This window comes from Brachypodium distachyon, chromosome 3, assembly GCF_000005505.3.
Source record: "Brachypodium distachyon strain Bd21 chromosome 3, Brachypodium_distachyon_v3.0, whole genome shotgun sequence".
Classification (NCBI taxonomy): domain Eukaryota; kingdom Viridiplantae; phylum Streptophyta; class Magnoliopsida; order Poales; family Poaceae; genus Brachypodium; species Brachypodium distachyon.
Window position 1 is genome coordinate 54,771,207 of NC_016133.3, and position 108,085 is coordinate 54,879,291.

At 43.8% G+C, this 108,085-nt stretch overlaps 13 protein-coding genes, 3 long non-coding RNA genes and 2 pseudogenes across 27 annotated transcripts; 10 read left to right on the forward strand and 8 right to left on the reverse strand.

Moving 5' to 3' along the window:
* Nucleotides 1-8,841: 8,841 nt before the first annotated feature.
* On the forward strand, nucleotides 8,842-11,586 carry LOC100832667. The gene is made up of 2 exons (XM_024461474.1): nucleotides 8,842-9,918; nucleotides 11,482-11,586. The coding sequence occupies exons 1-2, from the start codon at nucleotides 8,842-8,844 to the stop codon at nucleotides 11,584-11,586; spliced, it is 1,182 nt and encodes a 393-aa protein (XP_024317242.1).
* A 3,833-nt stretch (nucleotides 11,587-15,419) lies between these two features.
* LOC112271743 lies at nucleotides 15,420-17,926 on the forward strand. The gene is made up of 2 exons (XR_002965066.1): nucleotides 15,420-17,368; nucleotides 17,443-17,926. It is a non-coding gene; the product is annotated as an uncharacterized LOC112271743 (long non-coding RNA).
* Nucleotides 17,927-20,441: 2,515 nt separating this feature from the next.
* LOC104583837 lies at nucleotides 20,442-22,135 on the forward strand. 2 transcript variants are annotated; one of them, XR_002965065.1, is made up of 4 exons: nucleotides 20,442-20,511; nucleotides 20,604-20,796; nucleotides 21,482-21,592; nucleotides 22,117-22,135. It is a non-coding gene; the product is annotated as an uncharacterized LOC104583837 (long non-coding RNA). The 2 variants fall into 2 exon arrangements; XR_731887.3 differs by lacking the exon at nucleotides 22,117-22,135 and having other exon boundaries at nucleotides 21,482-21,636.
* Nucleotides 22,136-24,075: 1,940 nt separating this feature from the next.
* Nucleotides 24,076-24,901, reverse strand: LOC104583838. Of its 2 annotated transcripts, none has more exons than XR_001407311.2 (3): nucleotides 24,763-24,901; nucleotides 24,566-24,660; nucleotides 24,076-24,384 (listed from the first exon to the last, which is right to left on the reverse strand). It is a non-coding gene; the product is annotated as an uncharacterized LOC104583838 (long non-coding RNA). The 2 variants fall into 2 exon arrangements; XR_001407312.2 differs by having other exon boundaries at nucleotides 24,076-24,480.
* A 156-nt stretch (nucleotides 24,902-25,057) lies between these two features.
* On the forward strand, nucleotides 25,058-28,451 carry LOC100833290 (F-box/FBD/LRR-repeat protein At3g14710). 3 transcript variants are annotated; one of them, XM_024461696.1, is made up of 6 exons: nucleotides 25,058-25,200; nucleotides 25,315-25,444; nucleotides 26,066-26,447; nucleotides 26,534-27,379; nucleotides 27,462-27,605; nucleotides 27,874-28,451. In XM_024461696.1, the coding sequence occupies exons 3-6, from the start codon at nucleotides 26,073-26,075 to the stop codon at nucleotides 28,177-28,179; spliced, it is 1,671 nt and encodes a 556-aa protein (XP_024317464.1). In that variant the 5' UTR covers nucleotides 25,058-25,200; nucleotides 25,315-25,444; nucleotides 26,066-26,072; the 3' UTR covers nucleotides 28,180-28,451. The 3 variants fall into 3 exon arrangements, with proteins under 3 accessions (XP_024317464.1, XP_003572916.1, XP_024317463.1); XM_003572868.4 differs by lacking the exon at nucleotides 25,315-25,444 and having other exon boundaries at nucleotides 25,066-25,200; XM_024461695.1 differs by lacking the exons at nucleotides 25,058-25,200; nucleotides 25,315-25,444 and having other exon boundaries at nucleotides 25,638-26,447.
* A 1,113-nt stretch (nucleotides 28,452-29,564) lies between these two features.
* Nucleotides 29,565-39,054, reverse strand: LOC100833599 (AP-1 complex subunit gamma-2). 5 transcript variants are annotated; one of them, XM_024461723.1, is made up of 20 exons: nucleotides 38,786-39,054; nucleotides 38,385-38,687; nucleotides 38,141-38,282; nucleotides 37,533-37,706; nucleotides 37,033-37,212; nucleotides 36,401-36,555; nucleotides 36,013-36,103; nucleotides 35,202-35,365; nucleotides 35,075-35,129; nucleotides 33,726-33,848; nucleotides 33,524-33,619; nucleotides 33,025-33,152; nucleotides 32,379-32,483; nucleotides 31,990-32,279; nucleotides 31,375-31,479; nucleotides 31,196-31,294; nucleotides 31,028-31,102; nucleotides 30,774-30,949; nucleotides 30,427-30,531; nucleotides 29,565-29,975 (listed from the first exon to the last, which is right to left on the reverse strand). In XM_024461723.1, the coding sequence occupies exons 1-20, from the start codon at nucleotides 38,821-38,823 to the stop codon at nucleotides 29,880-29,882; spliced, it is 2,700 nt and encodes an 899-aa protein (XP_024317491.1). In that variant the 5' UTR covers nucleotides 38,824-39,054; the 3' UTR covers nucleotides 29,565-29,879. The 5 variants fall into 5 exon arrangements, with proteins under 5 accessions (XP_024317491.1, XP_024317490.1, XP_010235935.1 ...); XM_024461722.1 differs by having other exon boundaries at nucleotides 31,196-31,291; nucleotides 38,786-39,038; XM_010237633.3 differs by having other exon boundaries at nucleotides 30,774-30,946; nucleotides 38,786-39,038.
* A 5,865-nt stretch (nucleotides 39,055-44,919) lies between these two features.
* On the forward strand, nucleotides 44,920-45,918 carry LOC100833907 (auxin-responsive protein IAA9). Its single transcript, XM_014901392.2, has 2 exons — nucleotides 44,920-45,531; nucleotides 45,640-45,918. Exons 1-2 carry the CDS (start codon nucleotides 45,050-45,052, stop codon nucleotides 45,680-45,682), a joined length of 525 nt encoding a protein of 174 aa, XP_014756878.1. The 5' UTR covers nucleotides 44,920-45,049; the 3' UTR covers nucleotides 45,683-45,918.
* Nucleotides 45,919-46,288: 370 nt separating this feature from the next.
* LOC112271704 lies at nucleotides 46,289-48,616 on the reverse strand (annotated as a pseudogene).
* Nucleotides 48,617-52,568: 3,952 nt separating this feature from the next.
* Nucleotides 52,569-54,875, forward strand: LOC100843467 (proliferating cell nuclear antigen). The gene is made up of 4 exons (XM_003570300.4): nucleotides 52,569-53,014; nucleotides 53,134-53,286; nucleotides 53,364-53,461; nucleotides 54,250-54,875. Exons 1-4 carry the CDS (start codon nucleotides 52,696-52,698, stop codon nucleotides 54,469-54,471), a joined length of 792 nt encoding a protein of 263 aa, XP_003570348.1. The 5' UTR covers nucleotides 52,569-52,695; the 3' UTR covers nucleotides 54,472-54,875.
* Nucleotides 54,876-54,907: 32 nt separating this feature from the next.
* On the reverse strand, nucleotides 54,908-58,092 carry LOC100834520 (transcription factor SPATULA). Of its 3 annotated transcripts, none has more exons than XM_010237636.3 (8): nucleotides 57,633-58,087; nucleotides 57,453-57,551; nucleotides 57,279-57,344; nucleotides 57,101-57,166; nucleotides 56,276-56,596; nucleotides 56,090-56,159; nucleotides 55,821-55,962; nucleotides 54,908-55,227 (listed from the first exon to the last, which is right to left on the reverse strand). In XM_010237636.3, the coding sequence occupies exons 1-8, from the start codon at nucleotides 57,750-57,752 to the stop codon at nucleotides 55,179-55,181; spliced, it is 933 nt and encodes a 310-aa protein (XP_010235938.1). In that variant the 5' UTR covers nucleotides 57,753-58,087; the 3' UTR covers nucleotides 54,908-55,178. The 3 variants fall into 3 exon arrangements, with proteins under 3 accessions (XP_010235938.1, XP_024317269.1, XP_024317270.1); XM_024461501.1 differs by lacking the exon at nucleotides 54,908-55,227 and adding an exon at nucleotides 55,234-55,415 and having other exon boundaries at nucleotides 57,633-58,092; XM_024461502.1 differs by lacking the exon at nucleotides 54,908-55,227 and having other exon boundaries at nucleotides 55,586-55,962; nucleotides 57,633-58,090.
* Nucleotides 58,093-61,948: 3,856 nt separating this feature from the next.
* LOC100842860 lies at nucleotides 61,949-63,743 on the forward strand. The gene has a single exon (XM_003570298.3). The coding sequence runs from the start codon at nucleotides 62,381-62,383 to the stop codon at nucleotides 63,578-63,580; it is 1,200 nt and encodes a 399-aa protein (XP_003570346.1). The 5' UTR covers nucleotides 61,949-62,380; the 3' UTR covers nucleotides 63,581-63,743.
* A 177-nt stretch (nucleotides 63,744-63,920) lies between these two features.
* On the reverse strand, nucleotides 63,921-66,829 carry LOC100845394 (PAP-specific phosphatase HAL2-like). The gene is made up of 4 exons (XM_010237637.3): nucleotides 66,200-66,829; nucleotides 64,996-65,680; nucleotides 64,354-64,715; nucleotides 63,921-64,268 (listed from the first exon to the last, which is right to left on the reverse strand). Exons 1-3 carry the CDS (start codon nucleotides 66,597-66,599, stop codon nucleotides 64,412-64,414), a joined length of 1,389 nt encoding a protein of 462 aa, XP_010235939.1. The 5' UTR covers nucleotides 66,600-66,829; the 3' UTR covers nucleotides 63,921-64,268; nucleotides 64,354-64,411.
* Nucleotides 66,830-68,494: 1,665 nt separating this feature from the next.
* LOC100843165 (quinone oxidoreductase PIG3) lies at nucleotides 68,495-70,797 on the forward strand. Its single transcript, XM_003570299.4, has 6 exons — nucleotides 68,495-68,852; nucleotides 68,970-69,149; nucleotides 69,682-69,763; nucleotides 69,847-69,954; nucleotides 70,072-70,230; nucleotides 70,385-70,797. The coding sequence occupies exons 1-6, from the start codon at nucleotides 68,595-68,597 to the stop codon at nucleotides 70,579-70,581; spliced, it is 984 nt and encodes a 327-aa protein (XP_003570347.1). The 5' UTR covers nucleotides 68,495-68,594; the 3' UTR covers nucleotides 70,582-70,797.
* Nucleotides 70,798-72,900: 2,103 nt separating this feature from the next.
* Nucleotides 72,901-74,212, forward strand: LOC100834820 (annotated as a pseudogene).
* Nucleotides 74,213-74,842: 630 nt separating this feature from the next.
* Nucleotides 74,843-76,462, reverse strand: LOC100845696. Its single transcript, XM_003570308.4, has 4 exons — nucleotides 76,135-76,462; nucleotides 75,514-75,625; nucleotides 75,373-75,423; nucleotides 74,843-75,234 (listed from the first exon to the last, which is right to left on the reverse strand). Exons 1-4 carry the CDS (start codon nucleotides 76,452-76,454, stop codon nucleotides 75,151-75,153), a joined length of 567 nt encoding a protein of 188 aa, XP_003570356.2. The 5' UTR covers nucleotides 76,455-76,462; the 3' UTR covers nucleotides 74,843-75,150.
* Nucleotides 76,463-76,653: 191 nt separating this feature from the next.
* On the reverse strand, nucleotides 76,654-83,677 carry LOC100835126 (uncharacterized protein sll0005). The gene is made up of 17 exons (XM_010237638.2): nucleotides 83,183-83,677; nucleotides 82,866-83,099; nucleotides 82,588-82,754; nucleotides 82,314-82,491; nucleotides 82,171-82,223; nucleotides 81,914-82,057; nucleotides 81,695-81,799; nucleotides 81,170-81,295; nucleotides 80,880-81,077; nucleotides 80,267-80,373; nucleotides 79,922-80,084; nucleotides 79,304-79,369; nucleotides 79,116-79,209; nucleotides 78,863-78,975; nucleotides 78,186-78,256; nucleotides 77,356-77,548; nucleotides 76,654-77,261 (listed from the first exon to the last, which is right to left on the reverse strand). Exons 1-17 carry the CDS (start codon nucleotides 83,571-83,573, stop codon nucleotides 76,839-76,841), a joined length of 2,826 nt encoding a protein of 941 aa, XP_010235940.1. The 5' UTR covers nucleotides 83,574-83,677; the 3' UTR covers nucleotides 76,654-76,838.
* A 250-nt stretch (nucleotides 83,678-83,927) lies between these two features.
* LOC104583839 (mRNA-decapping enzyme subunit 2) lies at nucleotides 83,928-87,941 on the reverse strand. The gene is made up of 8 exons (XM_010237639.3): nucleotides 87,780-87,941; nucleotides 87,536-87,687; nucleotides 87,258-87,385; nucleotides 86,813-86,911; nucleotides 86,013-86,165; nucleotides 85,369-85,472; nucleotides 84,724-84,791; nucleotides 83,928-84,353 (listed from the first exon to the last, which is right to left on the reverse strand). Exons 1-8 carry the CDS (start codon nucleotides 87,863-87,865, stop codon nucleotides 84,172-84,174), a joined length of 972 nt encoding a protein of 323 aa, XP_010235941.1. The 5' UTR covers nucleotides 87,866-87,941; the 3' UTR covers nucleotides 83,928-84,171.
* Nucleotides 87,942-88,119: 178 nt separating this feature from the next.
* Nucleotides 88,120-92,891, forward strand: LOC100821929. Of its 2 annotated transcripts, none has more exons than XM_024461503.1 (3): nucleotides 88,120-88,355; nucleotides 89,033-89,429; nucleotides 89,942-91,835. In XM_024461503.1, exons 1-3 carry the CDS (start codon nucleotides 88,217-88,219, stop codon nucleotides 90,162-90,164), a joined length of 759 nt encoding a protein of 252 aa, XP_024317271.1. In that variant the 5' UTR covers nucleotides 88,120-88,216; the 3' UTR covers nucleotides 90,165-91,835. The 2 variants fall into 2 exon arrangements, with proteins under 2 accessions (XP_024317271.1, XP_010235942.1); XM_010237640.3 differs by lacking the exon at nucleotides 89,942-91,835 and adding an exon at nucleotides 92,406-92,891 and having other exon boundaries at nucleotides 88,126-88,355.
* Nucleotides 92,892-108,085: the final 15,194 nt, after the last annotated feature.

A 108,085-nucleotide genomic window follows, 5' to 3' on the forward strand; every position in this document is an offset into this window, starting at 1 on the left:
AGAAAATGAGCTCGTAGGTATCTCACAAGGCACTTTAACTATTAGTCAGTACTTTACAAAAGTGAAAAATATTTGTCGTGAGATATCCCAACTTGCCCCGGATGAGAAGGTGAGTGAGGCTCGGATGAGGAGAATCATCATCCATGGTCTTAGACCCAAATACAATGGGTTCATGGCTGCGGTGATGGGATGGCCTATTCAACCTTCAGTAGTGGAGCTGGAGAATTTATTGGCTAATCAAGAGGAGCTAGCCAAGTAGATGGGCAGTATCACCTTTAAAGAAAGAGATGAAGAGGATGCGCTCTTCACCTATAGGAAGAAGAGTCCACTAAGGAGCCGAGAAGCGATGAAGGAGAAGTGGACGAAAGATGAGAGGTGGTGCCCAAGGGAGAGCAGCTATTCAGGGGGAGCTCAAAGAAGAAGATCAGCGGGAGCTGATATATGAAAGGAGAAAGAAATGTGAGTGTTTTAACTGTGGCAAAAGTGGCCATCTTGCTAGGGATTGTTGGAGTCCAAAGAAGCACTCGGAGAAAGAAGTGGCGACTATGGCTGATGTGGTCTTAGAGGAGGAAGAGCGGGATGCTCAAGAAGGATTAAGCATGATGGAAGACGAAGTTTATTTTGTTGAAGACCTAACTGAACGTGAGCATCCATCAATCCAAGGTGTGGCTCTAGAGGAATCTAGAGAGGAAGAGAATGAGGATGAAGAGGAATGGGATGCTGAAGGTGGCTCCTTCATAGAGGATCTAGAAAAATCCGGAGAAGAAGAGGATGATAAAGAAGAAGAATGGAATGATGAAGGTGGCTTCTTCATGGAGGATCTAGAAGAATCCGGAGAAGAGGAGAATGATGAGGAAGAATGTGATATAGAAAATGGCTTCTCCACCGAGGTGAGAAATCTAGAACCCATGGATGAGCTTCCGGTGTATGGATATGACAGTGACGATGGAGACTTGGAGGGTCATGAGGATAAGCCAAAGGAACAAGGGCTTATATATTATGTGGATGAGAAGCCACATGAGAAATCTAAGTATAACGGAGATGGTGATGGAGCATTAGTCATGCAAGATGATCTATCAATGAAGGTAATGGAGAACAATTGTATGGATCAACATAGAGTCAAGGAACCCCAATGGAGTCAACAGGAGGTCAAGAAACATGAAGTATGGAGGGCAAAGCAACCAGATCCGAGGTATGTCCGTGGTTCCCTTTCTCAAGTATCTTCATACATGGAAATAACAAAAAGTCAAGTTTGGATAAGGACAAAGAAGAGAACTGAGCTGCAAAAATGCAATGAAGTTAAGAAGAACTCAATGCACTCGAAGAAAAGAAGAAAGTTCGCAATGGAAGAGCTCAGAAGATCCAAGGACATCATTGAAGAGATGATTGGGAGTCAAGTATGCATTGAGGGAGAGTGTTGAGAAATAGCAATGCATACTTGAGAATATTCTGGAACATTCTGGATAATTGGAGAGTATTGGGAATTAGTTATGCATATTTGAGAAGATGCTAGAATACCTTGGATTAGTGGAGGAGAAGATATTTACAAGGAGCTTTCCAGTGAATATGAGAAGATATGAATATTTTAGAAGCCTTGAGAGGTTACTTGAAGAGTGTTACAATTTATCATGGAAGGACATAATTAAGATAAGTTTCAATAATAAGTGAGAATTCTCTAGAACTAGGATACATGTAGAGTATTTTAGAGAATTGTAGTGGGATATACCACATGGTCTTGTACAAGTATAAATAGGGATGCCCCCACCTCATAGGTGTACCACAATCACCACAAGTAGTGTATCACCACACCAAGTAGAGAAGTGAGCTACCATGATAGGGTTGTGTATAGGATAGCCACTAAAGAGAGTGTTGTACCAACATTGAAATAGTGAATAAAGCGTTGAGTTCCCACAAGTTTGATATCCCAAGTAGTGTGGTGTGCAAAGATCCTCAAGAGTGGGTGTTAGGGTCGCCGCCCGTAAAATCTCTACAACTTATTAGGAACAAGCCGAGCAGCATAGCAAAAGCTAAACATGTCATTTGAAAGTAGAATAAATAAACAAGTGAGTAGCATTAAGCTACTGCACGTCACGCCCCGTTTCACAAAGTATACACAACAACACAAATAAACTTGTTATAAGTCGAGAAATTGCAGACAGTAGCTTCATGAAGTTAGTAGCCTTAGCCTAATAGAATGGTACAAATAAAACTTGAACGTTTATATCAAAACAGAACACCAATACACGTCAGTTCACATGCTAGTGCAAATATGTAAAAGATTTAATATCGTAGCAGCGGCATAAATATGAATGCTAGCTTTGATTGTAACCTTTTGTTCAATCTTCTTATCGCAGGATTTGAATTCAGTTTCTTTGAAATAACTTTTGAAATCTTTCATACGGACAAGCCTTTAAATCCGATCCAATTAGCTTAAGCTCGGGTGGAACATGCATTTGAATGGAGTACATCGCGGCTACAAATTCCGAAGAAATGATCAAATCTTTCTCTTCGTCCTCCAATGCTTTCATTTTTTTCTAGAAAATAAGAAACAATTGTTTTATAAGTAAATCAATATCTAATGTTCCAAATGTTCATGTAAAACAAGAGTTGAGGGGTGACTGATACTTACCTGCTTCCTTGCAGTATCCGAAAGATGAACACACAAATGCCGTATGCTCGAAAAGTAAGTCCTTCCGATGTACAACTCGAGCTTGAGATCGATGTTTTCAGCTGAAAGCACATCTAGATTCGGATCCTCAGGTTTAACTTGCAACTCATCAGCCTCGCGTTTTAAATAGTTCACCATCCCATCAGCACTTGCAACTGCGGCTGGTGGCAGAGAATAATATCGACAAGTATAAATCAGCCAATTATTCTTGAATTTTTCCAACCACTCTTGTATTCCATCCAATTTTTGTGTGATCTCAACTTGCACATCGGCATGAAGAAATTCTGTGAGCATGTATTGCATGTCAGTAATCACATGCACCCTCTCCAACGCAGTCATCCAACATATATTATTCTGAATCAGGTTGAAGTCACCAATAGGGTCTTTCTCTTTCCGTGACAAAAGTAGCAGTGCAGCCTTTACATCTTTAGGTACTTCTGTCATGCCCTCCCTCTCCAAACTCTCTTGGATGATACGATAAGTTGCAACACAATTGCTCAATGCTTGTTGCTCTGAAAAAGGCACTAGTTGCACACCTAATATGGCCATCTTCACTCCTTTAAGAAAAATATTTTCTGTGCTGAAATTATCACTTAAGCATGCAGGAATCTTGAAGATATCGCCAACCTTTTCAATGAGTGACCTACAATTTTTTTTCATTGAAACAGTAATGTTTTCATAATCAACTGATGTTGTTGCCAATGGAGTGGGATCAAATGTAATGTCCTCTACAGCCGATGTGGTTGTGACTGTTCTTTTCTTTTTCTTGGAGAGCGAAGGATTTAGAGGGCAAGGGTCAGGGCCGGCACCAAGCACATGTGTTTTCCTGAAAAGATGATATCGCTCAAAAAATTCTTTGCATGTTGTATTATACCCAAACCAATTAGCATTCTTCATCGGTGATGGCAGCATCACTGTATGCATATCAGGCATCTTCATCTTCATGACATGTGGAATCGATATTGTGCTTGAGTTAGCATACAATACAAGACATGACCCTAAACTCCAACAGCATTTTCTCTGCAAAATAAAAAGATTAACAGTCCTAAGATACCAGAATTTAATTATCTCCGCCCTACTAAATCGCAGGTAACATGAAAATTGGAAATTTGAAAATGCAGCAGCCACCCGTTTATTAGGAAAAGTGAGAAAAGAAAATGAATGTACATGGTCATACCTCAAACATTAATGAATCCTCGTCAAAGAAATGAAGGGTTTTTTTGTAACTAGATGAGCCATCCTCCATTTCATATAATCAATGCATCTCCAATGGTTTAAGAAGAAATGAAGGAGAAACCTCATCCAGCTTCAAATTTTCCATATTTGGGGTAAGTTGACTGAGGAGCTGCACGAAAATACTTAGTTTAGACACATGGTCCATAATAATAATAAAAAAACCCAAACGGCGAATCTATTATGTGCGTGGGCACTTTCTCGTCCTCCAGTGTGCGCACTCGTCTCGTCCGTTCGATCTCATCACACGGCCGTGTTACTTTTATCGACTAGCGCTGCTTCAGCCACCCGTCAAAATCGTGCGCAGCACAGCCACCCCCCCATTCCAAAATCCCCATTTGAGTCAAGCGGAATCGGCAGGGAGGTATCGTCCGAAGGTCACCCCCTCACCGCCGGTGCGAAATCAATGGGAGCCGCCGTCCGCCATCCATCCCCTTTCTCGTAGGTAGCTTCTCATTTGGATTTCGCCGTGTCTATCGACTCGTTGCCAGCGCTTTCTACTTAACAGATGAGTAGCTTCAGGGATCTCATGTTTTTTTTACTTTGCCGGGGCCAATGGTTCGAGCCGCTACTGAAGGGGCTAGTCTGCTCAAGGGGCCGGGCGTGGAGCAGCTAGATGCAACCTGTTGTACGTTGCCCGCCGTCACCATGTGCAATACTGGGTTGGGGATTTGACGGAGGCACGGAGCCAGTAAAGATGAGATATTTAATTTCTGAGCAGCGCGGCCGTTGAACTTTAGTAAGATCGTCCTCGTACATGCTTCTCTAGTTATGCTTCCCATCATCTGATCATGCTTAAAAAATTCTGACATAAACTACCTGAGCTCATTTTTATATAGCTGTTGTAAGGTATTTCAGTGCTGCAGAACTGTTAGTTATACCACAGTAGTGCTCAACAGCAGAGTAGCTCTCACTATCTTATTTATCCATGAGTTTTTATGTCTCAACTGCAGCCGATTGCAAGTTAACAGTAGATGCTCTGCACATGCTGAGAGAAACTGATTTGTAATTAGTGAGCAGCAACGTTTTTGAGTTTTGACAATCTATATGTTCTTACATTTTATACAGTTATGATTGGTAAAATTTGTTTGAGGTAACTGTCTATTGATATTGCTTTTGCACTTAAGTGGTAGTTATGTAACATAATTGATGCCATTAAATTGAACAAAGTTAGCAACTATAGAGATCTTGCATTGGAAACAGTAGGTTCCAAAAGGCCCCTTGAGTCGCTCATCTAAAAAGATGAGAAGCCATGAGCGTTGACCGTACTTGGGCCAGGGATGATCCCCTGTAAGTGCAGGTCGTCGAACCACATGATCTTCATTAGAACACCAGAGAAGGATTCCAAAGTCACAAAGATCAAACCAACAAAACCATCGTGACACACTAGTAAAAACTCATCAAATCCATGCGAACCGATTTGCAAGGACACGAACTCAAAATCCGCAAAATCGAATACATCCAATCTGCAGTGAGTAAAACTCTCTTGCCCCGTGGCACTGCCCGATAAGGCATCGCTGCAGCAGAGGAAGAACAAGATTACCTTTATTCTTGACGGCATCGCGTGTTGCCGACGAAGACCACAAGACTCATAATTCTAAAAACTGAGTACAACTAGAAGGAACCGAGGTTCCCCCACCTCGCAGCACAAAGATGGCGGCAGGAGATGAGGGAAACCGACGAATCCCCACGAAAACGATGCAGTTTAGATCAAGGACGGGACTAAGGCGAGACGCCGCGCGATAGCTTTAGGGCGCGACGGTCTGCATGCATGCGAGTAGGGGCAGCGGAGAAGCTTTGCGTGCGTGCGAGCAGCTGGAAGTCTGATGGTTGCATGCATGCGAGCAGCCAGAGGTTCCATGGCTGCATGCGACCACCAGGACGCGCATGCGAGCGACCAGCAGATGACTCCGTCACCATCATCTTGTGTCCTATTAGATTTGTTCTACGTGAGTCCAAGAATTCTTGCGGAATTTTTTTTTGCGTAATTCGCCAACCCTAATTCGGATGGACTAGAGCTCGACGGTCTTGTGCTATGGAGCTGGCGATGGCCTGCGCGGGTTGTGGTGGGGGTTGCGGCGACACGAGGCAGGGGCGGGACGCGCGACGGTCTTGCGCTAGGGAGATGCGACGGCGGACAGCGATAAAAGAGAATGGAAAAGCAAAATGATCTCAGACCAACTTAAACTTATTACATGTAAAACTAAAACATTTTGGCCAAAAACTATCACTGCGAATTGCAACCCAATATTGAATACAAATGCCACATCTAATGAACACAAAATAACCGTGTCAATTCATTTTCGGTCAAAATCTAGCACCTATCACTGCATCCCACATCTCAAAACTTCAAATCGAGATACTGTCTCTATTTAGAATGCCCCCCTTCACCTTATCTTCTTGTCGCCTCTAATAAACATAGTTGCTGCCACTAATGAACACAAATTGTCACCCCTACCCTCGCTTAATACAAATTGCCATACCTGAAAGGGCATTTCGATCCCTAAGTGTTTTGGTGTTAATGACAACATGACTCGTGGACTAACCGTGTGTTCGAGTGTTTCAGATTTGAGATCATATGGCACAAGACGGTTCGTTGCCCTCAAAAAGGAAAGAAGCATAGCGGTATTTAGTGGCTTTTTATTTATATTGAGTCGTAGGAACTCCGTACTATTAAGAGGGAGTCCACATGGAAAGGTAATGGGTGAATTAACTTCACGTACACAAACTACCATATTTGCACCCACATAAAGCCTACCCGTGCGAGAGAGAGCCACCCAAAGTCTAACTGTGTTGCCAGGTCTGTTCCAGGCCCGGAACTTCCGGCCTACCTCCGGTAGGGCAGAACTTCCACCCAACGTCCGGCCTACCTCCGTGATGCTACTGGAACTCATTTGTGTTTGGCGGAGGTTGGACCAGAACAAGGACGGAAGTTCCGGTAGGTGTACCGGAACTTCCGGGGTATGACCGGAATTTCCTCCCCTGGCAGACTTAGTGCATAACGGTTAGACTTCGGGACCCCCATAAATAGTCATCCCCTACCTCGGGATGAACTGATCCGAAGCCCAACTCTCTCCACACCATTTCTAAAGCTTCAAAGTGCTATATCTCCCTCCATAGAGCTCCCCCCCTTGTTGATTCTTTCAGGATTGGAGGAGGAGATCTAGATCTAGGGTTTCACCAAAGCAAAAAAGTTGATTCCCCTTGTTTCCTTTGTGGATTTTGTTACTCTTGGGATTTTGGGATCCCTAGCCGGAAGGTGTATCTTCAAGGCCTCCAATCGTCATGCCCTTCTCCTTGTTTGTAAGGGTTCGGCGTACGCCCTCAAGGAAGCCACTAGCGGAACTCACCTCACCTTTGTGGTGTTGTGAGAGCTCATCCCACCTTTGTGGTGTGGTGAGTTGGATAATAGAGTGAGCCTTTGTGGCGCCTCTACCTTTGTGGTAGAGCACTCCTCCAAACGAAGACGTACACCGACCTCAATAGGTGGAACTCCGGTGAAATCTTCATCTCCCCGTGTGGTATCATTCTTGCCCCTTTATTTACTCGCAAAGCTTAATTGTTTATCATGTGCTTCGGCTATCAAGCAAGTTTCAATTGATTATCTATTGCTTGTGCTTGTGCTCGTGCTTCGGCTATTGCATCATACTAGGGTTGTTCATCATTTAGACGTTTTAGTGAACCCATGTATTGATGCTTGTATTCCATAAAAGTGAAAAGAAAAAGTAAAACTTGTTAGTCACCTATTCACCCCCCCCTCTAGTCGACCATACCGATCTTTCAATACCTCTAATGAACACAAATCGCCACCCATAATTAAAACAAATTGCCACCCCTTTTTAAAAAAATTGCCACCCTTAATAAATACAAATTGCCACCATCGATTAAAAACAAATGGCAAAACAAATTGACGCACATAATGAATACAAATTGCCACTCGTAATGAATACAAATTACCACCTGTCATGAACACAACTGACCACCCCACCCCCATAGTGAATGCAAAATTCATTTTTATATTGCTACCGTAATGAATAAAAATAACCACGTACGTCCATTCCAGTAAAAGATCTAAAAATATACCGCATCTCGCATCTACTCTACTCCAGATTTGAACTATCACCACCACTAAAAACGACCTCACATATAGACCTAACCAAACACAAAATTGCGAACGCCTAGTGATCACAAATTGCCACCCCGAATGAACACAAATTACCATGTACATCCATTTCGGTGAAACTTTATCACCCACCACCGCATCCCGCATCTTCTCCATTCAAAACAACCAAAACAAATCATATTTTCATGCCGCTCATACTAAACACAAATTACCAACCATACTGAACACAAATTGCCATGTCATAACAAACAAAAATAACCATGTTCATCCATTTCCATTAAATTGCCACTCGTGATGAACAAAATTTTGACACCCACATTAAGGGCCGCCACCCCTGCGGACGACAAGCTATGCGCCATCTCAGCCACATCCTCCCCGGATAGCACCACCAAGCTGCCCCTGGCAGTGTGGCGGGGGCAGCGCGAGGCGGCCGAGGGAGTGGCAGGGACGGTCGCTGCGACAGCGGGCCGGGGGCAGCGTAATTTTCTCTGGAGCTCTCCTGGCGGCTAGGCTAGAAGCACCTAAAACACAATCAAACTGGGTCTTAACCTTCTCATGGATTACGACTACACGGCCCGTGGGCCGATAAAGGGAGCCCAACGTCGGACGGAACTACAACGCCCAACGCGCAATAGCTTTATTCTGGTTGTTGGTTGTTTTCGGCTCTCGATTAGGCCCAGTCCGGACTGGAAAGGGGAGACTAGGGCATCGATCAAACCGAAGAAGCGACGCCCCCACCCCAACTTCAGCCGCCGCCTCCTCTTTGGTGAGCGGAGACCGAGATGACCAAACCAAACCCTATCTTTCCCTTTCCTCGATGGCGCCCAAGCGAAAGAACAATTGCGACGACCTCGCAGATCCGGAGGACGACACGATGGGATCATCGACTGAGTTTGCTAAGCCGGTTTACCTTGTGGCGGAGCACGAGGACAAGCAATCGACCTACTCCGTTTTCAAGATCAACGCCGCCGCCGACCGCAACGAGCCTCCGCACGCCCGCTTCATCGTTGCTGGGCTGCCTGGCCCGGCGCATGGCATGTCCTTTGTAGCTGCGCATTCGAAGCACGGCTCCTGGATTGTCGGCGTTGGCGGCGGGCTCGAAGCAGGCACCATCATCCTCGACCCCAGCACACTGAAGACGTACAAGGGCCCGCGGTTCTTTCACCCCAAGCACTATCCCATCATCATCGCACACGACAGCGAGGTATACGCCAGCTCACGCCATCCCCATGTGGTGCCCGACTTGGACTTTCAGCCATGGTTCGAGTCCTTCAGCTTCAAGAGTGGTGTCCCCTCCTTCGATACCGGCGGGGTCGGGGGCTCCTGGAAACACCTACGGTCGCCACCCTTCTTCCCTCTGTACCTCAACCCCTATCAATTTCGCAATCCACCTAAAATTTCAGTCACATCCTATGCTGTCGTGGACTCCTACATCTTGATGTCCCCGCAACGAAAGCTAAAGGTGGGCACTTACACTTTTCATGTGGCGAACCAAACGTGGGAGAAGGTCCACAACAAGAACCTTCCTTTTGTTGGCCAAGCTGTGCCCCTTGGCGGCAACCTTTTTGCCGCATGTTCTGTATCCAGCAATGGCGTCCCTGCATCTCACTCTGCCTTGGTGTTCCACATGTCCATCAAGATCCCCTCGTCCACCTCCGTGGCAGCGGTGAGCACTCCCGCACTATCAATCCAAAAGTTCCTGGTGCCCGCATCAGAGGGCAAGGTACCCCGACCGATCTTATGCCCCCTGGGAAGAGGCAGTTTTTGTTCCATTAGGTTGGGGTCTTCTCGTCGAAGCAAAGCCAAGTTTACCTTGACTACCTTTCAGACCGAGAACATTGAGGCAATCTTGACTGCCTGTCAGTCCCAGGGCGCCGAGCTCAAGGATCTAAAAGTGAAGGAACAAACTCAAAATAACGATCAATGGGCCGATCTCATGTCCTGGAATCTGACATGCTTGTGGTTGCTGCCCTTTCCATGTAAGCATCTGAGGAGTATAGCTCTCTTTTACTTGTTTAGGCTATAGCTAGCTTTCATATTTATGCCACTGCTACGATATTAAATCTTTTACATATTTGCACTAGCATGTGAACTGACGTGTATTGGTGTTCTGTTTTGATATAAACATTCAAGTTTATTTGTACCATTCTGTTAGGCTAAGACTACTAACTTCACTTAATTTGCCCACAACTTCTGCATTTGTTTTTTTGGAACTGCCAACAGACTAGAATGCGGTAGCTAAATCAGGCAGATATGACATGCCATGCATAAACCATGCACTGGCAGCTTATGCACCTGCCGAAGACTAGTGGTCTACCAAAATGCCACCTAAAGATAGATATACATTATGCGTCAGTATTCAGAAGTAGGTATCTGTATTATGTTGCTTGATTTCCTTAGTTTTGGTATCCTTTTCTGTTGACTCATGCACTCAATATGTTGCATATCAGCTTTGGGGGTTGCTTCTTTTGTCTAGCATTCATAAGGATACATTTGAGTTGTCAACTTTAGAGAACACATTGAGATTACATCTAAGCACCGCATTGAATACATTTTCTCTAAGGAGCAGAAAATAGATACTTTTGTGTTGTTTGATTTGCAGGACATGGTACTAAAATCTTCACATATAGAAGTCGTATTATTCCACACTGTAGGGTTTGTGCAACAACTGGTAGTGCACCATAGTTGATAGTTTTGAGATAGAGCAGAGCAACCACTTTGTTCTGCACTTGTGACTGCCCAACTTTGCTTATTTGTCATGGGCGGGGGTGATTAGGTCACACAATACTTGCATTTAGCTACCATTTGGATACAGGAATCTGGAATTGTGGAATTTGTAATCCAAACTCATGGCCTATGGTTATTCGGATCCCTCCATCATTTCTATTTTTTGCTGAAATTGGCTGCCCTTCAATTTTGGCTACTGATCTCAACAATCATGCTCATCGGTGATGCCTTGTGAGTTTAGCCACCTTATCATCCTCAACCAGTCGACATTTCCTTATTTTTGATAGTTCTATTACCGCCAAAACATTAGAACGTTTTATGATATGTGGATTGAGGATAAATTTGATGGTGACATCATATATGAGCTTGAAAAAGATTTAGATGCTTTGCTTTGCTGTTAGCATTTTGTGGTTCACGGTTCATAGAATATCAAATAAGTGTTCTAACAAAATATATATCATGATGGATTTAACAAAACTAATTTAGAGTCGTAGATGTTGGTAATTTTTTCTAAACTTGATCAAAGTTTGCCAGAAAAACTAATGGCTTAGAATAGTACAGGGATATTGTGTCAGTGACCTTATATCAACCGCAGGTATACAGATTCGAGAACCATTCATATTTATTTATGTTGTGTTAACCTGGATGTCGTGACTCGTTAACAGTATGCATGAACTACTACTGAACCTGAAATTTTGCTCTCATATTTTTATGATTATGATGTCCCAAGGACACAGAAAACATGGAGGATGATGGAGAGACAGTCGAGACAAGAGGAAGCCAAGCAACTGATAGCTCTGTCTTCTACGCACCGGTATTTCGTTACCGCGCGTAAAGTGGTGTTGCACCGGAACCAGTCGAACTTTGGAAGTGTGACTTTTGTGCTAAGCAGTACGGTTTTTGTGCAAGACATCTTTATCCATCCCTCAAGATGATGACATACTTTGGGTCCTACCTGTGAATGTAGAGCTTATCGATATATGAATGTTACTATTGAGCATCATCGACCATGATGACTAGTAATATTGCTTAGTGCGACATTATCATTTTTGAACTGGACGTGGATAAGTTTTCCTTCCAGCTTCTATGAGCATTTTTGAACTCAGTTATTTTTCATCTTTGCAAAGCAAGCAGAGTTATCCTCAAATGCAGACTTAAGTGATTTATCCACGTTCGTGTGACCATGCCACTGAATTCAATGATATAGTTCGAACATGCCACTGGATTCAGTGATATAGTTGCTGGGCGCGCCACATGAGCCGGAATTTCGATCTAATTGAGACTTCGAAAGCCGAAGCAACTGTTGAGAATAGAGAGTAAACGAGATTGAGACTAAGCAAATGATTCAAGTGTGTGTTCTTTATTGATGATCATAGTATATAAAGAATTAGAAGAGATGCCACCAAAAGGTGTCTATTGGAAGAGATGCCACCAAAGGATGGCAATTACATATTTGAGAGAGAGGGAAGGGACGTGTCCCTTAAGCATGGATTTCTACATATTTAACATGTGCTAAATATAATTCTAACACTCCCCCTAATCTATGCTTGTCCTCGCGATCATCTTGATAAAGATTCTTCCAAAAACCCTGTGGGAAAAATATGAGGAGAATGGTGTATGATATGTTGCTAAAACTCCTTTAAAATCCAGTGGGAAAATAAGGAGAAAATGTTACAACATATAATGGTTATTGTCTCCATGATAACTCATATGAGAAAAACCTTAAATAAAAGAAAAAAAAACCATGAGTTTAGAGAACAATATTATGTCTTGTATATTTCCTTCAAAAACCCCGGTGGGGAAAATTAAGAAATATGACATCAGTATGCCTTGTATACTTTCTTTAAAAACCCCAATGGGGAAAATAGGATGTATGCTTGTGTTGATATTTCCTCATTAAAAACCTTGATGAGAACCGTAAAGTAAACTCATAAAGGGAAAAAGAGTGTAATATAATGTTTGAATAGGTTATAACTCTGGAAGATACTTCCCCTGAGGTTCGTGAGGATAAAACAATATGGGGGCAATATAAATAGTGATATTGCTCTTCATATAACCTGTTTGCATCCATGCAACACAAGCAGCATTGTCTTTGTAGATAATGGTTAGTGATTCAATGGAACCAATACCACATAATTTTGTATGTGGTTTATCATTCTGTGAAAACATGCACACATATGCGTGATGTCCGTGGTAATTCCAGAATGATTGGTGGATGTAGCCACTAGGGTGAAGTTTGGAGTGAAGTTTTGAAAACTTTCTTAGGATGGCTATCCCACCGTATAGGAACACGAAGCATATTTGATCTAACTTTGTGGGATCTAATAAGTAGTTAGAGTCAGTTTATCCGATGATATTGGATTTATGATATCTCTTGTCCATCTTCTCATGGTTTAAATGGATCTTTCTCTACGTCTAGAGATTGAACAACCATGAGAGATTCGATGGATAATATTTGTTTATGTTAAAAATTTCCAACACTTTCTGGATATAGGTAGCTCGGTGTACCTTAATACCTGAGATAAGGTGTTCGAGTTTTAAACCCAAGTAAATTTGGTTTTACCCGGATCCTTCATCTCAAATTCCGTCTTTAGGTGATTGTACGTTTCATCAAACTTCTTGATGTATACAGTTGGACAATCATCATTGTTTGAGTAGTCCTTCAGTGGAAGAAACTCATTAGTCGGTTGTACCAATTGTCCCGGCTATGTTAATAAGCCATGTACTGACTTATTAAGGTTTTACACTATACATGTTGCCCCTTTCATGTGTATTCGGAAATTGGGATTCCTTGAGGAACCTGTATGTCCAAATTAAGTGACTCATAAAGACATTTTTGTCACGACGTCTATCAGTTGCATAAACAGATGATTTAGAATTGCAATTGAAATATGTTATCGGAAAATGATTCCACACATATATGGAGAATTGGTTTCAAGTATCTGCGTGAACCCTTGTGCTACAAGCTTCGCTTTTGAGTCTCACCACCTCGTTATTTTCATTCCGGTTTCGGAAGAAATTGGTGTAGGTATTACTTTCGCTGATACTTTCCTTTTATTGAGCGAAGCAGATTCTGCTTGCATTGCATCCTTCGATTGAATCCAGTCCGAATGTTTACACACTATGCCATGGCCATGGTCTTTGGACCAGGATCATTTGGGAGGTTGTTTGCAATTATAGCACAGAAATGTATGTCGACAATTTTGTAGTTTTTCGATAATTCTCCAAAATCTAGATACTTGTGCATGGTTTAGTGTGTAGATCAGACACACGTGATATCATCTTATAGATGATTATGTACCCAGGATGACTATTCGCAGTTTCCCAATGCGGTCAAGTCTAGATATTCCGATGTCCCAGTCGTTGTGTGCACTATTGAGCTGGATTTGTGGAGGTTTGCCTTCCACTGGGCGTATACTACCCATTTGGTATCTATCAACGTGAAGTTGAATTGCATTTACTATTTTTTTAGAGTATACTCAGAACTTTCCTTTGTTGCTTGCGAGAAGCTAAATCATGTACTGTGGCCGTACTTCTCCCCCTCATGATGGAGAGTTGAGTGGTTTTTTAATTGGTACATCCACTCTTTCAGGCACATTAGTGGCATGATTAGAGAATTTAATGATACCTTTGTAGTCAGTAAATGAGTATGGCAGATTATTTGCAATGTGTTGCAAATGAATGATTTTCTAAACTTGAGGTTCAGATCCTTGAGTACGTGGATTTGAGGAGAAAATGTGCTAGACATTCTTATTGATTTCCTGGCATTCTTTCTGGTACTTGAAATCTCCCCCTAATGCCTGGAAATGCTCCTTGGTGATATAGGCAGTGTACTGGCCATAAATAACTCCCCCTGACAGGGACTTGAGGTATTTGTAAGTGACGGAAAATACAGTTATTCCTCAGATAGATCCCAAATCTGTGAAGGTTATCACTAAAAAGTGATTTAGATCTCTCAGTAATACGCGAAAAATTCGCTGCTTTCATTAAGGTGTATGTTCCCACGGAACATTCAACGCTATTTAGCATTTTACCGTTAGTGAAAGTCTATACTACCTTGTGTTATGTTTAATTTAAATATTAGGAAGAGCACATTGAAGGTAGTCATTGTGTCAATTTCTGACATAACGTAGACCTCTCAGTAGTACGCGAGAAATTCGCTGCTTTCAATAAGGTGTATGTTTCCACGGAACATTCAACACCATTTAGCATTTTACCGTTATTGAAAGTCTGTAGTAACTTGTGATCCCAAATATAAATCTGAGGTAATCGTCTTTCAAATTGCAAAATACATAATTAATTAAGCCAATTGAGCTTATAAACATCATGGGCTTAATATAAGCGGATAATATTGTTATTGTACCAACATTCATGTTGCACGAATTGCTAAAAACAAATACATTTGAACATGAAAACATTTACATTCATACGTATTTTGGAATTTAAAACTCAACAGAACGATGCATGGAGATGTAAATAAAAATAGAAGTAAACATGACATGATATCCAAAACATGATAAGTAAGTAGTGTATCTACAGTACTATTAGTTGGACTTGTTTGCAATTATCCGTATAAACCGGATTCTGTTTGCAAACTTGTAAGCCTGAGGTCCTAGTACAGAAAATGAACGGATGTTGGCAGAATTATGATAAAGTCCGAGGAATCAATAGAAAATCCAAGGGATAGAAATCCCCATCCGTCCCGTGCTCTGCGATGAGAAATCCCCAAATCGCCGCCACTGAGGCGCCGGGAAGGACCGCGCCATGGTGCGCCACCCATTGGACGCCGCACTTGAGGTTTTCGCGGGGAGGAGGCTGTGGCAGAGTGCTGCCACTGGAGGTTGCGCCGTCGGGCGCTGCTGGTTGGCCGCGTGGAGCCGAGGCACCGAGGAGCGAGGCTGCTCGTCGCCGCCAATCTTGGTGAAGGGAGGTCGCCGAGGGCGACGCCCGTAGGCTGGCATTGAGGCCTACGGCCGCCTGCTCTTGGTGGAGCGGGGCTGTGCCGAGGGCCGAGTTGGGACGGAGGTTGTCAGGCGACGGCTGTGCCGCCCCCGAAGACGGCATGGCCGTTGGTGTACCATGTGCGTCGACGACGACTGAAAACGACGAAGATGTAGGGGCGCAGAAGCAAAAGGTAGCCTTCATGGCTACAAGTAACCACAGATCGGGAGAAAACAGTGAGAAACAACTTGATTTCTTACTTACTCACCGTTATGATTTCTTGATATTCTCTGATTTGATTGATCCCATCGATTTTCAAAGATTTCCTGAGATCGGTTTCTTCCTCTTCTGTGTTCTTCCTCTTGATCTTCTTCTCTTTGTTATGATTTGATATAGTTCGTAGAGGGATTGTGATTAGAACATCAATCAATTAGTACATAAATATAATTAGAGGGAAGGCTTGATTAGAGGAATCAATCGTGCAGATTGATTTTTACTTCCTGTAAAAGCATGAGTTCTATTCATACTACAATCGATTTCCTGAGATCGGTTTCTTCGGCTTCTTCTCTGTTCTTAATTTTGGCTGTCCGTTCCGATTGCTAGGCACGAAGTAATGCAATGATTAATTCGTTAGTTGTCGTGAAGAAATTAATCAATATGATCGCATGTATGCAGGAAGCAGCATCATGATTGTTCTTCCAATCCATCGATGCATGTTTGTCCTTCAGGTGTAGATATCTTCGCTGGCTTGATTGATTCAGAGATCGGTTGCTTCTGATCTATCTTTTCTGAATTTCATTGGGAATGCATAAAATCAAATTGTGATTAATCAGTTCATCAATAGCATAGGAGAAAACGAAAAATAGGCAGATGGAATGTTTGATTAGATAAATCAATCGTCTAGATCAATTTCTGTTTCCTGTACAAGCATGCGTGTGCTTGTTCTGATCATCCAAAAGATCGATTTCTTCTTCTGATCTTGATGATGCTTAGAGTAAACGAGATTGAGACTAAGCAAATGATTCAAGTGTGTGTTCTTTATTGATGCTCATTGTATATAAAGGATTACAAGGGATTACAAGGGATGCCACCAAAAGGTGTCTATTGGAAGAGATGCCACCAAAGGATAACAGTTACATATTCGAGAGAAAGGGAAGGCACTTGTCCCTTAAACATGGATTCCTACATATTTAACATGTGCTAAATATAATTCTAACAGCAACCATGGCGTTAATTTCTATATACCTGTTTGTGAGGATGCAATTGTAAAGGAACTACCTGCAAAATCTTCTGTTTGTATGAAATTAGGCAGACGGTGAATACGTAATGGTGATCTGGATTCTGGAAGCTAGTGGGGCTCACCGAATAAAGCCAATTCGAAGTACTTTTCATGTGCAACGTTTTTTCAGTTGTAAGTCATCAAAAAGAATTACTTGGAACTGCCAAAAGACATCAAAGACCACGAAGTGCTTCATTCAGGACACAACACACAATTGTACAAGTGGAGCAAAAAAAACCGATCATGACATGAAACCAACAGAAAGGGCAGAAGACAATTTAGAATATAATGTAAAATTGAACAACAGATTGAAAATTGAACTATTGCATGAGTTCAATAAATTTTCACACATGGACTTCCTTGACAGTTGCATCCTCACAAACAGAAGATTTTGCAGGTAGTTCCTTTACAATTGCATCTTCAAGGTCATCATCTTCAAACTACTCTGCTGATTGTGTTGGACCTTTGCAGTTGCATCCTCGCAAACAGAAGATCGTGTATGCATTTCTTTTATGGATGCATCATCAAGGTCATCGTCTTCAAACTATTCCTGGCTGGTTGTGTTGGAACCATAAAGAAGTCAAAGCCATAAACATGTCATTGCGACTTTGTGATGCATGTTGTCTGTAAAGACAAAAAATTAAAGCTTTTCTCCAACTCTCAGACATTGTCTGACCTACTGCGACAGAGCAGATCCTAGTGCAAAGGTAGAATTGACACAGGCAAGTCAGATTTCTCCCCAGCTCCAAATGTTAGACATCAGTTCAAAAATTGAACCCATGCTACTCATTCATGGAAGCATCAAGGTATCCATGGTGAAGTAAATAGAAAAGCAGCAGGCTGGAGGCGGCCAACGCTCTGATCAAAGTAGTTCCTATTCCTTAATTCTTAAGAGGGAAAACAACTTGTGAAGGCATTATATTCGAGGCAACAACATTCTTCTTTGTCTACAAAATTTGATCCGTAATTAATTTAATGCAGCAGCATGGTCTAGAACTCCATGAATAAATCTATGTCTATCGAGAAAAAAAAGGGTAGGATTTTAAATGCAGCAATAGATTTTTGAGTGGCACCATCAAATCTTGCAAACTGGGAAGTACCAGGCTGCTGTCTCGGTCCAGCTACAGGAAAAAATAATCTGAGAGATGAACCAACTTACTTAGCGGAGAAGTGAAGGAGCCAGTGTGCGGGAGCAAAGCCCAAGAAAACACAATAACAAGATGCACACATGTTATGGCAATCTAATTTATTCGTAGCAACGCACGTACATTTAGCTAGTAATAGAAAGTAAGGAACAAAATAGTAGTACTCCGTTAGAACGTTAGGCAAAACATACAAGAAAATATAAGAGAAAGTTAGTGTTGCCATATGGTTCCATGACAGAATCAGTTGAATTGGGACATACAATTGGTAAGTTATTAAGTGGGGTGCTGACAGGGCATCCACTCTAGTAGAAAAATCGTAAATATCATAAAGGAAGCGTATTTATTAAATACTCAAAGAAACATTTTGCATAAATCTAACGCGGACGATAGGAAGCATGGCTTCATTAACTGAAAGTTGAGCGGCAGAAGTGAGAACATACAGTTGGCCCTGTTGAAAAACTGTACTCTAACAGCGATCGCCCATTGAGGCTGTAATCCACAGAGGAGCCCGGTCTTATTGAACAACTCAAATGAACCAATATTGTACTTCTTCCGAAAGAGCCAATTGTGTGGAACAAGAAAAATTATTGTCAGTACTCAGAACATGATATAATTTAACAAATTCCATGCGTATATGGAAAATAATTTGCATGCAAACAAGGATCCTCATTAGAAAATGCAACAAGCTGTGTGTACCTGAGAAACGATTTTCTTAATCTCAGGTTCAAAACCCATGTCTAGCATCCAATCTACCTCAATAGATATACACATTTGTCCATTAAGTTGTATGAAATTAGAAAATTCTACCAAGGAGTAGATCTCCATGCAACCAAGACATAACCGTACCATTTGATCTAAAACATATGACAGAACAATGAACAATTAGCCTTTCTTTTTCTTACCCAACTGCATGCAAGGTATAAATTCTCGTAACATGGCATATCTAACATGGGAAAAGAAACAGAGTGGTTACGAAAAAAGAAACAGGTTCCAGGCTATCACCGTTGGCTTGTTATATTCTGAAGATCACTACCCAATTATATTGCAGACTAAACATTTTACTGAAAAATGCATATCATGCAAGGACAACATCAAAGGTCGCAAGGAATGCGAGGAACGTAATAGTTTGCCTGCAAGTGGCACCAAACTTACAAGATGGATTGTGCTTCTTGCTCTGTAGGCAGGCCATGAATGGCTTGATATATGTCAAGCATTGCAGTTGTCGCACACACCAGGACTCAATAAATTCACTTGTAAACCCTTGAGTTCCAGGTGCATGGGAAAATTCCCCAGATAAACCAAATAGTTATGGCCGAAGAGTCAAATTTCAAATGAAGCAAAGAACTCACAAACTGGGTTCAAAAGTAATAGTTCAACCTTAGACAAAACCTAAAATAAAATCGCATGCAAGTAAATAGAGGAAACTGCAGAAATGCAGGACTGCACGGTGCACGCTCAGCATCAACACAAAACACAAATCGGAAGTTTGTAGAACGTGAGTGAGTAATGGAAAGTGTACTGTGGCAATTTACATATCAGTTGAATTTCAACGTATCATTATCTTGAGTTTACTTCGTAAAAAGCTCTAGAACGATGTAATTATTACAGGTTTGGAGACAGTAACGCTAAAATGTATTCAGGTTCGAAACACAACAAAGGTAGTATGAACTGGAACCTAACCCAATTTATTAAATGAATCGGAACTAATATTTTTTTTTATGCTTGGACATCATACATATCATTCATGTTACCTTGGAACTGATACTGTTTTACTAAAAATGTAACCTTGACATTGCAATGTTTACAAATTCCAGTAAAGAGGCTAAAATAATCGCCAGTCAAAATTCAGAAACTGAAAAATATTTCCCACCAGATAGCAGATGGGGGATGTCTGCAATATTTTTTTCAGATGCTCTATTTGCAATAACAAGGAGACAAGCAAAGCCGGAAGTACAACCTCAAAGCTGGGAAGCTACCGAATTGAACTGTAAGCTATTCTGTTGATGAAATTGGGCAAGCTATTTGAGGGATCATTGCTCAAGTAGGTCTTGTCCAAGATCAGATGGAAAAGCGAACATAAAGAAATTTGCAAACATATTGGCTAGAACACGTCTACAGAAACAAAAGAAGAAAGAAAAACTTATCTCAAATGGCGTGTCCTCACGAGGTGCATCCAAATATAGATCTTCCATAATATAAATATATGAATGGAATAGTATATCTTTCAGGATGACCACCACGTGCAGGGTGTTCCATGCTTGATGCTGCATTTTAATTTAGCTACATGCGTGAAAGAAGTTTAAATAACACAATTTCAAAGTAAGACCATAAAATTAAAAAAATACAAGTCGAGGGGGCAGCTGCCGCCGCAGGAGCTGCTCGACGATCTCTGCAGGTGCGTAGCCCTAACCCCCTCCGATCCCATCTCTCTCCGCAAGTTCATGCAACCCCGGACCGAATCGAGAATCCAATCCAATCCCCTTGCAGCCGGTTCGTGCTGAACGTGCCCAAGGAGGATTTGGAGTCGTTCGAGCGGATCCTGTTCCTGCTGGAGCAGGCGCACTGGTTCTACGAGGACAACTCGGTCGAGCACAACCCCTCCCTAAAGTCCCTCTAGCTGGAGCTTCCCCCGTGTAAAGAGGAGCAAAGATAAGAAGATCATACATGTGCAGTTAGAGAAGTAAACTTCTGGGCTTCATCCATGTTGTGATTTGCAGTTTCTGTCAAGCATATTGCACTTGCAGCAAGGCACTAATGTTGTTAGATTGCTGCACAGTCATCGTTTGGTTTGCTGAACATAAAGTCCTTGTGTTTACAGATTAGTTTTCCACGATTTAAGTTCCAAAGCTCTAGATATTCTATGGCATCCCTACACTTCCCATTCTTCAGTAAACGTTTGAATCTTTTCATTGTTTATCACAATGTGAATCTTTAATTTGTATCATTTTTCACAATGAAAGTAAAGGGTACCATGCTTGATCAATGTATTGTATTCTTAATGTGTTCTTTGCTACATGGGAGTGTCAAGCTCCCTACTTTTCCACCCTACTTTCGTAAAATGGTACTCCCTCCGTCCCATATTAAGTGTCCAAATATTACATGTATCTAGACGCTTTGTAGGGACAGATACATCCATATTTGGATAAATTTGAGACACTTAATATGGGACGGAGGGAGTACAATTTAGCATCAGTTTGCCGTGTTGTTGCAAATTAGTTCTCTGCATAAATCACTTCAAGATCTGCAGGTGATCATGGTTTATCACTTTATCTTCTGTCCAGTTTGGAGCTTGTCCTGGCCATATTTTACCTGTTCATTACATAACTGATCTTCCCTAAGTGGCATTTATTTGCAAAATGATGCAGGTTCTGGAGGAAACTGGGTGTGATGTTTCTAAGCTTTTGAAAATGGATGACCACATTGAAGTTTCAATTGGACAACAGAGAGTTCGTCTCTATATTATTACGGGCGTTAAGGTAGATACAGTGTTTGCACCTCAAACTAAGAAAGAGATCAGTGTATGTAATTTTTCAGAGTTTTTTCTCATCTTTTCTTTTTGGGTGAAACACATTTTTATCCCACATGATTATATTAAGTCCAGGTTTTGAAGATATGGTATTTGTATGGCATGGTGAATTGATCCAAAGAACTTACATGTTTAGTGTGTGATAGCTTCTCCTTTCTTAACAGATCATAAATAATGCCCTGTGACATTGCATCGCAGCTGAGAAGTGGAACGTGTTAGTGACATGCTATTATTGTTGTTACCACTGACCGGATATAGGTTGTTCTTGTTTAGTTTGAATATTGCTGCCACATACTAAACTGCTTGCAAATCTTGTTATTATCACCTATACTATTGGATATAGCTTTGAGTTCACTAATGTTAGTGCGTGCTTGAGATTTGTTCATGCCTCTGCTTTACTGCTCCTTTTCCGTTTTGAACTTTTTTGGCTTAAATAAGTGAAAGAAGAACCACTGCTTTATGTGAATTTGGCAGGAGATCTCGTGGCACAGAATTGATGATCTTCTATCTGCTAGTGATGATGCGATATCTCGTGGAGTGAGGTGGAAGCGCCGGCTCGTCGAGTCCCTGGGTCTCCTCCCCCAGCCTACACGCCAGGTTGCTCACCGGGCGGCGATAGCACATCTCGGTTAAGCTTGCATTGCCGTGTTGCTGGCCACATTTCTCCCAATTTTGGCAGGGCTGTCCTGTGTGGAGCTGATGGCGGCTGATCTACGAGTCCTCAAGGTTTATGTCGGTTCCTCGAAACGTGAATTCGTGCATCGGTTCCTCGGAAGCAAGCAGCAGCCTCAATCTCAACAACAACGTATCAAGTCCAAACCAGTTCTGCAAAAACAATGTGAACCGAAACCCAAGGAACAGCAGCAGCAGCAGCAGCAGCAGGCGCTTCAGCCCCCAGCCTTCCCTCCCCATTCCTACCCACCAGGTTCCTCACTCTACACAGCGAGATTAGATATCAATTAAACTACCTAACAAGAAGATATCAATTATGCTTCACTGATGACACTTAACATTTCTTCTTCTTCTGAATTTGCTACGGCTGTCTTGCATGGAGCTGACGATGGCCGATCTCGCAGCCCTCAAGTTGTACATCAACTACTACTATGCCATTCTCACCACTCCTCTGCCCCAGCCCCACATGTTTGCGTGTGGTATCAAATTCGACCAAGCATCCACAGCTTGAAATAGATCGAGAATCAGACCATGATCTCAAAAAAGAGCACTGAGATAAACTCCTCAGATGTCCCTTCTGATCTACATAATGTGCAGCATTCAATAGATGTGCTTTCAGGAATTTGGAACGATATATGAGGCAAAATAAGTCGTTACTGGAGTATCCCATGCTTTAAAGAAGCATATTTGGCACATTGCACCATTTCAAACAAGAGATCTTGAAAAAGGAAACATTTAAAGCTCAACACATGTTCCCTTGTGGTATGAAATTCAACCAATTGTGAGAATATAACAGAAGTCTCAACGAAGAACACTGGAAAAAAAAGGTCGTTTCCAAAGATTAATCAAGAAAAATACGAATTGAACTCCTCAGATGTCCCTTCTGATCTACATAACGTGCAGCATGCAATAGACGTGCTTTCAGGAATTGGAACGACATAGGAGGCGAAATAAGTCATCACTGGAGTATCCCACGCTTTAAGAAAGCAAGTTCAGGACATTGTGCCATTTCAAACCAGAAATCTTGAAAAGGAAATCGTTTGAAGCTCCATGCATGTTCACTTGTGATATCAAATTCAACCAATTGTCAGCAACTTGAAATAGTTTGAGAACCAAACGCGAGTCACGATCAAACATTAAGCAAGAAAAAACGAATTAAACTCCTCAGATGTCCCTTTTGCTCCACATAATGCGCAGCATCCCATAGATGTGCTTTCAGGAATTGGAACGATATATGAGGCGAAGTAAGTCATCACTGGAGTATCCCATGCTTTAAAGAAGCATATTTGGCACATTGCACCATTTCAAACAAGAGATCTTGAGAAAAGGAAACATTTAAAGCTCAACACATGTTCCGTTCTGGTATGGAATTCAACCAATTGTGAGAATAGAACAGAAGTCTCAACGAAGAACACCGGAAAAAAAAAAGGTGTTTTCCAAAGATTAATCAAGAAAAAGACGAATTAAACTCCTCAGATGTCCCTTCTGATCTACATATAGCAAATTCAGGACACTGCCATTTCAAACCAGAAATCTTCAAAAGGAAATCATTTGAAGCTCTACGCATGTTCACTTGTGGTATCAAATTCAACCAATTGTCAGCAGATTGACATAGTTTGAGAACTGAACACAAGTCACGACAAATAACACTGAAACAAAAAAAATAAATCAAACATTAAGCAAGAAAAAACGAATTAAACTCCTCAGATGTCCCTTTTGCTCCACATAATGCGCAACATCCCATAGATGTGCTTTCAGGAATTGGAAGCGATATAGGAGTCAAAATAAGTCATCACTGGAGTATCTCACACAAACAAGAAATGTTGTTGAAACAAATTGTGTTTACAGCTCAACACGTGGTCCTTTGTGGTATCAAACTCCCCAATCAAATGGGGGCAGCATTTAACAGTTTGGAAATGAAGCATTAATCTCAAAGACCAACGCTAAGATAAGAAGAGTTCTCCAAATATTAAGCGACGAGGCAAACCAACTGAACTCCCCAGAAGCTTCTTCAGCTCCATGCATATAATGTACAGCATCACGTCGGATGTGCTTTCAGGAACTGAAAAGCTATATGAGGCAAAAATCAGTCATCCCTGGAGTTAAAACGTATCCCACCTTAATGAAGGCAGATTCGATACAATGCGCTATGTATGTACCTCGCTACTGCATAAAACGAAAGGAATGTGGAGATTAAAAGTCTGAATCTCGGAGACTCCCTAAAGTCTGAATCTAATTCACCACCTCCTACCTCTCTCGTTTTCTCTGTCTGCTCCCTCTCCTGCTCAATTCTCTAGCTACCCCCTTTCAGTCCCTTGCGAAATCTCGCTAGATCAGAGCAGGACCCTGACACACGCGGGCAAGATGAACAATGAGAAGCGACGCATCCAGATTCTAGACGAATGTTAGGGTTTATACACGAGTGAAGCGGGAGCAACGACGCCTTACCATTCGGACGTAGGGGCTTGTCGCCGGAGCGGGAGACGTAGACGCTGGGAGCGGTCGACCTCATACCAGCATCGCCGGTGCTGCCCCGTCTCGCCCACCCGCCGCCGCCGCCACCCGAACGACGCTCGGCTTCATCAGACAAGAAGCGGCCCAACAGGTAAGCTGGGTTAAGTAGGCCCGCGAGGCCCATCCCCCGTCGTGGCATCCGGTCCGGGCTGGGAGCCTCGCCCTGGGACTCGACGCGACCTGATCTGAAACGTAAAGCCGACTCCGTTCTTCACCGGCACTAGCCGGATTCTTAAATTTCCTCGCCCCCAATGTTCTTCCCCGCTCTAGCCGAATCGCCCGTCTCTGTTCTGACTTGCAATTGGCTGTGCCGGCGGCGACGGGCCTCAACTTTGCGCCGTTGCGCGGATTGGTCTCTTCTTCGGATTGCTGGTAAGGAACCCTAGGCTCATTGGGCTCGGTTGTTTCATCTTGGGGATATTTGTTCTCCTTTCTTTTAGTGGATACTTACTAGGATAAAATCATTGAGCTGACTGTTTCATACAGTGACAAACCATGAAACAGCAGGATGTTTTCTTTTTCAACGACCATTGCCTTAGATGTTCAGCAATAATTCGTACTTGGCGACAAGATATGGCATCTGAGTAAACTAAGGACTAACAGAATCTGCCTCTAGGTCTGGATTTTTATTTTATTTTGGTAATTGCATCATTATTACTCCAGTGGGCATTTTGATACTTGTTCATGTTTGTTCTTTGAGTGTCAGGATTAGTATATGGTTTCATTTATTTTATTCTTATATGATGCAGAATATTAAGATTTTAAGTGGCATGCTTGACTTGACGGTAATTCTTTATTCACCTGGTGTCATAACGTTGCTAAAGATCAATTCACTAGTTGGGGCTCGTTCCGGAGAAACTGGGAGGGGAGGGGGGGAAATCGGTCGCTTGGAGGAGGAGAACAAACAACAGGGGGAGAGATCAAGAGGGAGAGTCGGCGGAAAGTGCACAAACAGAAGAGATAGATTGATCCAGAACCTTTCTCCCTTCTGATTGATTGTGGGCAGGGGCGAAAAGAAATCCACAGATAAAATTAATTAGATTAGTGGGCTTGTTAATAAAAGTTACTCTATGACACACACACTATTGCGGGAGCAAGATGGGGTAATATATCAAATACCCCGAAACCAGCAAGGAGATCTTAGTTCGAATAAAGGGGGGAAGTTTGAGTTTTGGTATACCCTGCTTGATGATATAGACCTACCTCTTATTCCATCAGTTCTGTTGTCTCATTGCAGCATCAGAATGGGAAACATTCTGAATCTCATGCTTGGAGCAACTACACTGGAACATTGCCATCAAAAGAAATGCCACCAAGGCAGAATATCAGATAATCTATTTGAACCGTTGCACATTCTGGTATTCAGGGCTATATTAAACCGTGCCAGATGTAAAGCAAGCTATCAAAAGGGAATAGCCGACAGTCAATTTCAACTTTTAAGCATTCTAATTTGCATAGCAATGTCAGCACGTCGCAGACAAGTCTATGAGGAGGGGACACCGGATGATCAATTTAAACTGTATAGCATTCTGATTTGTGGAGTTATATCTGACTACATCTGCCAAAAACTAATGCATGAAAATAGAATATCAAATGACCCATTGGAAAAGCTTCCAGAGGTATGTTAAAATTTATTATACCGCCTTCCCATTATTTGAAATTGCTTATTTTAATTGGTGTGCTACTATATGTATATTTGCTGCAGGACGTGCTATGTATCATTTTGTCTACATTGCCTCTGGATAAGGCCGCAAGGACGAGTACGGTATCAAGGAAATGGAGATTCTTGTGGACAGTTCGTCCGAAACTGAGTTTTGATGGAATTACAGTGCATGGCAAAAACACCTGCATGAAACACCAATATTTTCGAAAGTTCATCGACAATGTTGATGCGGTCTTGGCACAGTGCCATGTCAGTGTTGTTGACGAGCTTGCGATCAAAGTTGATTTTGACACCATGCTGGTTATTCATCTTGATAACTGGGTTAACTTCATGGTATCATCACGGACAAAGTTCCTAACTTTAGATTTAGCACCAGAAGATTTCCAAGGTCGTGATGATCGGTACTTATTTCCATTCAAACTTTTAGATAGTGGAAGTATATCCCGTCTACAAGAAATTCATCTTAGCTTTGGACATCTTCAGCCACCAATTGGTTTCAGTGGTTTCCCCAACCTACGGAAGCTTGATCTGAACTTAATGAATGTCAGTAGAAAGGATCTTGAAGAGATGTTGTCAAATTGCTGTAATCTAAGCATTGTTAGATGTCACCTCGAGGATGAACTAAAGGTTAACGGTCCACTGCCTCACCTGCTATACTTGAATATTTCATTCTGCGGAATAACGAAGATTGTATTGCGTGGTGTGCAACTCACAACTTTTATATACAAGGGAACGCCGGTATGCATTGACCTCGGTAAATCATCAAGACTGGAAAATGCAGATATTTGTTTTTCTAAAGCTACTCTTGAGGATGCTACCACCCAACTTGTTAATGTGTTTACACATGTTCAAAATCTGATTTTTGATACTTTCTGTAAATCAACGGAGGTTTGTTAGTTGATCATCCCTAACTTATGATTCATTATGTCTTACATTTATCCATCATTGCCACTGATTGTCTATCTTTCAGATGCCCTACCTGGTGCATACCCGATGCAAGTTTTCTCAGCTGAGGCATTTAAAATTGTTGCTACTATTTGAAAACGAGGTTGACACCCTAAGTTTGGTCTCCTTCATGATGTCTGCTCCTTTCATCGAAAATTTTGAGATAACTGTAAGTATTCTTATGATCTATGTACACTTTCCAATGTTACTGCATCTGTACTCTTCCAAGTCAGCAACAAATCACGCATTTCTATTTCATAATTTGGATGTAACAAATGAGCCAGCTGAAATTGTGCCATGTCACATGTTGTATGCTCACTTTTATAAACAGCTAACTTCAGTTTTGTAGGGTAGCACTTCTGTGGTTTTTTCCTTTCTTCAGCACTCCTGCTTAGTCTTTGAAAATTGTATCTTAGGTTTCTTATTCCAACTTGCAGTTTAATGTTGATCCTTTACTATACACGGAACACGTGCCTACGAAGACACGTCGGGAGCGTCCTTATAAATATCTGAAGAATGTATGCATGAAAGCATTCCAAGGATCGAGAGGCCAGCTTGAATTTCTTTCACACGTAGTAGAAAATGCCCCTTCCTTGGAATTTTTAACTCTAGATAGTTGGCGTCCACTGCTGGAGTATGTGAAAGATGCTGACAGAACGAGATTTGTGGATTCAGCTCATCGAACCGCGAGAAGATGTCTGCAAGGAAAGATCTCTCCCAAGTGCTCTCTGAGATTACTTTAATCAGGATTTAAGCGAGGTAGATGTACAATTATTGAGGCTCGGTTGGGGTTGTTTAGCTGTGCTAATGGTGAATTTATTTTATAATCCGCTGTAGAGAAATTGGTAAGGAAGTAGAAAAAAGTTGGTTGTTGATCAATCATACAGTGAAATTCAACGGTTGGTTAGAAAAGCTGGATCCTAATCCAAAGGCAGCTTGATTCTCGTACATATATCATTGTGGTAGCTGTAAAATATAAGGGGTTGCTGTATATGCAAGTTTCTACTGGTTCTTAGGGCATGTGATGTTTAGGTCCCCTGGATACTAGATGAATAAAAATCGTTTTCATATGCAACACGATGAGCAGCTGCATGCAGAACAAACAAATTATGTGACATGCTGTCAGATAAACAAATTAGGTGACATCAACATCGTGTTATGATCTAAATTAATCTAATTTGATAAATTCAACACAACCAGTGCTCTTAAAACCAAGAATCTAAATCTAAACTTGTTTTTCTTAAAAAATAACTTTGAGTGTAAGAGACAAATTTGCAGTACCAACATGCTTTCTCTCTCATCATAAAACCAGTAAGTTGACCAGATGTTGTAAAAAAATTTGTACAGTACCATATCTTGTGTATCCCCTTCACACTCAACCCTAAGAGCATCTCCAGCCGCGTCGTCCCCCATTTGGCGTCTGGCGCAGCCGTTTTTAGGCCGTTTGGTGGGGAGGCGCCGGCGGATTTATTTTTTTAGAGTTCCGCCGTGATCCAGCTGCGCAAGCCAATACCAACTCCCCAAAAAATTGAATTTCGGCAAAATTTATATAAATTTGGCAAAATTTAAATGAAGTACATGAAATTTAACTAAACTCGATGAAATTTAATTAAACATAAAGTTTTTTCATTACATAATTATAAAATAGAAAAACGGCCGCCTAGTCGTCGACGTCGCTGAAGTAGGCAAGGTAGGCCTCGTCGGAGTCAATGTCCATCGGCTCCACCTTCACCTCCGGCACCGGCCCCTTCCCCGCCTTCTTCTTCTCGGCCTCCTCCCTCGCAGCCTCCTTGGCGCTCCACGCCTCGGCCTAAGCGTCCGTCATGGCGAGGCCGAGGCGTTTTGCCTCCTCAGCCTCACGATGGCTGGCGCGCTCCATTTTCCTAGCAACATTTTCCCCTTGTTCTTTGTGTAGATCCAAGTAGGATCTGACATAAGGGCCTTGTGAAGAAAAGACGAAATAAAGATATGTCCAGATTTTCCTTGGGACAAATCGTTTGCTTAATACTCCCTCCGTGTCAAAATAAGTGGCGTGGATTGTATAAAATTCTATACATATCTAATTCACTGATGTTGGAACGGAGGGAGTAGATTGGACCAAGATTTAATTGTCAATTGGGCAGATTCCTCAATAACAGTAGTGGCTAGTATTTTTCATCAATTCCTCGACAACTGAAGGGGTGGTAACAATTTTGGATGTATGCATTGCAAATTTGCGATAATCTGAAGACACGCTGATGCTCACTACTACTACTATACAATATTGGGAAAATTATGGGCAAACGGGACTATTTGTTTAAGTGCCCTCGAATGGGGAACAAAAGCCAAAGAAATAAATTAGGAAAAGATTGGAAGAAACCTTCCCTCTGCCCCATACACGTGAAGAACTATCAGAACATACAATATCACACACACACACACACACACACACACACACATGGCATTATAATCCAGGTGGAAAATTGCTGACTTGACCTTGTTCCAGCCTGTCCTCGCCATTCACTTTGTAAGACATCCGAATACGCATTGCAAGCGGTTTCTGTGTGCGCAAAGAATAGAGATAAAAAAAGATAAATTAGATATAACAATGGGGCAAGAAAGATATGTCCAAAACACTGAAGAGAAGTCAGATACTCAGTAATCATGTCATTCCAGGAATCATGTTTAAGTATGATGCAGAAGGTACTATCGTGGTACGACGCTACTAAATAGCTGATGCAATGGTCAAAAGCACTAGTCAAACTTAGATCTAGATTATGAAAACTCTGCAGACTATGCAGTTCTCAGACTGGCGTATACAATCTGGTACCTCTTGACACGTGAATGGAAATGATGTATGGATTATAGAATATAGACCCGCAGTACATGGGACATGAATTCCCGATGTGGTATTAAAGTTATATGGAAGAGAACTTGGGAACGTAATTCAATCAGATAATACACAGGAAGGAAAGATGAACCCAAAGTGAAGGATGCAGTTCATCATGTACCTGCCCATGTTGATTATTGGTGACACTGAACCCTTGTGTGACTGAACCCTTTCCATTAGCTGGAACAATGTTACCGCTAGCTGGATCCAGTCGCAATTGGATGAACTGCAATGTTCAGTATCAATAAAATATTTAGTCTCTAGTCGACAGAAGTCACAGAACAAAGGAACTAAAGCATCGATCACATTTTACCCTCTATTTCCCATCGGTCATGTGAAGAGGGAAGACATTGTTATCATAAGACTAATGCATATAGTGGGGGAGGAGAGCAGGGGGGGCAATATCTAATTGCTAGCCCAGCAGAACAGCTCAAGCATTGAATACAATATAAAGCAACATGATGTTACCTTTGGAACAGCTGCCTGAAAAATGAATTCCGTATAAGTACTAGATGACATATTTGTAAAAGTGGCATGGATGGTACTCTCTTGTGGCTTTCCAAGCTGTTTTCTGAAATCGAAGGTGATCTTCAAAGTTGCACTCTGGAAAGCCGTTATTGATGGGCACGCATCTTCAAGTCCTGCTTAAATAAGGAGGTTTAGTAACTATGGACATATTATAGTTAGTTCTTGCTGGCAAAAAGCTACAACCCCAAACTAACCAGAAACGGATGTACTTGATGACAAACCATCGAGCAGATCCACAGCTTGAGGCACAGCAGTAGCGGATTTAGTACCTGTGGCACAAGTGTTACAATTCGGCAATGGTGATCAACTGAGAAAGAGGCAGCAGGTGGTAGGAATGTACTATTAGCATCAACCAAACTAACCAGAAACAGATGTGCTTGATGACAAACTACCGAGCAAATCCACAGGTTCAGGTACAGGAGAAACAAGTTGAGGTGCAGCAGAAACATGTTTTTTCTCTGCTACGCAAGTGTTAGAAAATTCAGCAATGGTTGCCAAAAAAATAAAGTAAAAGAATTGTTATGATTGCAGCTATTTGTACCTTGGGCAAGACTTAAGTCTGGTACCAGCTGGCCATTTTGTGATGGAGATGATCCGATAGATAGAAGATCCATCAGAATATCTGTGCTTGCAGATGAAGGTGCTCCTGAACAGAACAACAGAAAGGAACTTATTAAGTCTAAGGTAAGGATATTCCAATGGCAGGAAAAAAGCACGTAACAATCGATAGAGAAAGCAATAATTGAAATAGAAACATGAACTTCAGTAATTGAAGATCAAATATGAACTTTTCTGCAACATGTGAAATATATATATGTTAAGGTGTCACGGCAACTTACTGACAAAGTAAAAGCATACTTTGATTGTACATGTTTGTGTGCAAGCAACAAGCAGGAGGTTGGTTGATTCAATTTTTGGAGCAGAGACATAACTAAATTTAAGGCTAATAGGGTAAATGAATAATTATTCGAAAGTCAGTGAAAATGCAGTGTCCTAAAATTGAAGCAGAGGTAAGAGTATATACATCAGAGAGAGCGACGGATAGGAAATTAGGCAACACAGCACTGTTTTGCTTGGTTTACAACTTCACACCAATGGAAGAGCGAAGGACAAGGCAAATCCATGAGAATCAGAAAGGAAATACTGAACAAAATACCTGCAGTCGGTAGATTTGTCCCACCAATACCCAAAAGGTCTTGTAGAAAATCACTAGGTGCTGTAGTAGTAGAAGCAGTGGTAGTAGCTGTCGCATCATCGGAACTTAGGTCAAGCAAATCAGCTAAAGGAGTTACAGCAGGTTTTGCTAAGCCATTTGGAAACTTAAGGTCTCCAGGAGTAACTGCTGAAGCAGGCTTATATGCAGGAATACTTGCTTGTGTCGTACTAGCCCTCTTCATAAGATAAGTAGCTTCATCCAAAACAGGCATACGTTCAAGCAATGATGACCTGCACTTATGCGACATTTCTCTAAGATTAATACCATTCATAAGTACCAGAATACAAGAGAAAGTTTATGTAGTAATATTTACAGGTTCTGTAAATCACCTGATAGACTGATGCCTTTGTATAATGGAACCAAATTCAATTGATCTTTGCTGTAGTTCAAGCACCATATTCTCTTTATTCTGGGAAACTATTCGTTTTACTCTCCTGTTAAGAAAGTACCACCATACCATTTAAATAGCAGTGTTATACTATAAGAATCAATTGGCTGTAGTTAACACTGGTTACATTACATGATATGCTAAAGTATTTCAAGGTTACAAATAGGTACCATGTCAAGGATCTAAAACATGTGATAAGTTTGCACAGAAAGCAAGTTCATGAAGAATGACAAAAGGATGATCAAATCATTCACAATAGCATCGGTATGTCACCGTATGAATAGCATAGTGTAGACATCGATAGAGCATTACAAGTTCTACGTATGTGAAGGAAACATAACTCCATATCTAAATGATCTAGCAAGTCCAAAGTTCACGTGTAACGATAGATGATAGAATTGCACATTTAGACGTTGTAGGAAAAACGGTTTTGCGGAGCTTATCCAGAACTCAACAGGAACAATGAATTCAGGGGAACTGAAAGAACGCAATCAACTAGTTCATTGTTAAATAATTGCAGCTTTGAGCTAGTACTTGTAGAATAGTTATGACACCCCAGTATGAGGTCAAGTTGAAAGATATCTTACTCTGACATAGATGGAAATCGTGAGGACAGCTTCAAAAGAGCAACAAGACACATAGCTCGAGTTGTCACGTCTGCAGGGTAAAGGCTAAGGCCGAGCTCCACAGCATCCAAAGCATCAGATTCTGTGACCTGACAAGTTGACCACTAATCAAGTTTTCTGACCGAAACGAACAATTGTATAGTTCTATACTTGGCCGCGCCCACCTAACAAGTTATTGTACCCACAGTGAAATACTGAAATTTACTCATGCCAATACCAATTATCTTGGACTAAATGTCATACAATTAAATGAATAGTTTGCAGAGCAATCCTGGCAAAAATTATTGAAAGTATAGTTCGTGACACCAGAAAGGAGAATGACAACAATGGTGGATCAGAAAATAATGTGACTTAAATATGTGCTAGTGTTTGAAGTAGTTGAAACTTGAGACAGAGCTGGAATCTGTCTAGATAGTTCAAAATGTCAAGAAGAATATGGGTACGAGAACTGTCCACTCACCGTAATTGAGCCCTCAGCTTCAAGCATGCCAACATTGTTCACTAGCATTTCACCATATTCGCCAATGCACCAAACAGCTACTCTTACTAAACTTCCCTATAGTGTAAATATGTAATAGCCAAGTCACATCCGTCAGAAGAAGATATTGAGATGGTTGAAATTGAATGTCATCCTTTATGAGGAGCAAAAACGAAATCCCAACCTGTTCACTGTATGTTTGTAAAGCCGTGTATAATGATCTCACTGAGTATCCTTGAAGTTCTGATGCATTGCTTATTACCACAATAAGAGCATGCCATACATCATCCTTCACATGCTTCCCTGCCTGAAAATAAATAAGAGTACAACATGAATTCGTTGTTTTTACAAGTTGGTCATCAAGGAAATTGACCTGGAGAGTTGGAGGTATGTTTATGTTTATTCAATAATACCAACGCGGAACAAAAACATTCAGAAATCATCACAAACGTGAATTCTAATTATTTGAGCACCTACCTGGCAATCCCCCAACTACCTTGTCGTTAAGTTTAACATTCTATGGACAGTGTCTAGAATAACAGCGCAATAAGTTTTTCCAGGTCATCACTGGTTTAACAACTACTCGAATAAGTATAACCCCTTCCTTTTCTCCGGTCATATAAAGAATTTAAATATTTTATGTTCGAGTAAAAGAATTCTCAAGGTTAGCTTGGTGCAATCCAGAAAATATCAATGCGTAAGCCGTAAGGATAAAATGTGTGCAAAAGGCAACCTTTGTGCTGGGTTGTGTATATGGGTGATTTCAACTAATTGTTAACATTCTTCGGAGGTTGCTGCTGTGCATATTGTGAAAATGAGGTACATAATGGGAAGGGAAAATGTAGGACGCGCAAGTTATGCCAAATGTGGGAAGTGATCAGCATTAGCAGGCCATTACTTGAAACTTCTCTCAAACACTAGCAGATGGTTGGAGCCTGTTCAGCACAAGGAAATTTGGAGGAGAAATGAAGATCATGATCCAAAAGAGTAGTCCCTCTTTTCATGAAACATTTCCCTACTACAAAAATCCTTTCATACAAACTGCTTATTTGAGCAATTCATGTGTTTTCTAAGCATTATTAAATTCCAGTGCTTCTCCTAGTCTGTTTGTGAATGTCGACCAATTGCTGGATATTTCATTTCCCAGATGGCTAGACTTTTCTCCGATTTCTAACTACATATGATTGATATTCTAGTTATCTTTACCAGCAAACTAGTTGGAGCCATTTCAGCAACAGGATTCACAATCTAGCTAATGCAAACAGATAAGCCCATAAAACTAATTATCTCTGCCTCTCTGTAAGCTGTGATTATTTTATGCAGTTCTGTCAATGGATGTCACTGATAGTCGATACAGCATGCACTATATCAGAGACTTCTCTAGGAAACAGATCAAGAAAGCAATGATGATAGTGAAGTCTTCCTACTAGCTCCAACAGCATTGTAGCGAAGCCAAGGCATTGGCAAAACCGAGATGTTCTGGAGTGGAGTGCAAACCTTACAGATGTAAGATAGTATTGCGGTAGTACTTACCAGGGATAAAACCTTGAACATCTGATCAAGGTACCATAACTTGTCTTGAGAAAACCTATTAGAGACGCAACGCTGTTAAAAGTGTCATACGTCAACAGGAAGCCAACAAAAAAAATTAAATACTAACTTTTCAGCTATTGAGCAAATCTTGGCTGTGAGATCTTCTTTGAAGTCTGGATCAGCTACATCTAAGTAGTCAACAAGCTCTTTGGTCAGAGGCTTTACATTTGTATCATTGACCAACAAAAAAACAAGCTCAAGGGCCCTTTTACGAATGGAGGCATCGGCATCCTGAAAGGTGCACAGGTGATTGAAAACGTTACAAACCAAAGTAGCAGGACAGCAGTTCCAGAATTAATAAATGGAGGTGTTGATTATAGCCTGCAAGATTGCAACACTGAATAATAGTACAGTAAGGATTGAGGAACTTGTAAATCAGTATACTGTGAAACCTTGAGTTTAAGATTACTTTGAAAAGCAATAATATTCGAAGTAGACTATGCCCCCAAATGATATCAAGCTTTAACAAGTACACAAGAGATGATGTATACTCCAACAGTGAAGGAAAGTATGCAGGTTGCCGATACAAGGTGTTAGACTAAATATGCCAAGCATTGGGACAAAAGATTTACAACACAAGCACACTTGTGGCATAAGGAATAAACCCAGCCTTTCTGGCAGTTCTTGTACAGGGACATGTATTGATTCCACAAAATTCAGAGGGATAAGAATACAAACAACATAGAAGATAAAATAAAGTTAAGACAGGTTTCCTCTCCTTTTTCTGGAGGAACTACACTAACATATTGAAAAAAAAAAGTTTGGGCCTGTGGAAGTTGAAGAGAGTCCTTATTCTGGTACTGTACATAAATTGGTCCCCTGAACCCAGTAGAAGACTACTCACTAAGCAAATTAGACATAGTTAAATATATAGTTACCTTTACACACTCTAATATTGTCACCCTGTGTCTCTGTACGGCTTGTGTATCTACTGCAATAGCCCTCATAAGTATGTTCAGAGCAACGTATCTGAAAAAAAGAATGCGCTAAATGGTGAATGTTTTACCCCAAATGGAGAAGATGGATACACATTTTATTGTATAATGCATAAGAGATAAGCAGAGACTAAACTATTTCATGTGTCATCACCAGGAAATAGTTATATCTGAAGCGATAGTCACAAGTAACAGCTGCAAGCTCAATGTATTTCCCTATTACAAGTTTACAACTAGCAGGTACACTGAGAAAAGTCAAAGGAAATCCTTCACAACACCTTGGGCAAAAGAAAAAGTAAGCAATAAAGGTCATATGAAGGAGAAAATTAACCTTATATTGTTATCACGGTTTGACAAGAATCTACCCAAAATATTAATAGCCAGGACACGTAGACCACTAGTAGCTTCAATACCCATTATTGTCTCAACACATTCATACAGGATGGCATTTCCAGCATTCTTGTTCGACTCAGTTTTTGTTGCGACCTGGAAAAAAAGTACCATGGTTGATTATTGATTGTAATATGCAAACAAGTGCAATTGCAAAAACCAAAAAAGTAGCTTGTGTTTTGTGGTTAATTTCAGTAAATAGGAACGAAAACATGATCTTTAACGGGTATCCAACATCTGCAGTACTACCCTAAGCTGGACCCAAAGGAACAATACCGTACAGTAATTAACACAGCCTGAACTACAGCAGTCATGGCCTAAATATGCAAAACTAATTCTTCAGACAGAAACAGAAGAAGAGCAAATCTTCGTAAACAGTGTTTAACATCTAGAACATTTGTAATCATATCCCCAGACTGGAACAAAGTCAACAAGAGATATGTCATAAACCAGATAAAACTAAAACACAATAAATAACTCAGGCAATAGGAATTGACTAAATCAATGCTTTGCACACGCAACAATAAATGCGGTATTGTCGTGTGAAACCAATGATGGGTATTAAGCAATCACCTGAGCAAGAATATCATTCATATATTCACTGCAATCTGCGTCTCCTTGACCCAACATACGCATAAGTTTAAGAACTCGAATATGTAAGAAAGGATCCGAGATGCCAGCAACATCATACTCAGGAGCATAAGAACTACTGGAGACATCTCTTAGTATTCGGACCAAACCTTCAATGCAGTTCTGCAATGAAATATTTGTAGAAGTTAAAGGAGATGACAGGTTCTCAGATAATATTATTTTCAATTTATAGGTTATTCAGATTAAATGCTAGAAACCAAAGAGAACAATTAACTAATTGGTGATATTGGGGAAAAAATACATGCAACAAATTAGAGGGCTTTACATATGGTGTATCAACTGCAGATCACAGAATATTTTCTACAACGCAGCATTGCAGCTTCAATTGCTGACCGCTAGAGGTGTACAACACATGCTGGACTTAATTGAATGAGTTTACAAAATGACCCCAAGGCCTCAGGTGTAATAAATAATGTCCTTACCTTCCTCAGGTACTCCAGCGCATCTTTGCTCGCTTTACACAGTTCGGTGCAGAGCTGAACTGCAGATATCAAAACTCCATGGTGCTTTTCCTTCAGTAATGATGCAGCAAGACCCATGAAGTTCTCCGCTAAATCCGGGACTTTCCTTACAATCCTTGTAGAGCACAAAGCAGCCTAATAAACAGGGAGAAGTATAGAATGAATAATACCGCCAAATAACTCATGATTTCAAAATTAATAGCGTATACGAGCAGAGACATAACTCAATATTCAAAATTTATACCCAACAAAGTACTATTTCAATCTGTAGAAGAAGGAAGAGATAACAAAGGTGATACTTGCTGAGTAGATTTAAAAAAAATACTGTCAGAAATAATGGCCCAAGAGGTATTCATTTTGTTGAATTAACCCGGATTTTAGTTTTTTGCGTATATGATAATCCAGGGCTAATGACTTGGGTAGTAAAATGTGCAGTTTCCAAATCAACATAGGTTTCATATCTATTCCAAACCTTAACATAGCAACAATTCATTGGGCAGTTGCTTATTGTCGACTTGCCCTACTGGATTCAAGGACTAGGAATTGAATCACGGTATGAAGAAAAGTACCTTTTTCTTTGTATTAGCATCCCTGCTGCGCATCAGCCTCTCCACTTCAGGCGCCAGATCCCGGGCCATTTCAGCAGAGCAGATGTTTCCAAGCGCACACAATGCAAGACCCACGATGAACTGGTTGGAGTGGTTGAGATCTCTGCCCCAAGTTAAGCACTAAAATTACTCAGAACTCAGCACACGCTTGCGAAAGTAACACTCGCGGCAGCAGCATTGCGGAGATAGAGTCTGGTGGACGTACTGTTTGAGAGAGTTAGTGACGAGCATGAGGACCTCCTGCCGCTCGTCGAGGAGCAGCATGAGGCCGAGGTAGCCGATCCGCTTCTCGGGGTAGCCCACGGCGGCGATCAGCTTGAGGCACTCCATCTGGCCGAAGTGGGTGGGGTAGCCGAGCATATGGATGAACATGAGCTTGGCCATGTTCCTGTGCCGGAGCTCCTGCTCGTTGTCGCTGAACGAGGCCCGTATCGCCGCGCACTCCCGCCGCACCACCCCGCGCTCCTCCGCCGCCGTCTTGCACGCGCGTATCGCCCGTATCATGTCCCTGCGGAAGCTCACGAAAGCGGAATTACACCTTTTCCCAGCAAAATCGCGACGGATCCGGCGCGGGTCGGGGAGGAATTTGGGGGCGGGAGGTCGCACCGGAGGCGGGTGCCGGAGGAGAAGGGATTCAGGGCCATGTCCGAGGCGAAGTCCTCGACGATCTTCTCGACGGTATCCAGCGTGAGATCTTGGGGAGGGCACGCGCGCACGCGAGAGGTGTGGAGGGGGGAGCTCGCGGGATCTGGCTCCCGAGGTGGTTGAGGCGGGAAGGGAAGCAGCTGGGAGGAGGACGAAGGCCTTGGTGGATCTGGAGGAGTGGAAATGGTGGCGACGGTGGGGACTGCGAATAGCCCCCTGGTTCGCTTCGTATTTCAAATTTGGGGATTTTGGCCTGTTTTGGGAGAACGAATTAATTTCAAGAAAATATGCCAAGAGGACGGAGATGTGTAGCATGAGAGGAATAAACCAAGAAAGGTGAGGAAAAGACGGCGGTGGTTAATGGCTGGATCAAGAGTAGACGACGATTTGATGGTGAGGGGGCAAGAACAAAGGCGGCGACGAAGGCAATGAGACGATCATGAAAGATGAAGAAGACAAACGTAGGTTATGGCACGCTAGATAGGTCACAACACGACCCCATGCTATATAACATCGTTTGTTGAACAATAATTCTGAGTGAAGTTTGTGTATCAAACAATAATTTTGAGTGAAGTTTGTGTAAAACATCAAGATTGAAACGTGTTCACGAGTTTATAAGGTGATCTTGATGATTGTTCAACTTCTATCTGAGCATGGTGAATTGTTGACTTGTTGTTGTACTAGACATACGTGCAAAGTATTTCGAGGCGTAAAATGAAACAAGTATCACAAGGGGAAATCATGGATATACCAACAAAAAAAAGAAATCTTAGTATAAAATTGATGGTTAAACTTCCTCATACCTTGTCGAGAGTGATAGATTACGATGCAAGTCAAAACCGAGACAAACACAACGTGTCATAAATTTTTCTTCATCGACGAATTTTGTACTCCCTCCGTCCGGAAACAAGTGACTTGGATTTCTATAAGAATCTATAAAGATTCAACTCACATGTTTTTTTAGGAACTTACTTCCAATTGGTGCATTGACAAGTGCATAGAAGTATAGAATTATTAAGATTTCAACATAGAGCTTCAAAGTTCTGATCTCGCTAAAATTTAAAGAGAAACATCATTGTTCGGATCGGACGCGGCTTCAGACGATCGGTGCCGTAAGAGTCGCTCCCCACGTGTCAGGGACTGCTGTCACCGAAGCATTTTCCTTCCAAGTACCAATCACTTTTCCTCCACATGCAAGTGACACATGGCAGGATAAATCGTCAAAGCGCAAAGTAAAATGGGACGAACAATCAAATCTTGCTTTTTATTGACACAAACCGAGGTGTTTTGTGAAAGATATCTTTAGACTGTCCCTCGTAATTCAGGCCTGCCAGAACGGTTCATTTGGGTTCTCGGTGTTACTGAAATTCGAGGGGATAATGCTCTTTTACCGACAAGACCTAAACAAGTCTTTTCCTTAAAAAAAACGTGACAATTTGATTTGATGCCGTCAATGATGTACTCCCTGACTCCCTGTATGACCTAGCCAGCTCTGGCCCGGCCAACTTCAGCTGCCGATCGATCGGCTCCGTCCACCGCAGGCTGTCTCTGCAGCTTAAGTGCCAAAACCGACGGCTGTTGGTTCGTGCGCGGAAACAAATCAAAGGCGGAACAGCGTCGGTTCCCCAGTTCGCCCAAACATGTCCCGTCTCACTATACAAAAAGGCGTGTACGAGACACGCACATGGACTCGAAGCCTCAAATCCAGCGAAGATTCGGTTCCGTTATCCCCTTTTCTTGGCACGTAAAGCGTAAGCGTACTGGCGCACCGGCCTGAATCCGCTCCCAGCCCGATCGGCCGCATTTCTCTCGATCTCCAGGTGAATCCTTCTCGCGCGCCTGCTCTGCTCTCGATTAATCGATCCATCAAGTCGAAGCGCCCGCGTGGTCACCCGCCGATTGGCAGCATCGACGAGTACGCTCGATTCCATCTCGGGGATCGAGTTCGGCGCGTTCAGCGTGGTCTACAGCGCGTGCCACGAGAAAGAGAAAGAAGAAGAGTGCGCTATGCCTGTTCGACTTCGACGTGATGGACTAGGAGGAGCTGCTCGAGGACGCCAATTAAGGTTCTGCTCTACGACGGCGGAGCGGTCGCTGGCCGCGCGCGAGGTGCTTGCGGGCCTGCGGGCGTTCGACCCCGACCAGCGGCTCAGCCCGGCCGCCGCGCTCGAGCACCGGTGGTTCGCAGAGCACCGTGCTGATTGAGAGTTGGCCGGAGGAGCCCATTGTAGTGTCGCGAACTGATCGATTCTTTTGTTGTCACCGGTAAAGTGTCCATGCGTTGTCACGAAATTTTAAACATGTGGACGCGAAAATTCACATTTATACAAAACATAACAATATAATTAGAATTCAATCAAAATGATCTCAGCGCCGATGCTAGCGGCCACGGCCATAGACATGGCATCCAGTCCACGCCGCCCGCGGCCGTGGCTGGCATCAGAAGAAGGTCACGGAGCACGCGATGGCGCAGTGCACGAGGAACCGCACGGCGGTGGATAGCGCCGGTCAGCCCTGGACCCCTTTGCTCGTCTCTTGCATGGGACTTTAATCCGGCGCCGACGCGTATCAAGAGCGGTCACCGCAGGGAGATGCTGCGGGGGCAGTTGAGTCGGCGGTAGCGGCCCGGGAAGGCAGCGCTGTGGGAATAGGAAAAGAAAGGTTCGATGGAATGTAAGGAGACACGGAAAATCAGGACATGCACAGATATTGATGCACAGCGAACGACGACGAAAAAAACCTTCCTATTTTTATTATTAGGGATTGCTACAGGAAGCTTAGTTGGTTGTTGGGAACCAACCCATTAGTAGTCGTTTGTTCGACATCATTTGTAATCTGCTCGAACAATTTTTGTAGTGGCATGGGAATCGATCAATAGAACCATGATTTATTCTTCTTCTTCTTTGCAAATAACCATGTATTTATTCAACTAGTAGCTTACCAGCATATTCCCCCAAAAGAAACTTATCAGCATATTGAAACGAACTAGCTAAATGTCCGTGCGCTGCTAAATATATTAGAAACACTATTGTGTTTTAAAATACTTGTAGAGAATACTTGTATATATGCTCGATTATATATATCCAATTTTATGCTAACTAAGAATTCTTCATGTATATTTACTCATATTTATTGAGTAAATCTTTTATATCTCAAAAGTATATGGGAAACTAGTAAACTACTCCGTCCGTCCCATAATTCTTGTCGAAATATTACATGTATCTTGACGCTTTTTAGGAATAGATACATCCATTTTAGACAAATTTGAGACAAGAATTATGGTACGGAGGGAGTATAATAATAAAAAATCATTATACATATATGTACCATATTGAATGGATAAACTAGTTAGCAGTCTCGGTAGGCAACTCAAAATTTTATAATTGTAATAAAGATAAAGATGATATACAAATGTTAATTGTTGGTTAAAAAAGAATATGGAGTACTCCCTCCGTCCAACAATACGGGACGTATTAGCTTTCCTTTGACCAGTGTTTTGACCACAAATTACTCTATTAATATATAATTATATGACATAGATTCATATCCGTTATGTTCCTACTCAAGGATATTTACTTATGGTTATGATTTTGATCACATTAGTCACATATTCATGAAGTAATTTGTGATCAAAGGCTTGGTCAACCGAATCCTAATATGCCTCGTATTGTTGGACGGAGGTAGTACGACTATATCAACCTGCGGATGAAATGGAAGATCTGACAAAACGAGCAAACCAAGACGCCTAGCTTGCTGGAAACTTACCTGGCCGGGATGAGCATAGGTTTAAACCATAAATTAATTGTCCTAGGAAGGGAAACTGGGGTGAGGCATGATCGATGCAGAGGCCGAGATGCCTTTCTTTAAATAAAAAAATCTTGTCAAAAAACGCCAACTATACTATATACAAAGATGTATATATTGACATCTTAATGCATACATTTATTCAAATAGGACCGATGGTCTAGAGTTAGCACATAGCAGGACTCTTGATGGAAAGATACTGTGGCAGGGGTGAAACTAGTGATCCATTTCTTACGAGGCAATGGATGATGAGAAAAATCCTCACTCACTCTGAAATCTCAAACTTGGCAGCAGAAGTTCCGCCAGGTTCCGTTTCGAAAAGAAAAAAGGAAGTTTCGTCAGGTTTCTCAGGTGAATACTACAACAAATCGTTATGCTCGCATACCGTGGTTCGATCCATTTTGATGATGCTACAGCATTAAGCAAGATCCATTTTGACGCCCTGACAAAAGGGCCCAGAAATTTGACATAACACGTGCTTGTTTATCTTGTCTGACCTGAATTTTGTGTGACCCTTGTATAGCAGACATGCGAAGTCAGAATTACAGACTTTGCTCTGCAGGGACTGCAGCAAAATCCGTGTAACTAGATCAGATGGCTCAACAAGATCACCCCCCATCGGGATCGCTGTCTCCATTGGAACCGTCAACCGTGCGTCTGTCCCAACACATTCCTGCAGTCCAGTCGCACTGCCGCGACACCGATGATCGAGCCACGAAGCTAGCTGCCGAATTTCAAGAGATCGCCATACGATCGAGATGACACGTTCCGTATCCCAGTGGATCTTGCTTCCATCTGTTTCCTGAACTTGTAAAGAGATCCGTATCTGGCTTCAGAGAACCAGCCGGCGGTCTGCTCGTGCTAGCTCCACTGGTAGCTCAGGATTCACCCCGATATAACAAACAAACGCGTATCGTAACTAATCAAACAATTATTTGCTCCAATATTGTCTAATACGAGCACCAGCAGCAGCTAGCTCTACGGAAAGTTAGTGCATTGCAGGTCTGGCAAGATCAAGCTGCAGGATCGACGTCATGGGCGGGAGTGCATATGCAATGCAAGAGCAGTAAGACCGACAAAGCTGAGTGGCGAGGGGGACAAAGGTCACAAAGCTGCCCACGAAGATCCGCCATGTCCCCGGGACAGTACGCCAGATACGGCAGCAGCTTCCGAGTCCGAGTTCCGTCTCCTCCAAGCCACTGCTGCTGCTGCCTTGCTACTTCGTACTACGGCAGTTCGATTACGGGCAATATGGGCTCCCATTCCATTTGATGTGCCTGTCTATGGAGTAGACGAGAAAGAGTTTGTTTATGTCAAGTCAGTAGGGACGGGCGGACGACACGTACGTAGTGGAGGGAGACGAATATCTCGTGCTAGGACTAGAGGAGCGCATGTGCTTGATTGGTTAAACAATGGCCTATTCTAGTTCTAGAAAGAAAGAAAGTTGAAACAATGGCCGTTTTGGTCGAGGTGGCGCTTTGGACGGTTTACTGTAACGTGGCCGGCCGACGAATGAACCATCAACAAACACTGACGTGCCGGAAAAAAAAAGACATTTTTTTCTTTTCTTTTTCAAGTGCTTGAATTGAGAGGGGAGGAAACAGGACTCCGGGCGGTGGGCAGGAATTCCAGCACAACCGAAACACTCGGAGGCGGCGCAGAGCTGCATCGGTTCGTTCGTTTGCCTTGACTTGGCTGGCTGAGCCTGCGGGCCACGTGGACACATGGTCGACTGATGAGCGAGCGTTCACAGGAACGGCCAAGGACACGCCCGAACGCCGACCGCGACCGCCTTCTACGTGCTGGGCTCTATCGCCATTAGCTCTGACCTGTCATTCAGTGTTCAAAGGGAGAAAAAGGATGATCACCGCAGCAGCATCGGTTAACTGTCAGTAGCAACATACCGCTAGCTGTTGCACTAGCCAGCAGCACTGTGCTGTGCACGGTTTTATCCTGAACTTCCAAGACGGGCTACTACCACGCCCCGACGCCTGAAAACCAACTCTAGACAAAGCAAGCTGGGGATCAAGGAAAGTCACGGCAGGTTTCAGGGGGTTAGTAGGAGAGAGCACACAAAATCAAGACCAAAGCAAAGCGCCGGCTGGCCGTGTCGGTAGTATACAATGCCGGGAGAAATCAAAGCAAAGCAGCAGACTCTCGCTGCATTCAACAGAAGGCAGGCAGACAGCTTGTCCCGCCTCTGTGTCCCCTGGAGCCCCGACACTCTGCTGGCCCCCGCCGATTCTTCTTCTTCTCTCGCTGCCGCCCAGACACGATATATATACCCGCCGGCATCTCTTTCCTTCTTCGCCAATCCAACCAAAGTTATTCTTATTCTCTCCGGTCTTCGCAAGAGAAGCACTAATCCACCACAACGCGATTGCAATCCACACATAGCTGTCGAAGGATCCGTCCATTGACATGGAGCTGGAGCTCGGGCTGGCGCCGCCGAACACGAAGCACCTCCTCGGCGACACGACGGAGGTGGACTCTGCCGCCTGCCGCGGCGGGAGCGGGACGAAGAGAGGCTTCGGCGAGGCGTTCGACGAGGAGGAGAAGACGCAGGCGGCGGCGACGCTGCCGCTCTTCGACGACGGCGGCAGCAGCAGCGGCAGCGTTCGGAAGCAGAAGAAGGCGGCCCTGGTGGTGGGGTGGCCGCCGGTGAGGGCGGCGCGCCATGGCGGGCACGTGAAGGTGTGGAAGGAAGGCGTGGGCATCGGGAGGAAGGTGGACGTGTCACGCCAAGGCTCCTACGGCGGCCTCCTCGACACGCTCGCCCGCATGTTCCCCGACGAGAAGGAGACGCGTGGGCAGCATGATGACGATGGTGATGATCGTGGCCTCGTGATCACCTACGAGGACGCCGATGGGGACTGGATGCTGGTCGGAGACGTGCCGTGGGAGTAAGTTCGCCTCAAATCAATCTCCTGTCAATTTCCATTTGAAAAAACTGAAATCATGCGTCTCTGGGATAACTGAACTGACATCGATCGATTGGTTCCTCTTTGCAGTGATTTCGCGCGGTCTGTGAAACGTCTGAAGATTCTGCTCTGACAGCCGAGAGGATACAATAGAGATGGCCAGGGGATGCTAGATTTTGGGAATGTTCCTTTTTTCTGTGAGATGCTTATTGCCTGCACATCTTCACTGCTTGTTATGCCACAATTACAATCAATCCATTCGTGTATAATACAACGTTTTCTTCTCTCTCATTTTTCGGTTTTCAGAGAGCGTGTAAACTTATGCAACCGTTTCTTCTTTACAACCAAAATACAGTTTCAATTGTCAAATAGGATACCTGAAAGGGATACAGTACCTGAAATCCGTGGATGCATGCTGTTACAGGGGCGGACGCAGGACAAAAATGGAGTGGGGGCACCCATGTTTAGGGAAATCATGCTAATGTAGTATTAAATGTCTAAATATAATACAAAGTCTAGACACATTATCACTGCAGTGAACTAACCTTTATTGACAAGTGAGAAAAATGACACTGAGATAGCATAATATGACATCCTGTAAATTAATGCGGACCGGAGACAAATTGCAGTTGCTTCCCAAGTAATAGCGTTACCTGTGGAGAGAAAATATGAGTTAAATAGTACTAGCTATGTAAACAGATTACTAATGACAGTAAACAAAGAAAGGGAATAAGCTACATTACACTGCATTCTTCCCACGACGATTTTTCATCTTGTGAAATTCATCGACTATCACTTCATTGGTGATTGTGTCTAGCATACCCTTTTCTACAAAGCAAATCAGGCTATGGCTCATATAGTCATCCCCAATTTTGTTCCGCAAAGCATTCTTTACAATCTTTATAGCTGAAAAACATCTCTCGACGGTTGCAGTGGCAACAGGAAGAGTAAGTGCTAGTTTCAAAGCCCTGAAGACAAAATAATAGGAAAGATGCTTCCTTGTATCCACCATCAGTTTAGCTAAATCAACTATGCTTTTCAAGGTAGCAAACTGTGTATCATGGAGTACATTATCTATGTACAGGTCCAGTTCATGCTCAAGAGTCACCATATCCATGTCACTAAAATCATTTGGGTAAAATGTCGCTAATTTCATCAACTTCTCCTTGTCAAAACAGCTAAATAAATCACTCGGGCTCAAAGCAGATATGCATATAAGCAAGTCGGAATTCACCTCATTGAATCTGTCATGGAACTCTTTTCCTAATAGATCCAAAACAGCAAAGTAACAATCTATACGAAAGTGATGCTCATTGTTAATGCCGGTCTTTTGTCTTGGCTTGCTTGGATTCACATATTCTTTTTCCATGTCCAACACGGAAATGTCATGCTTATTGCAGAAGCAGTATACCTTGTTCAAAAGAGAATCCCAGCCCTCATCAGTTCTAAGCTTTTCCAACTCTCGCTTGGTGGATTCCACATCTGAAACTGCATTTAAAATGTCTTTGTCCTTTCTCTGTAATGTTTTTGACAGCCCATTTGTCAAAACTAAAATCATCATCATCATATGTAAACAGAATACAAATTCAAATGACTGAAAATATTTTAATAGGCCATTAGCTTGCCGTCTCTTAATTCCATCGGTGCCATCTTCCTGAACATATTCTAGAACTTTAACAACTGAAGGAAACATCTTTGATAAGCCCACCAATGTTTTATAATGAGAGTTCCATCGAGTGTCACCCGGTCTTTGAAGAGCAAGTTCTTGATTCAGTCCGGTTCCTGTAGCAATCTCTCCACTTCCAATTGCTTTCCTCACTTCTTCTTGGTGACTCTCTCGAAGTATGTCCTTTCTTTTGCAAGATGAACCAACCACAGTCAACAAAAGTGATATCATATCAAAGAAATTGCCAACGTCAATTTTTTTCTTTGCAATGGCCACAACAACTAGGTTAAGCTTATGAGCAAAACAATGTGTATAATATGCAGAGATGTTCTGTCTCAAAATTTTAGCTTTCAAACCATTAAATTCACCTGACATGTTACTTGCTCCATCATAACCTTGGCCTCTCACTTGGTTTAGACTCAAACCAAATTTTGCAAGTATAAAATCAATGGAAAACTTGAGATAAGAGGCTGTTGTCTCCTCTACATGAGCAACACCAACGAAACTTTCATTTAATACTCCACTTTTATTGACATATCGAAGAACCACTGCCATTTGTTCTTTGTCCGAAACATCTCGACACTCATCAACCAACAAGCTGAACACACCACCATTGCCAATTTCTTCCCTTATAATGTCCAATATTTTTCTTGCAAAGCACTCTGTAATATCTTTTTGAATTGATGGAGACAACATTTGATTATTATGGGGAGCATTCTTAAATGCCTTGGCAATAACATCATTCTGTTTGATAGTATAATCCATCATCTCTCGATAATTTCATTTATTTTCAGACTCCTTTGATTCATCATGTCCACGAAAAGGCAGTCCCTGATGCAGCAAGTACCGGGAAACATCAATTGCAGCATTAAACGAATGAGATGCTCATTTTTCTCAATTTGGCTCTGTTTATGCAAGGCTGCAGGGATTGACTGATCCTTTTTCATTAGATCCTCACAACCTTTGAGTGCCCTGTTATGAAAACTATTACGGTCACCAACATGAGTCACCAATCGCTCTGTCTTATTCCATGAGTTGAACCCATCTACTACAAATGCATCATGACCATGGTGATTGTCTTTGATGATGTCCCTAAACAAATAGCAGCAAAAACAAAAGGCTTTTTTCTCATTGGGGTCGTACTCTAGCCAATTAGCATACTTTTCATACCAATCTGGATTGAAGCGCCTCATCTTCTTATTTTTCCCAAATGGGGTATACGCAAACTCACAATCACGAGGCTGAAAAGGTCCCCAACATAAGTACTTCCTCCTTATCTCTTCCTGTTTGTTGATTGGGGTGATAATCTGACATCCTCTTCCTTTTACTTGGATCTCTCGGAAGCTTGTTTAAGTCAATTAGTTCAGGCACTCCAGCATTCCTTTTCAAAAATCTGTCCATTATCTCCCTACCAGATAAATAAAACATTTACTACAAATGACCATCTAATAGATTGCGCAGTCAAGAAAAGAAATCTGTAAAATAGATTGATGACAACCGATAACCTTGATTTGGGGACAACTGACGGAAGAATTTGGGGACAACGTGAGCAGCCGGCGCCTGGCAATTAGCTTGGCGCCTCCGCCCTCCGGTGATGGGCGTCGCCGTGTCGGGCGATCGGTGATTGGCCTGGCGGCGTTTATGGCTTTGTTTCGTATACGAACCGTCGTACCACGAAGTCGAAGCGTCAGCCGTCAGGCAGAGAAGAAGCAGCGAAACGCCTGTTGGTATACACATGCAAGTACCTAGCTGGGCTGTCCATGGGCCGTGAGTCAGGTCCAACTTGTGCAAATAGGCAACAGGGAGAGATGGACTGGGGGCATACGTATTACTTGACTGGGGGCATACGAAGTAGGGAACGGAACACCTATAAGGGAAACGAAAAATTGACTGGGGGCCTGGGACCCCAGTCACGTCAACGTGCGTCCGCCCCTGTGCTGTTATGTTCGAAATTGTTTCTGATTTCACGGGGAGATTACGTAGTTCCATTTCCTAGTGCAATAAATAGTCCTTCTCCAGCAGGTTCCCTAAACCGATTTCCTAAATTTTCTGCTTTTCTCAAAACACCTTCTAACATGACAAAATGTTCATATAGATAAATGCAAACATAAATAGATCATCATTTAACCAAAATGCATCATCCGAGCATGAAACCACACATGGGCTTGGACGCCATTATCTGATCACGCATGAGCTTCAAGTGAGCCTTTCCCTGGTCATCAAGGTTAGATGAGTTCATGAACATGAGTTCCCTCTTCTCTTGCTTGTTCTTCTCTTGTCGTTCCTCAATTGCAATCCTACGCTCTTCCAACAGGACACGATGCGCCTCGAATGCAATCCTTCGTTTTTCCATCCCTCTTATTTGCATAAACGTCCGAGCCTTCTTTTCTTTCCTCTCAGCAGCAAGTGACTTCCTTGTTGCCACTATCATCTCAATGAAGTCTTTACATGAACTCTCCTTCTCCTTCTTCAACCTTGCTTTCTCTTTCTTCCTCCCAAGTGGCCTCTTTTTCCAGAGTTTGGTGTAGGCTTCTTTTTGCACCCTCGGAGCCACTCTCATCAGAGCTATCACCAATAGTCTCAACATCAGGAGAATATGAGTTGCTTGCGGACTTGCTCTTCTTGTTTGGCACCTCATCATTTCGTGTCCTCCACTTCTCATCATGGAGAAGCAAAGCATAGCAATGCTGCATATTGAATGGCTTTTCTAGCTTCCCCTTCTTTGATGTCAATTGCCGGAAGTACTTTTGGGCAATGTTGGTCTGCTCAAAGAAAGACAGCAAGTTGACAAAAATAAATTTGGCAAGTCATCAAATTAACATAGTCCAAAGAAAGAAAACAGCAAGTTGACAATATATCCAAAGAAAGACAGCAAAGAAGACAGCAAGTTAACATATTTAGCCTATCATTTTGATTTGTTCCACTTGGGTTGAGCCGCTCAACCTGTTCCATTGCAGAAGCCCATTTGTTGCATGTATCTTGTATGGCCGACCACCTATTTGTCAATGACTTTTGAGTTCGGTCACCCGATGTCTTCTTGATTTGATGGTAGTGTTCATGGATACGTTGCCAATAGGTAGATCCACTTTGCTCAACTCCAAGAATTGCATCAAGTGTGATGGCCTCCCATGCCAACACCAAAGTTTCATCCTCTTTGAATGGTATAGTTCACTTGCCACCCTTTCGAAGGAGATGGATCAATAAACCCTCGTCGTCCATAACCTCCGCATCATCATCTACCATCATGCTCATGAAAAATCCATCACCAACCACACTGCAAAGCAATATTCATCACATTTGGTGCACTACGATGCAAGAGGGAAAAATCTCATTTGATGTACTACAATACTCATCACCCATCAGCAATCACATTCATATAGTCAATTAACATGTGCACAGCAGAGGGAAAAATCTCACATGTGCACGGCAGAGGGAAAAATCTGTACCTTGTAGCCATTTCATCGAGAATGAAAATGTCGTCCTTCCCGATTTGGACCAACGAAAGTTTTTATTTGGTGCCAACAGCATACCCCACAAAATGGTGCGACTGAAAATCGACAAACTTGATTTATTTTTTTGAAAACTAAACTCTGCACGAAACTATTTCATAAATCTGACCCTTTCGCTTAGCGCCCACATACTCGGCGCTATCCTCTGAAGCATACGCCTAGTCTGGCGGCGTTATCTCCTTGCTAGCGTGGCACAATCGCCCCCCGTGTGCAGTCGTGTAGCGCCAAGGGACGGGGCGTTATTTCTATGTGCATAGCGCCAGTTGTTGCGGCGTTACCCTTCGGTGCCCTAAAGTGTATGGGATGAAGAGTTCGGGCTGGAGCCAGCAGAACCTCCTCCTCGAGAGGACAAGAACACAAGTTGCTGACGGTTGCTCCCCCTTGAGTCTCTCCCCAAATTCGTTGATTTGTGAACCTCCTCCTCGTTGAAGCCTCTCTTGGATGCGCCCAGGCATAGCACCAAGACACCGGGCGCTACATGACCGCACGTGTGGTCCGGCTTCGCCACGCTGGCAGGGGATAACGCCGGAGTTGAAGGCGTTAAGCTTCAGAGGATAGCGCTGAGCATGTGAGCGCTAAAAAAAGGGTCAAATTTGTGAAATAGTTTCGCGCAGAGTTCAGTTTAAAAAAAATCGACTTTGGGTCAAATTGTCGATTTTAGTGGCGCGACCAGCTGCCTCTTTTGACCGAAGAATTCCACAACCCACTTCGACACTCGAGCTTAAAAATATCGTCCATTGGACATTCTATATCGAAAAGAGAGCACAACCCATTGGTGAGTCCATGACTACAAAGTGGGCTGGCATGCTTTCGCTTTAATCCGCTCATAATTTAAGGCAGGTTTTCTGAGAAATAAACATCTTGACCAAGTTTCGGTTTTTAAAGTCCAACCTTGTGCGGGAAACATAGATGGCCCGTATCAAAACTCCAAATCAACACAAACCATTTCCATTAAAAAAGATACAAAGCATTTCCCCTCTACATCACGCCGTTGATTATCCATGTTTTCTCAGACACGCCATTTGAATTCATGACAATACTACTACTATAGATTCATCAGTTTTTCAAAACACTATAGATTATTCTATTTCAAAGAAGTTTGGTTTTATGCCGTTCTTTTTACCGAGTTATTGTGAAATTTTTGAGGCTAAAAAAGGTGAAATTAAAGGGGAGGGACTACAAAAAGCCTAATGTTTACATGGATCGTCACCTTTCATGTGTGCTTCAATTTGCTTGATTTTGTGTATTTTTTTTGAGAACACAGCACAAACGCAGACGCTCACCCTATGAACGCACACACGACCACTGAAAGAATAGCACCGGTTAAATTCTGAAATAATCCAAGGAAATGTGAACACATGTCTAGGACTTGAACCTGAGTGGGTTAATTTCACCACAAGAAACCAGACCACCTGAGTCAGGCTCAGTTCACGTGTGCTTTTCTTTTTTTTGAGAGAAGGCCATCTTGGCTAGCTTTATATTGGTCAATATATAAAGTCAGATCGTTCGCTGAAAAAGAAGAGTCATCTGAAAATTTCAAGAAAATCAAAATCGTTGGAGGGAATCAGGGAAGGCACGAACTAGCGCCCGCGGCGAGATGGCGGGAAAGCAATTCCTGTCTCCCGCCCGATTCCGAAACACCCGCCATTCCCAAATCCATCCCCACAGAATGCCTATCGTACCCCATTTCTTTCACTGACATAAGGGACCAAAGTGTTCTCCGGACCCAGCTGCCAGGCAAATCTTCCATAGGAAGGTAGCGCGAAACATTTCGCGGCAGCGGCGGGTTTCCCCAATTTCTCCCTCCCATTTTCCCCTCGGCGCCCCCAAAGGCCCAAATCGTTCCCTATTAATTCCCCACCCCATCTGCTAACCCCCACTCCCGCCTCTCCCCTCCCACAAAATCCTAGGGTTTCTCGATCCCCTTCTCTCGCCGCCGCCGCCGACGAGTAATACCCGCCCGCTTCCGCCATGTTGGAGCTACGGCTGGTGCAGGGGAGCCTTCTGAAGAAGGTCCTGGAGGCGATCCGTGACCTAGTCACTGACGCCAACTTCGACTGCTCCGGGACGGGGTTCTCGCTGCAGGCCATGGACTCCTCCCACGTCGCGCTCGTGGCGCTGCTCCTCCGCTCCGAGGGCTTCGAGCACTACCGCTGCGACCGCAACCTCTCCATGGGGATGAACCTCAACAACATGGCCAAGATGCTCCGGTGCGCCGGGAACGACGACATCATCACCATCAAGGCCGACGACGGCTCCGACACCGTCACCTTCATGTTCGAGTCCCCCAGTAAGTCCTCGATCTGTCGCCCATCTCTCGTTTGCTTGTTGGTGTGGATGGATTGATGGAACAGATCAGTATTTGCTGATTTTGACGGTGGTGTCGGTGTGGATGGATTGATGGAACAGATCAGGATAAGATTGCGGATTTCGAGATGAAGCTGATGGACATCGACAGCGAGCACCTCGGAATCCCTGACTCCGAGTACCAGGCCATTGTACGCATGCCGTCTTCTGAATTCTCCAGGATCTGCAAGGACCTTAGCAGCATCGGAGACACTGGTATTATGAATCCCCAACCCCCACGCTTGTAATTGCTGTTCCCTGGGATAGCTATGTTCTCACATATTGTGTTGCAGTTGTCATCTCGGTCACCAAGGAGGGTGTCAAGTTCTCCACTGCTGGAGACATTGGAACTGCAAACATAGTTTGCAGACAGAACAAGACTGTTGACAAGGTATCTTATATCTGTTATGACCACTAATGGGTACTCTGTGAAGCTTTACACATCCTAGTTATTTATATTATTAATTCAGAGATACTATAATACAGAGCAATTGTTAGGAAGTGGCGCAAAATCTTAACTGTAGTGGTATTTTCTTTCCATTGTCAATATATTACTTGTCCCCATATCAAGTTGGTACAATCTCACAAGATCAAACACATGGCATTTGCATAACAAGATGCCCACATCCCAAATAACACCTACATAGAAATGAAATGGTAGACCGACTATTATTACCATGGTTGAGTGCCCGTCTTGTGATTATGCCTTCCAGCCATGCTGGGTTAACACCTAACACCTCCTTGGTCAGTATATCATTTACAAGTAATTACGTGGAGTATCAACAGTTCAGGTATGAAAATGAGCACAAAATGTGTTCCCTTCTGTGAACAAACAACAAACTCTGCAGTTTCTGCATAGTAATTGCCTCACTGATCTCCCTTAGTGACAGAATCTGCAGTGAAGGTTCTTATTATTTTCCTTGCAACTGTTTGTTCTGTCTTTACACTATGGCTTTGTCCAGTTAAACTAAAATTCCACAGCACATCCGTTTATGATAGTAATCTAGAAGTGCTCTTTAGTTTCTAACTTTCTGTAGTATTCCCTCCTTTACTAAATACTTGTTGCTGTTTTAGTGCAAACTTGTACTAAAGCAGCGACAAGTATTTAGGAACGGAGGGAGTACCATTTTAAGGTCATGTAACATAATGGTAGTCTAATGGTCGGTTTTATCAATGCAGCCAGAGGAGGCTACTATCATTGAGATGCAAGAACCAGTATCATTAACCTTTGCCCTAAGGTACATGAACTCCTTCACCAAGGCAAGCCCACTCTCGGACCAAGTGACCATCAGTCTTTCATCTGAACTACCAGTGGTGGTTGAATACAAGATTGCAGAGATGGGCTACATTAGATTCTATCTTGCACCAAAGATTGAAGAAGATGAGGAAATGAAGTCATGATTGCATCTCAAGGATATGCTTATGCTGCTTGCTTTTCCAGGTCTTACGACCACTGTTTGCTTAACTATTGTTTGTAAGCAAAATGGATGTTATGCTTGCTTTAGCTACTCTTCTGTACCTGACTGCTCTGTGGATCTTTGGACCTCAGGGTATCAATGTTGTTAGCTTAGTGATGTTCATTTCGTTTCCTGAATTTTACTTCATTGGCGGAACTGTAGTGTGCTGCTTCTGGTTTTGCTTAGCTGACTACGCTAGGTTGAGCATGAAAATACCTCGTTTGTGCTTTAGAGGCAGCATTCTGAGGAACAAAACTATGCAACCATTGCCAAAATTTAGGCTAGATCATCATTTTATCGTAGAGTTAGTTTTTAGCACATTGAGCAATAGAGCTGTACGTTTTGAGATTTGCATTTCTGGCTTGGCAAGTTGGCAGGACTGAGAAATTCAGCAACGGTGTATCTCTGAAGTCTGAATTAGAGAGTTCATTGTGGAATCGGAGATGGACTCCTTATGATCCAGTCTTCCGATTCATATTGGTGACATACGGGTCTATGGCCTTACAACACTGGAGTACTTAATATGAATCATATTCACATGACATGATTAAACAGTTCACATTGAGAATGTTAATCAGTTGCTAGCTACTACAGTCTGCATTAGACAAGCTGCTTCTGATGACCACCATTACTTCAGTCATTTGTGACAAGTTACTTTGATCCTGACCTCAGACCTCTGTCAGCGTCACTGCTCTGAAATCTGCACAGGATTGTGAAGAGAAGAGCTGAGTATTTTTAATCAGTATATCTGAAGAGCTAACATATCTACCTGCCGAAAAGAACAGAAGACATCAAAGTCATGAAAGATGCTGCATTATAGCTGAAATAGTAAATACTTGGGTAACTGCTGATACCAAGTACTCCACCCGTCCCAAGTGTCGTGCGTATCTAGACAAAGTAAGGAGTAGGAATGTAGACTTCTGTGAGAAGTGTTGACTCGACAGTTGCTGCGGATCAGCTGAATTGATTTCGCTTAAAAGAACACAAGCTGAAATTATAGTCTAATAAACATTAGCAGTTTATCAGCAACAGTAACTTCAACCTAAGCTTCTGGGAGCTCACCAAACAGGTGTAGTGCCTTTTCTGAGTTTTTCAGAATATGATAAGTTTGAATCAAGAAACCTTTGCTGTTACTGAAGCACAAGTTACAGGCTTACATCAAGCAGGCAGTGATATACTTCAATTCAACAAATGCTAACTTCTAAAAGTTGCATACAACAAAAAGGGCTGTATGACTAACATGAAAAGAAAGTCTCCCCACTGTAAACGCATTCATTCCAGGAAGAAAAATACCTATGCAAGTGTGGCATAAACAGAAAGCTTTCTGTAGTTTTTGGCATCATCTCTTGTGATTGCCTTTTCCAGATCGAACATCCACCAGGATGGTCAGGCCGTGGCACGGGTGTTTCCTGCCTAACAAGCTTCATGTCATGCCCTATTGAAGGAACAAAGGGGAAATCCAATAAGATAACAGTATGTTTACCAAAATGCCAAAGATGATAAGACATGGCATTCCACAAACATTAGGTGCCACATAATGTCTACTCTAAATGCATTATTACCTGGCACAGAAACGGCATGTTGTGTACAACTTGGACGATGCTCTAACATTACATTCTCCTGAAGGATCATCTGTTGTGCATGAGAGAAAACAAGTCACAAACTGTATTGGGAGTATTGACAATTTGTTACTCTGTGTTTCAGGGAACAATGCCAAGCTCATGCTCTGCACTCAGCAGAAAAATTACCTCGGCCGATACAGTTAACTGAAGGGATTCAAGGTCGGGCCGAGATGACCCCGGAGGAAATCGAGGCCCTCGAGTGGTTGTACAAGGAACACCGGACAACACAAAAGGCTCATGATGCTGCCGTAGGTCATGGTTCGGAGGATCAAATGAATGTTGAGCACCTGAAATTTGATTCATAGGCAGCAAGGCAACCAGAGGGTTTGATGCTTCGATACTGTTCTGGTTAACTGTCGCAGGCATTTGTGGTGCTGCTGGAGGCTCAGGTGCTCCTACTGGTAAGTTCACTTGGGGCAGATACAAACCATTCCTCATGGACAACATCTGGAACACAAATTGAAATGCATAAGGCAATTTATATATAATGGTTTCCCGATACATTTGCATTTCCCCAGTCAGTAGAAACACAGAAATGGACATTAGAATAGATAGGGTAATATTTTGGCTCCTTGATAATAACAGGAATGCAAACTATATATTGAAGGGACTAGAGTGTCAACACAAATTATTCCTTGTTCAACCAATGATGCGACAGCCTAGCTAAATCCAGTACTACATTTTAGCACCACAAGTTCTGCCCAGTTTATCTTTTATTGCAATTGCATTAAACATAGACAACTACTCCTACATTCCTAAAAAATTAAAAGAAACGTGCAGCCTTTTTCGATATTCTTTTAACTACATTGACCAGCACATTACGACTTTTCTTAGGGAAGCACACTTTTTTCCCACTAGGTACCAGACATTCAAACTAGCAAGCAGTATGTAATGCAGCATAGACGATTTTTTTTGACAAATACAGTACAACGCAGCAAACATTTTGCTCACCTGCACTTGGAGCTGAAGCTGCTTGAGGTACTCAATGGCGTCGTCGAGCATGGAGGCTTTGTCCGTCTGCAAGCACGGAAAAACACTCCGATCAGCTTCCAGCCAGCCACAGGTGACACAGCAAAAATGGGACAAGAACCAATGGAGAAAACAACAGCTCAATGTTTCTTTTTGTGACCTTGCTGGAGTTGGGGACGAGGCTCTGCAGCGCCTTCATCTTCTCGTTGATCCTGCACCGCCGCCTCTGCACGCACCAACAAAATCGATCAATGTTACTCCCAAACGGAAGAGAAGAATAAGAAACAAAATGAAGGAATGGATGGGTTGGTTTGCGAGATCGAGAGCGGGGAACCTTCTCGGAGAGGTTGTGCACCTCGGCGGCACGGGCCCTCTTGCCGCGGGCCCGCGCCGGCCTGCCGGCCGGCTCCGACTCCGACGACCCCAACGCCTCCTGCAACCAAGCAAAGTTAACAGCCGATCGACCACTAGGAAACGGCAAGGGGATTATTGATCCCAGCCGAAGCGCACGCACCTCGCTGTCGCAGGGGGCGCCGGCGAGCCCTGCCATCGTCCCGAAGCCCTGGTGCTGCTGCTGCTGCTGATGGCGCATGATGAGATCAAAGCGCCCCTGATCCATTCCCCCGTCCATCATGGCGCCAACGCCGCGGAACAGAGGAAAGCAGAGAGAGAGAGAGAGCTTGCGATGACGAACCAAGGAGTCGAGAAGAGAAGAGAACTGGTGGGTCGCCGCCTGCAGCTGCAGCAGCTGCTCAGGAGCCCATACCCTGTGTTTTTTCCTTGGGACTTTGGGCCAAGGAAAGCTGCAGGCAGCAGCAGAGAGAGAGAGAGAGAGAGAGCTTTTCGGGGGCGTCTTTTCACGCGCGGTCGCCCGCCGCTGCCCGTTGTTGGGTTTCCCGTTTCCCTCTTCCTCGGCTCTCTCTCCGCGCGTCCCCGTCCAGTAGCAACATACTATGCTCGTCTCGTCTCGGGGAAGGGAAGGAAAAGGAAGGGCGCATTTATTCGCGGGTAGTTCGTTTGTTTGCTCGTCTGCGTACGGCGCATCGCATTTACGCTTGGGGGCCATCGGGCCATCAATGGAGTGGCGTGTTCCGCTCCGCTTTCAACGCTCAACAGTTTCGTCTTGTGACCTCCCGCTGCCGCTGCTGCCGCGGTGCACGAGCGGAGCTGCTAGCGAAGCTCTCGTCTCTGTCAGCCGTCAGCGCAAGTGCTGTGCTGATCGATCGTTCTTTGGTGGGGCCACCTTGACAGTGAGTAGCGTCAGCGAGGTCGGCTGCCTTCGCGGTAGTACTGTGGTTCTGTCAGGGACATGTTTGTGCTGGTAGTCATGTCTTATCACACGTTTTATGACTCCGGATTTCGAAACAGGCAGGAAATGCCGCTAAACGAATACCCTGACCTAGCTATCAGACATTGATAAAATTTGTCAAATTGCGCCCACGAGCCATCTAGACATCGATGAAATTTGACAAATTACGGCCACGAGCCAATCGTGTCTGTGATATGGGGCCTGTTTGGTGCTGACCTGACTAACATGCCTGACAAAATCTGATGCTTGGAAGTAGCCTGAAAATTTGCTAATCTGAGCCTGACCAGGCAGGAATAAAATTTAGTGTTTGGTTGGGACCTTGTGCCTGAGGAGAAACGTAAAGTGAATATTAAGCATTCAACATTGAGAAAGCGTAAAGTAAGGAAATACGCTTTGTTCAATCCCTTTCTCCTTCCTAGATTGGTTCCAATTCCACGATTCAACTCATAAAATTCATCGGAATCACCTCGTCCCATCCCGTTCTCTTTGTGAAAATAACAAGCACAACTCATCAATTGCAGCATCCGGAAATAACCATGAGCATACAAGAACAATCATGCGGACATGGATCCAGCGATTGCAAAACTCCAATTGGCCATGGGGCACCGCTCCACTTGCAATCTGCTGCAGCAACCCTGGCATCCAAGAAGAAATTCATACCTGCATGCATCTATACAAGCAGCGGTAGAGATTGCAGGCTGCAGCTACCATCGTGGTTGGAGGCGGCTGCTGCACGACATGGTTTTCGTTTGCAGCCACCGCAGCAAAGATAGAACTTAGAGGTGGTGGCAGGGGCTTGAAATCGTTGTTGTCACAGGACGAGACGAAGAAATCGCTTGGTTTTTTTGGTCTCCGGCGATGCAGATCCGACGGCGTCCGACGGCAAGGGCTCAGGCACGCTCGCTTGAGGCCCTGTTTGGTAGTAGAGTTTTTAGAGTGTTTTCTAGGATATAAACCACTCCAAATTGAAAAACACTACAAACCTCAAATGGTTGTTTGGTAGGAAGGGTTTGGAGGAAATTATCCCTAGTTTTCCAACAAAACACTCCATTTTTGTACCAAATTAAAACACTTCTCAAACTAGTGTTTTTTTTTAGAAAACACTAGTGTTTTGGGTTTTTAAGTGTTTTGGGTGAACACCCAAAACCCTCAAATACCAAAACACTAGTGACTAAAAAATACACTAACACCAAACAAGGCCTGAAAGGAGGCCAGACTCAGGCGCTCATTTTCGGTGGCTTGAGCTAGGAAGGTTTTCAGGCAAGTAATTAACAACTCACAGGCAGCTCTCAGGGATCCTCCGGCCAGGCATATCAAGTCCAGGGTGGCAACCAAACAGGCCCATACTCCGTGGTCCTACCACCCCTTTTTGAATTACTTATATCAGCAATATTGCTTTATTATTCCGATAAAGATCTTAGTGGACCTCTATTCATCTTCACTGAGTCTTCCTCTCAAGTTACCAAGAAATTGAATACCACAATTATCATGCACTCTGTCATTATGTCTTGATTGAACTGGTATATGTTTTGAGATAAAAAATAATATTATTTCATGCCAAGTTAAATGCAGAACGTTTGAAGGATTTATGCAATAAAAAATAACTTATGTAGCACCACATAAGCATTTGTTCGAAATATTTATGAAATGTTTGAAGGGTGCATTAGCAAATACCATGCACCCGTGACCCTCCGTCGTTGTACGACTATTTCAGATTTGCTACAACATCTTCAATGCCACAAAAGACTCAGTTGGTGGCGATGCTTCGTCACGTGTGCAGACTGCATCACTTGTTGATCTGGCTCAAATAAAAAAGAGGATTACAAATATGAATTATATAATCTAAGATAAAAATATACAGAGAATATAGCATTTTAAAAACTCCGTAGACCGTAGTATATTTCTTTGTCCGTAGCTATGCATATGTACTCTACTGGTATGTGATATTCCCCCGACAATGTGTGTTCAAGGCATCTCCAACAATAGGTACTAGTCCTATGTGGAGGAGAGAGAGCTGCAAAAAAATAGTACCAGTTGTAACAGCTTGTGCACGGGTACCAAGAATGAATAGAGAATGACATGTGGACCCACTAGAAGAAAGAAGGGAATAAAAAAGAGAAAGAGAAGAGAGAAAGCATGAGATGAAAATTACTACTTGGTACTAGATTACTATTGAAGATGCCCTCGTAGTTATACAATTCGCTGTACACAAACATAGTCAAAAGAAAGAAAAAAAATATCACCTGAGATTTCTTTTCCCGTTAAATTTCGTACCGTTTGCGATAATTTCATAGTAGTGTCAGCTTTGCCACGGGCGATCGCCACAAAGCTTCTGCTCCTCCAATTAAGTTAGCCAGGATACCGGCTACATGCATGCAATGCACGCACCCTGAGAACAAAAGCAACTCGATAACATAACTGTAAGTTCAGCAATCAGCACATTGTTGATCGCCATATACCAACGTTCAGAATTCTAGTACAAAAGAATTGACAACATCAACGCGATATTTATCTCTTAGTTTCTAGAAGGACAACACGATCGTTCAGTGCACAAGATTCCAAATAGAAAACCATTCTACACGTTAAGATAAAACAAATCTCAGCATGAACAATGGCTAATTAAAAAAATGTTTGCAAATAATGAAACAATCCGGTACTTAACAACATGATCATCTTTCCTTTTTGTTCCGGGGTGCAAATCAAATTTGGATTTTATTTGATGAAGGAACAATAAGGAGTGGCTAATGCTCTTCCACCTAAGTTCCATCTCTTCCTCCTCCTTCCTGGAGTTTGTGTCATGTATGACTTCACACTCACAGAGGTTGTATCCATATCATTAAGGCTCAAAAGGCATCGAGATGATGGAAACGGGTTCAGTGTCGCCCGATCCGGCTAAGGCGAGACTCCGACGAGCTCAAATTGGCAAAGTTGTTTTAACATGCTACGTACACAAGGCCATCATGTTGCAAATGTTGGTTTCTATCATGAATATTTTTAGGCCTTTTCTCTAACAGCTCGTTTGACATCCATCATTTCATTTCATTTGGTGGAAAAATGAAATAAAATCCAATTTTTGATATAATTTTATTTGGTTGCATTTGAATTTCAAGTTTAAAAATCATGTTTGTCTACCACATTGATTTGTAGAGTGAGAGACACTCCATAGAAATGATGACTTTTAGAGAGAAATTGTGGTTAGTTATAATGTGATTTCATGGGATTTGATACTTAATTCACGTGGCCAATTCCGTGCCAAACAAACAAGTTGGTTTCTAAAATGCAAAATAAATTTCAGAATTTTAGGTCCAAATGATGGATGACAAACGGGGGCCGCAAGTGTTTTGCTCCAATGAATGAAGATTTGTTACACACATATATATAATTTTTTGCTACATGATTATTGCTAAAATGTTGAAAGGTTTCTGAGTGTTTTTGAGGCACGTCAATGTTTCTCTATCGATAATTAGACAAACGAGATTCGGGGTACGTTTTAAGCAGATCAGATGGCTAGGAGCAGGTTTGTATCACCGGGGCGCGCCACTACTATTTTTGCCAAGTGTCCATTGATAACAGGGCGCCTAATAAACCCGTGGGAGATGAGCTCGTGCACCCGTCCCTGTTCGGTGCTCCTCCTTGTACGATGTCGCCGCATTATTTTTCTTTTACGGCGCCATTGTTCATGGGAACAAGACGACAAGGAGAGGCTCTAGCGAATGGCTCGACAGATCCCACCCACTACGGCGTGTCCGGAGTTTCCAATGAACTCCTCCCTCACGCTTCGATCCGTCCGTCCACCCGCCATGGAAGCCGCCCAATTTTTGGGTGTATAAATAGATGCAGCATGTTCTCCTTCCAACACTCCCCCGGTTGGCTAGGTTCTCTTCCTTTGATGAAGGAAGAAGAAGAAGAGGCTATAGCTAGCAAGTAGCTGATCGATCGAATTAACGAACGTCATGGGTTCCTTGCAGGGCGACGTGGCCACCTCGCCGTCTCTGTCCAGCACCGGCAGCAACGACGGGGGACGCGTCGGCGGCGGCGGCGGCGGCGACATTAACAACGGCGTCTACGACGGCGCCAGGATATACGCGTGCTTCACGCACGGCGGCTCCAACAGCCTCGAATGCTACGAGCCGGGGGCCAACACGTGGCGCAGGGTGGGGCCCATCCCGGGGGTCCCCGCTGGCCACGTCCTCAAGGGCTTCGCCGTCGTGGCCCTCGGCGACTCCGTCTTCCTCATCGGCGGCCGCCTCTGCCGCAGAGACCTCACGGGCGAGTCTCACCGCGACACGGACGTGGGCGTGCGTGCCGACGTGCTTCGCTACGACGCGCGCGGCGGCGAGTGGCGGGGCTGCGCGCCGCTGGGCGTCGCGCGGTTCGACTTCGCGTGCGCGGTGTGCCACGGCAGGATCTGCGTGGCCGGCGGGCTGACCTCGCTGTCCGGCGCACGTGGCACGGCGGCGGCCGAGGTGTACGACGCCGACCAGGGCCGCTGGACGCGGCTCCCGGACATGAGCACGCGGCGGTACAAGTGCGTGGGGGTGACGTGGCAGGGCGGGTTCCACGTGGTGGGCGGCTTCGCGGAGAGCACGAGCGCGGCCGCGGCCACGTCGGCGCTCGGCGGTGGCGACGTGTCGTCGTCCAGCGCGCTGGAGCGGAGCTCGGCGGAGGTGTTCAACTGCGGGCGTGGCGCGTGGGAGATCCTGCCTGGCATGTGGCAGCTGGACGTGCCGCCCAACCAGATCGTCGCCGTGGCGGGGCGGCTCTTCAGCTCCGGCGACTGCCTCAACAGCTGGAAGGGCCACGTGGAGGCCTACGACGGCCAGCTCAACATCTGGAGCGTCATGGACCACTCGGCCGTCGCCGACCTCTCGCTCCTCGCCAGCCTCCCGCCGTCCGCGCAGCAGCTCTACCTCACCATGGCCGTCGTCGGCACCCGGCTCTTCTTCCTCGCCGGGTACGAGGTGCCCTGCGACGACGACGAGGAGAGCTTCAGGACTCTGTCGCTGGTGCACAGCTTTGACACAAGCGCCGTGCCCGGGCTGGTGTCGGCGTGGAGCAGCTTCCAGCCCAAGATGGTGGATCAGGAGAACACCGTTGAGGACGGCAGCAAGGAGCTCTTCAGCCAGTGCTGCTCCGTGCAACTCTCCAGCTAATTTTACAGACTTGTCCAGTGCTGTACTGTACGCAGTCTGTATCATTGGTTTTAAATCACAGAGAGTTGCTACTTTTGCTGTTGTTGTGAATGCGTGTGAGTGTGACTGTACAAGTGTAACACAAGGCTATATATGGATAAAAAAAGAAGATATAATTTCTTTGTGGAATGAGCTGCATACATATGGTGTGATTTGTGAATGCGTGTGAGTATGACTTTACGAGTGTAACACGATGCTATATTGATAAAAAGAGAAAGGTATAATTTCTTTGTGGAACGGACTGTATACTACATATGGAGTGACAATTTAGATATTTTTATATCAAGGCAAGACAAGCATCTAGACAATGAGAAGAACTGTAGGCACAGTATAGAGGCAAGAACTTGCAGACAGTACATCAGCGATCATTTAGTCCATTGGTCAAGGGTTCAGACAATATTGTCAGGCTCAACGAATGGTGCTGAGCACTTGCTGACTGATCTAATGGATGCTGTCACCCCGATGAAAAATGGAACGATAAAACCCATCAACCTAGCTAGTATACATCTGTACAGATGCAAATGCCAGCTTTCTTGGATCACATGCCGCAACTTGTTTATGAGCAGACAAGCTATCACGCTACATGCTGCACTACTTTGGGGGTGAAACTAATACGACTAATTCTGCCATCCAAAAGGAGTTGAGTTACCTGTACATAGATATCAGACGGTAAGAAGACATAACAAAGCTTTGATCAGAGGGTAGGATAAAGCAAGAATTCTTCGTGAACTCACTCTTGCATGCTACGACCAACATCAGGCTATCTGACTGTAAGGGTCTGTGTTGCTTGCATCACAATGTTGAGGAGTTCCAACTTGCATCAACAGCTTCTAAAATTCTATGATGAAGCAATGCTCCAGAGCAAGCTATTATGCCTCTATCCAAACCCTCCAAGTAAACGCCCCTGGAGAAGTCCAACGGGCAACCTCCAGCATCCGTGATCACTCCACCAGCCTCTTGAATGATGACTACCCCTGCAGCATGATCCCATATCTTCTCCTTGTATCCAGCTCTAGCGAATTTCATGAAGATTTCTGCATCACCTCGAGCTATTGCAGCATATTTCACCATGCTGTACACACGCAGAGGTTGCTTTCTGAAGAAACAAGCAAATATGTATCAATAAACAGTGCACCCGAAAGCTAAAAGTTCCAATTCACCTGCTACTGAAGATGACACGGAACAATAGTAAAATGCTTCATTCCACTAGCAATGCAAACAAGTGGTAAAAAAAGAAAGTAAACCAGTAGCATATTCTGGAATACCAGAGACCAACAAGCAGATACCAGATATAAATCAGTGAAATGATTTCTGCTCTAGTGAATAATATCATCATGGTTAGGAGTACTGCATAGACAATGAAATTAAGAACTGACCTTAAGCCTACACTATGAGCAAGTCCTGCAGTGAAGGAATGGCTTGAGTTGGCTTTTTCAACAGGTTCGCAGAATGTGGCTGAAACTGGATCACTGACGGATGATACTTGAATCTCCCTTGAGTTATGCCAGTTAAGCATACCAAAGTCATGAACCAATGGTTGCATCCAAGCTTGACCACATCCTTTGTGAGCATACATCACACAACCCTTGTTCCAGGATCCTGATGCAGGGGGAGCAACCTTAGACATCAACCTGTAGTATCGTTGGTGATAGTTGAGCCATTCCTTCTTCATTGGATAATTTGGGCATCCAAGAACACCAAGCACGACTTCTCCGTCTTCAATTAAGGCAAGAGCAATAGCATATTGGTCCCCACGCACAAAACCAAGTGTGCCATCCACAGGATCAAGCACCCAAAATCTTCCTTTCGGACCTCCGGCAGAGCTACACTTTCGTATAGCTTGAAGAACATCAGAAGCTCTGAGGTCTTTCTCTGGGGATCTCAGCCCATACTTTGGAGCTTCAACCAGGCAACCATTGACAGCCGCGACAACAGACTCAAGCAAAGCCGTGCCATCGCTGCTAGATAGCGTCTGATCATCTTCCTCTGCTACAATCGACACACTTTCATCACGAAAGAAATCTGAGAGTAACCAGCTTACTATCGCTTGCACGCCCCAATCTGGCATAAGGAACATGGGTAAATTTATTAGGTGTATTGACCACAAAGACTTATCATACCTAACTGTTAGTCAAACTTTCTCCTATACTCAGTGGGGTAATGAACTAATGATTAGACCCAATTTGTGGCATCATAGTTGAATATGAGCTATTCCTGGTACAGTATGTTGAAACCTAGAACAAGTACTACATTTCATTGTGAGAATACAGCTAGAATTGCATCAGCAGTCCACTATTAGTATTGTAACAGGCCAACCAGTATTAGTGCAAACACTTAATCTCCTTCGTCAAATGGCAAATAAAAAACCCGATAGTACACAGGGTCGCAATTTGGTCAACAGCACTATTTTAATTAAGCAGCATTCTATTTAAGCATGGAGACTCAACCAACATATTTTCGCAGTACACGACTAATAATATTTGTTTTCCTAATAGGGCATAGTTGCAGTTTGACTTAACTAGTTGCTAATTGTGTTTGAGATGCGCAATGATAACTACTAGTAAGAGCGACTGCACGAACCGGCGACGGTGACCGGAGAGCGGTCGAGCTTGGAGTGCACGCCGCCGGAGTTGGAACCGGAGCCGGCGGGGTTGGCGAGGAGGAGCGAGTCCTGCACGCGCTGGCACAGCGTGCAGGCCACCTGCACGACACGCACCGCGGCCTCCATCTCCTTGGCGTAATCCCTTCGGCCCCCTCCTCCGAGTCCGCCGCCGCGGCAATCCCAGAGCAACTCGTGCTGCGTCCCGACCCGGAGGCGGCTGCTCGCGCCCAGAGACGGCGGCGGTGGCGCCGACGGCGGGGCGCAGTGGGCGCGGCGGCGGCGCCCGCGCACCCGTCCGCGCCAGTCCGACGGCGGGAAGCCTCGTGCGGCGGGGCTTGAGGACGCGGCCGTCCAGGCGGAGAGGCGGATGCTGCCCATGGCGATAGAATCCGAACCCTACCCTCGGCGCGGCGCTCTCTCTTCTTCAGCTGCCTCGATCGATCCGATATATACTATGCGGAATCTGGCCGTTCCGAGATGCTTCTCCCCCCACCTCCCGTTAGCCGCCGCCCGCGATTGCTGAGCAACGCAGCCCCGAGCCGATGCCGTGGGTTGTGACGAACTCCATGCCATCCTCTGCTTTCCCCTGTTCCCACCACTACCCAGCACCAGCATTTGTGTAATCCAATTTTGTGAATCAATTTATTTTTTCTGCGTATACCTAAGTAATTAAGGAAATTGCATTTGCATTGCGGATCCTATAACTTGGCAATGACATAGTCGTTACTCCAACAAGTTGCAAATAAAAGAAACACATACTTAAATTTGGCACCGCCAATTATTTTTGGTCCACATTGCACTTGAGATCTATTTTTCGATTCGTAGGCTACTGAGCTGGACAACGGCGTCTCTTTTTCAGATATTCGCCATATGATTTTTCGCACTAACCTTCGTGACTCTTCTACCCCTCGCACCTAGTTCCTCACCCCTTCTCGCGCGCAAGTCATGTGCGGAGTCGATGCATCGCCACCAAAGTTCCAATCTGTTCGACTCCCCTCTCTCTCTCTCTCTCTCTCTCTCTCTCTCTCTCTTCCTTGTCCATGTGGAAGACGATCAACGAGGTGGAGGCAGGGAGAATAAGGCGGTGGTATGCCCACGCGCAATTACACCTCCGATGGAACCAAGGCGGCAAGAATGTGGTGTTGCTCAGATGCAACTTATTTGGCTTGCACGAAATTAGGTACATGAACTCAATTTTAAATTTCTCTCTAAAAGACAACATTTCTTTGGATCTTCTCTCATTCTACAAATCACGTGACATATAAACATGATTTTTAAATTCAGAATTTAGATTCAACCTAATGAAATCCAATTAAACTTTTGATTTATTTCTACCAAATGAAATGAAATAAGGGTTGACAAACAAGCTGTAACAAGTCGTTTGACTTCCATCATGTGGGATCGTTGATCCAAGACTTCATTGGAGATTCCAAGAACTAACTTGTTTGGCTGGCAGCCTTGCACAGAAATAGATGCCTTGACTTAACCTAAAATCCGATGGAATCACAACTATACACCTAAATTCTATTAGGAGTACATTATTTTTTTATGTACCACTCATCCAACAAATCCATGTGAGAGACATATTATGACTTTGGAATCTGAATTTAAATTCAACCAATGAAATCCCACAAAAAATTGGATTTCATTTCATTTAGATAAAAATGGAAATTATTTTGCATTATTTACAATATATTACAACGTTGACAAATGAGCCGTAGAAAAGTATACCATGGAAATTACAATACCATGATTTACTTCTCTTTTTTTTTTTGCATCTTTGGCGCTACTTTTCCAGAGACAGGGTAAACCCATTTTGTAATATTTCAGTGACAAAGTGGAACAAGAAGAGATGCCTGCATGAGCAAATTGCCGTTAGGACTTCAGTGCTTTGTGAAACATCTTGTACTAGTTCAGTTGTTATGTGCCGTCACATGCTATTCATTTTTTGAAAAGAGAGGTTTGGTCCTGCTTTATGTCGTAACATCATTAGCCAAAGAGTGGTTGGTCCAATGACCGAATCTAGACATCTAGTAGAGCAATGCCATGTTGTTACAGCACGTTCTAAGTATACTCAATTAGCAATATTTTGATTTTGATTTTAACAAAACCAGAGGATTTTCCCCCGGTTTCAAATTTGATTTAAACAAAATCCAGAGGATTCTCCTCTAATTTCGTGGGCCGGATCCAATCGGAGCATCCAATTCTGCCGGACCAGGGCCTGTATCGGCCCGGCCCACATACGAGTAGTAGTCAGCAGAGCCGTAGCACAGTGGCCTGCCGCCTGGAGAAGCGGAGTCACCGAGAGGGGCAAGCAATCGAGCTGCGCAAGCGGACGCGAGGAGTGAGCAAGCGAAGGAGATCGATCGATCGATGAGGGCGGTGGTGATCGCGAGCCCCGGCGGGCCGGAGGCCCTGGAGGTTCGCGAGGTGGAGGACCTCCTGGCGCCGGGAGAAGGCGAGGTGCTCGTCGAGGTGGCCGCCGCCGGCGTCAATCGCGCCGACACGGTCCAGCGGCAGGGCCGGTACCCGCCGCCGCCCGGCGCGTCGCCTTACCCGGGGCTCGAGTGCTCCGGCACCATCCTCGCCCTCGGGGCCAACGTCCCCGCGCGGTGGGCCGTCGGCGACCAGGTGAGGGTTACCCTCCTCTCCCCCCTCTGTCATGCGTGTCCCTGTAGTGACTGCTTGCTTGCTGCTGCCGTGATGCTTAGTTTTGTGCGCGTCTGCTGTGTCCTTCCTTGGTTGCAGGTGTGCGCGCTGCTTACGGGCGGCGGGTATGCGGAGAAGGTGGTGGTGCCGGCGGGGCAGCTGCTCCCGGTGCCGGAGGGGGTGTCGCTGACGGACGCGGCTGGCTTGCCCGAGGTGGCCTGCACCGTCTGGTCGACCGTATTCATGACAAGCCATCTCTCCTCTGGCGAATCGTTCCTTGTAAGAATTCTCTTGCTAATTTGTTGTGGTATATGATTGCAAACGGCACGGCAATTCACTGTGGATTTGCTTCTTATGGGAATGGGATTGTCTGTAAAAAAAAATCTGCACCTGCTTGACTCTGGAGTCCCATTGTCTCGTGGATGAAGCAGTCTCCGCCATCAGCATATATGATTTCTAACTTCTAAGAGCTGACCATTTGATCGAGATATATTTTGCCGCAATAAATCAGCATGTCTCCACTAATTGAAAAGTAGCAAAGTAAATGCCTAAATGGTGCTTATTCGAATGAACTATGAAATACTTTAGCAGATAATTATGCACAAAACGAGATGCACAATTGGTGTTGTGAGCATTGGATTGGAGATTTGGAGGTGGATTTTCCTGTCTGTATTTATTTTTTAGACGGAAAGGCATTTCTACCCCTCTTTATATATAAAGCCCCAACGGCACCAGAGTTATTCCAATTGGTGTTATCACAACATTTCTGCCTGTCACTATCTATTCCTGATGATTGCCTATCTCTATGCAGATCCATGGTGGATCAAGTGGAATTGGTACATTTGCTATACAGATCGCAAAGCACCTTGGAATTAAGGTTTTTGTTACTGCAGGTTTGTTAGTTGTAACAGAAATGTAAACAAATATGATAAGATGTTTCTAAAATCGTGCAAGTAACTCTGTTATCTTATTTTAGGAAGCGAAGAAAAACTAGTTGCTTGCAAAGGTTTGGGTGCTGATGTATGCATAAACTACAAATCTGAAGATTTTGAAGCACGTATTAAAGAAGAAACCAATGGAAAGGGTATGCCCTGCTCTCTTTTGTTGCTTGATATTGCGATGTAAAAAGGTTGTTGCCTTTTTACAATTCATTGTCATATACTCCTATGTTCTAACTGTAACATGAAAATACCTCTACCAGGTGTTGATGTCATTCTAGACAATATCGGTGGATCTTATCTCCAGCGTAATCTGAACATCTTAGCTGTTGATGGTAGACTTTTCATTATTGGTTTAATGGGAGGTGCTGTTACTGAAGTGAATCTGCAGGCAATTTTTGCCCGAAGGTTGACCGTACAAGGTTGTCCTCATCTATAGGATTTCTCTGATTCTTGTTATTTCATTTTCTATTACAATTTTATGTTGATATTTGCTTGTTTCCTTTATGAGGTTGTACGCTTCCTAAACACCATCACCGATTTAGCACCTGGTTTAATTTCTATGACTATGTGCAGCTGCTGGACTGCGAAACAGAAGCCTTGACAATAAAGCTCAGATTGTCAGCGAAGTGGAGAAAAATGTATGGCCAGCCATTTTGTTGGGCAAGGTGAAGCCGGTGGTTTACAAGACCTTTCCTCTATCCGAAGCAGCTGAAGCTCACAAGTTGATGGAATCAAGCTCTCACATTGGCAAGATACTGCTCGTTCCATAATTTGGTATGGTGAATCATGTGTGCCCACTCACTTGGAGCCGCTGTAAACACAGTGATCTATGTATCTGCATGTCTTTTCATGTTGTAGACTGGTTACTGAAGCGCTAATGAACTTGGTTACATGTTTTGAAATTTTCAGCGGAACTTGGAAGTCGTGCATGTTTTCATCTAATGGGTGTTTTGGGTAATAATAATTTATTGGGTGAAGCCCCAGCATATGGCGTGGTGTTCTTGATGACAATGTCGTTAGACATTTACTAGATCCTACTAGTAAGCAAGAAATGATGATGATGATTCATAATCTTTTAACCATAATCACTTGAGGCATTTGAATGAGTTGTTAGAGCATTGGATATATTCTTGGCCAACTATGTACGGAAACACCCGTAGAATTTCAGTGAAACTGATAAGAAACAAGACGAGCACAAAGTAGTGGGGAAAATGCTTGGAGACAAGAAAGGCATCTATTTGATTCGCTCACAAGAGAACCAAACAAAACGTTGATTTCCCTCCCACCTGCCAAGGGTGGGGCGGGGTGTGTGGTTCCCGGTTGCTTCCAGTGTATGCGGGTTGGTCAATGCCCCGTGTCGGCTCAGGCACGGCAGGCGGTTTAGATTGGGCCAAAACTAGAGAGATAATGGACCAAATGTATAGGTTCGGCCAAAATTTAAAGAGAGGATGGACCAAATATAGAAAAACTAAAGAAAGGACCCGGCTATGGCATGGCACAGGCCGGCTCTTGGCCCAATTAACTATGTGCCAGGCCCAGCCTAAGTCAGGCCTAGTCCGCCGGGCTTTTGGGCTTTTCATTGGGCCCCGACCCGTTGTCCAGCTATATTCCAATAGCGTAGGTGGGTTGGCTGTGAGTTTAGCTCAGCGGCCACCGATGGCACGGAGATTTTTTGAGACCGTGGGTGTTCTCCATAGCTTCCAACGAGGTAGAGGAGTGCATCTCTTTTTCATTTGAGACAGACGGAGTTAAGTGCCAATGGGGTAGTCGTTACTTTTGTTTTTCGGTTGAAGAATGCAACGCAATCTAGAATATTTGAAATATAGTTTCACTCTAAATCTCAGCTAGCTGATTTGTAATTCAACAACATTTGTTTTTGTAGATGTAAATCTGTTTTTCTGCACGAATCTTGATTCTCTTGCACGTGTGGGCTATATGTTACTAAAGCATATTGTTATCGGGCTTCTGTGTTTTTGGACTGCAAGCAAATGTGCCGGTTGGCCTTCTTAACTGTGCTCTGCTGCAGTATGTTTTCTTTCCACCGGCCCGTGCGATGAGAGAAGAGGCATATATTCGACATTTGGAGAGCCCGATAGAGAGGACGAAGAGAAGCAGAACTTTGCGGTCTTCGGTGCGGAAGTGTAGTCGGTTTTTCGTTGAAGACACTCATGTTAAAGCGCAAGTCTAGCTTCAAAGCAGCCAACTCACTCACGTAAAACTAGAGTGTTGTGATTTTGGGCGACTAATCCGCTCACGTTAAGCCACAACTTAAACCGCACAAAGTATTTAGAAATAGCAAGATCTAGCCAGGAGAATTGTATAAACAAAATGCTACTTCATTGATTCATGAATACTACTATGCACATTTCTTTAGGTGGCTGTCCTATCTTAACTCACACCTCGCTCTCACCGGTGTTCTCACACCCGCAAGACATGAGGCAAGGTCCTCTATTATACATGACAATTGGATTTTTGACATGTATCAAAACTTTAGCTATTGATATCAAATGTCCTAAGCTTCTACACATTTCCGCATATAAATATACATATGTTATTTTTTTTACTTTTATTTATTTCCTATTTTCTAATACTCTAGAGCTTATATACACTTCCACCTTATATATCTAAGTATTAAAAGGTTTAGCACTTTTATTTATTTCCTATTCTAGAGTATTCCAAAACCTTCTACACACTTCCACCTAAATACCTTTCTTCTTGTATTATTTAAAAGGAGTGTCTAATTGCCTAATTAAGAGTAAATAAAAAAGACCAACAATCTACTACATCTTATCTTAGCTGTTGGTGTAGATGCATGCATAGCCTTCCGTGGGCTAAGTCTATATGACTTTGTACATTGATATGTAAGGGTTATGAGGCGAGGGTTGGTGCCTGTATTAGGAACATGTGTTTTTATAAATAAATGAAGTCACTCGAAAATTCTTTATAATTTGTATTGAATTCAAACTAATATGTCATCGATTTATCATACAACAACTATAATTTTTTTTGATAGTTCTGACATACCAAAGTTTAATTTTCTTGTCCCAACTGAATCACAAGTATTATGGAAATTGAAAAGTTTGAATTCAATGGAGGTGCAGTTCTCGGTATGGAAGGGTTACGAGATGAGGGTCTGTGACTGTACCAAGGATATGTGTTTTCATAAATACATGAAATCGCTAGAAAAACTCTTTATAGTTTGTATTAAACATAGACCAATTGGTGACGGAATTACCGGTCTATACGACAAGATTGTTCTTGAATTATTTTCCATCGTATTTCTGTTGCTTTTGTTGTCCGTCTTCTTTGTATTACGCTTATTTTTTAACGCCTACTTTGAAGCCAATAAACCGAAGGTATGCACAAAACCAAATCCACCATTATAAAATTAACTCTAACAAAATTGATCAAATATGTGCCATGGATTAATCCTGAATGTGCTAAAGAGCAATATAGTAAGAACTGAACTCACATGGGATCATCAAATTAATTGGGAAATCCTACGTTTTTGAGACATTTTATCTCCACGTCTTCTTCCTACTGTTATTTCTTGACCATGAACTACGTGGATAAATAGATTACGTAAAAATATTAAGAGTTCGAATATGCACGTTTCCACTTTTATGTGATGTAATTAAGCTAAGATGTGAACAGAGAGTAAGAAATAATTCATTCAGAACGAAGAAAAACTAGCTGTTTGCAAAAGTTTGGGTGCGGATGTATGCATAAACTAAGACCGAAGACTTCGAAGCATGTATTAAAGAAAAAATCAATGGAAAGGGTATGCATATGCTGCTCCCCTCTTTTATGCAGACAAAAATCTGTTGGATTTAGCAAGTTAGACCTGTCAATTTTATATACACCGCAACTGTAATATGAGAATGACTTTGCGAGAATGATTCTGCCATGTGTCGATGTTATTCTGGACAATATCGGTGGATCCTATCTCCAGCGCAATCTGAACAGCTTAGCCGTTGATGGCAGACTTTTCGTTATCGGTTTCATGAGAGGCACTGTTGCTCAAGTGAACTTGCAGGCTATGCTTGGCCAAAGATTGACCATACAAGGTTTGCATTGATTCATAGAAGAATTTTTCTGATTCTCGCTATTCTATTTCTTACTACAAATATTATATCAACGTTTGGAGTTTGCTTTATGCAATTGTATGACACTTGATTGAATTTCTATGACTATATTTGTGCAGCTGCTGGACTGCGGAGCAGAAGCCTTGCTAACAAAACTCAGATCGTCGCCAAGGTGGAGAAACATATGTGGCCTGCTGTCCTGTCGGGGAAGGTGAAGCCAGTGGTTTACAAGATGTTCTCTCTATCTGAAGCAGCTGAAGCTCACAAATTGATGGAGTCAAGTTCCCACATTTGCAAAATACTACTTATTCCATGATTTGTTACGGTGTTTCAATAGCGTATACTCTTGGTCCGCTTTCATCAGACTTTGGAGTGAACTGTGTATATTGGCATATTCTGTTTATCTTGTAAGTTGGCTCTTAAGATGAAAAAGTGGGTATGTATCTTAAAAAATCGCCAGTTACAATTATGGCTGGAACTTCAAAGTCATGTTCTTTCATCCAATGTGTCATTTGGGTACGACCTGCTTCAGATGAAGCTTCTGATATAGTGTTATTGATGATGATGTTAGTAGATATATACTCGTAGATCAGATCCTACTATAAGCAGAATTAACATCAAACGATGATGACAATGACACATAATCTTTTAGCTATGATTGCTTCAGGTATTTGAATAAGTTGCTGGAGCACTGAATATTCGCTTGGCCAACCCCAGACAGAAACTTAAAGCACTCCAGATTTCACAGTAACAGATTAAGGGATAAGATCAGCACAAAATACTAAAGGGGAAAAAAGCTGTGGATTTTGCTTCAGAAGAAAGGACCTCTATTTGATGCCCACACAACAGAATAAAACAAACAGTGATTACAAAATACTAAAGGGGGGAAAAGCTATGGATTTTGCTTCAGAAGAAAGGACCTCTATTTGATGCCCAGACAACAGAATGAAACAAACAATGATCACATCAATAGATGGATTAGCAGGTTCAACGAAGACATTCTACATCAAAGGAATTGGATACGAACACGTAAAGCTACCAACACCTGCAGTTTGTATTGCTAATTTGCTACTCATGAGTGACCACATCAAATATTGTGTCAGTGTGAAGTTCATTAACAACAGTGAAAACATAACATCTTCTAGTACAGTCAATTTCTACTATTTCATAGTTCCTCATCCTCAATTTATATGATAAATGGAGCCAAAGCTGAGGGCTAATCTGCTAAAGAAGCCCGAGACTCGAGTTTTGCCCTTATTCCCGAGTAATCTTCACTGGAACAGTGCAGTTGCATTGCAGCTTCATGTATTCAATCTGCTTCTTCAACATCTCATTATCCTGCAGCGATGAAAACGAGAGTAGTAAGCAAGGCATGAACAGAGTGAAGCGTAAGCTCAGTGCTCAGATGATACAGGAGGCACAGAACTAAGATTGTGATACAACAAGGAAATGCACTGGAGTTTGCCCAAAAATTACCTTCCGCAACGAGTCAAATCTGTTGGTTGAAGAGGACAGTGAGGCCTTAACCTATTAACAAAGTTACTCGCATGAGAAATTGCAGATTCAAATTCTGGGAGCATGACAGTGTACATGCGCATAGCTGAAGAAGGAACAGACCTTTACAAGTTCATCCTGCAGCTGCCTGTTTTTGCCGAATTCAGTGTCGTATTTCATTCTCCATTCAGCAGATTCATCCATTGCCTCCAGATTGGCGTGTTCAAATTGCCTCCTGTAAAGATCGTCCCAGCAAAATAAGAAACACCAAGATGCTTAGCCATGCCTGTGCCGAATCATCAAAATAAATGGATGGAGCTTGACAGGGATCGCTTAAATTTTCACTACAAACAAACAGCCGATATGGAACAACCAACATTGCGCTATATGAACCAGGCATTAGATTAACACATGGCAGTCAAATCTTGCTGACAAGCATGCACTTCAGACGGCAACAGGGAATGGGCTCCAGTTAATTCTCAAAGCATCTAGACTGATTCACACAAATGAAAATGGTAGAACTCGGCGGAAATGGATGGCCACTAAGATTCGCTTCTTGGAAACAAACCATTGTACAGAAGCAAGCGCCTGGAATTTGAGGAGAATCTCTCTTCCTAGCCATGATCCACCCGTCAAACAGGATATCCAGAGACTACCTACAAGTTACAACTAGAACTAGAAGCACTCGGGATTCTTCAGTGGAAGGGAGGGAGGTTGGGAGGGGAGGGGGGAGGGCGAACCAACCGGAGCTCCTCGCGGTCGTCGGCGGTGAAGGAGGGGTCATCGGACTGGCGCGCCCAGATGCGGAAGTAGACGGCGGTGCCCATCAGCAGCGCCACCGCGAAGGCCACCACCAGCGCCTGTCTCTCCTGCCTCCGCCCTACTCCTCGTCCCCCCACCATCGATCCTCCTCCGCTTCCGTCTTCCTCCTTCCCCTCTCCCAGTCTCTGCTCGCCCTTTGAGCCCCTCTCTTCGTCTTCGGGCAACTTCCTGTGTACTCGCGGGACCCACTTGTCGGCCCCAAAAGCCCACCCAGTTGCAAGGCGTTCAGCCCTATATCGCATCTGGACTTCGTGTCCACTGGACCAAACTATTTCGAGCCCAGCACATCGTTTTGTGCTCTCTTTTATCTGACAGCGTTTTGCGTTCTCTATTTCGTCTACCGGTGAGAACTCAAAGCTTCACTCCTTTCTTAGAAAAAGAAGCAGCAGCTCTAAATAATACTCCTACTCCGTAGTTCACAACCAGGGGAAGTACAGGAGATTTGGAGAGATAAATGGAAAATAACTAGCAATATGTTTGGGGAAAATAATCATGTACGAAGTTAGCTACAAAAGGGGCGGTTGATATTGACAGCACCTATCTACACTACACTCCGTTGCTTAACACGTGGAACCAAGTATCTTTTTCATGTAACCCAGGCCTGGTTACTGCTCTTTTCGTATACTCTAAATCGGAGCGAGCCGCGGCGTCAAAGTGGGCAAGTATTCCTCCGACAAGAGAACGACAAACCGGTGCACACCAATGGCTGCGGATACGGCCGAGACAAGAAGCATGCTCCAGCTCACCCTGAACATCAGGACTGGCTCCTCCCTTAGATCCCTGACAAACTTTGAGAATATGACCTTCAGTCTTCGGTCTCTTAAGGCTTCCTGCAAGGACACCATGATCGAAGCTTCTTTGGACAGCCGCAGGTCACCCTCGTCACTTTTCGTGGTCACGGGCGAATCAGGCTTCAGTTGCCTGAGTCGTTTTAGTCCAGTCACCTTCACCATCCACTGGCAGACAACGTCGGCAAGAGCCCGGCTCAGGAGGACCCGGAAAATGGATGCGCCTTTGGAGATCAAGTCACGGGCAAGAGACTTCACATTCTGCACAGCCGGACACAGAGTGAGCTCAGAGGTAGTTTAAGTTTGGCGTGCTCAACATATTCAGAGAATGCCAGACAGGAGAGACGGTACGTACCGCAGTCATTATAAGTCTCCTTATCACAATGCTATCCTGTGATAATAGAAGTCTGAGGCAAAGGTTTGCAGTATGCAATGCCCTTTCTGGTGTAGCGCGATCAAGGGAATATGCATCACTGATCTCTGCAAGGTTTGCAACATTCATGCCCTTCCTCTCTGGCAAAACTCCAGTACTTTGCCTAAAGTTGCCCCTTCACATATACGAATAACTTCAGCAAGCATATCACATCATCAGGAAAAACTGATTACTTGTATGATGAGTACTGAAAACTATGCATTGCAATAGAAGGTTCCAGACCATTCCAGAAAGTAATTCTGAAAATACAAGTCCAAAATTAGAGGCATATCCACACCTAACAAAGAATATTATTTTGTGCTGACAGAGGCTACTAGGCTAGTATACTTGCATATTTTGATGATTTGAGGACCAAAGAGTCCGAGACTGAACAGACTGGCACACTACAATCACAAGATTCGCTCAGTGCACACCATTACTACCCAGGCCTATAAAATTCTCAAGGAAAAATCTCTCTAGCATACCATTTTCTACAAAATTTAAGAGGCTTTTAAACCTAACCATGCATCAGTAGTCAAACAGCATATAATTTGAATTTTGGGTATCTGTGAGTGAATATCAAATAAGGAAGCGTCATGCAATGCTCAACACTTCATTTTCCATTAGGACACTACTCACTTCTACTTCACTAACAAAAACACCATTCATACAATTAGAGTAGAATATTGAAAGGGTCCATAGTATTGCAAGAAACAACTACGCAATCGACCTTAGAATATTCGATATAGCAAGGAAAGAAATACGACATCTACCTTGCTGATGCTAGCTTTAGAAACACTGCAATCTTGTGCCACTGGAACTCTTTCCTTCTGTTGAAAATCACCTGTGTTGCATATAATTAGTGAAAATAAATATGGCAGGTGCCTTTTTGTTACAGGGAAGTATGTGCCACAGAATATTGAAGTTAGGACCTGCTTCCATGCTTCACAAAATAAACACTAGAGCAACTAGACTAGTCATATATTGCTAGATTTTTTTTTTTGACTGGACAACTGTAGGGGAGGCCTTGATAGTAAATTTATTAATAGAAAAACAATTATAGATAAAAAGAAGAGGAAATGCTGCTAGCAAATTGAAGAGGGACTAGGGAGCACTGTGCTGGAGCAACAAGCCTCGGCCCCTAAAGTGTGGGTCATGTAGCTCAAAATTAGTTGAGGTAAGGCGTTTTCTCAGAAACAACCTTAGAATAGCAAAAACTAAAGGATGCAAATGCGTAAGTCTATTGCTGAGTGGTGCCTATTGGTTGACAACTAGTCATTTTATTGCAGGAGTTCTATATCGCTCAGACAAAAGAGGATTTGGATGACCTCATGTGTTTCAAAGGACAATGTAAGTTAGTTAAAGGAAAGCATCAGAAAAGTGAAGCTATCAATTATATAAATTTAACTATGCATGCTATTCCAAAAATTAACTGGCGTAAAAGGAGTACCTGATACAATACCCTCCTTGTCTCAAGTGAATTATCAGACAGAAGCTTCCTAACAACAAATGGGTATGCTGCCCAAAATGTTTTAAAACTTTTATCTGCTGCTATGGCCAGTCCTATCAATATGAAAAGAAAGATATACATAAACCTATGAAGAAACAAATCGCAATGAACCAGACAAATCTGGAATAAACAGCTCCTATATATGTTTTTACTGGACCAGTTCAGTATCTTGACTTCAGATGAACAAGCTAACCTTCCAAAGAGGCAAGTGACCGCAGGACCAGTGTGTAGTACGGTGGCATACGGAAGTGATATTTAAGTGCTACAGACCAAATTTTGCCAAGCACCTACAAGATGTTTGTAGCAGTTCAAGAAGGACAGGAGAAATGAGAAAATAATGTCATTTGGCAGGGTACTAAGTTTGAAATAGAGACCACCTACCTTACTGAACTTGATGTCTGGAATTCCATCGTCAAAGGTTACCTCACCCAATGTGTCCTCTAAGTCCTAAAATACCAAAAGACACTATAGTAAAAACTAATTACAAATATAAATAAGTTAAGCTAATGGCACAGTAAATCACAGCATCCGCATTTATTATGAGTGACCCATTCTATTTATTTAAATGGTAATGGCAGAGCAAGTAGATCATTGTGTGGTCAACGAATTCTGCAGCATCTTTTGGGGAAAAAATCATATACATATAGAAATACATGATGGCCCTAAGGAACTAGCTTAAAAGTAATTGACCCCAGTTGTAAAGAAGCTGGGATCTACCACTTAGAACCAGTATGACTTTACCAGAAGATCATTTAGCGAGTGTCAAATTGTAAATGCATTCCTTCCTAGGTATGATCGAGCTCTGGTTAACTAGTTCTATTTCCATTCCAAATTTTATTTAATGACTGAATTGTATTCAACCATTTCAGCCAGCCAATAATGTAATTCACAATTTTGTATCAATCTAAAAGACTAAAAATACATTATGGTACACAACATAAAGAGAGAGAATGATTACTTGCAAGCACACAAAAGACAGACTCTGCTCAACGAAATTACCATTGTCACTCGGCGTATATTAGTTCTTGGTGGAACAATATCCATCTCAGTCAAATCATAAACAAGGGAAGTCCAATCTCCATTTACTATGTGCACAATGCTCGCAAGCATAGCGCGTTGATGTTTCTTCTCCATCGCGCAAAGTAAACCAAAGTCAAGAAACCTGACATATTTACGAATATGCTAACACAACTCAACAAATATTTCATCAGAAAAGTAAGCATGTTATAATTCTACCATACAAATGAAATCATGAGCCCATGTATGATATGAATATATTATTCTACCGAACAGTAGAAAACTCTCACTCACAGAGCATGCATCAGAAGATAAATTGGCACTTACCCAACATGGCCTTCAGGTGTATATCGCAAATTCCCAGTATGAGGATCAGCATGCAACAACCCTGTCTCGAGGAGCTGCACTAATGAGGCCTCGACACCTTTATTGACCTTATCATGAGCAAATAACAAAATGTTATGCTCAAACTGACAAATAGTTGTTAAAACCATTGTACATAAGAATACCTTTCAAGTAGGGTTGCAAGTGGGAGCCCACTTAAGTCCCACTTTTAGTTCAATCTTTCAATTTTAGTTCAAATTTTGAGTCAAGATTTTGACCTACCATTCCAAATGAACTAGAAGTGGGACTTAACTGGGCTCCCACTTGCAACCATACTTTCAAGGTTCAATACATAGATATTCATAAGTTTCATGATTCTCAAACAAGCACAAGGCAGTAGGAACTACCCTAAGGCCTCAATTGTAACTTTTAAGTCATAAAGAAGCACTCACCGATGAACATAACTTCAATTCTTCCATAAAAAACATAACTTCGATTCCAAATATTTGCTACCGAAAACTATAGCTCGTTGTTAATAAATTTATATATGGCACTCAACTTATCCCAAATGAGACAAATAACTAAAGAATTACTTGTGCAAACTATTAGTAAATACCAGGTCAAGAAGCCGGGCTTTTGCTTCCAACTTCTGCTTCTCTGAGGATTCACTAATGTCACCAGAAATACCTTTAGACAAAGAAAGCAACTCCTTGGGGTTTTCACCAGCCATCCACTCCATTGTCAAAACCCTCTTCCTAGTAAGTTGCTTGAGAATCTTTGGAACCACTATAAATGAATATCTGGAGTGACATTCCTGCAAGGGGAGTGTAAATCATGAGCTAAAACGAAACCTACACACAACATATGTTAGCAAAGCACACGTGGGAGACAAGACCAAAGAGGCACCCGGAATTTCATAGCATTGGCAGCTTCAATATTGTAGTCCAATTCGCCAACAAAACCTCTACCCAACTCATCAGCATAGAGGGAAATGTTACTACTTCGATTTGCAATCTTCCTCACAAAAGCAAGCTGCAACAAATAGTAGAAAGTAAACAGCTGAACAAATCAAGCATCACACGGAAGGGACTACGATATTAGAAAATGCTGCATTGCTAGAGTCATTTGTCTACGAAACAAAGAGCTAGGACGCTCAAGAACAGACAAGCTAAACATGCAAATCACAATGTCTGGATGAGGAGAAGACTAACATGAACAGATCAATGTAAACAATAAATAACACACAGAAATATTAAGAAATGGTGGAATAGAAACACCCTCAAGCAACTACGCCGATGCTCTGGACCATAAGATGATGAAGGAAACATGTAAAGGGTGTCACAAGCACATCAAAAATCACTTGAAGACTTAATAACTTAAAGATCCAATGCAGGGACAGGGTCGTGTTTTGGCCATCAGAAATTTACAGACCCCAAGGCGCAGAATATAGATGTCCCTCAGCACAGAAGGAAGAAGGTTCGGCCGCTGGACCTTTATGGCCACAAGAGCACCATCAAATGTGCGTCCTTGATAAACCTAAAGGAGATGGTACAAGAAAATGAATAATAGAAATCAGCAACTCCAAAGATCTTAAGATATAGAAGCAGGGTGGGGGGGGGGGGGGGTCAGTATTCTGAAGAAACAATTTACCTGTCCAAAGGAAGCTGCGGCAACAGGCTCATCAGATATGTAACTGAAAACTTGTGAAACAGGACGATGGAATTCTCCCTCAATGATCTTCATTGCATCCTCTCTTGGGAAAGAGGGGACTCTTTCATGCAACTCGGAAAGTGCCTAAATTGAGGTGCTATGGCTAGTTAATTCCTAGCGAAAGAATATGAGCTTGTTAAGAAGATGAAGCAATAAAAATGCAAAATGTGGTGGTATCCTGCGGTATTTGCCCTAACCTCACAAATCTCCGAGCCTATAATATCAGGCCTTGTTGAGAGGGATTGCCCAACTGCATATGTAAGATACTATAGGCATGTAAGGAGCAATCCATGCAGGATGATCACTGCTGGCTTAAATCTATCAAACATGAGTACAGGACCTTTAACAAAAGTAGGCCCAAGGTCAAGAAATGTGTCCTTGAGAAGCTGTCCAACCATGTATTGTGAAGCATTAAAACCTTCATTGCTGATGCTACTTCTGTAGGTAGCATCTGTGGTTAGGTTCATTCTTTTAGAAATTTGCACCTTCACCGCAGCCGAGACAAATGCCAATAGTATCTACAGAGTAGATATGCATAGCGCATCAAACCATTGTATGGATCAGCCAAAGGAAGTAAATCAAGTGAGAGCCAAGGGCGGCCGACTGTAATTTACTTGAACCGTGCGGAATGCAAGGATATGAGGACGTGAGACGAAGTACTGGGCGAGTAGATCAGGGTCGTAATGCTGGGGCAGAGGAGTGGTGAGAATGGCATAGTAGTAGCTGATGTACAACTTGAGGGCTGCGAGATCGGCCATCATCAGCTCCATGCAAGACAGCCCTATCAAATTCAGAAGGAAAAAAATGGTAAGTGTCATCAGTGAAGCATAATTGATATCTTCTTTTTAGGTAGTTTAATTGATATGTAATCTCGCTGCGTAGAGTGAGGAACCTGGTGGGTAGGAATGGGGAGGGAAGGCTGGGGGCTGAAGCGCCTGCTGCTGCTGTTCCTTGGGTTTCGGTTCAAATTGTTTTTGCAGAACTGGTTTGGACTTGATACATTGTTGTTGAGATTGAGGCTGCTGCTTGCTTCCGAGCAACCGATGCACGAATTCACGTTTTGAGGAACCGACATAAACCTTGAGGGCTTGTAGATCAGCCGCCATCAGCTCCACACAGGACAGCGCTGCCAAAAATTGGGAGAAATGTGGTCAGCCACACGGCAATGCAAGCTTAACCGAGATGTGCTATCGCCGCCCGGTGAGCAACCTGGCGGGTAGGCTGGGGGAGGGAACGCAGGGGCTCGACGAGCCGACGCTTCCTCCTCTTCCTCCTGCTCCTGCTGCGCGGGCTTAGGTTTTGGTTGCTTCCGCCGCTGCTTCTTGTTCTCGAGGAACCGGAGCCAGAGGACGTCGCGGAGCGGGGCGCCGGCGGCGGCCTGGAGGAACTCGCTGTCGCGGCGGAGCACGCCAAGCACCTGATCCAGCGCTCCGCCGCCGCCCCCGCCTCCTCGCTCCCCATTCCGCCGCGGCTGGTGCGGCAAGCTCTGCTTACTCCTGCCCCACCACGACTGCTGCTGCCGCGGCGTCCACTTGTCCTTCCCGCCGCCGCCCGTCACGGCGCACACTGGCAGCACGGACGGCCGCACCAGCGCCACCATCGCATCTGCCTCCGGATTCCGGAAGCTTCGATCCGAGGACGAGGGGAGCGCGAGTGGGGGAAGTGATAGTACGGCGGCAAAAGTGAGCAAGAGAGAAGACAGAAGACTCACTGGTCACGCGCCGCACACGTCATCGGCTCATCGCCGTCGGGGCAAACGAACAAGCCCAATCTGCCGTGAGGGCCCATGAACCAGCCCAGCAAAATAATATTACTGGGCCGATCCAAACTACGCCCTGCCAGCTGAGCCCATTATTACGAAGAAGAGGACGATCACTAGTCTACTGGGAAAGAATTCTTACTGCATGCAGCAGTGTTACCAACTGAACAATTTCAGACATATATTATTATCATATTACCAAAAAGCAGGAAATCAGGATAGCGAAACGTCGTTGATATCATCACAATCCAAGGACGATAGAAGCATTTGTTGCATTCTAGATTACAGATAGCAACAGATAGGGACATGAGAAGATGAAAATGGCGTGCTGTCATGAAATGCAGCTAACAACAGACAACACCCGTTCATAGAAATGCAGCAACACCCGTTCATAGTCTATACACATCAAGGGCACACGGTTTCATGCTTCGTCAGGATCCTAGGCACGTTGAAATGAAGCATCCATAGACTGTAGGATGCTTGCCGTATCAAATCTGAAGCTTCTGAAGCTTCTACCCGGGCGGTTGTCGATATGTTGTTGGTCGGGTCCTCCTCTAGTAATGACAGGGTTCTCGACAGGTACGAAAACTCCTGAGGGGTTCTTCGCTTTCCACACGGTACCTGTGAAGTGATGTTACCAGTGATGTTGTCACAAGATTCAGAGCCACATAAGAAAAACAGTACTAGAGCCAGCAGGTTCACCATGGGTATTTCTATACAGTAAGCACTAAAAATGGCTCCTAATAATAACATGACTATTCTGGGCTTGGATCTATTTTTATGAGTAAATGATGCTGGGAGTCCGTTAACTTGCTTGGCGGGATCACCATTTTATTTATGCACTAGTTGGTATCTGGTTCGCTTTAGAAAGATCTCTGAGGTTTGACTTTTGAGAACAGGACTCGGCAAATTTGAGGCACAAAAAATTAGTTTGTGATTATTCAGGATCATCATCCTGACTACAATAGGCAGAAAAGGGAGCAGAAGATACCTCTAGCAGATGTATCTGACTTCTGATGCAGTTGGGGACGATGCATGGCTATCCAAGCTTTCAGACCCCTGGAAAAAGAAGCAAAAGAGTACAGGCACCATAAATAACACAGAACCAACAAATTTTGTACTCCCTCCTTCCCATTTTATAGGTCGTATTAGGTTTTATTTTTTTTCCCAATTTAAGTGTCCTATTAATGCTGGCTGAAAAAATTCCTCGGCCTTTTCTCGTACTCATTAATTCATTCTTTGCCTCCGTGACTTCCTGCATGCAGCAATTAATGGGCAGCAGCGACGCATGCAGCTGATTACACGTACGTGTGGAAGAGGTGCTCCAGTAAAGCGCATGCTTGGTCAGGCAATTACGATAAGCATGCAATAGCTGTTGCGTCGATTTAACCCAAGCGTTTTCAGCCGCTGCATTTATACCTAATTTTCCATGGACCTTGGTATCCAGGATTGAGCTAATATGACCTATAACTGGGAAGGAAGGAATATTTTGGGAAACGTACAGGCACATTAAAAGGCAGAACAGAACAAACATGTTAGGATTTTATCATTCTAACAGCTACCAGCCTACCACGGTTAGTAATCCATATAACAATGTCTGCACGAACAAATATAAAAACGAGGGTCATATTCTTACGTCAAAAATGGTGCAACCATATAAAGCTTCATTCCATTCACTCCACGAGATATCGCATCATCACTAGCAGGTAGAAGATCATCAATTCTGTGCCATGAGATTTCCTGCCAAATTCACATAGAGCCATAGTTAAGCAGTGGTCCTTTCACTTATTTAAGCCAAAAAAGTTCAAAACGGAAAAGGAGCAGTAAAGCAGGAATGAACAAATGTCAAGCACGCACGAACATTAGTGAACTCAAAGCTATATCCAATAGTATAGGTGATAACAACAAGATTTGCAAGCAGTTTAGTACTCCCTCCGATCCATAATAAGTGTATCAGATATTGTACTAACTTAGTCTGAGACAATTATTATGGATCGGAAAGAGTATGTGGCAGCAATGTTCAAACTAAACAATAAAAACATATATCCGGTCAAACTAACATGTTCCACTTCTCAGTGCGATGCAATGTTGCAAGGCATTATCTATAATCTGTTCAGAAAGGAGAAACTATCACACGCTAAACATGAAAGTTCTATGAATCAATTCACCATGCCAAACAATACCATATCTTCAAAACATGGTCTTAATATAATCACGTGGGATTAAAATGCGTTTCACCCAAATAGAAAAGATGAGAAAAAACTTTGAAAAATTACATACACTGATCTCTTTCTTAGTTTGAGGTGCAAACACTGTATCTCCCTTAACGCCCGTAATAATGTAGAGACGAACTCTCTGTTGTCCAATTGAAACTTCAATGTGGTCATCCATTTTCAAAAGCTTAGAAACATCACACCCAGTTTCCTCCAGAACCTGCATCATTATGCAAATAAATGCCACTTAGGGAAAATCAGTTATGTAAAGTGATAAACCATGATCACCTGCAGATCTTGAAGTGATTTATGCAGAGAACTAATTTTGCAACAATACGGCTAACTGATGCTAAATTGTACCGTTCTACAAAAGTAGGGTGGAAAAGTAGGGAGCTTGACACTCCCATCTAGCAAAGAACACATTAAGAATACAATAAATTGATCAAGCATGGTACCCTTTACTTTCATTGTGAAAAATGATACCCCCTCCGTCCCATAATTCTTGTTTCAAATAGTCAAATTTGCCCAAAAATGGATGTATCTATTCCTAAAAAGCATCTAGATACATGTAATATTTCGACAAGAATTATGGGACGGAGGGAGTACAAATTACAGATTCACATTGTGATGAACAATGAAAAAGATTCAAACGTTAACTCAAGAATGTGAAGTGCAGGGATGCCATAGAATATCTGGAGCTTTGAAACTTAAATCGTGGAAAACTAATCTGGGAAAAGAAGGACTTTATGATCAGCAAACCAAAAAATGACTATCCAGCAATATCTAACAACATCAGTACTTTGCTACAAGTGCAATGTGCTTGACAGAAACTGCAAATCATAACGTGGTTGGAGCCCAGAAGTTTACTTCTCTAACTGCACATGTATGATCTTCTTCATCTTTGCTCCTCTTTCCACGAGGGAAGCTCCAGCTAGCACTAGACTTCCATCCCTTCACAAGTAAGCACTGCATAGAAGGGATAAAGTCACCAAACCTTGAGGTTCAACAAAACTCCTGAGCAAACTGAGGACAACAAAACCAAGGAGCCAGGGATAAAACAATATACATAGCACAGAACAGAGTGTTGGGTTTTGAGACAAAATCATCAATGTAATAGACCATCTATAAAGTAACAAGCAACACACAAATGATTTAAATTCGACTTTTCCAATCAGGGCAGCTGATATCAGACATGCTTATTTTCAAATTTCAATATTTAGCACTTGCAGCAGCCTACCCCTAATTCAAAAGCCTCATTTAGTGATGCGGTAATACGGTCTAGAGTGGGGGTAAAAAAGAAAGAACGAATTACCCTCTCATAGGTGTCATCGAGGATGATGGCGCCGGAGACGGGGACACGGAACTTGTAGTGGGTGAAGTCCTTGTAGATGTCGTCCAGGTGCGCACGGTAGGGCCTGAGAGCTGCACAGCTGTTGAACACTACACGCACAACAGCGGCGATGGCGATGGCAATGGCAGAGTTAGCGACCAAAGCAATCATGGCACCAAGAATCATCATTGAGGAGGTTTCGGGTCTTATAATGCACTGAAAGGGATTAGAGAGACAGAGAAGGACGCCAGCAGGCTTACTGAGGGAGGTGAAGTCCTTGAAGGAGAGGGACTTCAGGGAGGGGTTGTGCTCGACCGAGTTGTCCTCGTAGAACCAGTGCGCCTGCTCCAGCAGGAACAGGATCCGCTCGAACGACTCCAAATCCTCCTTGGGCACGTTCAGCACGAACCGGCTGCAAGGGGATTGGATTGGATTCTCGATTCGGTCCGGGGTTGCATGAACTTGCGGAGAGAGATGGGATCGGAGGGGGTTAGGGCTACGCACCTGCAGAGATCGTCGAGCAGCTCCTGCGGCGGCAGCTGCCCCCTCGACGACGACCGATTCAGTCCCCCGCCGCCAGCCATCGCCATCCACCGCCCGCCGCTCTCGCCCGCCGCTCCTCCTCCTTTCTCTCGTCTCGCTCACTACCGCGTACACAGGTACAGCCGGACTCGAGCGAGCAACTACAGTAACACAAGGAAGTCAGTACCAGGGTCGCTACTCGAGCCGAGAGGCGTATTAACACTGATTTGACGTAAAATCAAAACGAAAACGTATCTACCTGTTTCCGTAAAGTGACTCAGAAGGCGGAGTTCCGAAAGTTTCGTAACGTATCGTGCGAAGGCTTGTGGCGGTGGGTTTGCGCCGGACAGAAGATTAAAAATCGGTGAAGAGAGACGGCGAAGCAGCGGAGGAGCCGAGGCGGAGGTCGGAGCAGGGCCATGATGGGGCCGGCACTGCTGAGCTTACCGCGCTCTTCGTCGTCTTCGGCTGTCTCCCCTTGTCATCTCTCTCCGGGACGCCGATCTGCCGCCGCCGCCCAGCGCCACCGCCCATCGTTCCCCTCCAATCCCGCCGCAGGTCTCTCCACCTTCCCCTCCGATTGAAATCCTCTGTACGATTGGAGCGCTGGGTTAACCCAAATTTCGCACCTCGTAGTTGCTTGTCCATGATTCTGTGTTTGTTTTCCCCTGATTAAGCGTGGGGAGTTGTGGCTTAGTGGCTCGGTAGAATTGTGTTTGATGAGCACACGTTAATCTCCTTCTCGTGCATGCCATGGTGGCATGACATGCCTCATGTGCTCCAAGATGTTTCATTTGGTAACCTTATACAACCATCGATTTGAGGATTTAGCTTGTCGTGCGTGTCAGCAAGCCCCAGTACAATCGCAAAATGTACCTAATTCGACAAATTGAGCCTATTGCATTTGCACATTTTGTGCCTTCTATATTGTTCACATACACACACCAAAAAGATTCTCAAACATGCATCCATCTGTCATTTGTATTAGAAGGAAACTTAAAAGAAAAAGGCAAAACAGCAAACAAAAGGTCAGCCAGGAACCAAAAGGGAAAGGCAAAACAGAACTATACAGGAATAGGCCTGCAAAACAGAACTAAATCATTCACATAGAGTGCGACCGCAAATTAGCCATTAGTGGTGTTCTTTATTTCTGAACATCATCTTTAACTATTGTCCCCACCTTGCTGTTCAGTGGTCATGTCCTTAACATTTTACGCTTCCATGGTTATTTACAGGAATATGCTATGCAAGTCAAGCAGTTGAACTGTTGCCGTCTTTCTACCCGGGGGTTGTGGTTCGAGATGCAAGGCTAGAGGACTGCTGGGAAGTAGCTGACACCCACTGTGGCTCATTTTTTCCGGGTTACAAATTCCCGTTAGACCTTGTTCTACGAATTGATCGTTACATTGCCCTCCTATCCGGTTTTTCGGTTCCACCTGGCTGCACGAGAACATGCCTTGTTGCGGTTAACCCTACTGCAGTTAACAATGCTATCAGTATCGAATGTGGAGATCTAAGAGATGCTGAATTTCATGGGAAATACGGTCTCAGTAAAGGCTCAATAGCTGGCATCCTTACGGTTGACACAGTGGCGGACTATCTTCCAAGAAAGGGACCACTCAAGCAGAGAAGGTACATCATTATTTGCATGAAACTTAAATAAGCAAGTTCTGGTTTATAAATGCTGATATTGTTAACACAGATAGGTCAAACTGTAAGCTATAAATGTTCCTATGGCACCCATAGCACAGTGCTTTCAATCTTTATCACTTGCCTATTTTATCATTTCTACTTGTATGTATTACTATTTACTCCTGCCTTGGTGTCTTGACTCTTGACATTGATGTTCCATATATTTGATATCATCAACCCAAGTCATTAACCATCTTGTTAGCACTTAAAATGTTGAATCAACTAGGCATATCAAACTCATAATAAGAAAGTTGGCAAAATATCGCCTTTCATGTGAAAGGGAACATTGATATCTCGATCTTTCATGGAATACCAGTATAAAGTTCAAGCCAAAAAACTTAAATTCGCATCATAATTAGAGGTAGTAATCAACATCATGAGGCTACTCGTAATTCTCTAAATATTTATGGGAAGACAAAAAAACAGAATTGATTGTCATTTGCTAATAGCAGATGTGGGGAAACACCTGAGCATGTAAAACAAGCCGCCAAACCAAAACTCGAGGGTCAAAACGCTATCCCGGCTGCCTTCGCACAAGCTCCACCCAGAACCAGCAATGTAGAGTGGTCTGGGGCTTTTGTTTTGTTTTGTTTCTTCTTCTTTTTTCTCCTTTTTGCTCCTTTTCAGGTTGGTTCTCTGTTGTACAGTTCAGATCATTTTGATGCTTTGTTATAATACAAAATGACACGTATTTATATGCATATTCGTGGGAAAAACAAAATCTTCTTCACCTTAGCTAGTTGTGGCAGATGATTAGAAGCATGAGACGTAACAATAAATAGTTATTGCAACAATTGTATTTTTGTTTCTCCTTCCTGTAATAGAAGCACTGTACATTTAAAATGTGTACTATTTTGTTCCCCAAAATAGAAACAGGCTGGGGAGGCAATATCAAGGGTCTCGCTCAAAAAAGATGGCCGTTTTCTTTTTTGTGCTAACAAATCAAGTTAAAAAGTTCCTTGACTCACAATAATATGTCAGGGCAACAATTAAACCACTGGAGAGGGGAGAAGTAAAATATATCCAAACTCTGGCATTTAAGGTAACCTGCAGTTGCATTCTGAAAACTAATAAGGTTTGAAAGTAACTAGTTGAACCAAGATACCTTACGATTCTAATCCAACTTGGGAATTCTTAAGGACATGAAACATTAAATGTTTCTATAACTCATTCAGAAACAAAAATAATTGTAGAACACATTAGCTGAATATTGGGAAATGCCTCTCCCTTTCGATAAAAATATATTACTTGCAAGCTTGGCCCATGCCTATCTTGCTAGTGCGTGTGGCAGCTTTGCAAACAGAAGAATCATCGTTTTCTCACTGTCAGTCTTCTTGGAAACCCATCTGGTGAACTCCCAAGATGGCATAAATGATATACACCACCCATATATTAGATCAATCACGAACAACACAATTGTGCAACCTATTTCTGTGTAATTCTGACATCTCAGTCATTCTCAATTATCTAATGCATTTCAGTTTCTGGAAAACAAAATGTTACTCTATCTTGCCTGGATGCTTCTACATGACTTGTTCTGCTTTCCTTTTATAGTTATGGATTGGCTTGGGATGGGACCGCATACCTTTTTAAATTCCCTATCTCCCTTTCTTGACTTAGAACCAAAAGTTATATAGTCATGTAGGGCTAGAAAAACACAACTTCAGTGCATCCTCCTTGTGTAGGCAGTCTAGTGTACCTACCAACAACATGGACTACCAAATTGAATGTAACACTTTCGGACGACCCATTTCCTTGCCTCAAATAAACAACATGGTTCGAGTATAACCTGAACATGCAAGTCTCACCCAGTTTTACTTGAACAAGATGAAAAACGTGTCATGAGTATAAGATGCCAGAACTCAGGCTGACTACAGGTTTAGTGGCAAATGGATGAACACATTATAGGTGCATTGCTTATTTGAAGAAATTCCTTGTAAATGGTGCTAGAGTTTCAATTCAGGTTGATTAGGATGGGAGGCAAAAGCTTGTGCAGTATCCCCTTTGATATTTTCGATAACAAAATATGCTTAAAAGGTAACTGATTAAAAGAAGAATAAAAATGCACTTCAATCATGTTGTCTAGCATAGTTTGAGAATGCATTACTAACTTAGCTAGTCGACTGAGATAGGAACCTAACATAGGACAAGCTTTCTGGAATGACATCCATGGCTCTTTCATGCTTTGTAATATTATAGGACAAGCTTCGTGTATTTCTAGTGCATCTTTTAATCTCAGTGAGAGTCTCTTCAAGACAGTGAGAAAATAGTTTCTCTGCACAGTTTGTTGATTGTTGTTCAACAGTATATTGATAAGATAATGGTCAGGTTACGTTGAGATGTTAATTTCCTAATATGTTCTACTCCCTCCGTTCCTAAATACTTGTCGCTGTTTTAGTACAAACTTGCACTAAAACAGCGACAAGTATTTAGGAACGGAGGGAGTATTTCATAGCTGCCGATAGGAAGTATAGGCCCCTTTCCTGTATAAAGTTAGAGAAATATGAAATAATAGGGGGACCATGTGCATCACGAGAAAGGTTGAGAGCATGGAACCTCTTCTGGCGTCCACCTGAGTATCTGACACAATTACTTGAGTCACCTCTCATTTTAAAATATCTCCTCAAATCTTCAATAACTAAACTTCTTTCTGAAACAATTCCGGTAATCCAAATGAAATTATCCGCATGTAGCATGTAAAGGATAAGTTTTTGGTTGAATACAGTGCATATGTGACATTGGTTACTCTAGTTTCGGTGTGCATGAAGTGCTCAGTTATACAAACCTTCTCATGCACATCACTCCACATGAGATGGTGAAAATATGCCATTTGGCATTTCAGGAGAGTAAATATATACATGTTCAAGTAGTTTCTTCCCCTTAAAAGCCATTCAGGTTGCTTCCAAATTTATGCAGAACAGGTATTGCATATATAGCAAATGTAGCGGTCCGAAAGGAGGAGCGCCGAAAGGGAATTGCAAAAATGCTTGTCGCGGAAGCTGAGGCACGAGCAAGGAGTTGGGGTTGCCGGTCCGTGGCCCTGCATTGTGATGTAAGTAACCTTGCTGCACTGCGACTGTACAAAAACCAAGGTTACAAATGCATCCGTGTACCAGAAGATGCAAAGTGGCCAGCACCTAAGATAGCTCCAGGAGTGCGATACAACTTCATGATGAAACTAGTGCCCAAAATGTAAGCTGTATAGGATCAGAGTATCAGACCACAAAAATTGAGATATGTAGATACTACAGGGATGCCCCAATCGTGGCCATTCTCACGTATAGCAGTTGTTGTATAGTGCAGTGTACATTGTATATCATACAGCTACATATATTGTTTGAAAAAGCAGTGAAGATGTCGAGACATCATTTGTTCAGATGCACTGACTCAAAATTCCTGGCACATGTTTCTCCAGTGCCATAGACACGAGCTCTTTGTTTTCAGCATAGAGTTTATTCAGTTACGCATATGTTCTTCTTTGCCTCTTTTTTAACTTTCAATATTATGAAGATTGTGCCCAGAAAGATCAATTTTTGAGAACGCAATGACATGGTCTCCCTGTGATGTTTCATATACATTTTTCGAACCATGGTGCCTGTTCAATTGTTCAAATATATGTCCCTGCTGCTCTCTGCCATGGAATTGAAGGTATGATGTGCGTCACCTCAGTGCACTGTACATGTGTTCTGCAAAATGTCCATCCCCTTAACTGACTTTTCTCATGCAGCAATACAAACCTTGAAGCCTAAACAATGCACCCTGAGAGTGAGACTGATGCATGGCAACGAAGAGTGTGGTACTGGTACTACTATGGGGTGTAGTGTGGTCTTTATGGTGTTCTTGACACCAACCAGGTAACGCCCCTTTTTTTCTGAACCGTATGGTTGTTGGAGCATTGCTGCTAATGTTTCTGTAGAGCCCTGCCGATTCCGTTGAAGAAATGGGGAGAGATTTTGCTGTTGGTTGGGTGGGTGGGGTGGGGAAGCCCTGGGAGGGAGGAGAGGATCAGAGGAGATGGAACAGAAGAACATGTCACATGGGACGCATGCATGCATACACTGTCCTGGAAGAAGCTCCTCCTACTCATCATCTCCACACCAGCAGCTGCAGGTGAGATGAGATCGTTGGATCTGTGCATAATGCATGTGACTCAACGAATTTTGACGCCATTTATATGTCTCCCTTTTGTGCCCAGCATTATGCACTACACGTACACCAACACACGTTGCCTTCCAGATTCAGATCGGCTACAACCTTTTTTTGTTTGTTTTGGTCTGGGGAATAATACTGGCACATGCATGGTGGATAGTGGTAGCTCAGTGGGGGGTGAGAAATGGCTTAATCTCGAATGTTGATTTCTAACTGGTGAACCTTTTGGGCGAATAGGGAAAATGATTTCTTGTTCGTATGAGAATTCTGATGTGAAAAGAATTAACGACCTTTCAAGCATGGGAAATGAACGCGGATCTTCAATTGTATCGTCTATTCTGATGTGAAAAGAATTAACGACCCTTCAAGCACATCAGATCCTCTTTGGTTCAAAGTTTTGTGGCATAACCAAACAGTGGGTAACTGTAGGGTTTCTTGAATCCAAAAGACTTTCAAAAACAAATTGGAGAATTTCAATCCTTTTGTTGCGCAACATTTTGTATGGAAATTATCATTGACTTCATCCTTTTGGAACTTTTTGGTATGTATTTTTGTGTTATAACCAAACAAACCTTTGGTGTAGATGTTTAGTATTCAGTTCCTTAGAATTCAAGATGACATGACTTTTGAACCACACGTTTTCTTCTTATTCCCGTTGTTTCCAGAATGCTCCAAATCAAAGTGGTTTGTGGCTGTTAGGAATTTTTAGTTGTTCCATTTGCAGGATTCCAAATCAACGGTGTCTTTTGTATTCATTTCAAACAAAAAGTTTGATGTGCAAAAATGCTTCCTCCGTTATTTCTATGGTCGAACAATCAACCATCCTTAAATCCTTGAGAAGCTATTCCCGTGTTCTTATGTTTTATAAAATCTGACAAACCGCAGTTAGCCTGCACTATATTCGCAACAAAAAATAGATAATTTAAATTATGATACTTCCTCCGATTCATATTAATTGTCGAAATAAATGTATATTAGGATCGGAGGGAGTAGTTCCAAAAGCCTTCTAACGAATACTCTGAGCCACGCCCTGGTCTCACATCCACGACGGATTTCGCACGATCGTCGATCCGGAATACTCCGAGCCATAGATTTATCATTATAACCACTTAAATAAAATAACCTCCGGGGTAACATGGCTGGGTCGGGTGATTTGACCGCGGGACCATTGACATAGTATCTCCAGTGGAAATCCCGAGGCGGAGAAAAAAAACAATTTCCATATCACCAGTAGGAGAGCACGAACATGATACGGTGACCGGCGGTCGCCGGTGACAGGGTGCGGGCGATAGCCGGTGCGGTCGCCGCGTCGGTGGCCGACGCATCGGTCGACAGAGGTTCGGGCCTGTTTGGGCCGGACGGCCGGACGGCCGGCGCTTGTCACCGACAACGCCTCCTGGTGAGCTGTGCCGCAAAGAAGAAAACCAAACTTGTGTACGGTATCAGTCTAGAAGCAATTTTTAGCTTTTGAAAGTGTACGTAACGTATACTCCTGCCATAGTGACATGCATAACCCCCACATGACCGACCGACGCTAGCTCCCCTTTCTCGTGTCTTACTTTTCACATAGTACTTTCCCATTCCGTAGCCATTATGGTACACCGGTGGATAGATGGTCGATGTGTGCTCATCTAAAAAAATTTGCAGGACTATGCTTAAGACATTTTTTATTTTTTAATGCTTACAACGTTTGCTTATGTAATATTATTCAAAACAACAAATGGGAAAAAAAACAAGGGTTATATTTATGATGTTGCTAACAGAAATAAAGAAAAAGCATAGGATTAGAGTGTCATGTCATTTTGAATGCTACATGATTAAATGAATGTTTGATTGTGCACAATAAAAACACAGTAATTTTACCAAGAGGTTTGAGTGGATGCAAAAAAAAATCCTATAGAAACCAGTCCAAATGAATCATAAGAAAAAATCGAATAGTTTCAATCCTATGAAACAAAAGACCCACATAAGAATATTCTAGGGATCAGAATCCTCCCAAAAAAAACTTTGAGAATCCTTTAAATCAAATTAAGAGGCCCTAATACTAGTTAGCGTAGTGATCTGCAAAGGTGTGGTGAGAAAGTCACATGGGCTAAATGATAGATGCTATGTCATTTTACTGTCCAGTTGTTCCAAAGTGACAAAATAAAGGTAAAGATTGAAAGATTCTCCTTTTTCTTTATAAGTACGCGCTCCTAATCTAAGCGATAGATTAGTTGGTCATGGTCCAGAATTATGAAGTCATGGGGCACATGCAACCGTCGTGACCCCATGTTTCCGATTTCTTTTCTTTCCTCTTTTTTTCTCCTTTTCTTTTCCATTTTTAAACTCATTTCTTTCTGGCCGAGCATGCAGTCCCAGATGTCCCTTGACCGGTTTCATCAACTAATATTGCTAGCTACCAACTTTCATGGTATTCCGGCAATAACAATGATGCAAACGTAGGAGTATCTCAGAAGCAATACCAACAAAAAAAGTACATGCACAACAAAGGTACACATGCACGCCCAATTATAATTTGTGGCTTTGTTAATTTTGTATGGCAATTAGAGTAACAGGCTAGCCAACTTGCCCTTGGTTATGGAGTTGCAAGGGCGTACCTACGTGATTAGGAAGTCGCAACGGCAGCTGTGACTAAACAAACAAACACCTCAACCTGCAGTCTCCCGTTCTGGTGTGCGTCCGACGTGGCGACGGCGACGGGTTGTCAGCTTCTGCCAGCTGGAAAGCTGCCAGTGGCACGTCGGATTCAGGGGGCGATGCCAGGTCAGTATTACGGGAGGTCACACACAACTCGCAGGTTAATCAAGCAACCACTGCTAGTGCTAACACACCGATCGGCAGATTATACTACTCCATGTGTATTTTTAGTCATGTTAACAATACTCAATACAGTACGTATTATACTCTTAGACGAATGGAACGGTATCGATTTCTCCACAGATGGACCTAATTAGAAGTACATGTAGGTCTAATGTTTGTTAACGGTCATAAGAATTTTTCGTGTACGACATACTGTCTTTATCTAACCGAAAAATGAATTCTCAGTTCGTTCACTGAAAGGAACTCAAAAGATGTTCCGGTCTGAATTCTGTATATTCAGACTGGACTGGTGTGACGAGCGATCTATATTAAATTTTACCATAATTTAAGACGGAGAAGGGGGTACGTTATTACGTATGACAAGCTAGTTGTTCCCGTTGGTAGTTGAGCTGTTTTTGGCAGTGTGTTCTCCTTGCGTCGCCATCGTCGGCAGCCACCGGCCGCTAGCGTCCAAATCGGGCCACCTAATTGCCATGACCTTGGCCGATCTCCATCGGCCGCTGATCGTCTAGTTAACCAATCAATCAATTAAGCCAAGCCAAGGCCATCTCACGATAACTACACCTGCACACACATTTGCACCGATCATCCAAAGCTATATAGCCAGCCATCCAGCCAACGAGCAAGCACCAGCACCTAAATAGCTTTATTGTTCTCGTCAGTTAATTAATTAATCCACCGTACGTACGCGCGTACGTGAAAGCGAAGCATCCATCGGTATCTCGTCCGCTCGATTTGTACGTACCACGACGGGCGTCTACGCGTACTATGATTCTACGAATTGTGCGGAGAGATTTGTCGGGGGATGACCGGGTAGGGTCATAACGACACATATTAGTCGGGATAACGAGAGCAAAGCCGGCATTCTTAAGCCGAATTAATAACAGGGCGGCATATCAAGTGTATGCCGGCATATCTATCTTGTCTCATGTGATTGCAGTATAAGCATGAGCAATCTGATCTTGGCCTACGCCGAGATGCGTCAACGGTCCTATTCTGAGCACATGGCGCAAAGTAAAGCAGCGTCCCCTTTATCACGGAAAAGCAGTCGTTGCTCACGTCGCGGTGCCAGGCGACTGCACAGTGCGCACCGAAGAAGGTCCAATGACGAAAGCCGGGGCGTGGCTACAGCACGCCGCCTGGTGACACGAAAAGTAAAGATGTTTTGTCCCCTGCCGTGCAGCCCGGAGGGAACCGTGGGACGTACCCGGCGAGCCCCGTAGAAGATAGGATTTGCTTTTGGTCCACATGTCAGTGTGACATCGGCGGCCTATAAATAGGAGCACCACCCCTCCAGGAAGAGGGGTTCTTCACTTAGTCATTTAGAGTTTTTCCCTTTTTCTTCTTCTTTCTCAAGAAACAGCTCAAGGAGCGCCGTCTTAGCCCTTGGTGTCTCGAGAAATACTATAAAGCAGGAGTATGAGTTTTACCTCATCTAGAGGGCTCCGAACCTAGGTAAAACAGCACGTGTTCTTGTATTGTGCGTGGTTCTAATCACGTCCTCCCTCCTCCGGTTCCTCTTTCATCCATCGGCTCCATCATAAGCCATCATATGACATCTGTCGTGACACCACCACGACAAGATTTTAGTTTTTTCTTTTTTTTTTCTTTTTCCGTCTTTGCCTTGCTTCAACGGCAATGCTAGCTCCAATACGTATGTAGGAGAGCTAGTGATCGATGACTGACTGTTTGCGTGGGGCCTTGCTGCCGTGATGGATGCATGCACGATGGCAACGCCTGTCACTCGCTCGCTTTTGCCCAAATGCTTCTCTGTCAGCATTATTGAGGAGACTAGCAGGCAGCTCCGGACTGGGGAACGAGTTGACGCTCGCTCCTGTTGTCGCGCCCAGTGCCGGACTGCCGGACGTGCGTGCAAGTGGCCGGGCTAGCTAATTTTGTCAGCCAAGGATTGTTATTAATCCGTTTTTCTTGAAAACGTACGGAAGGATTTCCGGATCGAGTTTCCTACCAGGCCTGTGTAGTAGAATTCGGTTCGATGACAAAATTAGCAGAATCAATCACCGCATTAATTTGATCTGTGGCGAGGAATGCTGCGGTGTTCGCTCCGTCTCATATTAATTCGAGCAGAATCAAGCACCGCATTAATTTGATCTTGGCAAAAACACCCCCAAGACCCGGAGGAGATGTTGAAAACCTCCGAGCGGTTCCTCGCCGCAATGTGCGTATGGTATGGCCACGAGTCCACGCGCCGACGCGCGATTCCCGGCCGGAACGGGAAAGTTCCCTGCTCCTTCGTCCCCTCGTGCTCCGATCCCCACCAGCCGTCGCGTTCCCGATCCACGGCCAGGATAGAATCATAGAAGCAGAGAATCAAGGGGGTGTCACATGGGCGACGCGTCGTCATTCGCCAACACGCCGCTCTCACGTGTTGTTGTGCTCCATCACATCCCATCCCGTTCTGTCATGCTCTGCTTCCTTCTGGCCCTGCTTCTCGTGATCGCTTCGTGCCGCCGCACCTCTCGCTCACTCACTCCTGGGCTGGCTCCCACTGCGTGCATCCTGCCGGGGTTGGGCCCCAGCTGCAGCGAGACTGATCGAGGCTAGAACCTCTTAACCTATATAGAAGAAAGAAGCTGCGATGTAGGTTAAGAGGTGTATTCTAGAAGAAGAAGAAAAAAGAACCTCTTAGCCTCGGTTGGCTCAGGCTCAGCTGATCCCAGAGACTGGAATTGGCAACGCATGATCTTTCGGGCAGGCAGGGTTCCGTAGGGGTAATAACATGCAGCGAGCGAAAGGGTAAAAAGCGTTACGCAGTGGGCCCCGCATTGTGGAGTTCCTCCTCATCCTCTGCTTCCTCGATCCATTGCCTTTCTCTCCAGGCGATGGATGGATGATGCAGCGGTTGTTCCCTCCTTGGAGTTTCTTTTTCTGGTATATATCCCCGATGGCCGAATGGATCTTTGCCCCTTTTTTCCTTCTTCGCTTTATCCATCCTGGACGTACGTACTCGTACTTGCGCCTGCTGTAACCAGCAGGGCTGCCGTCACCATCCACATGCGCTTTATTTCCTTTCCTTTCTTTTCCTCGCTCTCGTGCATCCCCGCATCCGGTTTTGGGAAACAAGCTTCCTGGAGGCTGAACGCTGAAGCTCCCCGCATCTGGAAATGCGAACGCACGGCCTGGAATGTGGAGTACGGTAGCGGGTTCAGTGCATTGGCGTGTAACGGATTCGGTGCTGCTTGTGTTCTGGTTGGACATGTAGAATTTCCGCTTTGGTAGATACTAGTTAAAAAAGGTTGATTTGATATATGCCGGTGCAATTCTTGCGTATTTGAAAAATGACAATATAATTTGTATCTATTAAAAAAGGCCATTGCAGTGGCATCATTCAACCCATTGTTATGACGTTTTTTGAGGAATCTGTAAATTTCTAGTGGGATCTTTTAAAAATAAAAATGAAGGTGCTGTTTTTTGAGTACGCGGGTATTCAAATGTCATACATATCAAATTAACCTAAAAAAGGAGGTACTCCCTCGTGGTTCTTAAAGAAGGGCATTTTAGTTTCATTCAAGTAAAAAAAAATTGTTTAACCATGTTTATTGATAACTTAGTCGACATATGTAATATAAAAAATACAATAGAAAATAGTGTGTGGATGTATCTCATGTGTCTCGTTTTTAAGCAAAATGCTTAAATCTTAGTTGATGGTATCAGAACTGTTGGATTAGCAAAATGCTTAAATGACTGATTTTTTTTTATAATATCAGAGTTTTGCATAGTTTCATGCATGTACATCATCCACGAGAGTTTGAAAAACTCACGCATGCATGACTTAGCTTATTACGGTCACACCACTCGTGTTGGTTGAACAAGCCTTGTGTGACCATCTTCATTCAAACTGTCGCACCTCAAAAATTCATTCATCTGCATAGATTGAAGGGGTCAGCGATAGAACTAGAGAAACATCTTTAGGGTTGTGGCAACAAGGCCGTATTTTTAGTTACCATCCGTTAACCCATTTGCCACCCTAAGTCATATCCAAAGTTTTTGAAAAAGAAATGGTTTTGCGCTATGGATGATCATCACCAAACTCACGAACCACGACTACACAAGATAGTTCCGTCCACTACACTGTAGTTGCATTTGCAAATTCACACAAGTGCAATACTTAATTGTCTCAAAGAACATAGAGTTCAAAATTATAAGACTCGTTCAATAAATAGCTAGGACTTTGGTTTACCATGGTCACCACAAAACCCAGCCCCCTGAGAAAAAACAGGATCTGATACACATAATTTTGAATATATGAAAACCCTCCTTTGTTATCAACAATACCATTCCCAACAATCCAAGATAGATCAACGAACAACACCTGCTCAACCTAGGATAAGTGATTTGATGGATCTACTTAATTAACCTGTACAAGCCGGCCACTTTTACTTTTATTAATTGGTCCGTAGTAATTTATGATTTTGGTGAGTTCTCCTCAAAGCTAGCTCCTGGCCATTTCTCTATCTCTATCGTCTCTCTCTCAACAGAAAAGAAAAAGAACACTTCGAACTCTATGTCTTAGTTGTAGCTAGTATTTATCCGGTCAAAGTACATCACCGAGAATTCCATGACATGTACAGACTGGCTCGCCCAAAAGCGGCCAGGTGTATCAAGCTCGAAAGAAGGCGGCTTAATAAGATATAAAAATAAAGTGGTCCAACTTGACAAGGCACACGATCCACTTGACGTGCCTGCATCACGTAGCTAGATCAGCCTCACGACTTACCGCCCGTACATATACATCCATGATCTCACAGACAGGAAGAAGCCGCCACGGCAAATTATTTACCACTTCAACGTTAATTTTTGACGGAGTATGCAGAGCGTAAAGTAGGATCCAGTCGTTTTCATCTACGGCCCGGGTTAATGCGCTTCTAATTCCGAGAAACACAGCGACGTTACTACGTTCTCTTTTGGGTAAATTGAGTGGATACATATGGTCAATTTCTGTAGCCCCTGCGCGCGGGCAATCTAATTAACCACGAGGCGGCGACCTGGCAACGTGGATCGTTTTCGTTTGTTTACGTTTTATTGTTCGTTAGTCCAGGGCAATTAATCAATTACATATACATGCTCGAGGCAATCAGGGATTCAGGGTCCGGTCAAGCCAAAGCATAGGTGGTAGTACTAGTACTAAAAACTAACTACTACAAGTAGCGCTACTATTTGTGTATAATATAGGGTAATTAAGCGAGCACATGCCATGCATGATCTCGCCTTTGAATGTGACTGTATCAGTGTTTGTGCATGCACCACGCGCTGACCAGGGATCGACGGCGACATGGGGCTGAGGTGGCGAGACGGCCGGATCGGCATCCACGCACGCACCTGCCCTGCATCTGCATGCACCAGCAGCGACCGGGCAACCAACCGCAGCTCCGTTGCTGAGCTTGCACCACATGCATCCCTCTCTCTCTGCGGCCGGTGGGGCATCGATCGATCGCACTTTGTGATTTTGGTTTATTTGTACTAGGTAGCAAATGGTTGCGCGGAAATCTGTAATCATCTTAAATTTGTATAATCCCTCCGTTTCATAATTATTTTTGTTTTTGAGAAACATTGTACAAACGCAAACGCTCACAACACGCACGTATACTCACCCCTATGAACGCACACACGCACACCCTACCCCATGAGCACCTCCGAAAAACTGAGCCGGCAACTCTTGAGAGATTGACGAAGTCACCTCAGTCGCCTCGCTGTTGATGGGTGCAGATCTTGAGAGATTGACGAAGTCACCTCAGGCGCATCGCTGTTGATGGGTACGTCACCTACCACTGAAAGCATAGCGCTGGTTTAATTCTGGAATAACCCAGGGAAATGTGACGCCCATGTCAAGTCTAGGAACCTGGGTGGACTGGTTCCACCACAAAGATCCAGACCACCTGAGCTAAGCTCAGTTCACCTCCGTTTCATAATTCTTGTCTCAAATTTGCTCAGAAATAGATGTATCTATTCCTAAAAGACAAAGTATCCGGTGAAAACCACTTCTATGGTGCAAACTGTGAAAACTGCATCGAAAAAAGTTCAAAAAATTCTCAAAAAACTTACAGATCTTAGAAAAGTGATGTTTTATAGGTGTGTAAAATTACAAGTACAAACTCAATTTCGTTTGGTAGCAGCGAAAAAAACAAATTCTGCATGAATAGTGGTCTTTCAGTGTTTCACACTATTCATTGTAAATTTCTCTTTTTAAATCCTTCCAAATGCTTTTGATTTTGAACTTCAATTTTTGCAGGTTTGTAGAACATCACACTCCCAACATACAGTATTTTTATAGAATTCTTTTGAAACTTTTAAACATGGTTTTCTGAAGTTTGCATGGTTTGCACCGAATGAGGGTTTTCACCGGATACTTCGTCTTCCTAAAAAGCGTCTAGATACATGTAATATTTCGAGAAAAATTATGGAACAGAGTAAGTACATGTGTTGTTTGCTATACTATTTGGGAAACACCGAATCAATGATACGTGTGTCCTTATTTTTCGTGATATTAGTAGTATAAAAATATAAAAGTTGGATCACGGTATTATCATTTTGGCCATTTATAAGAGCTGACATGTTACGTTTATACGTGATGCGGGAACGTAAGTCAGAATTAACCAAACCTAGTACACATAGAGCTGCAAGTTTGTGACTCTCAGGGTACCCATGGACCCTTCTTATTCAACAAAATGAACTAAAGTTTCAAAATGACACAACTTTTTAAAAAACTAGTTTATTTGTTTGAACTAAGGAGGGTCAAAGGGTATCCTGAGGGTCACCATGCTGTACCTCTAAGTACACATAGAAAGTATAATGAACCAAATAAACCAATTCCACTTTAATATAAGTATGAAAATATATCGAGTTGAGTCATGTCTTGAACACACGCGCACATGTGTGCTCATGCCACATGACTCCATCATTTTTTATATATGTTTATGGTTCCATCGGATTTTACATTCACCATTCAAAAAACCACTCACACATAGTATTGTAGTAAAATAAAATCCTAAAATGGGTCGGGCCGTAAATCCTACGTGGCGACAACCAAGTCAACACTTCCCAAGCATGAGTCAAGACGCCGACGTGGCGCGGTCAATCCTACGTGGCTAAGGTAGACAAGTTAACAATTCAAACCCTCTCATGCCACGGTCAAAGTGTCAAATGAGCTAGAGTGGGGGCAAGAAAGGTGTGAGGAGGGGACCCTTAGCCCATGGTGGACCATGGACCAAGCCCCTCTTTTTCCTCATGATGCACACAAAAGTTATGAACCAAAGGAGCTACTTTTACCGTTTCGTTCCCACTTTTCTCTCTCCCTCAAGGGTAGCTATGGTCTTTTGTCATGGACCCCTAGGCTACAAATACCCCCCATGGGGGCATGTATCACTCACTCTCACTTGAATAAACTCAAGGGGAGAGGGCTAGAGTGTTCCCTCTAAGGTTCGCTCTCGCGCGTCGCTCTCGACTCGAAATCGATCAGCCTCGAGGAAGCCTTCTAGGAGACTTTAGTTTCGAGGCTCCGAGCCTGGCTCGCGTTTGAAGGAGAAGGGGTTGGGTTAGAGTTCCGAGGGTAGCCTAACCTCGATACCTGGAAAGACATGTTCGGTCCAAGTACGAGACGGCCCCGACGGACCTCTCGCCGAAAGGTGTCTTGGGAAGATCCGCTCGGCCCAAACCCTAGGCTAACAACCCCCTCGAAGCCTTTCCTAACATAGGATTAAGTCGCACCCGCAAGGTCGACCGAACCTATTCAAAAAATATCTACGTGTCAACTTGTCCAAGTGTTCGGTGACCTTTGCTATAAGGCCGGCGTACACGTCCTTCCTTTATTCCCATGCTTGTGCCATTGAGCATTGGCACCCCTTACTCTAATTGTTGTCGAGAACAACAACAGTGGCGCCGACCGTGAGGAACCCTCGCCGCAATTGAAGATTTAATGGCCCCGATGAAGCCTATTTATCGTGTACCCAACTTGCCGCGAAGTCTACACGGTTGCAAACAAGGAAAGCAAGTGCCTCGGGGGCTCCCGAGGAAGAAGGAAACATCACCAATCCGGACACCGCCGCAAGCATGGTTGCCATGACGGAAGTCGCGGTCGCCCCTCCGCTATCGACCGTCCCGGAAAGAACCGAAGTGCTTGAAACCGTCGTAGGCGGTCCGTCGACACTCACCAATGTAGTGGCAAGGATCAGCGAGCTGCCTACGGTTGCCGCCCCCGCAGGTGATACGGAACTCGGCATGCCTCGCTCGATGGGCTTCGCGCCACCTTCCCAACGACCGGTGGTAACCCTGCCCTCAGAACCTACAATGTGGCGTCGGGAGGATCCGCGCCAGAAAACCAAAGAGTCCCAGCCTACGACCCCTCCAACCAGGGATTACCTCCACTGGTGCTCGCCGCGATCGCCCAAGGAGCTCCTTGGTATCATCCTTATTGGGGGCTTCCGCCGCAAGGTGCTCTCCAAATCGCACACCCTCAACATCAATCTCGCTTTGCGAATGCCCCGCAAGCGCCCCTTGCTCCCCCCGCCAGGGTTGAACAGGGCGGCCACCAGGTACCACCTCAAGCTGCGCCTCGCAGGGAATGAGACCCTAGCGTGCATGGAAACGAGCAAGTGACGGAATCCGGAGCCCGTGCCGGCGGCGAAAGGAATTCCCGTCGACGCTCCGACCCTCCAAGAAAACGCCGAGATCATTCTCCAAGCGACCCCTTTAGCGACGAAAGCGACGAGAGAGGACCTCGCCATCGAAGGAACCAAAAGAATCGGCCGACTTGCAACTCGCTCACTCGGGAGATCCAAGACGCGCCTTTTCCACCAAGATTCAAGCCGCCCATGATACGGCCGTACGACGGGGAGTCAAATCCTCTTCAATTCTTGGATGTCTACTCCACCGCCATACGGGCCGCCGGGGGAGGTACCGTCGAGATGTGCAACCTCTTTCCGCTCGCGCTCACAGGAATGGCGCAAACTTGGTTTTACAACCTGCGAAAGAACTCCGTGCACTCATGGGAACGCCTCCAAGAGGTCTTCATTGCCAACTTTCAAGGAAACTTTAAATAGCCCGTGCAGGCTCATGAGCTATACGCCGTGAAACAAAATCCAGGGGAATCCCTCCGAAGCTTCTTCCATCGCTTTGCGAAGGTGCGAAGCCAAATCGCCAACCCGATGTCGACCACCGTGATCAACGCATGCATGCAAGGTCTTCTCCAAGGAGAAGTGAATTGGGCCCTAAGTCATAACCCACCGAAGACGACCGAAGAGCTTTATCGAATCTTGCAAGAATACGCCCGGGGTGAAGACGGGGACATCGCCAAGAAGGACGCGCCACGCGCCGCTCCCGAAGGAACTCCCTCGTCCGACAAACCCCCTGCGCCCGCTTCATCTTCCAAGAAGAAGAGGAGGTGGGGGAAAAAGGGCGCCGGTGACCAAGCCTAGAAAATCTTCGCCGTCGAAGGACAAGCACTACCCCAAAAGACTTGGCAACCCAAGAAGCCACCTCGTCCGACCGAGGGAGGAGCTGGAAGGTGCCTCATCCACAACTCGGCAAGCCATAGCACCGAAGAGTGCAACACACTCATCGCGGCCCGTGAAGAGTCCCAGGCGCGAATGCAAGCCCGGCGCAAGGATGAGAAGTCAGCCGAGGCTCCGCGCCCCGCCAACGTCCTTATCGCTGACCCAGCACCCAAGGAAAACAACCTCCCGTTCCATGAACCCGCACATCACGTTAGAGTGATACTCGGGGGCTCCGCAACGGGACAAGGATCAAAGCGACAGCGCAAGGAGTACGCTCGTGAAGTCAATGTCGTGGGAACCTTCACCCCGACACCACCACCTAAGTGGGCGAGTGTGCCAATTGCTTTCACCGAAGAAGATGCTAAGGGGATACGCTTCCCGCATGACGACGCCCTCTTTGTGACGGCGATCGTCGCCAATTGTGAGCTCAAGAAGATTCTTGTGGACGGCGGAAGCTCCGCCGACATCCTATATCTGAGCACATTAAAAAAGCTGGTGGAGCCACAGGTGGTATACAAGAACGGCTCGCTTCAGCCATCCCTTTATCCCCTCACCGGTTTCGTACCGGCGAAGTCCATTCAGCCGCTCGGACAAATTGAGCTCCTCACGACCTTCGAAGACGCCACAAATCATCGAACCGAGCTCGTACGCTTCGACGTGGTGGATCTGGAGGCCTCTTTCAACGCCATCCTCGGGAAGACGACGCTAAACTGTCTTTGTGCCGCCATCCACCACAATTTCTTGTGCATGAAGATCCCGAACCCGAAGGGCGTGATAACGGTCCGCGGCGAGCAATCTTCCGACAGGAAGACACTTTATCGCCATGAGACCAAGTGCGCCGAAAAGGGAGAATCATCCAAGAGTATTAACTTGCTTTCGAGCACGGGAGCATCCGAAACCAATCCTCAGGAGCGCTACATCCCCAAGCCTCTCCCCGAGGGAGAGCTCAAGGAAGTTCACATCTCCCAAGATGACGCCACACGCACGGTGAAGATTGGAGCTGACCTCCCGAGTAAACTCGAGGAAGAACTTGTCGACCTGCTCCGGAAGAATTCCGACCTCTTCGCTTGGTCACCTTCCGACATGGGAGGAGTCCCGTGTGACGTCATGGAACATCGCCTCGCCGTGAGACCCGACAAAGCTCCCGTGAAGCAAAAGTTTCGGAAACTCTCCACCGAGCGAAGCGAAGTCATCAAACAAGAAATCGCTAAACTCTCCGACGCCGGGCTTATCTGAGAAGTTTGGCATCCCGAGTGGTTAGCTAATCCTGTCTTGGTGAAAAAGGCCAACGGCAAGTGACGAATGTGTGTCGATTTTACCAGCCTAAACAAGGCATGCCCCAAGGACGACTACCCGCTCCCTCGAATCGACCAACTGGTCGACTCCACGGCAGGATGCGAGAGGTTGAGCTTCTTGGACGCTTATTCGGGATATCACCAAGTCCACATGGCCAAGGAAGACGAGGAAAAGACCAGCTTCATCACTCCCGTCGGTACCTTCTGCTATCGCAGAATGCCTTTTGGATTGTGAAACGCCGGCGCAACCTTCCAACGCCTCGTCAGCCTCATCCTCAAAGAACAATTAGGGAGAAATGCCGAAGTATACGTAGATGACGTCGTCATCAAAAGTCAAATTGCAGGAACTCATCCCAAGGATCTGCAGGAAATCTTCGACAATCTCCGCAAGTACGGCGTAAAGCTCAATCCGGAGAAGTGCGCATTCGGAGTTCAAGGAGGAAAACTCCTGGGCTTCCTCGTCTCTCAACAAGGGATCGAGGCCAACCCGGAGAAAATCCGGGCCGTCATGGAAATGGAGCATCCTCGCTCCGTCAAAGATGTGCAGCGCCTAGCGGGGAGAATGGAGGCCTTGGGACGATTCGTCGCCCGGTCAGCTGAGAGGGGTCTTCCTTTTTTCAAAGCCTTGAGAAGCCTCGACAACTTTGAGTGGACCGACGAAGCTCAAAGGGCCTTCGAAGAACTCAAGACCTATTTGTCGACCCCTCCGCTCCTCACAAGCCCAAAGCAGGGGGAGCCCTTGCTCCTGTACCTTGCCGCGACCCCGGTCGCCGTGAGCACAGCACTCGTGAAGGAGGAAGACGGGTCACAACGCCCGGTA

Coding starts and splice junctions, on each gene's coding strand:
- LOC100832667 (XM_024461474.1), top strand. CDS start 8,842: ATGGCGCCCAAGCGAAAGAACAATTGCGACGACCTCGCAGATCCGGAG. Junction 9,919..11,481: donor CCGAGCTCAAGGATCTAAAA/GTGAAGGAACAA, acceptor TGATGTCCCAAG/GACACAGAAAACATGGAGGA.
- LOC100833290 (XM_024461695.1), top strand. CDS start 25,899: ATGACACACACACTATTGCGGGAGCAAGATGGGGTAATATATCAAATA. Junction 27,380..27,461: donor CTTTCTGTAAATCAACGGAG/GTTTGTTAGTTG, acceptor TCTATCTTTCAG/ATGCCCTACCTGGTGCATAC. Junction 27,606..27,873: donor TCGAAAATTTTGAGATAACT/GTAAGTATTCTT, acceptor TCCAACTTGCAG/TTTAATGTTGATCCTTTACT.
- LOC100833599 (XM_024461723.1), bottom strand. CDS start 38,823: ATGGCCCTGAATCCCTTCTCCTCCGGCACCCGCCTCCG. Junction 37,707..38,140: donor ATGCTAATACAAAGAAAAAG/GTACTTTTCTTC, acceptor CCTGTTTATTAG/GCTGCTTTGTGCTCTACAAG. Junction 32,280..32,378: donor CAAAGGCATCAGTCTATCAG/GTGATTTACAGA, acceptor GCATAAGTGCAG/GTCATCATTGCTTGAACGTA.
- LOC100833907 (XM_014901392.2), top strand. CDS start 45,050: ATGGAGCTGGAGCTCGGGCTGGCGCCGCCGAACACGAAGCACCTCCTC. Junction 45,532..45,639: donor GTCGGAGACGTGCCGTGGGA/GTAAGTTCGCCT, acceptor TCCTCTTTGCAG/TGATTTCGCGCGGTCTGTGA.
- LOC100843467 (XM_003570300.4), top strand. CDS start 52,696: ATGTTGGAGCTACGGCTGGTGCAGGGGAGCCTTCTGAAGAAGGTCCTG. Junction 53,015..53,133: donor CTTCATGTTCGAGTCCCCCA/GTAAGTCCTCGA, acceptor TTGATGGAACAG/ATCAGGATAAGATTGCGGAT. Junction 53,287..53,363: donor TAGCAGCATCGGAGACACTG/GTATTATGAATC, acceptor ATTGTGTTGCAG/TTGTCATCTCGGTCACCAAG.
- LOC100834520 (XM_024461501.1), bottom strand. CDS start 57,752: ATGATGGACGGGGGAATGGATCAGGGGCGCTTTGATCTCATCATGCGC. Junction 57,345..57,452: donor TGCACAACCTCTCCGAGAAG/GTTCCCCGCTCT, acceptor TGGTGCGTGCAG/AGGCGGCGGTGCAGGATCAA. Junction 56,597..57,100: donor AGCTTCAGCTCCAAGTGCAG/GTGAGCAAAATG, acceptor TTTGTGTTCCAG/ATGTTGTCCATGAGGAATGG.
- LOC100842860 (XM_003570298.3), top strand. CDS start 62,381: ATGGGTTCCTTGCAGGGCGACGTGGCCACCTCGCCGTCTCTGTCCAGC.
- LOC100845394 (XM_010237637.3), bottom strand. CDS start 66,599: ATGGGCAGCATCCGCCTCTCCGCCTGGACGGCCGCGTCCTCAAGCCCC. Junction 65,681..66,199: donor CTCTCCGGTCACCGTCGCCG/GTTCGTGCAGTC, acceptor TCCTTATGCCAG/ATTGGGGCGTGCAAGCGATA. Junction 64,716..64,995: donor GCTCATAGTGTAGGCTTAAG/GTCAGTTCTTAA, acceptor TTGTTTCTTCAG/AAAGCAACCTCTGCGTGTGT.
- LOC100843165 (XM_003570299.4), top strand. CDS start 68,595: ATGAGGGCGGTGGTGATCGCGAGCCCCGGCGGGCCGGAGGCCCTGGAG. Junction 69,150..69,681: donor CCTCTGGCGAATCGTTCCTT/GTAAGAATTCTC, acceptor ATCTCTATGCAG/ATCCATGGTGGATCAAGTGG. Junction 70,231..70,384: donor CCGAAGGTTGACCGTACAAG/GTTGTCCTCATC, acceptor GACTATGTGCAG/CTGCTGGACTGCGAAACAGA.
- LOC100845696 (XM_003570308.4), bottom strand. CDS start 76,454: ATGCGATATAGGGCTGAACGCCTTGCAACTGGGTGGGCTTTTGGGGCC. Junction 75,626..76,134: donor GACGACCGCGAGGAGCTCCG/GTTGGTTCGCCC, acceptor CGATCTTTACAG/GAGGCAATTTGAACACGCCA. Junction 75,235..75,372: donor GATTTGACTCGTTGCGGAAG/GTAATTTTTGGG, acceptor TCATCGCTGCAG/GATAATGAGATGTTGAAGAA.
- LOC100835126 (XM_010237638.2), bottom strand. CDS start 83,573: ATGGTGGCGCTGGTGCGGCCGTCCGTGCTGCCAGTGTGCGCCGTGACG. Junction 79,370..79,921: donor ATATACGCCGAGTGACAATG/GTAATTTCGTTG, acceptor TTGGTATTTTAG/GACTTAGAGGACACATTGGG. Junction 78,257..78,862: donor CAAGGAGGGTATTGTATCAG/GTACTCCTTTTA, acceptor TATGCAACACAG/GTGATTTTCAACAGAAGGAA.
- LOC104583839 (XM_010237639.3), bottom strand. CDS start 87,865: ATGGCGATGGCTGGCGGCGGGGGACTGAATCGGTCGTCGTCGAGGGGG. Junction 86,912..87,257: donor TCGATGACACCTATGAGAGG/GTAATTCGTTCT, acceptor CCTTCTATGCAG/TGCTTACTTGTGAAGGGATG. Junction 86,166..86,812: donor ATACATGTGCAGTTAGAGAA/GTAAACTTCTGG, acceptor ATAATGATGCAG/GTTCTGGAGGAAACTGGGTG.
- LOC100821929 (XM_010237640.3), top strand. CDS start 88,217: ATGATGGGGCCGGCACTGCTGAGCTTACCGCGCTCTTCGTCGTCTTCG. Junction 88,356..89,032: donor CCCCTCCAATCCCGCCGCAG/GTCTCTCCACCT, acceptor GGTTATTTACAG/GAATATGCTATGCAAGTCAA. Junction 89,430..92,405: donor GGACCACTCAAGCAGAGAAG/GTACATCATTAT, acceptor AAATTTATGCAG/AACAGGTATTGCATATATAG.